The sequence below is a fragment of the Falco rusticolus genome, chromosome 3, assembly GCF_015220075.1.
Source record: "Falco rusticolus isolate bFalRus1 chromosome 3, bFalRus1.pri, whole genome shotgun sequence".
In the NCBI taxonomy this organism is placed as follows: domain Eukaryota; kingdom Metazoa; phylum Chordata; class Aves; order Falconiformes; family Falconidae; genus Falco; species Falco rusticolus.
The window spans coordinates 48,309,781-48,453,959 of record NC_051189.1 but is presented as its reverse complement, the minus strand read 5'-3'; the positions used below and the strand labels follow the sequence as shown (position 1 = coordinate 48,453,959).

At 37.9% G+C, this 144,179-nt stretch overlaps 1 protein-coding gene across 4 annotated transcripts; it reads right to left on the bottom strand.

The window, feature by feature from the left end:
• Positions 1-27,646: 27,646 nt before the first annotated feature.
• ST18 (ST18 C2H2C-type zinc finger transcription factor) lies at positions 27,647-128,753 on the bottom strand. Of its 4 annotated transcripts, none has more exons than XM_037381779.1 (22): positions 128,589-128,749; positions 103,190-103,296; positions 96,537-96,591; positions 94,598-94,628; positions 78,608-78,798; positions 73,400-74,197; positions 70,487-70,621; positions 68,598-68,688; positions 66,990-67,094; positions 65,431-65,636; positions 62,188-62,399; positions 53,473-53,718; positions 47,361-47,476; positions 44,410-44,472; positions 43,550-43,618; positions 38,576-38,638; positions 38,400-38,480; positions 37,142-37,363; positions 34,998-35,086; positions 33,364-33,467; positions 30,986-31,129; positions 27,647-30,188 (listed from the first exon to the last, which is right to left on the bottom strand). In XM_037381779.1, exons 3-22 carry the CDS (start codon positions 96,589-96,591, stop codon positions 30,048-30,050), a joined length of 3,162 nt encoding a protein of 1,053 aa, XP_037237676.1. In that variant the 5' UTR covers positions 103,190-103,296; positions 128,589-128,749; the 3' UTR covers positions 27,647-30,047. The 4 variants fall into 4 exon arrangements, 3 of the variants coding, with proteins under 3 accessions (XP_037237676.1, XP_037237677.1, XP_037237678.1); XM_037381780.1 differs by lacking the exon at positions 128,589-128,749 and adding an exon at positions 123,610-123,731; XM_037381781.1 differs by lacking the exons at positions 27,647-30,188; positions 30,986-31,129 and having other exon boundaries at positions 31,136-33,467; positions 128,589-128,753.
• Positions 128,754-144,179: the final 15,426 nt, after the last annotated feature.

The following is a 144,179-nucleotide window of genomic DNA, read 5'->3' as shown; positions in this document are numbered from 1 at the left end:
TGCAGAAACGGAGATAACTACTTGAACTGTCATGTACTTGTTTATGCCTTCCTCCCAGCTGAGTATTTTGCATTTCAAAATGTTGCTATCCAGGGTGTCTCATGTCTGGATGTGCTCAGAGCAAAGTAAGAATTGGCAGAGCCGCATTTTACATGGTGCTGTGGTCAGGTTAATAAACCTTGCAAGCTAGTATGTTGCTGTGCAGGGCTTGCCACCTCAAGCACAATGTCATCTTAAATATTGTTGTGCAGCTTCCGCATCTTTGAAGAATTTCATCCAGCCAGCTGAAAGCACAGGGTGACCAGGCTCATTTTCATCTGCAGAATACCAAGTAATGTATCATAAAAATTTTTTTACTTGTGCCAAAAACATGTACACAGAAATGGTAGCTATATTTCCAAGCTTTAGGTTTGGTTTTAAGCAAGCTAATAAAAATGGCTTTATTTTAAAATCAGCAACCATGTCTATATAAACGTATGATACAACAGAAACACATTGAAATAGCCTTCAGTGAATGCACAGTATGCTTCCAGTGATAATACTAACAATGTGTATCATGTACATAATCTTATTTGCATGAAGGACTAGCAGGGTTCTGCTTTTTGTGACCATATACATGGTGGAAAATTGGCCAGATTAATGTTCACTTGACAGCTGAGATCTCAGGTATACTGATACGTGTTTTAATGACCATTGTAAACAAAACCTATTTTTTTTTAGCTGGCAGTGAGATGACTCTGAACCTGTAAAACAGGAATGAAATATAGCCTGTATTTGTAGGATGTTGAGGGTAGGAATTAAAGAAGTTCAAGCAACATTTACAAAGCATTGCTAGAGTGTTTCCTATACCCAAAGTTAACCACAAACCCCAGGAATATGTATTTTTAGACTTTCTTAAGTAGTGCAACACACCCTGTTTCTTAGGGGAAGAAATCTGCCTTAGCAGCTTTGTGCTGTGGCAATTAGGCTGCTGCCAGCCAGCACGCAACCTTTTCAACCACCCAGCGGTTAACCAAGAGGCTGCAATACAGGTATAGCCTGGCTATGCTTCCTGCAGTAGGGAACTCTTGTTTCTTCACATTTTTCAGATTTCAGGCAGAAATCTACCCAGAACTTTTCTTCTCCAGGAGAAATTCCCGTTCTTGGAAATCCCCATAATTCAGGTGGAGAAACAGAAGCTAGCTGTGAGGAGTTGAGAGATTTCAGTTAAACACCGTTCATGTGGAAATTACTTGGAATTCCTGGGAAGTGCAGAACAGTTCATTTGCCAATTTTTGGACCTAAACAAACTGAAGAGACCTCAAGGAGCTCACCCCAGTCATAGACTCACAGGCTTTAGCTAATAGTGCCAGTGATGATTTTTGAGCAACCCTTCCTAGCTCAAAATAGGTGTCTTCATGTTTTCAGGATCTGAGAAACAGGTTGCAGACATGTCAGGGTAAGAACACGAATTTTCTCCCATCAAGAACAGGAAAATCTGCACTGATTTCCAGAATGAAAAATGAGAGAAGAACCTCCTGAGCTGATGGCAGGAGCAAACAGAAGCTTCTGCCTCTTCAGTTGACTGTATTTGAGACATGGAGATGGGTTGGTTTTGTCCTTACCTAATATTGGTATTGCCATACTGCAACATGCATGCACTTTGGAGTTTCCAGTATTTTAAGAAGACATTCAGCATCCAGACTCCCAAAAGTCCGAGACTACTATTTAATATATCTTTTTAAAAGGAAGAAAATGCAACAGCCTGGTCAATATTAAATTTCTTTCTGTTGTGTGCAGAAATGGAAAGTCAAAGGAATTATATTTTATACAGTATGATTATTTTTCCTGAAAAGAAATCCATTTTCAGATGATAAAGACCTTGAGAAAGGTGAATGAAAGATTTACTATATTAAGTTTTCTAGACATTCTAGTGGCAGTGCTGATTTCAATGGAGAAGAAGGAAGTTTTCGGTTCTTTCTAAATTTGGGAAGACAACAGATCTAAAAGAAAGACTGTTAGTAATTCTATGGTCTAGATTTTGACCTTTACAGTCATACAGTTTGCTATTTTTAATTTACATTCAAGTAATTTGGATTCCATTTTGAGCACAGAAAACAGATCAAAAATACACAGTGTGGTTTCAAAAACTTCTTTGGAGTGAAATTTGACTCATGCGGTTGCTGCTACTGGTTTTGTTGCTTGAACTGTCTGAAGAGTTTCCTAAGAAAATTTATTGAAAATAATTTCTTAAAACCCAGTCCTTCCTATAACACCTATAAAAACAAACCAGAGGAAATAAATATTAAGAGGAAAAAGCCCCTAAAGAATCTGTTTACACCTACTAAGATAGGGAAGTGTGGAAACCTTCTTAATGGTGTCTGTTCCAGTTGTTTAGAATGGAGAGATCATTGTAACCAAGTAAATCTGGTTACTGCATCCGGATTTATGGCTATTGTTAAGGGGGGGTGGGGGGGTGGTGTGTGTGGGGGGGGAAATTGAGGTTTTAAGAATTTGGAGAAAAAGATACATCTTATTCCTGAAAATAAACCAAAGCTACTGTCTGCATTGTGTATGGTAGGAAAATAGCATGCTGCAGGAAATTTAGTGAAAAATAACAGTGTGCCATGATGCTCGTATGTCGTGGTGATGCTGCTCCCTTCACTGAAAGCTCATGGCCCAGTGGTACTGCCACCAAGGAAGGGACAGTGCCATTCATTGCAAAATAAATGACTCTGGTAAAATTCCATTTGGTGGGATTGTTGAATTCTGACTCAGATACGTGAAAGGGAAACACAGACACACACATATATAAAATGTATATATATGCATTTTAACTTAAGTATTCAACTTCTTCCTCACTTCCTTCACATGGGAAAACATATTACCCTGCTGCCCCGTGAATCAATTTTGTCACCACATTTTTTTCATTACTGGAAAAAGGAGATCAAAGGGCCTGCCTAAATTTAAAACTTCCTTGCCTCCACTACAGGCTCTCAATATGAAGAAAATCTTGGCCTCCATGTATATTTTACCCACAAGTAAAAAATTCCAGTAGGATGTTTTTAATCTGAATTTAGGAACCATGTTTGGATGGTTTCCTGCCTTACAACAGTTGGTAAACATAAGGGCTAAGCTAAGCCTGGAGAGCTTGTGTGGCTTTTGCAAACCACAAAGACAGCTTGCTTCTCCATGCTGCGCAGAGAGAAAGCAAAAGCCTTTATGTGAAAGGGGAAGAAAATAGGCAGGAAATAGCAGACAAACCCAAACAAGAGAAACAGGGCAGCAGAAAGCCAAACAGGTGTCGGGGAGCCCTCTGTCCTGCATGTATGATCTAGATTCTTCCTCAGAGAGCTGGCACAGCCTGCCCTGTCCCTGCTGCCTGGGATGGTGCTTCCAGAGAGCTGGGAGGAGAGGAGCAGCTCCGGCCAAGGCCGGAGCAGCCAGTGGCACTGCTGCCATGCTGCAGAGCAGCGGTGCTGGGTCTGTCCCCTGGCTCCTTCCACCAGAAGCTGCTGAGGGACCATGGGCCCCACCTGTGTGGGTACGTCACCTTCCCCTCTGGGCTGGAGGGAGAATGGGGCACATCTCCCCTCTCCCCTTGGTGAGCTCCAGGCAGTGCCAGTCTCTGGGGAAGTGTGGGAGAGGAGGATGGAGAATGTCTGATCTGCCAGGAGATAAGAGAACTACTGGGTATTGAGGAGGAAAGTAAGAAAGTTAAACATGGTTATCTAGTAGCAAAAAGGTGTCTGCATGCTTGTAGTGATATACAGCCATGTAACTGCATGAAGGGTTCCTGCCCTGAGCCTGGTGGTACACGCAGCTGGAATTTGTATCCGGGCTCAGAGGTATAAATAGGAGCTTCTCTGTACAATAGTGTCTCTGGTTGCACCACAACCAGAGTCCATGCCTTCATATGCCACAGGGAAGGTCCTCTTGGAGCTTTGTATTGTTACACTTAGGAATGGTCTTTGACTTTGAGAGCTTAGGAATGAGAATTTCAGGAGCAGAGAAGACTTTCCACGTGGAGGTGAAGCATGCGTTTGTTTCTCTGCATTTTCCCCCCATCAGACTATCCCAAAGTACATGCCAAGAACTTGGCTGTGTTGAGGAATGCGACAAGGTGGTCGAGTGAATGTCACACATGGGAAGAAATGAGAGAGGGGACAGAAATTAAGAGCAAGTTCAGGAAGTGTTTTGTTCCAAGGCCATTTATACGTGTGGCAAAATGCTTGATCATGTAGCTCAGAGGCAAGAAGGGGAAATACCGCAGTGGGCAGGGACTCTGCCTTCACAGGCAGCACTAACAACGAGCAGAATTGCCGTGACCTAGGAAAATCCCTGAAAATGAAGGTGAATATTTGTATAGATCCTTACACACGTTCCATTTACCCTTTTTTTATTTTATTATTATTTTACGTGCATGCCATATGGGCATTGGAGTGCTTCCTGCTAATGGTATATATACGCTGACTGTGATCATTACCCTGGAACAGGAAAATTGGAACTTAGAAAGGCTTTTGTTAATAAGCCTTTTCTAAATGACACTTTTACAGTCCACCTCTCAAAGGAGTACAGTGCCAACTTTGTTGTGAGGCAGATGGTAGTGAAAAAGGTGGATGTGACTCTGATCATTTAGCAGGGAAATTAATTTATGTGATACTAACCAGCCTCCAAATTGGGTTTATTGGCTCATTACAGTTTCTCCAAAACGCCAAAGCTTTATGTTTTAAAGAAGCTGAAGGTTATTTTCAGGATATTAGAGAGAGAGAGAGAGAGAGAGAGAGGGGAAAACTGACTGAATGACTGAGGATCTGTATTAAAGGTAAGATGACAACGTCTACATAACTTTGGATGAAGGACTTTGCAGATCAGCCAAGGAATGTTGAGGAAATTCTCCTGTCTGGTAGTAAAATTCTTCTTTATCGATCCTTGGCTGCTCCAGTATGAATGAGCTTATCTTATTAACATTGTACTTCTGACATCTGTATGTATGCATACACCTTCATTGAACAAAGTGAATGAGATGCACCACCGTGGCCTAGCATTACAGCATATAGATATTATACAATTTCTTTTTATAAACAAAAATATTGAGCCCCTTACAGCAGAATGGCTCTGTATCTGTTTGCTAAAGAGGAGATTCAGGATGAAAGCTGGATAGCAAACTAAAGATCATTCTTTACATTTGAGTGGTTTGTGTCAGATTATTAATCCTTATATGGCACCTTAAAAGTTCATTCCTCTCTGTGAGGAATGTTACAAAAAGCACAGAAGGTAACTTAATGGGCATAATGTATAGCTTTAATTGTACTAATTTCTGTATGTAAGTAATGAATCAATGTGTATTCCCATTTCATCATATTTTTCATCCCACATTGGTGTGTTAACTTTTTTACCCCCAGGTACTACCTTATAGCTCATCAACATAAAATTGCATATTTTATCACTACTTGTTGCAGTCTCTGGTACACTGTTATCCTAAGGATGATTAGGAGCCTTCAGTACCAGCCTGCCTGAGGAAACAATAGTGTTCCTAGATCTGGTGCTTTAAACTTAATTACTTCACTTCCTGCAAAGTAATTATTTATGCTTGTAAATGATCTAAGCTGAAGAGGATTTTATGTAATGCATTACAATATTCACTTTGATGAGATTTGTGAAGATTCCTTAAAATTTAGTCCTAAAGTTTTATTAGGCTGCTGTAGTCAACTGTTATCTTTAATAATTTTTTGACGTTTCATGGAATATGCAACAACCACAAGACTAATCAAACACTTGTCTGTGATTTGGTTTTAGATCTCTTTCCTTAGTTTGTGTTTACCTTAGTATAAAATTAATTTCCAATAGTTTTTTTTCAAAAACAAGTGGTATTTTAGTCTTTCTATTTTAATCACAATCTTTTTTTTTTTTCCTAAATTCGTGGAGTGGAGACTTTAAAAATGCTAGCAGTGTGTATCCAGGCACACCTGCACAGAAGCACCAGTCGTGATGTGGGTAATACTCTCAAATTAGGCTAACTCCTTCATACACATTGTATAAGCTTTTTATAGATCCTATGCTGCAACCTGAAATTTGCAGGATGCACATGATTGCTCTTGCTGCTGGGAACAGGAGCACTCTCATGGTTGCCTTGTTTTCAATTTGTGAGCTGATATTTATTAGCAGAAAAAGAATAACAGAAAATTCTAAAAAGGGACAAGATGCTTAGAGCCAGATCTGGGAGAGTGAACATCCAAAGAAGACAGGCAGAGCGAGGTGGGTTCCTTGCTAATGGTGTAGGGACCCCTGTGCAGGCACATTATAGCAGCTCTCCGTAGAGCCAGCCTATGTCTGCCATCACTGGTGATGTGCTAGAGCTAGTACGATGAGGTGCATCAAACTACCGAATTCCCATTGGATCAAACCCAGTTCCTGAAGAGCCTTTGGTTTGCCTTCGCACTACAACCCATCATGGCACATGTTCTGGGAGGATTGCTCACTTCAGGGCAGCACATGATCTGAACTTGCTCCTTGTCTAGGTGCTGTGCTTCAGCAGCACCTGTCAGTCTACCCCCTCGCTGAAGTGTCGGCTGCTGTGGGAGCCACACACCAAAGTGGCTCTGCAGAACCCCACTGGTGTCCTGGAGTGCTGACAGTGAGCCAGCACCAAAAAGGCCAGCTAACACTTCACCAGTGTTTTTCCAGAAATTCTTGGGCATCTCTACTCTTCCTGGTATTCTGCTGTTCTTCTGTTACAATACTGTACTACAGGTCTGTGATCCCTTGTGCTTTTTGCAATATCCATATCAGCTCTGTCCCCCCCATTATTCCTTGTGCCCTAGTCCAAAAAAAAATACGAGCTGGCAACAGTGCCTTTAAAGTTAATTTCGCTTCTTTAACCCCAATAAAGAATATTAACTGTTTTTTTTTCATTGTCAGGGATATATACTGTGAAAGTTCAGAAACCTGAATATTTATTTATTGGTATATAGGTTTGACTGTTTGCTGTCATTAAGAAAGACATGGGAGTCTGTTAGTGAATTTTTTTCCTACACATCCTGGCTTCGTTAAATGGGCTAAAGCCAACTAAATTCTTGACTGTCAATCACCCATTGTTTTGGCTCATTACACAACCCATTTCTTAAGGCTCACCATAACAGGAATTGTTTTCATTTTTGTTCTGCTAATGGAACCTGACTTGGAAAAACTCAATGGAAGTCATTTAAGGTGCCTTGGCTTCAAATGAAAAATATGAAACAATTTATTTCCTAGTGGGGAAAACATGTGGGTTGGAGAAAGAAAAAGGCAGCAAAAGAAAGAAATACAGATAGATATAGAATCACAACTCAGTCCAGAGTGTGGGAGCCCAAAACACTGCAGGAGTAATCCATGTAATAAACCAACAGTCTGAGAAACCCACAGGGAGTTTCCAAAACATTTTCCCTTTGGAGAAGATAAAAATAATTTCCATAAGAATGATATTCAGGGGCTTATAACCAACACAAATATAGTGTACTGTGTTTTTAGCCAACTGTTTCTTCACTGTGGCTGAATAAAAGTTGGTAAAGGTCTGCTCCTGCTATCAAATAATGGACTTTGTTCTGCAGCTCACACAGCAGAAATATCCTTGTTTCAAGTCCTGTTGTCACCTCGCTATAAAGGGTTGCTACCTGTCTACCTAGATATCTTGACACACATGCATGTATCCAGGTGACAATACCGCTACAATGTTGGGTTTTTTTCTGAGTTGAGATTGACAAATAATTCATGACACTTTTAAAATTTTTTAATTCATTCTATTCCCTCTAAATAAATTTCCTACAAATATTTCTGTGGCTTTTTTTGCATATTCAGTTTTTTAAAAATATCCCTTTATTATATATGTTACAGCAGAAGCAGAATGTTCACTCTCTAACTCTGTAACCAGCTTTTGCTTTCACGTTCATAGATACTCAGCCTTGTAGTATTGAAATACCTCGTATCAACAAATTTTTGCTTTCAAGGATTAATTCTTAGAAAAAAAAAGTCAGGAAAACTTCACAGTTCTAAGGATTATAAAATTCTGGCTAAATGGTTGCATTATTACTAGTGCAAAGAGAGTACAGCATTCACTGTGAGTAAATTGTCAAGTGTTTAACCCATGATTGTTGTGAATTCTGTGAATTACTGTTGTGTTTTTTTTTTTAATTGTGGAAGCACTAAAAATAGCATGTAATGTAGCCAGAACTTAAAAACTAAACAAGCAGGTCAGCCAAAGCCAGTGTTAAAAGCAAAGCACGTGCACTGAAATATTCAAATCCTTCTCTTAAGGTGGTGGTTGGAAACCATGAGGAAAAGAGTTTACAAAAAGCTCAAACCAGACCCTCTGCACTGCTCTCTGGTCAATCTGTTAAAGCCCAAGCATTTTTTCTGTTGCCAGCTCTTCAATTTTGGACTAGGGCACAAGCAATAATGGGGTGGGGACAGAGCTGATATGGATATTGCAAAATTTTTCCAGGTTCAAAGATAGGAATTTCCCCATGTCCAGCTCTACCAGTGGACTGACAAATCTGACACTGAAATTCCACTTCCTTGGTGAGGGCCCTTTTGCAGCTTTTCATACTGGGCAAAGTCCTTCAGCATGCCTTTGGACTATAACACCACCACAAAACCAACTGTCAAGTTTCTCCATTCAGCAAAATCCAGATGGACTCACAAGTCAAGGATATGAGATAATTAACCTTGAAATCTGTTTCCATCCTCTTACTTTGAAGTCCTGTATTTCCCAACTGTCAGAAAGTACGGGTAGAAGTACTGCTTAAAACACGAGCAAATACTGCCTATGCTTAGTGCAACAAAGGTCGTTCACTCTCGAGTTCCTGCTGTAGCTGTGGAAGGATATGTTGCCTAAGGGTTTGAACTGAAGGAGAAAGAGTTTGCAAAACTCAGTTATATTGGTATTAATAGAATACAGACAGATGGTGCGGTCATCAATAATCTAAAAATATCCCTGGTGCATAGTCAAAAGCAAAGTAGCATGAAAATTAAAGTAAAAAAATTGCGCTTACCAATAATGTCCTAAAACCCTTTAATGGCACCTCACCCTATGTTTGCTGAAAGGTCAATGCGTAGAGACAGTGAAAGCCTTTTGCAAGGAGATTTATTCAGAAATGCAGCATTTTGATATAAGTCATTGAAAGAGAATATTACCGTTACCTGTCTGATTTTAAAGTTGTGCTCTTATGCAACTGAGTTAGAATAAATACTTTAAACAGTGGCTTTAAATTACACCAAATTTTTATTAGCAAATTGTGCTTATCCTTCTGTATACCTGGCCCACTAGTGACTCAAAATCCCTCTCACAAGCCCAATTAATCATTCTTTTCAGATTTTGATTTTGTTTATACACCCTCGTGCAGAATGGGCAAGAATTAACCATTCTGATCTGGCACTATTTGTGCAACTGTCGACAACTGTCTAAGGTACAGTCAAAATAATATTAATCAAAATAAAAATATATTTTTATATTTATTTATAAAACTATGAAAGTAATTTAAGTAATATACATATGAAATCTGCTCAACCAATATATACATATATGTTCACAGATATATACACCTATTTGTAAGCAGGAATCTATCCTTGCCATGGGCATAGAAATAGTTCTAGTCTTCAGCTGCTACATTTTTACGTTACTGTGAACCTCTCCATCTAAGACTATGGTTGATAGCAGAATGAAAGAAGGTAAAATAAGCACCATAGCAAACATTTACTTCAATGTTTATTTAAATGCTAATATTTTTAATATTTTATAGACATTTATGAGCAAGTAGTCCACAAATAAGACAGCAATTAGTTAATGGAAGCTTTAAATTTCACAATATTAACTAGAAATAAAAATATTTACACATTTATACAATTTTTAAAACCCTTACATGGGCATAATCTGGAGGTTTGGTTTTCTCTGGAGCCAGGGAACAAAACATCACCCAAAAAAATCATTTTTCTCTGCTAATCCCCAAAGAAAAAAGCTGATACAGCACATTTTGATTTTGTGCACATAAGCTATTTCTCACTAACTCCATTTTTTATAGTACATGTCAAAATGCAAGTAGGATGGGTTTTGTTGGGGCTTTTTTCCCCCACAGGTATTCCTTAACAATGAATTTGGGAGCCTTTGTTCTTTGCAAAGTCAGAGATCTACATGCACAGGCTTTGTAAAAGAAAGAGTATACAGAATTTCTCAGGGCATGTCAGCTTTTATGGGACTGAGCATCTCTTCAGTAACAAGAGAAGGAAATGGAAGAAGACATGGCAGGAGATTATAGTTGTCAAGGGCGGGAAACAGCATGACTGACTGCCACAAAGCCACCTCAGCCCCACAACTGCCTGCGTGGCTTGAGAGACAGCAAGTTGGACCAATAGTACTTGAAGTGGTGATGTACAGGAAAGGCTCAATAAATTTCAGAGCAGAAGATCTAAGAAAAAAATTCCTTGTTTTTTTGTCTTGGCTCACATTGATCCCCTGCTGTGTACTACCAACCTTCTCACAGATTTCCCTTCTCAGAGGCAGCTCTGGGTTGGGTTGCTGAGAGCCATGTGGGCTGCAGGAAAGAACAGAGCACATAACTTTGGCAGTGGTGGCTTTCTAAAGTATCAAAGATCTTCTTAGGGGAAATAGACTCCATGAAAATGGGAAGTGGGGTGGAGGTTGGGATGTAGAGTTTGGGGCATGCTGGAGATGACAATACATGTAGGACATTCGCATATGTGACCATAAAGGGGACCAAATTTATAAAGGAAAAAGCTCAGTTTTAAAATGTTTGAGAGCTGCTGAGAAGAAAAGCATTTGAATGAAATTAGTAGATTTGCAAAGCCTGCTTTTGCTCAAGAGAGCAGACAACTAAGCAGTACTAAGGAAAGGTGTTCTGCTTAGCCCACCACAGGGCCATATTATGCAAATGCAGCAACATCACAAGCATGTATAAAAATGAGACTTGTGCTGATTTTTCAGTGATGTAACCAAGACCTGAATCTATCCCACGTTTATCCAGTTCTGTTAAGGATCTTCAACAGCTGCTTCTGCAAAAGATACTTTTTTCCTGGAAACTATTCACTCCTTGATCCTCTTCAGGGTAGGAAGGAGCACCCTTAAATCACATAATTGAAAACAAAAGACTAACACCAACTGAAAAGAAGGTAAAACATGTAAATTTTATAAACCTTTATTATTTTTTCATACAGAAATAAGACTTGGGCTGTTGGGAGTGAGCGTTCCTACAGTAAAATACTTCAGTTATAAAACACCTGAGACTTGTTTTTGGCACTGTCCAAAAAACTAATTCAAGGTACCAAGATATCCTCATTACCAGGATCCTTTAATCAAATGCCCAGACCACCCATCAGAAATACTTAGAGAACATGTTGGGTTTATATGTTAAAAAATATTAGAAGGAACACATTATGTTTTTTATAAAGCCAATGAAAACCTATTCATTTTAAAGTTTCATTGGAAAAGCTCAAACACCAATATGGTTTTGAGCCTGTTTTATGCTTCCTTTTTATTTAGACAGATGGTGATATCCTTATTTCTGTGAGTAATTTTTATTCATGCACACTTCAGGAATAATTTCACAAAGTTAATGGTGATACTTGAGAAGTAAATCACTTTCCAGCATTCCCCTTTTAAAGGTAAATTTTTCAAAGGCACGTAAGTGCCTTAGGATCCTACATTATTTTTAAAAGTGTTTTAAGCTCCCTTAGCCTAGTTTCCTCATAGCCAGCAAGATTTAGGATTTGAAGGGATTTATTTAGATGGTTTTCAGCATTGTTTGGCAGAGGAGCACAACACAATTCCTCGGCTACTCGCAGCTTGGAATTTCAGCACCAACTTGAGTGCCTGTTTGCAGCTTGGGATCCCTATGCGGGAATTGTTAAGCTTGTAAGAAAGGGATTTTCAGCTTTTTAAGGCAAACAGTTGAGCAGGGAGCTGCCTAAATTAGCCAATAGTGCAAGACTGAAGAATGGAGCTTATGTGTCTAAGCAACTGATGTGATGCCAGTTTAGAGGTGGCTCCCCTCGCTCAGGATCCTTGGCTGCGAACTCTTTGCTGGACTCGGGCACCACAGCCAAGTCGACTGCATAAGCAGCCTGTGCCCTAGTTGTCAGAACTTCTGCCTGTCTTGAAGGCCATCTCTGCTGAGCTTATTCTATTATTCTGATTATCCTTCAGCCGTCACGTAGGCTGGAGTTGGTCTTTCCTTCCATCTAGAGGTGGCCTGTGTTTATTTTTCTGCTGTGGTCCTGGCAGACAGCATGCCTCAGGCATGCTGAGGACACTGATGGATGGGTAAGCCACTAATGAAAGGATTGTTTCGGTATCCAGGGTAAACCCCTGGTGTCAGGACTTGCAGAGCCTCCGTTGGAGGCAGGGCTCAGAGGAGTTCATTACTGTCATACTGAAGTTGTGATTGGGCTGATTTGAATGCGTTGGACAGCAGCAGGTGGGAAGGTGTTATTACTGATTTGCACTGATGGTTTCACTGTGATCTGGTTTTAAAACTCTCAGTGAAGCCTTTTCAGGTACATAATTTGGTCTTATGATCTGGTGCAAAGGAAATGAATTGGTTTTGAAAATGGGATTTATTATCATAACTTATTTATGCTGGGATCCCTAAAGGTGATCAGTATCATGTGAGCTTAAGTAACTAAATATTTAGCTATCTGAAGTACTTCTGCAAATCTGAATCTTATATGCTTTAAATATTATGGGTACCTATCAGCATCCTCTAATACCTAAATTCCCTTACAAATTTAGTCCATAACTCCCCTGATTTTATTTTTTTTTTAATTGGAAGAATTTTTTTTTGTGAGTATTTGAACTGCAAGGGTTCACAGACTGAACATTGAGTAGTTATATTCAAAAAACTCTAAAAAGAACTTCTTCTGAGTTAACTGTTAAGCTATTAACTACTGAGACAGCTGCACTTTCTATTTTAAGCTTTGTTATAATGGAACATGGCTTTATTATTTCACAGTTTGCTTTGAAGTCCTGCCACCTGTTGGTTTATCAGGGCAATGATCAGACTGGCTGGATTTCTCTCTGAAACCACAAAGGAAAATGTATCTTACATCATAAAACCCCTAAGCAGTAAGAAATCTAATAAGTGATCAGAAGTAATTTAGCCCCTTTGCAATTGCCAGACAATTATCTAGTGATATATTAGAATCATAGAACCATAGAATCATTTAGGTTGGAAAAGACCTTTGAGATCATCGAGTCCAACTGTTAACCCAGGGCTGCCAAGTCCACCACTAAACCATGTCCCTAAGTGCCACATCTACACATTTTTTAAACACCTCCAGGGATGGTGATTCTACCACCTCCCTGGGCAGCCTGTTCCAATGCTTGACCACCCTTTCAGTGAAGAATTTTTTTCTGATATCCAATCTAAACCTCCCCTCGTGCAACTGGAGACTTTTCCACTTGTCCTGCTGCTTGTTATCTGGGAGAAGAGACCAACACCCACCTTGCTACAACCTCCTTTCAGGTAGCTGTAGAGAGCAGTAAGATCCTCCCTGAGCATCCTTTCCAGACTGAAAAAACCCAGTTCTCTCAGCTGCTACTCATAAGATTTGTGCTAGAGACTCTTCACCAGTTTCACTGCCCATCTCTGGACATGCTCCAGCACTTCTATGTCCCTCTTGCAGTGAGAGGCCCAAATCTGAACACAGTGTTCGAGGTGCGGCCTCACCAGTGTGCAGTGCAGGGGGACGGTCACTGCTCCGGTCCTGCTGGCCACACTGGTTCTGACACAAGCCAGGATGCTTGTTGGCCTTCTTGGCCACCTGGGCACCACAGAACTGCTGGCTCATGTTCAGCCAGCCATCAACCAGCACCCTCAGGTCCTTTTCTGCCAGGCAGCTTCCCAGCCACCCTTCTCCAAGCCTGTAGCATTGTGTGGGGTTGTTGTGACTCAGGTGCTGGACCTGACACTTCTCCTTGTTGAACCTCAAACTGGCCTTGGCTTATTAGTCCAGCCTGCCCAGATCCCTCTGTAAAGTTTTCCTACCTTCAAGCAGATCAGCACTCCTCCCACCCCCCACCCCCACCTCTGACTTGGTGTCATCTGAAAACCTACTGGGGGTGCACTCAATCCCCTTGTCCAGATCATTGATAAAGATATTAAACAGAACTGGCCCCAGTACTGAGCCCTGGGAAGCACCACTTGTGACCAATCACCAGCTGGATGTAACTCCCTTCACCACCACCCTTTGGGCTCAGCCAGCCAGCCAGCTTTTCACCCAGCATAAAGTACACCTGTCCAAGCCATGAGCAGCCAGTCCCTCCAGAAGAATGCTGTGGGAGATGATGTCAAAGGCTTTACTAAGGTCCAGGCAGACAGCATCCACAGCTTTTCCCTCAGCCACTAGGTGGGTCATCTTGTAGAAGATCAGGTTAGTCAAGCAGGACCTGCCTTTCATAACCCTATGCTGACTGGGCCTGATCCCCCAGTTCTCCTGCATGTGCCACGTGAAGGCATCCAGGATGACCTGCTCCATGATGTTCCCTGACACTGAGGTCAGGCTGGCAGATCTGTAGTTCCCTGGATCCTCCTTCCTGCCCTTGTAGATGGGTGTCACCTTGGCTAACTTCCAGTCTTTTGGGACCTCCCCAGTTTGCCAAGACTGTTGGTAAATGATAGAAAGCAGCTTAGCAAGCTCTTCAGCCATCTCCTTTAGTACCCTTGTGTGGATCCCATCTGGCCAATAGACTTGTGCATGTCTAAGTAGAGCAGCAGGTCACTAACTGTTTCCTCCTCACCTATGGGGATTTCATTCTGCTGCTCCTCATCCCTGTCTTCCAGCTTAAGGGGCTGAGTACCCAGAGGGAAGCTGGTCTTACTACTAAAGACTCAGGTAAAGAAAACATTAAGTACCTCAGCCATTTCCTCATCCTTTGTGACAATGATCCCAGCCACATCCAATACAGGAGGAAGATTATCCTTGGTCCTTCTTTTGTTTCTAATGTATTTGTAAACACATTTTTTGTTATCTTTTACAGCATTTGCCACCATCTGCCAGCCTGAGTTCTAGCTGAGCTTTTGCTTCTCTGATCTTTGCCCCGTATAACCCCATGACATCCTTATAGTCTTCCAGAGTTGTTTGCCTCTTCTTCCAAAGGTGGTAAACTCTGCTTTTTCCCCCGAGTTCCAGACAAAGCTCTCTGTTCAGCCAGGCTGATCTTGTTCCCCGCTGGCTCATCTTTCAGCACATGGGGATGACCAGCTTCTACACCTTTAAGACTACCTTCCTGAAGAATGTCCAGGCTTCCTGGACCCCTTGGCCCTTTCAGAACTATCTCCCATGGGACTCCATCTACCAGTCTCCTAAACAGTCCCTCTAGAAGTCCAAGGTAGTGATTCTGTTGACACCCCCCCCCCTCCTTACTTCTCTGGGAATCAAAAACTCTTATCATCTCATGATCGCTATGCCCCAGATGTCCTCCAACCACCACATCACCCACCAGTCCTTCCCTGTTTGTAAAGAGCAGGTTCAGCAGGGCATCTCCCCTGACTGGCTCACTGACGAGCTGTGCCAGGTGCTTCTCTTCCACATACTCCAGGAACCTCCTAGACTGTTTCCTCTCCACTGTATTGTATTTCCAGTGGACATCCAGTAGATTGAAGCTCCCCATGAGAACAAGGGTTAGCAATCTTGAGACTTCTCCTGGTTGCTTGTAGAATTTTCATCTGCCTCTTCATCCTGGTTGGGTGGTCCATAACAGACTCCCACCGGGATATACACCTTGTTGGCCCTCCTGATTCTTACCCATAAACACTCAGCCCTGTTGTCACTGTCATTAAGCTCTAGGCAGTCAAAATACTCCCTGACATACAGACTTACATAATAATATATAATGCATAGGTTAGCACCCCATATGGAGAAGGCAATTGTTAAACTTTAGTTTCTATCCTTCTGAATTTGGGGGGGGCGGGGGGGGGCGGAAATCCTCTTTAACAATCAAAACACTGAAGCCCTGCAATCTTATTCAAAGGATTCGCAGACTACACTAGAAAAAGGTACATATGTTTATTGATGCAAAATAGATTTAAATATACCAATATGCATGCACTACATTTACTTGTTTCGAGCCAAGTTGCACATAAATAACTTATTTCATAGCTGCAAACAGATCAATCACACTGTCTTCATTTGCAAATGCATTCTTATACACCATCAACACACTGCACTGTGAAAATGGTTTAGAATTCTCTTTTAGCTTATGTTATCCTGGTACCACATTACTTTCAAGGTCCTTACTACACACTCAAAAAGTGTTTATAATGTCGAGCATTTGGGGAATGACAGCAGAGCACAGACAGAAGCTGGGAGGTACATGAGCAGTGCAGGACAAAAGTCTAGGGGTAAGCACCAACTGTATGGAAACAGAGGTAAAAACTGGGTGAAAAACTTTACTTCTAGATTTTCTGGTATTGAGATTTTGAGATTTTTGTTAGGAAAGGGAGAATTTTGCAAGGCATAGCTGAACCTGCTTTTAACCCTAACTTTTCTTAAGCTTTGCTTAAGAGATGCTTCACGCTTGGATAGTGACCTTGGTCACCCCCGGTACCTGATTTTTGCCTGGTGTTCTCTGGGGCAAAATAAAACAACCACTGGAGAAGAACAGCTTTGCAGCTAATGAGGGCTAGCCAGGCAGCCCTCTGCTTTCCCTGCTACTACCAAAGCAACGCAGGCAAGGAAGACTGTGCAGAGGAGGCAACGATCAACGTGTTGCAGCTGCAACACAGGCTGCATAAAATGAGGTGTCATTGTCAACATAGCTTACCCTGAAAACTCAAGCAAGTTGTGTTGTGATTATTCATGCAAAAAGGGTCTGGATGGAGAAGACAAAATATTTTAAGAAAAGGGCTTGAAAAATATATCACCAACAAGAAATTTCCAATCTGTTAACAGTTCTTTAAATATTTGGGACATGAAACTGCTTAATTCACAAGCCTCGCTGTCTTCTGTTCATTATTTTGTGTACCCAAAAGAATTCACTAAAGTGCACTCCACCGATGACAGTGTGACAAGGGCCAATTTGTGAATAACTTGTCAACAGCTTGAATGAAACTCTAGAAATCCATAACAGGTGCTCGATAGCTGTAATCGAGTGACAGATGGATTAGATACATGAAACCACAACAAACTGACTGAATGGGAGAGGGAGAGAGAATGAGGGTGAGAGTGGGGGAGGTTCATTAACTATAGAAGAGAGAAAAAATACATGAATTATTAAAGAAGCAGCATGAGCCAATTTGTGTGGATGCTTCCTGCTCATCTTCAGCAAGCCTGGGAAGAGGAGCTGCAATGCCAGCTACTACACACAGCAGCAATGGTCTAATATCTTGCCTCTAGGCAGGGATGTACCAGAGCTTGGCGCCGGCCTTGATTGCAGAAATCACTGTTACATTTTAGTATACACAAAAGAGCTGATTCAGCAACATACTTCAGTGCACACCTTACTGTAAGTGTGTGAATAGCGCCATTAAGGTCAGCAGAACAACTGTGTTCAACTCACACTAACATGTTGAAGCATCTTGCCAAATTTTTGTTCTCTGTTGTTGGATTTAAGATACATGGGGATGAATTCCACTTAGTGTAAACTGTTATAGCACCCTGGAGCCCTGGGGACTGCTGCTGTAAGAAAGTCTTGAGTGCCACTCAGGGACACATCCTTGTGTGTGGGCTATGATGGACAAACGCTTCTCTGCAGGCTTTAAGCAAGGGGGTTGCCATCGGGACCAAACCTGGGCACTGCAGGTCTGTCCCCACGCCAGCAAACCCAGCCTGCTTCTCCCGGGAGGCAGAGGCTGCCTGTACCCACCCCATAGGCTTTTCCCAGCAGGGGGCCTGCAACACCATCAATGTCTGGATATCCTGTGCTTTAAGCACATAGAGTCATCGGTAGGTGCCTCGTTCCCACGCAGCTTTGTGCCAGGTATGTCAGAAAATTATATTTAGGCTCAGCAAGGATCATTCTCCATAGTCCATGCTCAGCCCGCATCTTCAACCTGGCCCTGAATGCAGGCAGGAGCAGGGTTCCCATTACCACCCTTCATCTCACTCCCTCTCCCTCTCCAATGGGTTTTCCTTTAAATTAATTTTTTTTACTTTAAATTAAACCTTCCATTTCGTTATTTTCCTGCTGTGCACATAGCATAACGCCACAATCCCAGATTTGCAATTATTCTATCCAAACAATGCTTTTCCACAGCTACCTATTAAGGGAACAAGCAAAACCTTGACAGCTGGTTTGCTTTTACACGGTGACCTATCATTTTTTTCCCCTCACAAATCTTGCTGTGCCTGGTATCTTCCCTCAGAGAAAAATTTGTGAAATTTTGGAACCTGTTTAGATAATGAATAAGATACAGCTACTGAATATTTCAAGTGCAAAACCAAGACTTGCTGCTGGTAAAAAATCATTAATAACTTGATTCCTATTCTCTTCACCACAAATGTCATGTAAACACATGAACCAAACTACTACTTAGAAAAGGAATTTGCTGTGTATTCATTACTGTACTAGAAACCCCTGTGATCATAAAGTAGAGCCATTTTATAAGATGTTACAGGACTGAACTCCTGACATAGTTTAATGTTCTTGTACTTTGGCATAATTCTTATGTTTGATGATATACTCACTTCTGTGATAGTCCAGGCTGCTCTGTTTACCTGGGGTGAGACTGTTCTCTCTGGGTGCATGGGCAGGGATCCCCAGAATGTCACACTAGCATACTCATATTCACATGTGAACCCTGAAACAACAAATCCAAAGTGTCAGAATTAACCCAAGGAATGCACTGTTTCATACTTGAATGCCTTTCATCTCCTAGCAATGAAAAAGAAAGTTGAGCTCATAGATCCAGAATGTAGGGAAAAGGCAGTCCTGTACAAGCACACAAGGCTTATGCATGAGTTAAATCCTATTCTGTCTCATTTGAGCTCTACTTCATAGGCTTTCTGTGCTGCCTAGCTGCTTGCCTTGGGTGAAAGAAAGATTTCATTGTAAGCTTTTTTTTTTTTTTTTTCCCCTGGCTGCAGTAGTGTTCATATAAAGATGTAACCAAGAGGCTGAAAGAGCATAAAATAAGAGATTAAAAGATCACCAGCTCTGATAAGGATACTCAGCTGTCACCACTAACCTGGTGGTAAGTAATGATAATATAATGGCTAATGCCACTGCCTAAGATAGAACAGGCAGGCATGTGTAGTGAGCAATAAAAGCCTATTAAAGCAAATTGCAAATCCGTAGAGAAGCAATCGTATTTCAGTCTCTGGAAGAGTTTGGGTGCCTGGGGTAGTTCTTTATCACTGCTTCTATGGAAGCAAAACTAAGAGTGGAAAAAAGTTTCCTGCTTAGTAAGTGAATTTCCTAATCTTGTGCAGATCTGACTACATGTTGCTCTATTTTGGCTGAGAAACCTATTTTATATATATTAGCCTTGGATCTAGCAGTGTTGCTCTGTTCCAAAGTTTAAAAAACCCGAACTGATTGCATGCTCTTATGAATATGCCTCCTTTGTAATGCACACTGTAATTATCGCCATGTAGAGAATTTTGCCTGTCTACTCCACAGCTGCTTGTGGGTGAAACAGCAACTCTACGTGAGCGAGTACACAGATGTTCAGCTATTGAATCACTTCTTTGCAATCCAGACCTGACAATAATTTGGATGTCAGTGATCTTCAAGCATCTGATCATGTTGACTTTCTTATTCTGAGAAATCAAATGAAACTTTGGCCTTGCGGATTTTAAAGAACTGAAGCAAAAAAGCTAACCTCTGTGACAATTGTGTAGACTGGGAGAGACTGTCAGTTGCACCCTGGAGCTTCAAGGAGATGCTTGTTTTGAACTTCCCTGTTTTGCCTAACCTTTTTGAGTAGCATCAGTAACACAAAGTAGGCAATGGGCTGCTTTCACTGGAGGGAGCGTTTATTGAACAAACACTGGACAATGGTTTGGGGTTTTCTTTTGTAGCTGGTAACCCAGGTGCAAAAGCTCTGTCTGAACTCCCCAAGACTTTGTGAATGGCTCTATCACTGAGTTACACTTAGGATTTTGAGAGCATCCTAGAGACCACTGCAGACCTTGCCCAAGTCTACTGGTAACAGCAAGATGAAAGAAACATTAGTAGCACCCCCATTTCCCAGGTGGAAGGTGAGACAGAAGCACCAGCTTCTTCACAGTTGCAGATTCGTGCACTTGTGTAACCAAATGGCAGACAAATGCCTGCACACCTTTCACTTCTCCGTGAATAGTAGTGTGAATTTGCACACGCACCATTTGCACATAGTAAACTGTTTGAAGTGTAAATGGTGTTTAAACCATGCAGGTTTGTTTTTTCAGACTCATCCTGTTAAAAGACTTCCCCAGCATCTGTAGCTTGTAAGTATTAGAGCTAGGAACAGCTGCAAGGAGAGTACCTTTTTCCTGGCATTGTGAGAGCAGCTGTTGAAAGAGAAGGTGTTCTCTTGATTGGATGCTATAAACAGAATCTAAAGGCAATCTGAAATGCTTCACTTTACAACTTTTGCAAAATCCAGTCGTATGGATGATTAACCTAATAGTAGCCCATATGAACAACTGAAGGACTTTGGAAAACCACTACTTTAGCTTAAATAACATTCCTTTAGCTGATCTGACCCCAGGACATCAATTTCTCCACAGTTTGATTTGGGTTGCTGCTTTCAGCTTGAGCCAGTGGGGAAAAGGAATAGAAATGTCACTCAAAAAGTTTTCCCACATAATTCTCCATATTTCCAGCCAATTCACGTTGTACAATTCTATGTCAAAATAAAGGAAGCATGAGAGCACAATTTTTACCCAAGCACATTTCCTACAGAGGTTATATCTTCTGGCTGGCCTGAAAAAAACAAAAGCAATATAAAACCTGCCATTGAAACACTTGGTCTTTATTATTAGCATGTGTCATTGATGTAGGGTGAATCCCTAAGTAAGGTCTGAATCTAGGTTCTGAATTAACAAAAGTTGTTTTAAGAGACCACGAAGTCAAGCACAATAAGCATGGCCAGACCTCCTTATATTTAAACCAGAAGTTAAAAGTTGCCCTTAAGCAAAAATCCATCTGCAAGTTGTAATTTCTAGGTCAATTTAAGACCTGGAATAGCAATACTTTGCTGGATCCTACACTTCAGTGTTAGAGCAATTCCTGTGTTACTGAGGTGCAATGCCAAGAGGTGCATGAGGGTGCATTAGGAGAGGTGATGCACAAACTTCATGTTAATATTCAGCTCTTCTGCATCTTTCTGGAGTACAATAACTTACTGACTGGGTTTGATATCACATATCACCCTGAAGCGGACAAGAAATCTAAAGGATGAAAGACCTAAATCAGATTTCGAAGGTAAGTATTCATACCATAGGGGAAAGAGAGAGACAGTATTAAAATTTTGGAGGCTGAACACTTGTGCCCCCAGGCCAATGCTGTATGTTCAGCAGCAGGCTGTCACACCCTAATTGCTAGTACCCCTTTGTGAATCAACATCTCTGAGAAGCCAATTCTCCATGATGCTTCTTTAATATACATCTTCTCATTTGCCCCACGTATATTTCAGTTTGCCATCTGATAATTGGAATTGTGTGGGTAGCAGCCGGTACCATCTGGCTTGTTAATAAGTAGAGGATAAAAATGTCTAATGCCTTGCTCTACATAAATACAAGAATTACCCTACAAATAAACAGCTCCCTAAAACCTCAACTGATGAGAACAAAAGAAAAATAGTGCAGTCTTAGCTCATTAAAAAACACTGAAGAGAGAATGAGAGAGCAGTGGAAAAGCCCCATCACTTCCCATCTGAAGTTTTAGTGTAACTAAAACATATGGGGGAAAAAAATGCAAAATTAAACGTGATAATGCACTTTTCACACCAAAACATATTGAGCCACTATACAAATGATGCAATTAAAACTGCTGCCTTCAGGACACAAAACCTAAGCTGAATAAATACAGTACAATTAAAGTTTTTGATTTAAAACCAGTGAAAGATTTATCATAATGAACCTCAGAACTGAGATAATATGACTTGGGGGCATCAGAGCTAAGCTATAGAAAGCCACATGTCCTACAACGTGGAGTTAGATTTGGAAGACTGACATCAGCAGATTTTAGGGCACAGAAAGGCTTACAAGTTCATTTGCACGTGAATGGCCAAGACCATGCAAAATCTTGCATGTAAACAGTGTGGTATTGTAATCAATACTTTAATTAACAGGAAGGCAGTGCAAAGCTGTCTGCATTGGGGAAATAAACTCTGATCCTGTAGGCTGGATGCGAAAGCTGTGCTGTTGTATTTGGAACCTGCTGGAACTTGTACAGCGCCTTATCTGAAAGGCCTCATACGCATCGTGACAATGTCCTCTAATCTGGTAATAAGAAGGGCATCACGAACGGTGGCAGCCAGGCCAGCCAGCAATGGCTGCAGTCACACTATGCTCCCAAGATGGTGAAAGATTTAAGCCTCTAGCAGACAGAAAAAAACCCACCACCCAAGGGTTGCCTCCAGCCTGGCCTGGGTAGGGGGCATGGAAAAGGGAGGAAACGCAGCTGGGCAGCTGCTACCTGGCTGGGGGCTGCAGCCCCTAGGGATATGCTAGCAGGCGGAGGAGAAAAGGCATGCAAGCACCTTGGTTCCTCTCCCACCAGCAGCCACCCCCAGGAAATCTCAGCCTGTGAAAGCAGATGTGCTGGCGGTTGGGGTTTTGCATTCCTGGGGACTTTCCCCAGCAAGGCTTTGCCCGCCCAGCAGATGCTGTGAAATACCTTAATTCTTCTAGACATAAACCCATCTCAGCGTGAGTCAGAGCTGAGAGGTAGCGTGTGTTTCCCCAAGAAGCAGTGTTAGTAACGCTACTTGTCATGATACCGCAACAAGCTGGAGAGGATGTTTAGTTTGACAAAACAGGAAAAGACCCATGTTTGGAAAACAGACCAGTTCTGCACTGGGTTGAGCTGATGTAGCCTGGCATCTGACGGATTCCTGTGGACTTCTGCCCTGTGCCCCTGACCCCATCACTGTCACTATAAACACAGGAGCTATAGTCACTGCTTGCCTGCCTGCTTTCTTGCTCAAATATTTATACTCACACATAAAATTTGTACCGTTTACATGCTTTGATGCCACACCATGCACAAGAGTGCAGTTCTCTGGCCAGCTTTGCACTAACTCTTGCTGCTGGTCCAGGTTGTACATCGTGCCGATCAGGAGTCGGCCCTTGCCAAACAGAATCTGTAACAGCTGAGCCTCCCTCCTCGTCCCTCTTACAGTGAATCATAATTTTGCTCTCACAGCAATCAGCTGATTTTTCACAAAATCTGTAGGAGCTCCATTATCTCAATAAAAAATGATTTTGCTTTTATAACTTTCACTTCTGTTGTTTTGGAATTTAACTTCTGCATTTTGAAAATTTAGCTTCAGACTGACCATCAGCACTAACTGGAGGATCTATATCTTCAAGAGAAACAATGCAAGAGGCACAGGAATAAAATGTGGACTGTAGTAATGCCTTAGGAGGGAAGAAAAAGAGCTAAACCTACATGATGGGCTGTGCGCAAGAGCTGATGGTGTTTGAAAGAGGAAATGTGGGGATTTCTAGAAAACCTGTGTGTCGTGTACAGAGCAGAGCCGGTTCTGGCAAGCAGAGGATCCACATCAGCGGCAGATCTGACTGCCTTGGCTGGTACCATGCAGCGCCTCTAAAATGCAGGGGATGAAGTGATCGCACCAGGGTTATGACTGCTGTCAAGGCATTGAATATGTAGGGCAGTATTGCAGCTCTCTCCCATCAAACACAGCAATTACCATTGTGAAATTGATAGTGCCAGTCACACAATAATAGCTACTGTATGCTGTTACACATATGCTCAGGCTCTTTTTCCCTCACTGTATATACACGCAGGTAAGGCATGCCCCTCTGTAAGGCTGGTGTTGCTCATTCCTAATACACTTCAGAGTCTTCTTGTTTCACAGATGGGAAAACAGAGTTAGAGTTACCCGGCGGGCTGAGTAGGGCCTAGAGCTAGGTTTCTTGAGGTGCCATTTTGTCTCCCACCAGCTGGGAAACACAAGACATCCCCTCGCAGCCTTCAGCACTGGTGCCTGATGCGCAGTGCCTCTGCCACATGTGTCTCCTCAAAGAGCTCAGCTCTTCAGTCTGTGGAGATGGCATTGCATTTTTCTCTGAAGGAATCCAATTCATACACGTTTTCCCAACAGGTTTTTATGAGCTTTTTAAAACCTTCATTCCTTCCCTAAAATCTTTTGGACCAGACATCAGGATTAAAGAAGCTGACTCTGCCTCCCAGTTCTAGGCAATTCCCTCCCAAGGGAACTAAGCTCATCCTGTTTCTAAAGGATCAAATGAATTTGATCCCAGTAAATTTGAAATCAGTATAGAACCTGGCTCCTAATCCAGATTTTGCTTATTGTGTCAGAAGTAAGCAGGGGGTGCACATGAAATGCTGCATAGAACTGTAATTAAGGAAGATTGCAGGCCAGATACTTTAAGCCCCAGCTCCAGCTTCAGCAGCAGTGACAGGGAACGCTTTGGACAGATGATCTCTTCAACTGAATAAAGAATGAGGTTCAGCCCTTTGTTTTTTTTATTCTTGTTTGGTTTTCTGTCAGAACCTGAAAAAAAGTGTGCACAGGCAGTAGAAAAGGAGTTTGGTAAGGGTCAGAATTCGGCTCGGGGTCACATCGATGACGTTTTGTTTTTCAGTACCTGCGGTGGGTACAAATACCCACCTGGAATTCTATGGTGCACTGTACATGCAAATAGGTGTTAACAAGATATATATAACAATCCTATGAAATAACAGTATGAAAACTTAGTAGCTATTCATTTGAATTGGCCAGAAAAGGGAATTTTGAAAAGGCCTGCTTGGCAAAAAAAAGCTGTGAATTTAGCTTCTAAAAATTAGGCCCCTTCAAGGGATGTGAAGCTGGGCACCAAAATCTGGTGCTGGGCACCAAAAGCTTGTTTGGAAAAATCTTGTGCAGTAACAGTTTTAGGAGCAGATAGCAGCAACCTAAATCGTCGTTTTTATCACATAACTGAAAAGTCCTGAGATTTACTTGGACAATGTCCCTGGGAACATTTGTTAAGAATGAAATGCGGTTGAAGCAATTTGTACCATGAAGTCAGACAGGAAATCAGACTAATCCTTGATGAAATTATGTGTAAGCTTGGCTGTCTAAGACTTACTAGAGCAAAAGAGACAGAAGAAAACAAGCCAGAATGAGATATTGAAAGGTGCTGAAACTAGGTCACTGTCCTACATTACACAAAAGCTAAATGGAGCTCTATCATCCCACAGTATCCTGAACGAGATGAACAAAGAACTTTGTCTGATACAAATCTAGCAGCATCCAAGTTATACAGCTGAATAAATCATAAAGGAACTTGAAGCACAGCAGAAATGCCAAGACAGGTAGAATGTATAGCACTGAAGAAACACAGGAGGAAATTAAGGGGATAGCTTCTGTCACAACTCTGTGCCATTGCATAGTAACAAATTTCCATCGAGAAATCCTGCGACTTTTTTTTTTTTTAAAAAAAAGAGTACAATATGGAGTAAGGATGAAGGGGCACTGACTTGAAAAGTCATGACATGACATAATTATATAGATATACTAAGCCAGCAGGAGAGAAGAGGTGCTTAATTAGTAAATAGAAATTAAATTGCAGTAGAAAACAGAACCCGTTTTCTACACTGTAGACTCAAAAACCTTTGTCATGATTAGTTAAGAGACAGGATAGACTTCTTGAGCCGATAGGACAGCAAATGCTGACTGTTCATGCTCCCTTCCTTTTCTTTGATATTTAAAGCTTCAATTCTATTCAAGTTAATTCACTCAATGGAATTCATATATTTTTACTGAATTAAGCACTTTCCCCCTTCTATAGGCATAGATAGAGAACAATTACTGAAAATGGAAACTTCAGAAGATGGAAATAGTTTGAAAGGTTATTTCAAGTACAACATTTTTGGTTGTTTTGGTCGTTGTTCCCCACCCCCACCCTGGCTTATGTTAGTTTAGTAATGAACATGGCTTAACTGTTTACATAATTCTTTTTTAATGGAGGAAGACCATAATTTCAACATTAAGATAAACACTATCAGAGCAATTTGTTTAAAGATGAATGCAGGAACAGTCTTTAGATAATAAGAAGTTAACCAATTAACTGTGGATATCATATTTCTTATCAAAAAACACTTGGGAAAATGTTTATTTGCTCACAGTCCCTGTCTCAGATTGCTGGAAATATTGGAGAATACAGCATTGTTTTCTTAGGTGTACATAGAGCCTAATATCCTCATACCTCCCCCAACCTTATAAACAGCAGTTAGTCAGAGTTAATATAGATGTTTAAAAAAATGACCCGTGGGGTGCTGCCTATCTGACAATAAGGCCTTCTAAATTTGTAATTTGAGCTTAGTCACTCAGAAAAAATCAAAATGCTGGCCTCGGTCTTTATCTGCGTTAAGGGACATTGCAAAAAGAGACCTGTTTCTGCTTGATCTGTGATGTGAGAGAAGAGGCTATCCCATTAGTGACTGCTGACCTGATGGCCTACAGTTAAAGTTAAACTGTATTTAAAGGACCCTGAAAAAATAGTATGTTTATGTTCTTTAAGACATATTAAGAAATACTATTCAAGTTGCTATTAATTACTTGAGAACCAGTTAATCCTGTCCTTGGATAAGTGTCCTAGAGCTAAGAGAACTCTGAACCGCAGTGGAGCAGAGCTTCCCAGACAGGTCTGTCTCCCTTTGCTGACTCCACAGCACCAAACTCGGCAAGATTTGTGAGTATCCAGGATTCATGTCATGATCCAAATTTTGAACCTCTGCTACACTGAAATGCAGAACATGTCAGTTTTTCTGGTCTTATAATCCGTTTTTGTTTATCTGACTATGTCTATTCAAATAAATAATTACCAGCTACTTTATGGGCTTCAAAATTACCTTATTTTCTAAATGAAAACTATTCTCAGTCTGTCCATAGGAAGTTGGAATCTGAGACAAGAAATGCTCCTGAAGCCATTAGCATGCATCCTAAATAAAACTGGCCTGTTTTCGCTACAATGAGCAGTGAAAAAAGAAAGTCCATTAGGTACTGGAAATACTGTCTTTCTAAAACCAGCAGATTTTTATTTGTGCAATGTCTAAGCACTGCAAATCTCAGCAGAAAATTGCGCTGGAACAGTGGGCGGTTCCAAATTGCTGGAAACTTTACAATGGCTTTTATGTTTAAACATCATTTAGCAGCTGTTAAAGGTCAGCACAAATCCTGTACTTTATCAGTGTAAATGAAGTCTAAAACTGCCAAGAAGATAACGCATTAAATAATGCAGTGATTACTATCTTGGGGTTTTTTTTCCCTTCAGAAGTGAAAAGGAGCTCTTAAGCAGTGCCATTTTTCTCCTCCTTATTTCAAATTGAAAAAGTAAAACACTTATTAAATTATTTATACCAGAAATGTACTTACGGGGATGACACATTTTATACACAAAACAAGTAAAACATCTGACACATTGTATAGTGCCAGGTGCAGTTAAGAAAGGGTAATACAAGTCGGCATCTAGAGACTAAAAAACCCAAGAAACTTGCTGCAATGTTTCATTATCAATTTTATTTCCTACCATACACCAAATGTACAGCACAGAACACAATTTTGTTGTTTTGATGTAAGAAATATTAATTGTATGAAGAAACAGTATACAAACTACTCCAAATTAAAAAATGCATACATCATTGCTCTTTACAAAAGGTCTAATTTACATTATAGCTCATCAATGCATTTAAACACAAAAAAAATAGAAAAAACAAAAAGAAAAAAAAATCAGTGCACGTTACAAAACACATCAAGTACAAGGGAGTCAAATAAATACAAACATACTTCACAGAACATCCTGAGCAAACAACCAAACACAGATAAATTAACCTGAAGCCATAGTAAATCATAATAATAAATACATAGGTCAGTAAGAGATATTTTTACTTAAATAAAATATATAACAAATTTGTTAAAATATTTAGTAAATTAAATTCTAGTCTTTGTAATGAGTGAACTCATTTTGTATGCATTTAACAAGTATAACAAATGTTCGGGTTTTGTTTTTTTAGCAAGAACAATAACTTTAATAGCAAATTTTTGTTTGGTGTCCTCCTATTTATATTTGACAGCACATATGGTAGCTTTTGAAAAATCGATTTAAAAATAAACACAGCTCCTAAGAACATACATTTTCCCCTGTCTAAACTAAGATAGGAGAGTTGAATCAACCCTCAAACAAAAAGCAAGCCCCACCTAATGCAGAACAGTGACCACAGTGCATGAGAGTTGAATCACTTTTGAATAGTACTTTTGTGCAGGAACAGTAATAATATAATTGTATATGTCAAGCCTGTGAATGCCATCATATTCAATCTAAATATAAATGCGGCTAATAAAAATAAACACTTTCATTATAGCACGGAAAAATTAAACACACGCTAGATCCATGTATACATTTACACTGAGGCACATATGCACATGAGGTGTGTGTGCATACAAAAAAGGCAGTTTAGCTGGTTGTTTATACCTTTTTCTTAAAAAAAATAAATATAAAAAAAACTTTTGAAACAATGCTTAATTACTTACAATCCCTGAAATAGACATTGCCTCTGTTATAGCAACCACTACTTTCTGACGGATTCAGAAGTTCCACACCCAGGCTAACCAGATACTGAGGCGCACGCCAGCACCTCCGTGCAAGTGCTCGTCTGTCCACACCTCCGTCTGCCTGTACACCCTGTAGCACTTGGTACCCGACCAAAAGACTGGTAACAAATTCAGTATCAGCCTAGTCTTAGTGAAGAAGGATGGGATAAACCGGTCACGGTGTTGCTACCGTTTGTTCAAAAAGAAAAGCAGCTGCCGTTGCGCTGGAGTGGTATTATTCCTCTCCAGACTGCTGCCTTCTCAGCTGCCGTTAAGTTCAACCCAGTATTAAATGCCATTTCAGGGGAGATGTGTTCGGTTCATTATGTACAAAGCCTTCAGCTTGGGATGTGTTTGCGTTTTTCAAATCCAAATCCATAGCAATATTGGTCACTTAGTTAAAACCTCAACGTCTCGTACTAAAAGAGTACCGGTCCTATCAAATTATCCTTCTTGTTTAGAGATAATTGTGATTTCCCTCCATGAGCTAACTCTGAAAAAAACCTGCAGCGGTAAAATAAATCTGAAGTTCTCTTGAAACATTTTAAATAATCATTCGCATAGGCTAAATCACACAGCCAAGTCAAGTGCTTTGCTGATTGCTATATTTCATTATTGCTAACGTATTCTTTAACACACTGTTTTCCAGCATACTGTGCTTTTAAGAGCCCAAGTTGCCCACTAGTGGGCACCATTTATCTTCTCATTCCATGCATCTTCACATCTCGTGTTAACTGCAAACCCATTTCTGATACAAAGCCATTATAAAAAAGCAGGATGTGAGGAAAATAAAACTAGAACCACGGTTCAGTCATTTGTTACTTTCATAGGTTTTTTTTTCTTCCTGTACAAACCCAGCAAGTTATTTAATTTACAGTATAACTTTCAGTCTATTTAAAATCCCATTGGAAAATAAATTAATAAACACATTTGTAAAAATATGGCAGGCCGCAAAAATGCTGTTAAAGGATAAAAAAACCAACTCTTTGATTAGAAATAAATAAAAAATATAAAAAATAGTCGCACACACTTTTTACATTCACTTTACAAAAACTGAGTGCAAAAGAAGAAAAAAAAAGGAATCGTACTGAAATAAATACAATATACTAACAGAGTGCATTGCTGTTAATACAAATAGTCTGTTGTGTTTTTATTCTTTTTTTTATGTCAGCTGGGAAAAAATTAGTGCAATGTTGCAATTGTAAATGCAGCATGGCAACCTACACCCCTTAGCAGTACATGAACTCCTAACAGATCCATCTGGAGTTTACTGCTGTTAAGTAATTTCTGTTGCCCAGCAGCTTTCACATCCTACACATGGATGCCCTTCACTGCCTGTTTGATACTTTCCAGCAGAGCTTTGCATTCGGGGGAATAGTCCCGTTCCAGATTGCTGTACATGTCTGTGAGTGTATTTACATATGCTTCAAAATTCTGCTCACTGATTGGCCCCTAAATGAAGACAAAACAGATTATAATTGCAGGAGAAAATTAAGGCCAAAAAAACCCAAACACCCAACCCCAAAGCATGGAGAAGCAGCAGTATGGCAACTGGGGAGAAGTCATAAACAGGGCAGCCATCCAAATTAATGGAAGGGTTGCAGAAAGGAAGGGGAAGTGCTGGGGGAACCACACACTCTCCAAGCAAGAAAAGGGGTTGGAGACATCATTGTCAGGGTAACTTGTTTTTTTATTATGGCCTGTTTGGCTCTGGGACTGTGGCTGACATCCCTGTAACTGTCCTCACCTAATCTCCCAGCAGCACTCTTGAGATTGGGAAAGGGGACTGTATCTCTGGACACCCAAGTACCCTGGTGGATTTGGCCTGCATTTGCAAGACATCAAGGACCTGGAGTTTTTGAGAAGGTACAGTTTTGTTGGCTCCTGAAAAATCACCTGCATGAAACAGGTTAAAGTTTTGATCTAGGAGCAGAGTAAGTAAGGATTCACGGCGTGAGATTTTCACTCTTTGTGCAGGGTGGACATTAAGATAGGGATGGATGAGGGAAAAACCTGTCCTGCACAGTGCAGCAGAGGGCAGAGATACCAGGGCTGGCTCAGTCCTGGAAGCAACTGCACCTGCTGTCACACATTTCATGATCCAGCATCTCTGCTAAGTAAGTTAGGCTAAAAGAGCTCTCTGCTAATGCAGCTCCAGTGCTCCTCCTGGTCCCTGGGCTTGCTTATCTGCTTCAAGGGCTGGCAAAACAGTCTCAAAGAAGGTGCAAAGCTGCTGGCTGTGGTCTTACCATCTGTGGGAGCTGAATGTCAGCGAGGCTGGAGATGAGGGCTTGGCTTAAGCCAGCTAACTCCTTCAACAGGCTCTCGTTGTTCTGCTCTATGAGTTTGTTCTCTTCTTCTATTGTTTTCAAATTGCTCTCCATAGATGTGATCTAGAAGATACAGGCAGGCACAAACACACAAAGAGACAGACCCTTGGGAGTGTCACAACTGCAGTTTGAACCCAAAATGGCAGTCATGTGATTATGAGAGGGGCCACGATGGATCTGAAACCCAGGTATCATTGTTTTAGGACAGACATAACTTGTGAACAGAATATTCAGAGGAAGGAAGAGGTTGTATTCATGCTGAATCAATGGACTTTGCTGCTGGTTCACGAAAAAGCCTTGTGGCAGTGAGGCACTGGAGGGTGCCCCATGGTGGGAGGAGGGAATTGAGCTCAGAGGGGATGGTCAGGTTGGATCTGGGATGGAAAGTGTGGCCGCAGGGCTGGCAGAGGGCAGGAGAAAGGAGGCTGATGTGTACATTGCTGTCCTGCTCATACAGCATCCCTGCTGATTTACCACAATAGCAAGGGCACGGGTATTAGCTGTTGTGCTACTTTTCTGCCCCGCTCCTGGGTGAAGGGTAGAGCTGTGGGCTGGCTGGGAACAGCAACAGGGCTGGTGCTGGAAACAATAAGAGAAAAATAGAGTGGAAAGGGAATGGAGAGGTTGAACACAGAATGATCATCGCAAAGATGATCTCTGACCAACAGAATGGAAATCAGGGTTTTGGAAAGGGCAGGAAAAAGCATCCAAGGTAGCAAAATGGTATCTTTTTAGTGTAAGAGCATTGGGAATATACTCAGCTCTGAAGGCTTATATGTCAACAGCAGTGCTGAAAAACCAAAGGCAGCAATGGCGGGGCCTCGTTCCCCACTGCCAGCTCCTTGCCCTGCAGCAGAGCAGCAGGAGTCGAGCAGGACAGAACCAAGGGCTGCCACCCCAGTGCACAGAGTGATGGAGTCACGTCCACGTCTCCTCATTAGGATGCATGTCTCTGCACTACTAAAATGTGGGTTGCTGTGGCCACTTCCCTTTCTCACACACCGTCACACAACAAACCTGTCCTCTTTGTGCCTGCCTGTGATCTGCTACAGCCTCTCCTCTGGACAGTGCTCGCAGCAGCCTAAAACCTGGCTGGCCTAAATTAAAAGGAGGTAGAACAAGCCATGTAGGGGACATGTTGCTTCAGCTGTAGTTCAGTTCAGGCTTTGCTGGTCAGACTACATTCACCAGGGAGCAAGTCTGAGGAGAGGAAATTTGGCTGCATACATTGGGCAATCTCTGTGCAAACAGCACAGTGCTCACCACAGAGAACTGAGACACTGAACACGCACACCCCCACACACCCCACAGTGTATTTTGGGATGGATATCCCTACAACCTTTGCAGTGTGAAGCCAGGTCATTTAGATCCAGCATAGGTGGCATAAATGTCACCTTTATTTAGACCATACACTCAGTAGTTATTACAAAAACAGCATGAATCAACACTACATCCAAGTGTGGTACAAATACAGAGGGGTATGGTTACACTCAGTTTGTTTTAGATCAGTTTAGACTTTTATTCAGTTCCCAGGTCTCATTTAGGAACTTTTTTCTTAAACTCTTATTCCTGAAATGTTGAGGAAGCTTCTGCTCTTGCTTTTACCCCGACTGCCCAGTTGAACTCCCAGGTGCACATAGTAGTCTCTGTAGGCATGAATGTATTCAGTTCACTCCATAGAACCACTATCAGCTTCTTAAAGCCAATTTAATCTCTCCAATATACAAAAGAGTGAAAGAGAATGGCTCTGTTCCATAGCTCTGGTCAAACTGGTCTGCTACACAAACTAGCAAAAGGAATTTATTCTTTCCCAGGTGTTGCCTGGTGTTTGAATAACTGACAGTGGGTGAACTGAACTAGGGAGATTTTCTTAGGTACACATAAGAACAAAATCAACTGGCATTAGGAGCTGGAGTGTGCTGGTAAGAGGTAATATCCCCCTAAAAACTGCAGTCATGGGATTCTGCAGAGGTTGGTCAACAAAGGAAAATGAACATTTTGTTTAGTAAATATGGTTTTTCTGCTTGCCAAGCTCCAAACTGCCCTGAATTTGTCATTCACCACATCTTTAAGACAATATCCAGAAATCTGCTGCTCATTTACAGAAATCAAACAAAAACCTGACAAAAAAGCATGTAGGATTCTTTTTGCTACTTTTAAGTGGCGCAGAGTGATGGGAAAACAAATGCACAGGAGACTAACTGTGTTTAAAACATAGCATTTACATAGCACTTAAATTATTTATTGTGCTTAAACATAGCATAACAAAAGGTAAAACTTTCATGTTGATGTCATACCTGGGTTTGAAGTTTCATCATGTCAGCTTCAATTTTAAGATTGGATTCATTCAGTTCTTTTATTTCCTCATCCAGGTGTCTGATTTCTTCATCGCTCTCTATTCCTGTAAATAGTTGAAAATACTAATATCAGATTTAAAGTATCCACATGTAAATGGATAGATGAGTAACAAGCTGTGTTAACTGTTACTGGACAAGAGGAAAATAAGATTTTGATAAAATTATTGATCCTTAAATTAATTGCCTTTTATTTGCTTTTACTGTCAAAATTGTTTCCCAACTATGAAACATCTGTGTGAGCTGAAACATAGAAGGGACTTTCTGAGTCTTTGTGTTTCAGAATTCTTTTTTCCAGTGCAACATGCAACTACAGGCTGGAGGGCACAGAAAAGAAAAATTGCCCAGAAAGAGCAAAGTTTTTCATAAAACATGAGGGAGTATTTACCATAGTTTTGGTTTGGTTTGTTTGTTGGGTGTGATTTTTTGTTTTTTGGGTTTTTTTTTTCATTTTAAGAGAAATGTAGCAGCAACCCTTCTGCAGGGAACTCCCCAGGGTAACATCCCCACTAGTATAATTATTTGCTTTAGTAAGCTCATCTGTACCTGCTTCTGATCTTGCATGAAGTTCTGTGGGGGCAAATCTGTGCAGAGTAACTTCAAGAAGCACAGACTTAGTTACATGTGACAAATAGTGACATTTAAATAGCAGCAGAAGGGAAAGTGTCCGGAAGCTAACAAGTATTAGAGAAAAAAAAAAAGTAAGAGAGACTTTCACACCCCCCATAAGTGAGATAGCAAAGAAAAAACTACAAAAAAGACTTCAGTTCTTTAATGAGAGCCTTGTCCTGAAAAAATCTGAGCAGCTATAGCTGCTGGCAATACATGTCCCTCTTTCTGCTTAGTATCACTCTGAGACTAACTCAGCCTAGAGATTTGTGCCGCTGTTTTTTGTTACTGCTGTAAAACCTAGAGCGCTGAACAGAGTCTACTGGGGAGCCAGCTTAGAAAATCTTTAAGCAGCAGTCGCTGCCTCAGTGAGAACATGGACACATGGAAGCAAACTCATTTGCCCAAAGTAACACAACCGTTCTGCTCAGCAGTTGGAGGCATAACGACCAAGTTTCCTGAATCTTGGCTCAATGCCCAACTTTCTAAAGCATGCTGAACAAGAGATGCCTACCTAACTATTTGGGAATTGTTCCTTTACACTTGAGCTAACAAAATTGTCCAGGTACTGCACAGATACTAAACCACATAGTATTCACGTTAGGGAGAAGAATCAATTTGTGCACACAATATTCTTCCCTTTTAATGTAGTTATCAGATAGCTAAGTTCTCCTGATCTGTAACTAATAATTTATTAGTAATAACAATATTGAAAGCACCTCCAAATAAAAAAATAATGCCCTGAGACAAGATGAGAACATGCCTTCAATGTTGAGTTATCAGGATGTAAATGAAAACAATTTCATAATGTCTCATGCAAAGATTTTTGTTGGTCAAGATTTGTTATTGCTAGAGACAAGTGAAAGGAGTGAATAATAATGCCACAATGGCATAAAGGGGCATAAGTATAAATGAGTCAGGGCTCTTCTATCTAAATAAATGTCAGCATATTTTACAAATCTCCTTACCACCACTTGCTTTAAGCTTGATAGTCATTAATTCTTCTGAAATTTTGCCCTTTTTTATGGCTTGTGCATTCAAAGGACAACCAGACAGGCTGAAACAGATAGGAAAAAAAAAACATTAGCACCCACTTGAAAATGGCAACAATCCTTTCAGGCAATATTATCATGCACTTGGACAGACCTCTGTACCTAAGGTCACATAAGTATCTCCATTATAGCATAGCTTCGGGGAATGACATAACTCATAAAGAGCCATTTAACTGTATGTTCCAGCTTGAAAATTGGCACAGAAATCTCAGCCTGAAAGTAAACATCTCTTAAGCATATTTCAGAATAATCAAAATAGTAGTGGCAGCTACCATTAAGTTATGTGAAGATGCATTTACAAATTCTTGAAGTTCCAACACATAAATAAAAACTCTATTGTTTTTATTGAGGGCTTGTGCTCCAGGTGAGAGGGGCAGTATGGTCCTTTATAATGGTAAGTTTGCTATCTTAAAGAAAAATTAGTTAATGGGATGATTTCCACAGTGCACAACTATTGTATCATTTTGTTGATACACAATAATGATCAATACAATAATAACTCTGGATATATCCTATAGACTGTAATAGCTTTTTTGAATGGTTCTATTATATACTCAGTTTGCTTTTTAACCACTGTTCACATTAAATTAAATTTTGCTATTTCAAAGCTTACAATTTCATCAGCTGGTAATTATCTGAGGCAATTTTTATAGCCCACTAAAGGGCTAAGATGCATTGCACTGACTTAATACTATCTTTATAAATAACAAAGAAGAAATACCCATATGCTGAAGAACTGGCAGAAGGATTTGTATTCAGAGGTTGCCAAGTAAGGAGTGAACGAAAATTTTGTTCCACAGGAAAATGCTGGTTTTTCTGTGCGTGTAAAAATTAGAAACAAAAATCCTAATAGACATGGTGTTTCCACATTGGGGGGGAAAAAAGCTTTTGTGGGTTGAAGTTAGCTTCACACTGGCTTAGCTAAAAGCTATACAGGGAAAGATGCTAGTTCTCCAGTTCTAAAATGCTGCTTAGTATCTCTGTCCGGAGCAGATAACTAAACTCAAGAATGTCTCAAAGCCATGGGTTACTTCTTATATTTCAAATGTCCTAGTGAAGGATATCGTATCACAAAGCTATATTTACTGCCTCATTCTGACTAACATGATCTTGAGTGTGATCCAGCCTTATGTAGCACAGAAGTCATCTGTAGTATGAGTTGCAACCGGCTAACACACTATGTATGTTATTTACTAAATTAGCCCCAATTTACAGTAGTATCCTAATGTAAAAACTTCAACAAGGGATGTAGATCATAAAGTTAAGATAACACTGGACTCGGGCTGGATTTGTTCAAGTCACCTTGGACATTCTGGTATTGGAGATGTTGGTTCAGCGTGTTAGGAAGCAGAGGTGGTATAGAATATAGACTTAATTCCTATTACAGACAGAAGACCAAACTTTGCCAGGTATTAATTCAGACTCTACAGCCAGATTCTTTGAGTAATATTGAGTGAATGTGGTCAAATTATGCTAATGTTTTCACAGTGATATATAAAATCATGGTGTTTACTGTTACTGGTATATGTGTGATTCCTGTTTTGGAAGGATAATTTTCTTTGCAAGATTGTTATAGCTTCAAATTAATGTAATCCATATGAGTTCTACATGTTTACTTTTTTTGTGGTTCTAGCTATTTAAATACAAAGTTTATGAAAACAGCTTTTCCACTGGTAGAAAGATGAAATTAATTCAGCCATTGCTCTTGCTAAATCTTTTCTGGTAACATTTCAATGATATTTGCACTTTCCATAAAAGATATACACATACAACACATTTGCCTGGAAAGAACTCTGTTTAATTTTAAACCACATAGACACTGTTCTAATCTGAAGAAAAGACCTTGGAAAGTCACACTGCAATGGGAACATAGAAAAAGACATAAAAGTTGATTTCAGCTCTCTGAAAGTTATTCTGATTTGTATTACTTCAGCTGCAATGTAAACTAAGTTGTTACTCAAAAGACTTCAGCACAATTTATTAAGACTGTAACCTCACATGTTGTGAATTCAATAGTGGAATGTTAAGGAAAAATGAAAAGAGAAAACACAAAGTTATACCTTCTGTGGGTGACAAAAACATTATTTACATGACCCAGCCCGTTGCAGCCTGGCAAAGGACAGTGTGGCAGCTCTTGTTTGTTCAGTTTCCAGGATAGTGAAGACCCATTGACGGGACTCTCCTTCTGTCTCTTGGCAGCCAAAGGACAACCAGAAGCAGTGCGATGAGAAGTGTATTTACCTGATATGTGACCTTGGCCATCACAGCCTATCACTGGACATCTACAGAAACACAGCAAAAGAACCCCCATTTTCACTGGAGAGAGCAGGTGAAGACAGTCTCAAGAAATTCTGAGAAAATAATTTCAGCTGCCTGTGCCACTTTGCATGAACGGATTAAGACTCAGCCCCTGGAGGCACAGTGTACCTGAGCATCCAGTTCATGTCGAGCTGAGTTAGGTGGGTTCAGCTGATTTTAGGATTAGGCAATTTAAAATACAGTTGTACAGCCTAAGAAACTAAACCATTCATTCAGATAGTATTTTACCAGAAAGGAAAATTGAAATTCTATCACAGGCAATAAATCTGACTTCTATAAGTGTATGGGAAATCGGCATTCTCTCCTCTCTATCTAGGTTTCTGGTATGAAGCAGAGGGTGGGCTTCTGTACCCGAAAACTTGTATCATCTCATGCAAACATTTGCAAAGAAAGATTTGGGATTTTTTGTGCTGCTCTGTCAGTGTTATGCAGCTTCTCACATATTATTAGCAAGTATTAATAACAACATTCTATGCGTCTAAATCTTCATATCTATATTCTGGCAGTTATCTTTTACTGATTTGAATAGAATGTGTGGACAAGTCAGGAATGTAATTAATCTCAATGGATTTTCCAGTTTTTACTTTATGACAAATTTCAATTCCTGCATAGAGAAAATACATAAGACATGTATTTAAGTTCTCTGGGACATATTTTGAAGGTGTCACGCTGATTTAATTAGCTGACATGTTTCACTACAGGCAGAAATAATTTGTTTTCCCTCATTTTGCCAAATTTTTCAACCAAGTGGCACTTTCATAGCACTGTCTGAAATAATTGGACCAATGCAAGCAAATATAGCAATCCTGCCTCACTGTTCAAGCTCCAAGGTGATGGAGCTTTGCTAGAAGCAGAAATATTTGGTTCGGCTCCAGCTCTAGGCCCTATTCTTATGCAGCTCAGATTAACTTGGGCATCTCCTATGATCCCTCAAGTCCTGAGCTTTTGTGGGGCTTTCCCCTTCCTTCACCGATGGTAGAGCACTGCTTTTGTACTCACTTAAGTTCAGGGTCTTCTTTTTCTTCCTTGGTAGGAGTCACTTTAATACCTCCTTTCCTGGCACGAGGACAACCAGATAAGCTGAAAGAAGCACACAGAATAAAAGCCACCTCTTTCTGCTGCTGCTTGCCAAGAACCCTGGGTGCTGCAGCCCCATGCAATGGGACTGTTTTTACCTTCTGTGGGATGCGTAGTTCCCCGTCACGTGGCCAGAGCCATCACAGCCAGGTGTCGGGCACCTATGGAATAACACAGAGAGCTTACAAAATATGGCTTCAAAGGTACACAGTAAATGATATTTTGTCTAGGGTGGAAGAAAGAACTGTAGAGCTTTTGTTGAATAATTAAAACCAGTTCTTGCTAATTTCTTTCTTTTTTTTTTAAATAAGCAGACTTTTTCATTTTTTTTTTCTTTCTTTCATAACAGAGTTTTAGTAAGGAATGTGAAATATATTGTGTACGATGTGTAGATTTAATCAGTGCAAACACTGTTTGCACCAAACATTTTTCCTTGTACAGGATCAACATTACAAAAAAAAACACCAAAAAAAAAAACCCACCAGCTTGATACAGATCTATTTGTAAATTTACTGTTATGTGTTTGTTTGTTATTCTTCTGATGTTTTCAGGTACTGGTACAAATAAGCAATTTGTCAGTATTTACAGAAGGGGAAATGGAAGCAGAAAAGCAGTTTTACTTTTGGGCATCAGCAGGTGATAGACAGAATTTGAATTTAATAATTTGTATGTTCTAGAACTGTAAGCATACAACAGAACCGTATCTTTCTAGCACTAGATTCAATTGGGTATTCAGCTTGGCAGTGGGATTATGCTTATGTCTCGTAGTTAAGGGGTTTCTGTGTGTGCATGTGTGTGCAGCAAACAAGCCTTTTCAAGTATGAATGTTTAATACTAAAACATCTATACAATGAAAAGAAACAAACCTGCCCATTACTGTATTTTTGCCAGTGGTCTGGGAGGGTAGGCTTCTTGCTTGCTGGTCCTACATGAACAATGTGCTCCAAAAGCCTACTGGAGTCAATAGGTCTTTGCACTGACTTCTGTGGGTTTGGAGCAGTGGGGCTTTATTGGTAGCACCTTCCATCTCAGAAATTCAGATATATAGAGATATATAGACAGATTTTTTAATATTGTTTCTGTTTAAAGCTATTGTATTTCATGTGTGGGTTTTTGTTTTGTTTTATTTAAAGAGAAGAGAAACACACCTCAGCACACAAAGTAGCACAAAAGAAATATTTACCTTTAGAAGTCATGCCAGCCATTTCTATGTTTCTGTATTATACAGTACAAAGTTCTTACACTAAGCATCCCTACGGGCCTTTTGAATGCTATGATTTTTACAGAGTATCCGAATTACAAAAAGACTTGAGCCAAATAATCTTGTACTGAACCATTAAGGAAACTTGCATTGTTCAATACTTTCTTAAGGGTCTCAGTTGTTACTGAATCTTTCCTGAGGTGAGGAGATTGGTCATTTAATCTAGTCATTGGTAGGCTGTCATGTAAAGCAACTACAAATATAGTTGTAATAGCACACCTGAGTGTGCAGGTGTATCTCTTCACAGAATATTTAAAACTGGTTTTCTGCGAACAATTAATTTGTCAAAAATGTGATTACTTTTGGACATGACCAAATTTATTCACTGATTCAAGTAGAATTCAGCAAATATTTCAACTGAAGAAAAGGGAGATTTAATTTTTTTTAAAGATAGTGTCAAAACATTTCATGATGATATTTTCAGAACAAAATATTTTGGCAGAATGACGTGTTTCACACTGACAATGAAGGTAAAGGTGTGGGTTGCAGAGTGCCAGATATGCTGGACTGTGTAGAGCTAAGCGTTGACCTGTCTGAGTGTGGGACAAAGACTGGGCACAATGTCATGTGCAGCAGGCAGCAAGGGCAGATGTCTGGAGAGTGTGAATGCTCACAAGTAAATCCAGAACACCTGCCAAATACTATGCGTATTAATTTTGGCTACTTGTTTTATCAGATGATCACAGATGGAAAAGCTGTCCGCATAGACTGGACATGGACTTTAATTCTGTAAGAGCTCTTTGTGGGAGACATTCAGAACTGAGATCCTGAGAGTTATGGAGTTAAAAAAGACACTGAACTAGATTTAAATCTCCCCATCTGTATTTACCACTTACAGCAGCAGATAGATTTCACAACCAAATCAGAGTCCAATGTATTCTTGAGGTCATTAAAGATTTGAGGCTGAGATATTATCAATACTGGTGAAATTATAAGATTATATAGGTGGACTACTGACAAATTAGTAAGAAGCTTCACTAGCAAGACTCCTAAACTTGGCCACTGGGTTGGGTTTTCCAAATATTGGTTGTATCTTTGTATGGACTGTGAAATTCCACAATAGAAGGTACAGCAACAATGCATTGCCTTACAGTCAGTAATACTGTGGATCTTCATCAGTTTTTAACTGGCTGATGAGTTTGAACTAGTGCAGGGGTCCTCAAACTTTTTAACCAGGGGGCTGGCGCGTAGATGAAGTGGCAGGCAGTCATCTGCGGCTGCTTGGTTTCCCCCCCAACCCCTGGAGGGGGGGAAGGGGGGGGGGGAGGGGGGAGGGGGGGGTCTGTAAATACCGGGGGCCGGATTGAGGACCATGGGGGGCCGTATCCGGCCCACAGGCCGTAGTTTGAGGACCCCTGAACTAGTGTCTCAGCTTAGGGAGTCATCCTCTGCTATGGATTCCTGTGCAGAGCCAAGATAATCAGATTTACACTGGAGGGCCAAAGGCCTCAGGAGCTCAAGCTAAAAGATGTCAACTCTCAAGTCTATGTAGGTTACAGATTCTTTTACAATTCGTTTGTTTTGCAAGAACAAATCTCTCAATGACTTCACACAGAAATTCTTAGAAGTGCTCATTGAGTACCTGCTGGTTTGTTCCCTTCTCTGAGAGGGTTGCTTTATCTTTAGGTAGACAACTACAATTGCTCAAAAACTCATAGTTTTAAAATTTGAGTCATCATTGACTTTAGTATGTTTTAATCTAACCACCTTAGATTGCTCTGTGCAGCAAGAATCCTCAGATAAAAGAGTTCTTGAAACTGACTCAAAGGTTCACTTTCTGAACAGATCTTCCTTATTTCCAAACTGTAGATCACATGGAGGCCTGGCTTAGAGTTTCATAATTAAAGCCAAAATCATATCTTGATTCTGGCAAATTAAACATGAATAACATTTGGAAAAACACAGCTTTTTCATATTCATGCCTAAGTACATGAGGGTACTTTCACGGCCTGATTCTATGAGCTTTTATGCCCTCTGCTCACACAGCAATAGTAAAATTAACTATTGATATCACTATACTGCACCAGTGCAAGCACAACTGCAGTTTTTGACATGAGATTTCATTTAGCCGATGCTTATCAAAAGCAGAGTTTTATTTAACATTTCACCTGAATTACATTTACAGGAAGCTCAAATAAGGTGATAGATTCGTGGAAAATGATTTTATTTAGCCCTTTTTCCTTTTGCAAATTGTCTGTGAACAGATTTTGATTTTTGCTCTTTTTCTAGTTAATTGAAATTAAATGCTAAGTGCGTTATGCAACATATTTCTGTCTGTGAAATGTCCGTGAACTTTGACTTTGTCTTTCACAACTCACATATTATACATGTCGTACAGTGTGCAGTTTGTCATTTAAGTCATATGCTGTTGCTCCTCTTTCCTTATGGCATGACCAAAACTCTAGAAGCTTTAGTGGAAAAATAACCATATTGGTATGCAAATTTCCTTATTCACACATGAATATGGGGCGGGGGGCAGGGGGGGAGCGGTGCTGCATGAGCACAAACTATTCAAAATATTTGTGTGAGTGTCTATGCATGGCAGAAAGCCAACAAAATCAGGGACAAATATATATGACTCAGCAAATGATTTCAAATTTGTCAGCATTTTCACAAGTTGGTTCCTCGCTTCTTGTGCTGTTCTTTTTAAAACAAACTAAATGTAAATTTTGTACCTTTGAGAATCAGTGATGGAAAAATTGAAGTACTGAGCCAGTCTGTCAGTCTACCTACTGGTTTTGGGAACTGTTTTGAACAGTTGCCCATATAAATAGCTTTTCTTTGCCATTTTGCTGCATCTCCAGTAGGTTCAACTCCATACCTGACATCAGTTCATCATTTTGTTTATAATTCCAGTTGTCAGATTAGGGTTTAAGACCAGTAACATTTGAACTGGGGAAACTAAACACTGGTTCAAGCCTAAATGTAGTCAGTCTTACTATTAATACTGTTAGAACAACATAATAGTGCCATGATCAGACTTCATTTTCTTCTATCTGGACTAGGATTGAACCTAAAGGACAGAAAGGACGGTCACGGGGTTCTCTCTTTTTTACATGCATTCATGAGTTTTTCCAAGCCATCTATTATGGGATCCAATTTACAAGTTGCAGAGGGAAAGCTATGAAAGAACTCTAATTATCCTTTCCTCTTCCCCACATCCTTATTGACAAAGCCAATTCAATAACTAGATGACTGGTTGCCAGTGCCTCTCTTGACTACAGATTTTTGAAATATTCATATGTCCCTATACATCTGTCTATATAGCAGAGCCTGCACAGTCCTTTTGTAAGTGACATTTCATGGTGAGAATTATGCCAGAACAGAATCATATGACTTGATGTCTGCTTCAGTGACATTAAACTCATAGTATACAGTAGTGAACGGTAAAAAATTGTTTGTGGGAGTTCTGGTCTCATTTTTAGATTTCTTCTAACTAGATTTATTTCTAATTAAATAATTCTAATTTATTCTAATTGGATCAGGCTGAGTTATTTGCCGTACAAGTCTTTCATGTTAGATATTTTCTATTTCTCTCTGACTAAATACTGTGAGAGCAGCATCTCTCCTAGAGTTTACAATTTTTTCCACCAGCTCCTGGTTGATTCATGAAAATGAAGGGGTACAAAAATGAAGAAAAGCAAATGGAGAAAAGTAAACTCTATTTCATTCAAAAGCTTTCAAACCAATTCACTTCAAGTTTCAAACAAAGGTTTGATGTAGCTCAGAGCAATTCAAATGAACAACTGCGTTAACATAGGGAAAATGTTGATTGAAGATAAATAACATTTGTGCTATTATCAATACTTACTTAAGCTCCTGAGAGTTAGCAGCCATAAGGGATTTTAATGTCTTGTCAGCTAATGGGCACCCAGAAACACTGAAAAAAACCCAATGTGAATGTTTTACCAGAACAGAACTTTTTTTTTTTCTCTAAAACAGCAACCTCCAGACAATCTATGACTTATAATAGGGAAAAAAAAAATATCCTCAAATATTTGCTTTTGGCAAAGGAGAAGTAGTCAATATCAGGCTGTGGTTCTTAAATTACTGGAAAGGTATACAGTTAAGACCAAAGGTTTCTAAGCCCCTGTAAAGCTTTGCGTGGGGAGGCAGTGGTACACAGTGTCCTTCCTTTATCTTGCCTGCATGAAGGGCAGGTAAAGCATCTGGTCCATGTGGCTGGGAAAAAGCAGAAACTCTTCCATCCTGCTCCCAAAGGGAAAGGCAGGAAATAATTGTTTCAACCCCTAGGTTGGCAATTCTGAGGAAAATACTTAGCATACTCAGATTATGTTAGCAGATCTATGAACTTCAAAGTCATACATAGAAATATCTGAAGAAACCTCATTTAAATCTCATGCACCAGCATCTGTACAGAGAGTGCTTGTACACTAAGGGAAATGCAGACTTTACTAAATTACTTATCTACAGGTCTCAGCCAAGAAATGCAGCTACAGGAATAAGACTATGTTGCTTAACTCCATCAGTCTATCGAGTCCAGACCTTCACAAAATACAACAAACTAGAAAAAACAGTCACATTTCTGCATGGATTATTTTCTGCAAATTACTTTTGAATGGTTATCCATGGTTAGTATAAAATTATTCAAAGATGACAACAGCTAAAAGTAGCTCTATTTCCTGCTTTAGGATTCCTGTTGTTCCTCACCTCCGGTGTGAGGCATAGTTTCCTGTTACGTGGCCGCTGCCATCACATCCTGGAGTTGGACAGCTATGCAAAGGAAATGCAATGAGAAATTAGAATATGTATAACATGCTACATAGATCACCCTTTGCTGCAGTGAATTACATAATGATCCTTAAAGCAATCACATTCATCATTGCACATCTTAAAACTGTCATGACACTGCAGAAAGCTAGCAAAACTTACACAACACTTCTAGTTTTCAATTATTACTTGAAGCATAGAAGAAACAATGTTTTCCTATTTCCACCATGCAAATAAGTAAAATTTTTTTTTTTTTTTTTAATCTATGCAATGTGAAACCACCATGCTTTGCATCAGTTTTTTTGGTTATGAGTTGCATTCTTAAAAGACAGTTTCATTATCGGTACCAAATTTTGACAGCTGTTCATAAATATTAGGGCTGAAGTTTCTGATCTGACCTCTTGTATAACACAGACAAGAGAACTATAATTTCCAAAATAATTCCCTCAACTTCTGACTAAAGTAAGGCACCTTTTTTAGAAACACATCCGATCTTTATTTGCTGACATAAGTGAGAAATTAGTTGTTATGGTTGCTTGCAGAAAAAAAAGCACATCAAGCTCACACAGCTGAAGTTCAGGATGAGCACAAAAGTTTCCCAAAATGTTTCTCAGCTGAACTGAGAAGTGATACAAAGGTGTCATACATTTAGCAGAACAGGTATGTTCATTTATGCATAGAGATGGAGGTATGTTTGACCTGCAGAAGATGTTATAGCTTCTGTTTTTCCTCAGTCCTTCTGCAGTCATGGCACTGAGCTCATTTATCAAACTGGGATACAGTCCTCTACAAGAGGGAAAAGATATCAAGAAATGCAGTCTGTGCATGGAGGGGTAGGAGTAGGTGAATAACATATTTTTCTACAGTATTTTAAAACTCTAACACCAACCTTATTAGAGTCACCTTATAAAGAGCTGTGCTTCTTTCACTGGGTCCATGGATAAGAAGGGCAAGCAGAAGCTGTACAAAACAGCTGTACAAAAACTTTAGCTAGTGCTCCATACTAATGAAAAAGGGGTACCTGAGATCCTCACCTGGCTATTTTCTCTGAGCTGGTAGAGTGCTAGGAACGTTTTCAAATCTGTAAAAAAGCCTTAGGAAGACATCAGCCTCATTTTCACAGCCCATATCAGCCTGGTCAATGCAGTTACAGGCAAAAGAATTAACGTGGCAAAACAGAAAGCAAATGCTAGGAGGTGGTATTCATAAAATTGTTTGCTGCAACTGAGCTAACCATGTCAGAAATTTTTTCTCTGCAAGTGCTTATGTCATTTTAAAAACTTCCTCATGATGGAGCCAACTGTATTGAATTGTTCTGTGCAAGTTCTAAGCTCAACGGAGTCATAGAAATGCAGTCTGATCCTTACATTATCTATAGAGTTCTGATAAATTAAAACTATTTCTTATTTAATTTTTTGCACAGCTACATTTTAGATAACCATTTCTACTCACTGTTTGAAAATAACACAATAAAACCACTGTAGGCTGATCATTGCCCTACTAAATACTCTGGGTATTATTATTTAGGAGAGTAGAAAAGTATTTTACAGGCATCTCAAAACAGGTCAATATCACAAAGGAATAAATATTACAGAAGAAAAGCCATTAGTCTTCAGCAAATAAACTCTCAGTGATTTTTGTACGCATTTGTTTTAGAAGAGACAAACTAAACCTGACCTGTAGCAATTTAGGTCATGAACTACAACTGCAGATATAATGTGGTGAGTAGACAATATGCAGACTGCACGACATCGGGGGGGGGGGAAGAATCGTTCTTCACAGCAGCATGCCCCAGGGAAATGTAAATTCTAGAGGCAGAGGCGAATCTAACTGCTTCGGTGCCACCGAGTCTGGTGAGCAGGACACAAGGTGAAGGGATACCATTCATTTATTTATGGTCGAGCCTGCACTGATACATTATGGTCTATCATCACCAAGTGATATGGAGCACACTTGTCTAGAGACCTACTCTGGTTTGGGACAAAAAGAAAAGTGCTATAAATGATCACTAAGTCCTAGTTGACTATTAAGGTGAAAAGACTATTGATATCAAAATGGTGTTGGTGTGAATCCAAAGGGGTTTTATGAAGAGCCTAGATGAGGTTTTAAAAAGCAACTAGTGTTAAGGGCTGATCAAGTAAAATGGGACAATTTTACTGATTTTTTCTAAACTGAAACAAGATGTTATTTAACAGAATTTCTTTGTGGTCTAGACAGTAAAGTTTTGGAACTTAGGACATAGCAAGTATGTCTCTGTACTTGGGAAAAGAGGGTATTAGCTTATTCTCCAAGAGTGCGAGCTTGTGCACCCACTGGATTGTCAGCAGGACAGAGTAACTAACTCTGCTTTGAAGGAAGCAGATGAAGGATTTACGCATAGAATGTGTACAGGTTGGAAAACCCTGGGGCAGTTCCTGCCTTGTGTTTTATCTTTTTATGAACTTTACATGTTCCTATCTGAGAAATCCCAAGCACTTCTACACAAGCTCTCAACAGTGGATCTATGATGATGATTGTCCAAATAAGGTTTATTTAATAATACATTAACATTAGCACAGACAGTCTGTAGGATCCTATGAAACTGTGTGTTTTATAGAAGGAGCTATTACCCATTTCTTAGCTACCTGTCTGAGGAGTAAGGAGGAGTGATGCCCAGCATAACATTAGTCATGAATCTCTCCAGACCCCCAGGCCTATCCTGGCTTGTCTCAGCTCCAAACTTCATGTCTGCCCGTTGTATACCCACACCAGGGAACTAGCTACCTGCAGTGGACTGCCATGCAAGTCTCCCTGCTTAGCTCCTGCAAATCTACTCCAAACCAGCGCTCAGAACAACAATGTAGTCAGTCTTTACCAAGGCAGAGGAAAACATGGCGGGTTTTGTGACTCACGTGATGAGCTCCTTTTTGAGATCTCTTGAATGGACCTTGGGTTTAGGGCTTGGTATGGAGACATCTCCTGGATATTTCTTTTCCTCTACATTTTCCGGAGAGCTCACTGGATCTTTCTGAAATATTAGATGAGAAAGTGACAAAAATTTTCTCTTTCCAAGGCCTCCCATATATTCAACAAAGAACTTGCTGTGGCAAGAAGAAAATCTCTTGGAAGATATGTGTCTTAAGAAATGATGGAGAGAGATGTATAAAGTTTAGTACATCCTAGTTTCAGGTTCTCATAGCCAGATTTAAAAAAAATGTTATGTAAGTATTTCTGAAGGCAGATGCTGGTTTAAGCCATACATGAGGAAAACTGAGTTTTGCTTTATAAAGTGGTGATAAAAGCCAAAGAAAAGTACACAGAGAAAATAAAAATAGCTGTTGAATATATAGAGCCAAACAAGACCTTGGCAAGTATGTTCTTGTTTTTTCTGTACATCACTGAGTCTTGTATACAGTTGAGGTGAGTACCATTTTACTGTGAATTACAAAATTACAATAATAATTGAAAAACCCCTCTTTTACATAAGCATATGTAAATGCAAAGCTTTTTAGGTCTGTAGGATGGGGTTACTTGTTATCTTATCCAAAGAGCAGATTCTTAAAATAAAAAGCATAAGAACAAAACCACTTTCAAATTTTCTTAGCAGCAGGCTGCTAAGGGTATTTCTTGTTTTCTAATATTTGTAGATTAAAATCATCACTGCCACAGTGCTGCTTGATGGTTGGTATGGACCATGAGCATTCACTGCCTTGGGAAGACATTTTGGAAATTTGGAGTCCTGAAAGGAAATTACATATTTGTGTTCTGAAAAAATCTATGATCACTTCAAAATAGCTTGGTTTATAGTTTTGAGAATTAATGTCTTCAATTAATATTATTTTTATGAAAGAGAAGTATTTCATTTCCAGAGGGATGCTCTGTGGATATTGTATAATTCAAGAATTCTCCAAAGCCCATAGCATCAATTATTGAATCTCCATTAATCCCTTCTGGGCTTCATGTTAGTTTTGTGAGTCTGTTCTAATATCAGGTAGTAATCACCCAGAGATTACTGTCTGTAGGAGTAGGAACTCTGCCTGTGGTTGAGAGGAGAAGCTCCCAGCTCCTGCTAAACTCATGGGGCTGGTGCCATAGATGCTTTGGGCTTGTGCAGCTGATGAATGTGCCAGGACAGAGGGGCAGGGATGTCTGCAGTGCTGTTAAGGCAGAGCAGAGGGCTGAGGAGAATCTGGCCTGAAAATGGAGATTCTGCCTAACGGGACTTGTAAGCTCTGCAGGGGTGTTTCTTCTGAAAAAGCTTCCATATGGTCCTCAATTCTGGCAGCTCGTCTTTGACTGTTTGGAGACTGGATCCTCAATATGACTTCCTTCTGCTTTCTGGTACTGGCTACCTACTGCCTACTGAAACTCACACTACACATACATATAGAAACCATGCCACATTATTGCTATATCAATTACTACTGACTTTTGCAACCACATTTGTGGTGTTAGTTTGTTTAGGAATAATCTAATCTGCTATGAATACAGAAAGCAAAAATACTTACATTCAGCTTTTCTAAACAGTCTTTCATAGTAATTATCAAGTAATTCAATTTTTCTTTTTTTTTAAAAAAAACAACACCATGATATATTTCAGGCTTTTAGAATTTTATTTCTAAAGGAAAACTTTGGATAAGGAGTAATAGGGAAAATTAAAAGCAATGAAAGGTATTGGTAAAATGTTAGTACAGAAATAATAAATAGTTGAAGATCCTCCAAACAAAAATGCTAAAAAAAAAAAAAAAAGGTGGAAAAATAGGTGTCATTTTTGTTCAAGATTCAAGAAACATCAAAGACAGTTGTCCAAGATTGAGTTAAATCCTGTTTAAGGCAAATGGGGGTGCTTTTGCCATTGCGGTCTACAGAATGGGGATTTGAGTTTTTGACTCTATCTGTTCACAACTCCAGACCTGCCTTTCTCATATAGACATAAATGCAAGCTCCTACAGGGAACTGTCACAGTGTAAGTCATTGTAAAATCCAAAGCTCCCCAAATTAACAACAAGATAGTAACCCTCTGTTGACAGCTAGAAGGGATCAGATGTCAAAACAACTTCAAAAAACAGAGGTAAAATGATTTCCATTTAATGTAATAGAGGTTGAAGAAGGTTGGTTTATCATTTTTTCTCTAACCACCAGCTCCAATAGGCTGCATCTCTGTCACTGAACTGAGGACCAATACTGTGTTTCTAAAAGTTTAGTGTATGCCTGGGCTGGATCCAATGTATCAGGACGGGAACACATCAGCCCCTTCCACTTCTTGTCAAAGGTATAGCTGAGAGGAGCCTGGAATCAAGAGTGGTGGAAAGACCACTCTGGCACTCCACTGGGATCCTGAGGTAGGTGATGTGCCTCAGGATGCACATGCAGCAAACAAAAGTAACCATAACTGTTCATGCTGCGGGGTGTTTTAAGATTTTCATATATATAGCTTGTGTTCTTTATCTCAAAGGAAAGATATCTCTTAGTCTTTTGCTGGTGATGGACCAGAAACTTGTGTGTGTGTTTTCATCATCATGTCACTGCCTGATATCTGCTGCACAGAAAAGATTGATCAGGAATTATGTGTAGCAAGGCTTGACAAAATACTACAGTATTGCAGTTCACAGCTTCATTTAATGATATTTTACTGAACTATTTAACAAAAATAAGATTGAAAGATGAAGATTAACATCTACAGCCACCGGTATAGCTGATACTAGAGGGTTTAAAACTGCAATATTTTAATTTTCTATCTTTGAAATAATTTTTTTTCCCAAATTTTAATTGTGAATTTCCTGAATTATTAAGATTTGTATTATTTTTAAACCAATAGCTATACACACACCCACACCCCCCCTTACAATTCCATAGTAACTGCACTTTTGAAAAAGAAAAAAAATCTAATAAGGACCAAAGTGGTAATACAGTTTCTTTCCTAGTTACCATTCCTTAGTATATTTCCCAGGAATGAGGCAGACATATAGACATTTAAACCAGTGATTTCTTCAGCATTGTCCTAGTGCCTTGTGGAACACTTGGTGTTATTCAGGCAGCATGAAATCTTCAGATGTGTACAACGTGCAAAAGGAAGACAGTGCAAAGGGAGTGTAGGCAAAGGAATACCTTTCTAGGACCTTACATCCGTACATGTGGTCCAAAAGGAGTTGCTCTGTCTGAAATGAGTAGGTCAGACCTAAAGACCAAATATTTTTTGGTCCTCTGCACTTAGGACTGAGTGTAAAGCATCATGCCTTGGCTTGTATGCTTCTTAAGCTATTCATCTTTAGAGGGAGAGATAATCCTTTGGGAAACACCTTTAGCACTTCCCACTTTTTGGTCTGTTAGGTGATGATTGTCACAGCTAGTCAAGTCCAACCACATGTATGGTTTTTCCTTTCCTATTTGAAAGCATTTATAATTAAATGTTATTAAAATTCTGAAGAATTCGAGTAAAAGAAAAATCAGAATGACACCAATCGGTCCAAATACTACTATTTTCTGCAAAGAGCGTGTGTGTATTCATGCATGCACACTACAGAAAGAAAGAAAGCAATGAAACTCCATTAATGTACAGATGGAAGTTTATATTGATTTCAGCAAAGACCAGAACATAATGGTAACATGAATAACAGATAATAGCATCTGGCACTTTTAACATTTTTAAGCCCTGAAATCTTTGGAGAACTGACAGTTGAACTAACTGACAGCTCTAGTTATTTCTCAGCGCTTTCCTTTTGGAGAGATTTTGAGCTTTTTCCAAATTCAGATTTTTTTTTTTTAAGGGGGCATCTGGACAGGCTATTTTGCTGAGAGAGAGAGAGACAATATTTTCTGGAAATTACCACCAAAATTAAGCAACTGTTGTGCATATGAACCAGATAACAATGAATTAGAAATAGATATAATCAGTCATTTTCTTTGCATGAGGATAACTGCCAGTCTTCGATTTTGAAAACAGAGCCTCTGGCCCTGAGATCACTGGACATGTCAACACTCCCTGGGATGGCAAAATCTCACAGCAGAGGTCTGGGGCCAGATCCTCAATTAGGGACAAACTGCACAGTGTCAAAGCACCAAATGCAAGGAGCAAGAGTGCCTGAGCACAGATCTTTATGTCCTGTTGGGTAGTCCTCCTATACCTCCCACTCCCAGTGCCCATAAGGGACAGGGAAACAGCCAGCCACCAGTCACGGCCTTCCAAAGGTCAAGCAGGGACTGGGGGGATGTGGAGGTGCTCCTGCCACGGCTCTTCCATGGAGTTGCGGTGGCAGCAGGGAGGAGGAGCAGCAGGACAGGCCCCCTGCCAAGTCTGCGACACCGATTGATCCCCTGCAGCAAGGCAGTTCTCTCAAAGCTGGATGAGTTTGTTCATTATGCGGCATGAATGGGGAAGAGCCTGAGCCCTCAGCCTACCGCCTCGTGTCAAACCCATTCCGAAACCCTGATACAGGGATGCTGTTGTCATTCCTCTGATAAGGAGCATCATCAGCCCCACAGAGATGACAGCAAAGGGCTTTTCAAGACAACCCAGCCTTCAAGAAATGCTCCTCCGTGGTGCAAGCTGTTTCAGCGGTCACACTGCAACAGACTACCTAGTGATGACAGGTTTTTTTTTCTTTACACAACTTAATTAACTTTTATTTCCAGGTATTTTTGGAATTGGAAACCTGGATGCCCTTACTTCAGTCCTAAATAAATTTACCCCTGTCTATGTCTTCTTGAAGTGCCAATTTGGAATTTCGAACAAGATATTTTTGTAAGAAATATAATGTTCAAATGCTATTGCTTGATATATAAAACCAAACAGAGAGGAAAAGTATTTGAAGCTGAATAAAACATCCATATTGGGAGATCTTTTAGTCTGTTTGAGAAAGATATCACTGAGGCTTGTCTATGTTAATTACCAAGATTTTATCTGATTAGCCTTTATGGTGCTGGTGGTCCCTTCCTGATTTAAGAAAAATGCAAGCAATCCATATTCTGACAGCTAGGCTCAAGAGAAAAAATAAAACCAAACTCACCAGCAAAACAAGAATAAGAAAGAAAGACCGTAGGAGCCTATGCTGCCTTGTTGCCAAGATAGAATAAACAGACATGAAAGAGCAAAACTGAAAGAAAATCACAATCAAGACAATTGTCAAGTTCAAAGTGGCAGTCTAGAAGACTAGCCATGAAAGCTGGAAAGTTACTAAATAAAATTATTCTCTGAAATTTTAGTTGTTCATTTTTGTTCCTGCAACTCCATTTTCAAGTTAGGGCTTTTTCATTTCCCAGGACAGGATGAAAAGGGAATATAACCTTGATATACTCATCTAGTTTTTCCATTCTGTTTCCTTATCAGATAAAAAATATCACAATTGGTGGAAATTATGTACATATTCTCTTGTGTTACTTGTACTCAAAACCTTCAGGAATTCCTAACAACTTTTATTTCTGAATTTGTGCTCTCAGACTGTTTTCTGGACCACTGGACTCACTAGTGAGCTCTAAGACTCACTGGCAGAGATTTCTTGAATTATGTTAAATGAAAAATAAAAAGTTTTCCACTGAAAGAATATTGTAGTCAAGGTTCTAAGCATGTATTTAAATGCTTAGACAATTAATTATCTAGAATTATAAAGAGTTTGTGTAGAAAAATTACTTTTTGTTTCAGCATGAAAAAAGCTGCCTTGGTTTGATATTTTGGTGGTGTTTATTTTTTTTTCTCCTGAGTGATCCGTAGGCCATTTGGGTGTATACGCTACAGGACTGAGTCATTAAGAATAAAATTCAAACAACAGTCCCTAATGGTGGATATCTTTGATTTCCTTATCTTATAGACTTATAGACATTCACATGTAAGCTCTGAGAGCAAGATCTTTCAATGTAAGTATTGATTTTTATGCCACATCTGAGAGGCCATTAAAGCTAGCTCAATGTTCACAAACCCTTACCTGTGGAAACTTGATTCTCTTTAAATTGTACTAGGTTGGTCATCCCAAAGACCATCATATGGCCACTCTCCCAAGGGAAAAAGTCACTCAGAAACTGAAAAAATACCTCTTTTTCTTCTTCTTTCCTGCCATGGGTCTTGCTGTAGTTGATGGGTGCATCCCAGCCTTCCTGTTCACAAAGAGCCTGATAGAAGGCTGCATTTACCAGGATACTGCTTGTTTTGAAAGGAGAAGAGGAAGGAGTGGGAAGTGCTGTGCTGGAAGAAGTGAGAGGCATAACTTTGTCTTGGCTTCGGTTCTTTTTCATGCTCAAATCCAGAGTGCCATTTTCATCCACTTCTATCTCAGCTCCCTGACATGCAACAGGAAACAGAGACATGCTTAGATATGGACGTGGTGAGGCTGCAACATAACCATGTGGTGCTTTTAAAGGATAAATATAAATGCATGCTTTTATTTAAATTTATCTGAATCTAAAACCAGCTTTTCGATTTATATCAGTTAATGTCCAACTCTTAGGCAGACTTAAGAGTAGCTTCAGTAATGGTATCCCTGCATCTCAGCTTAAACATAGTAAGTAGAATTTAAATAAGATGACTGTAAACCATAACCTATACACCCTGAATCTAGTTTTATTTAAAAAAGTTTAGCTTTAAATCTTCTTGATCTTTTCACTCTTACAGAGAACTATGACCCCAATTCACAGTTAAAAGCATTAATGCATTGTTTAGGTCATCAACAGCATTATTAATACATATCCTCCCTTCCCCCCACACCCCGGAAACATTACATCTGTATTATGGGGGAGAGAAGGAGGGGGAAAGAAATATGCCTAAAAGTAGCACAGTATGAGAAATTTTCACTAGGGTTTTGTACATCACTCGAAATAACATATTTTCTTAATCATAGTTTGACTAGATCGCTAAGGCACAGGTCTGCACCAAGACCATTGGACTGGCAGCCACAGCAGGATCTTTAGGAGGTTCTTCCTGATGGAGACCTTCAGCATGAGTTAACAAAGCCTTTGCTACCTGGGAAGTACAGCAACAAGCAGCCTCTGATTGCAGGGAGGTGTGCAGTCTGGGGAAAGACCCAAATCTCTTTCCAGGCTGGGAGAAGCAATCAGAGTTGCTCCTGCTCACAAGAAGGGGCAAGTGCTGCTCAGCTGTACAAGAATAAAGGAAGGAAAGCTCACTGTTCTGCCCTGACCACACACACACAAAAAAAAAAAAAAAAAAAAAGAGTACAAACTCATCTTCTTGGAATGATTAAAAGCTCCAGAAAGTGCAGCTTCCTAATGGAAGCAACAAAAAAATTCCCCTCATGCTCAATATGCAACAGCGCATATTGACATACTATTTATATAAGGATGAGGATAAGACTAGTCCTTTTATTGCCAACAATTACTAAAGTCAAGTAGGGGAAGAGGTGTAAGAGGTGGCTTCTGAAGGAACACTTGGTAGTCTAGTTCTGTTTGTTGCCTTGAATAAGGTGGAAAACATTCCAAGACTGTAGAGATAAATAACAACATCACAGATCAACACAGATAGAATGCTGTAATTAACATCACTCTGTGTCTTTGTCATTACTGTTTTTTATTTGCATCACCACAAAGCTCAGATACCACTTGGAAATTTTGGGCCAGATGTCAGATGCTGTATAACTGTGGGAGAGTCATATAAACCCAGATTGAGACTTCCTACCTTGAGTAATATAAAATTAAACCTATGGCACAAGTGAATCACCTAGAAGCTCTTGTAAATAGAAAAGAGACAAGAAAACTTGTCCAGGGGGCAAGTTTTTCCACCTTTCTTAGACCTCTTTCTTAGGAAGAGATGAGACGCTGGCAGGGTTAGTCAACCGTTTAATGGTTGGAGATAGGGCAGTGAAACTGATCCTTACTCAAGGATCTTAAAAACAGTCGTGGTGAACCAGGGAACTCTTCCCCTGTGCTGACAGTGTGACATGACTGCCCTGGCCGCACTGAAGGCACAAGCTTCCTTCAGGCAGCCTTGTCTTCTACCACTGCCAGTGGGAACTCATTTAAAGGTAAAATGTATCTGATTAAATCTTTTTAATCAGGAGGAAAACATTGGTAGAAGATGAAAATTTATGTCCCAACAATCCTCCTCACTCAGGCAGTCTACCTCCATTTTGTATCCTTGGGCCTAAGTGGGATGCCCACCGAGACCAACGCACTGCCAAGCCATCGGCTTGCTCCCGGCTCAGAAGCTCAGGCTCCTCTTACATTTGCTTCTCCTGCAAATGTGGTGAACATAGCAAAGTTCACATTTTCAATCATACAGCTTAAAGAGAGAGATGTTTTATTATATTTATGGGAAGTAAATACACTTCTAATATGGTCATACTAAGACGCTTTGGTTATATCTTTCTGGCCCTTTTTAGTAAATAGTTTAATCTCCTGTGATAGTTTTAAGCCCTGAATTTGACAGTGCAGCTTATCCTGGATAATAACTTCGTAACCACAACATCTTATGCCATCTGTATAATATCAAATACATTTTCATACCAGCATTAATAACCCTTAGTTACAAAAATCCAAGATATTAACTATATCAGTGCCAAGCGCACACTCCAGGATCTGACAATATAGCTCTGCCATGATCGCCCCAGTGTTTTTTGGCTTCATAGCTGATATGTAACTATAGCAATGAAACAGAGCTACAGTAATCAAGTTTAATGACCAATGTAAAGTAAAATGCTAAATATTGTAGTTGCTGACATTTTTCATAATAAAAAAACTTGGGTTAAGTCTGCACAACCAACATTCACATAAAATTCCAGACCTCTGTGACAGATGGCTTAGGAAAGGAAGCCATGTGACTGGGCTGCAGTAGTTTTATAGTGCAAAACCCATAAATAGTGCAGATTCTCTGTCACTGACAAATAACAACTACTCAGAAGGCAACAGCAACAACAAAAAGGACCAAAACCAATCAAGGTCCTCTCCTCAGTGAAACTGGACATAGAAAAATAGCAGGAAATTTATTGTCTCTGAGAAACAGAGACCATCAGCTACAAGAAGGAGCTCTGTTTGACAAGAAGAGCATTTACTAATGTGTATATTTAAGGCTTCCTCAGCACTTTCCTGAAATTCACGAAGTTGGGTTGTCCAACATGTCCCTGATTCTGATCAGGGAATGCTGGGTTGTGTGTTTGTGAAGTAGCGTACAGATGGGGTTTAAGTGAGCTCACAGATGCACACAACAATTAAATATAGTCATGGAAAAAAAATCCCTTTTTGCCTGTTGCAGGATGGATCACACGTTTACAACGTGGCTTTTTATTCAGAATGGTATAAAAGAGCTATCACTTTGCTGCCTTCATAGCAAACTCCAAATGGCAGAGCACAAAGAATAGTCAGAGATACTGCTCCATTTTTCCTTCCTACTCTGATCCCACCCTCCTCTCAATATGTCTCCTTTGCTTGTTTTACCATGTTTATTTTTAAATTAATTTTAAAATGGAACTAAAACCACAAAAATGGCAAATGACAAAACATACTAGAGCAGTGCTATGACATGTTGACAGAAAATGGCACTTACTATGCTTCGCTCAGACTTGTAAAGGCTGTGTTCTCCTCAATGGAGGCAAGATCTTATTACTGTCAACTCTAGTGCATGTGTGAACAGGTCTATATTTATCAATTTATCATGACATATTTAAAATATAGTTACCAAAATAATGTAAACTGTTCTGATTCTTCTTTAAAATGTGAGCAAAATAAAGATGTAAATGTATCTTATTATTTCCTAACCTATATTAGTTTGCAGCTGTGTAAATCTTTGGGGCCTGATTTTGATCTTATTTACATTTACACTGGTGTAAACCAGGAAAAAATCCACTGAAACAATAAAGAAAAATCAATGAGAGTGAGAGGATATGGTAATTAAATTTGGGTCACTCCTTATCTACTCCCACATCAGTGACGATGTAATTATCCCCACAGATTTTATAAGCTGCTGGAAAAAGGAGTCCACAATAAAAAGTGAGAGAAAAATATTTTCTTTATCCAGGATCTATTTGGTGAAAAGATAAGGTACAAGTAGTACTCTACTATGAATATCTATCTAAAATGAAGACTAATTTAAATATGTAAACAAAAAAAAATGGTGTCTAGCCTCTTCAAGTGCTTTGTACATTAAAGTCAAGCTTTTTCAGCCTCCTTTGTTTTATGACATAAATATCATAGAGTATTTTCTAGTACATTATTAAGTCTTGTCTAAAACTGAACTACATCAGCTAGGACAATAAAGGATGGGGTTTTTTTGTGACAAATTACTCCTGCATTTTTTCATATGCTTTTGGTCCATCTGATCACTCACAATATTTAATACTCTGTAGTGTGTCTTCAGTAATGATTGCAAGTTAAGCTTTATCTCATAGCTGGTTCAGAAAGAGTGAATTATTGTGTCTGCATGAATCTTATTTCAAACCTGTGACCTTAAGGTGATTGTATCATTATGTATAAGGGGTTTTATGTATTCTTTGGTAGGCATCAGCCATACAATTTAATACTAAGTCCAAGGAAACAAAATTATCAATGATTTTGCATTCCTACTAGCAGTTCAGTCTAGTTTGGAAAGCTCAAAAAAGCTCCTCAGTTCTGGTATTGGGAGTAACTCTGAAACTGATATCTTGCCATGTGTATGAATACTATTCTTAATTCAACTTCATCCAAAAGAGTAAAATCTTTTCTACTCCCAGCCAATAAAAATACGTGCATCTGGTCCTCAGTTCTTCAGACTTTAATTTAAGCAAATGATTTATTCTGCAGCAAATTAAAATACTAATTTGGGTCAAAATAAGAAAACTTGTAACTGCCCAGCAACATCTGAGACAAGAATGAAGTCACGATTTCAGCCCAGAGCAATTCACAAATTAAAAAAAGCTAGCCAAGAATGTACTCAAGGAGCAATATGCACAGCAGTATAACAGGATGGTACCTACTGATATTCTTGGCTGGTTTTTCATCCTGTATTTAGGCTTTACACTATTTGGAATAAAGGACTGCCTGAAAAACGTGCTGGTTACTAACTACATTGTTGAAATAATTGATGTAATTATCACCATCATCAATATCCAAGAATGGAGAGATGACATAATTTTGTTCAAAAACAGAATTTGAACTTTAAACGTTTTTAGCAAGTGTCATTTTTTGTTTTCTTTCAAGGCATAATGTGCATATGCCATTTTGTCTAAACAGGTGGGAAAAACACCAAAACAGTCAACAAAATGTTTGGCAAGCAGTAGTGATAAGGATACAGATAAACTGTACTGCTTGCAGCTACCTCTGTGATACATAAATGTGGTGAGGGCTGTAAAGAGGGAAGATCCCTGGATGCTATGATGATGTAGACTAGCACTGTGCTAGAAACTGTAGGCTAAGCCTTCTAGGGGAGTCCTTCTGTTGACTTCAAAGAGAGCTGAATGAAGCTAGGTGAACTGCAAGTCAAATGCCACCACAAGACAGCATGAGAATTGGCTGATCGGGACCATATTCAGGGAAACAGTTTACTATAGTCCCAGGTGGAGGTTGGATGGCTCAGATAATGTAACATAAATGTGGTATGAAGTATTTTGGAAAAAGGTATCATCAAGGTATCTGATGATCTTAGTAATTTGTATGCAGCTGATAGATAATTCATGGAGAAAACTTAGGATCCATTTTATTTCTCATTTCAGAATAAATTTATTCTTGAAATTGCTTAATTTATAAATTCATATTTTTGATCTTGATATTTCGTAAATTACCTTTTTACATCAGATGTCTTTTGTAGGTTTTCTTACCAATGGTACTGTTAATGTGTAATCTGTTTTCTCTACCTTTGCTACCCTCCCCTTTCTTTTTTTTGGCTTAGACTCTCTGTTTTGATCTGATATGTAGAAAAGGTGAGATATGCATTTGAAAAATCCATTAAATTAATGAAATTTGGAACTATGTTGTATAGAACACTTTTTCATTTAAGTGTTCTATATGTACAGAAAAGTGGTGAATATACAAGGTAAAACATTCAGCTCTTACTAAAAGATGGACAGTACTCCGAAGATCAAGCAATAAAACTTGAGAGACAAATTAAAAAATATTTTGGGAATAAACTTCTGCTGAAAAATATTTTGATATTCTCCCCACTTGTTTGAGCAAGGTGACATATGCATGCCTTGAGTGAATATGAGAAAATGACACTAGCTCAAAATGTTTGAAGTTCAGATTCTGCTTTTAAAACTTAAAAGCACATCTTTACAGCTCTGACAAATATGTAACTTGGAAAGTATTTCCAGCAAGTCCAGGAAATCCTCTGCCATCCCACTGTCCTTGCTCTACCACTACACTGCCTCCCATCTGCAAAGCGTCACTACTTGGGTTGCTGGGAGGCTGCCCGATGCTCACACAAGAGCAAACACCTTTTCAAACCAGAACCTTTGATCTGCTAAAGTATGGAGGATTTTAATCAGGTTTTCTCAGGCAAAGGAACAAAGAAATGTGGTGAGGGGCAGGGCTAAGAAGTCTGGGACTCTGGTGCTCTGAACACAGCCACCCCACACAGGTATTTTCAGAACTGGTGAATGCACGTGCTACCAAGAATAGAAAAAGGAAATCACTAACTCTGTAGTCATCTGTCGATGCTGCATCATCTGTGTCCAAACACTGATAAAGTCCCAAGAAATGTTTTGTATCATCTTAAAAATTGTGAGGTATTCTAGCAGTTAAACATTTACCTTTGTGGTCAATACCAGCCACAAAACAATTCAAAAACTTTGATAAATAGAGAGTAATCTCTTTAAAAATATACTTTTTTTTTTCTTCATATTTAAAAATAAGAAAGCATCTTCATTGAAGAGAATCTGGTGATTTAATTCCACAATTTTTCGTTTGAATCCTGTATGATAAAAGTCATAAATAGCCAAAAACCAAATAAAAATGGGTTTTGTGTGGTTTTGGCCACCAAATTGGTTTGGGGTTTACTTGCCTGTGTTCTGGCCAGAAGCTCATTCTGATTCTTCTGTCAGATGTTTTGTAGCAGTATGCCCTCCAGAAAGTCTGGCAAAAGTGGAGGCAGGCAGATAGCAAGGTATGCAGGTGATTTTCTTTTAGGCTGGAATCCTGGCTGTGAAAAAGGAGTAAGCTATGTGCCCCAAGTGCCCTTCCATATCATTACTGTTATGTTCACTTCCATTCAAACCTTCCCCATGATTTGGCAACTGCAAAGCAGGTACAGAGGAGAAAATCTTTGGGTTATGCCTGGTCCCTTTACTGCTCTTCTCTGGCAAGAAAGGTCTATTGCCGAGGTCAGCCAAAGGCTGCGGCAGCAATTTAATCCAGCCATTGGCATTAGTTTCCATTCCCCTGCTAGAAGAAGTCTCTGTTGAAGACTGTTGGAAGGAGCTTTTTGCAGCAGATATCAGGGATGGATCTGTCACCTGGGAAAGGTTCTGTGAGCAGTCTTTGGGGCAGATAATGACTGAGTCATATATATATATATAAAATAAAGGGGATGTATGTGGACACACTTTAAGAAGCTTACCCCGTGCCATCTCTCAACATTGATTTCAAGATCCAAGATTTCACAAGTAGAAATCAAAGGCAGCAAAGGGATACCACTCTGCAAAGGCGCAAGGCTTGGAATACCTAACAAGGTGTTGTGCTGGTGGTAAAATTAATGATTCCACTCAAAGAATAATAGCTAATCTCTTAGTGATGGTGAATGAAATTGTAGACCAACAGCTGTGGAAGCCACCTCTAGCCAGAATGAGCCTGGTGCTAAAATAGATAAGGTAAGAGTGACCCTGACTTGCAGAGAAATAGGTCATCTGTCTTTTGGAGCATACATCATGACTCAGAGTCCTACAGCAGAAACACACATAGCTACTCTGTGTTTTGATAAATACACCTCTTTTCACTTCCCAGTGATTTCTTCTCAAGTTCTTGTAATGGCACTCTCATCTACACAGAGCTCTCAAAAGTTTCATTGCAGTGGAGCATGTGTGACTTTAATACAAACAATAAACAACCTTGCTCCCGCAAACATGGTCATCAGAAGAAAATCTCGTCTATTTTCATCAGCAATATAATACTATGTAATGGCACAGAAAATAAGGCTCATAGCTCACACAGTATCATTTGTAAATCATAAAGATCTGTGAGGAAACGCAGAGCAGAAACCAAAACATGAAATCCACACAAACATCTACGATATTAGGCAGCTTTCCATTATGACAGACTTGCCCAAATTATCTATCTCCAAACGCTGTGGGCCTGACTCTCCTCTTTTGCCAGCAGAAAGGAGAACGTTACCAAAGTCAGTTGTTATTTCCCTCCCTACACCTCGTCAAACTGTCGTGAGCTCCAAACACAACAGACTCAATAGGTGTAGTCCTGTTCCATTGCTAGCAAAATATTACTTTGATTAATCACATTATTTTTTTTTTTTAAATCAGGCTCCAAAATGATCACTTATGACAGGTTTCAGAGGGAGGAAAATTCCCTCTTTAAACAGATCTAACTCATTATCCACCACAGATTGTTGCTAGATTTGTAAATAACCTCTTTTGCTCCCACAAAACTCCCCCCTTGTATTTAAGGTTCAATTATTAAGAGAGTTAACAACAAATTTCCTGCTATTTATTTATTTTTATCAGAACTGGTCACTGCATTACTGATTTTTTTCTGTCTCTCTTCAAAAGAGCATGCAAACAGAAGCCTCCTTTTTGGGGATTTAATGCAGTCACTAACATGAAAGACAGTTTATTCGCACAGTTCAGTAGCTAGCACACCCTCCAGGTTCTTGGACTACCCTACCTTGGCAGACAGACTCTGTGGTTTGTTGGAGAGGATCTCTGCTGCTTCCCTGCAGCGGGTGGAAAGGTTCAGGATAGCAGCAGCTGCTGCTATGTGGGTGTCTTCACTACATTGACCGTAGCTATAAGAGTTGGCATGGCAAGGGCTCTGTGTGTGGGCGCTAGCACTAGGCAGTCGATTAGAAAATTTCACTGGATTTGAAAAATGCTTTGCTGTTGAAGAGAGATTTGATTAGCAATTGCATGTATGAGATTTTTCCCATTAAATAGTTTTGTTTTGCAGACTACTATTTTATACATTAAAATATTAAAAGAATACATTTAAAACAATCCATTTCTTACTGGCAGTAAAGGTTTGCTGTAAAAATGTCTTCAGAAACACAATAATTTAATTTTTTACCTAACAAATACACATTTTTCAACAAAGCATCTGAGACTTCTACTTAGATTTCACTCGTTCTTTACTCAGGCATTAAAAGCAACGATGTCCAAGGAAAGACTGGACAAGCATTAGTGTGTTATCCGTCGTGACCTGACAACACTGGTGGGCAAATGCAGTTGTAAATGTATCCTTTTAAAGGCTTCCTCTTGGAGCTCTATTGTGTAAAAAACCAACAGTGACTTGTCCAGTCTTAGCTAAAACAACAGTGCTTACCCTACTTAAATGCATGTCTGTTATTTAAATAGCTTTGCTTATGTGAGTAAGGAGAGCAAGACCAGGCCTTGAATGAACCAAAGCGATCAGATAAGAACATTACCTGTTAGGATTATTCAGTCCAGATTTTGTGGAAATGTTTAGGAATTTAAATCTACCCTTTAATCAATTAAAAAAAATAATGAATAATGAAAAATGAACAGGTGAACAGAAAAGCACTTTCACAGACAGAAGTGGTGTGTGTAGCTCATTGTCTGGTCCATCAGCACCACTTATTCTAAAACAGGTAGAAAGAACTCTGCTCTGTGCTTTGCATTTTGGAGCTTGAGATGTCATTAACTCTTTCAAGGAAAATACAGTGCCGTGATTTCAGCTTTTAGGAAGCAATAATCACTTCTTTTGTCTGTAGCTGTCAGTGTCCTACAAAGATAAACTAAGCAAATTCCAATTTCTCAGCCTACACCTAGATACACCAAGAACATTTCCGTGTATGGCCATCTGCTCACTCCATAAAGATCTGAGCCCCAAGGCTCTGGATCTCTTTGGATGTAGAGCTTTGGCTGAGTGCATTTTAATGCTAAGACCTACACAAGCCGTCGAAGGACTCATCTTTCCTCAAACTTGGGGTGCTCTAAGAGAAACACTTTGTGTGCAATGACTGTAGCTGAATGCTGTATTCAGTTTTTCTAAGCACTGGAGGCAACTCAGTAGAGAAATACATAAGACCCACATGATTCAGTTCTCCCTTTCTCCAGTGCAAATGGAAAAGGATTTATCTACCGTGCTGTAAAACTGTAGCATAAGCAAAAGGGTCTACATTTTTAGCAGTTACTACAGCTAACTTCAAATTATATTTAAAAACCAAAAAAAATGCAAAAAAAATACTGACCCCAGAAGATTAAAAAAAAAAAAAAAAAAGCCAGGCTAGGAAGGGTGCATGGTTTGTTAACAAATCAAGTTTATAAGTGCTGAATCCACAGAGGGCTAATGATGGTCTTTTGGCTAGCTACATATTTACATAGGATGCGGAACCAATCACTACATCATCAGCTTCTTATTGCCAACTTTTGTATATCTGCATAGTTAAAGCACTCACCTGCCCACTTACTTTCACCTTTCCATTAAAATAATAGCTGCACACTGCAATCTTTGCAAGAACAACAGGCTGCAAACTTCAGCCCTGATATACATTATACATAAATTGCATATGTATGTATTTTCATTTGTATAAAAACATTTCAATCATTTTTTCCTTGAAATGAACCTGTGAAATAGACATACATCTGTGCAAAGAGACAGCTAATAGGGAAAATTCAATTTTACAAACAAAATTGAAAAATCTGCCACCCAAGAAGCTGGCAATGCACATATTTGCTTTCATTTGAACAAGCCTATTTTCCAGGCCAGATAAATATCTACTTTTCATTTGCAATTTTAAATGGGGCATTTATACATATACACAAACACATAGATACCTGCAATCATGTGTGTGTGTATGTACTCAGACACCCACACAGATAAATATATAAATACATAAATTTTATAAATATATAAACATATATAATATTCTATAGTATTAGAAGTATATTACAATTTATTATATATGTATCTATTCATATATAAAATTTTCTGCTTTTCTGTTCACCTTACCACGAATATTCTCTTTTGTTGGGATAAATGGGAGGCATTTTGTTTTCTTTTACTAAATTTTTTGCCATGAACAAAATTAAAACCACCTAAAGAGTCTTTTGTAACATTGTTTTGGATTAATTTTCTTTCTGAACCCAAATATGGTGCAATGACACCCTTTTTTTCCAGTTCCCTCATGGCAACAGGTTGTTTTTTTTCTTTGAAATATGAGTATTTTATAATGGTCAATGGCAGAATCTTGCTGAAGTTTCCCATGCAGATTGTGAAGGGCATCTGCAATAATGATGTGTTTGCACTGTGGTATCTCATTTGTACAGAGGAGTACCTCAGCAAACCTGTAAGTGATGCAAGCAGAAGAACCTTGATAACAATTTGATGCATTGGATATTTCCGCACTACAAAATATGATGTAGTACAGAAATATGAGATATTAAAGCAAATTCAATCCAGGCCTAGAAGTAATGCAGCTGAGGCACATGGTCATCTAGGAGGAATAATATAATACCTGTATGAATGCATCTAAAAGGTATCTGAAATGCCTTTAAAAACTAACTTGGATTTCTTTATGTTATATTTCATTACATCTTATGCAGACACATTACATAGGACTTCTCATGGCAGCATCCCATCACATAAAGATGTCACAATTCAGTCAAGGAAGAAGGTAACAGATAAGACATAACCCTTTCCTTTTTACTCATCTTTTCCCCTGATAATTGCTCTTACAAAATTATTAAGCATTTTAGCAATCTATATTTACTATATATAATCTATAGTGATTATATTTAGCATTCTGTCCCCATGTGATTAAAGATGCTTCCTACAGAGAGTTATTGAATTCTAGAAGTTTGAAAGCAGAAAAAGCAAAAAAAAAGGTAAAAAAAAAAAGTCATTGACATTTTGCTTATTTTACAAGAGACAATGGAATGTCAAGCTTACCTTCAAGGAACTGGGGTGTTTTTCGTCCTTGTGCCACAGGTGCTGTTGTGCGTTTGCCAAAGACTTGTGCATCAAAGCTGGCATAATCAAATGGTACTTTTCCAAACTTCTCCTGTTCTTTCACCAGTGTGGCTCTCGAGGAAGTGACTGGCTGTGAAGCTCTGTAATTGTATTGAGATACCTCAGGCTGCTTTGCTAAATTTGTCCTGCAGAGAGGAGGAAAAAAGTGAATGAGAAATATAAGGATATCTTTAAATTAACTTTTCTTGAAAAATAGGATGCAGTTCTATCTCAGTATCAGAAAGGGTACTATTCTTGTAAAACTTACTGGTAGGTATATACGAGAAATAAATGACATAAATATGGTGGCTGACCTAGCAGTCAAAGAGTACTTTGACTTCATTCAAGTTCTCAAGCTGAGGACATAAAAAAACTTTAATATTCCTTAGTAACAGTGAAGGTTATTTACAAGAAAGATACTGACTTCGTCTAGATTACCACTGTAGCATGGTGCTTCCTTTATTTCTAAAAATTGTCTGGATTTTTGCTAGTCAGAGGACTTACAGTTTTATGGATCGCTATTGTCCTCACTTTACTGTGAATGAGTATTGTATAAATATAATATGAGATGGTCCAAAATAATTGCTTCTGTTATTTGGGAGGAACGAATGATTTATATTGTATTATTCCATTTAGTTACTGTTCAGTAACTACTTGTCTTTAGTAATTTCCTAAGGACTTTTCATATGTAGAGTTAAGGCACGTGCAGTTGGCAGACACATGGACATAATATTCTGTAATGGCTCTGAAGGAACCATTAGAGCTGATCATGTCAATAATCCACAAATTAAAGTGTCCCCAAATAGACCTGAATATAATAGGTTGTAATGGTCGTGGTGCCAATGATGTGCAAATTATGCATGTCTGTAGGGTCCATATAACTCTCAAACAAAATACAATTGCAATAAAAGATGTTTCCCCTTTTTGATGCCATTGTAAGAAAAATAAATTAAACTAATTAAGCCAATAATCTTAGAATAAAGAAACTCAAAATATGAATTACTCGGTGGTGGAGAAACAGAATGAGCAGACTTCTCAACCCTTTCAGATAGCATGCTACTTACTGGATCACTGCAAGATTCTGAAAAGAATCTGAAAAGAATCACAAAATAAATAGGGACTGAGCTGCTAAAAGTGAAATAATGTCAAAGAAAATTGTTTAAAACATTTCAGAAAGATAGGAGATTTGGTTTACGGGAGAAGGACATTTGAGAACCGTCGATTAGGCTATTTGTGTTGAAATAAGATTTAGTAGAACATATCTGACTGCCTTTCAAAAGATGCGTCTGTTGTCTTAAATGTCAGCCACATGCACAAGAACCAGCAGAAAGACACTCGCTAATTTTGAGATACAGTCAAATTATTTAGCTTTTCAGAGGTTCATCTTGGAAAACCAAGTTACCTCTGTAGCTGAAATCTGAAATGGGGGAAAGACCTGAGGGTTGATTGACCGAGTTTGTGCAGAAATTCTTCAGAGACTAGTTTGTGAAAGCTCCTACCTGTGAGTCTGATCATGGCATTGCCCAGCTTTTGGAGACTCGAGCTGGTTCTTTTCCTGGGACATTGCCAACTTTTCAGCTGCAGCAATTGGACAACCAGAAAGGCTGTTTAAAATCAGGGTGAAGAAAAGAAACAAGAAGAAAAAAAAACAAAAAACATTAAAATGAAATCTCAGGTAAAGGGAGTGTGTGCTGTGGAACCCACTGACCTCAGACACCTCTGGTGCCCTGTGCATCTATGGGAAGTGCTGCTGTTGTAGCTCAGATTCACCTGTTTTTCAATCCTTAATGTAAAACTGTGAAACCTGTGTATATGAGGTGATATATTTGGAAAGTGAATCATGTAGGAGTTTTCCACAGTTTGGCTTTAATGCTTTGTGGCTGGCAAGTCACTAGTAAATTTTTTGACAAATGACATTTACTTTATCAGCTAAACCATGCATATAGACCTCCTGCTGATTAAAAGGAAAGTGAATTGGGGAAAAAGAAAACAGGGGTGTGTGAGTGACTGTTACCAAAGAACACATTTTGTCATTTCAAGTTGTGCTTTCTTTTTTTTTTTTTTTCCTATTTGCTTTATTAGATTAGAACATGTTCTCTTATCCTATTCAAGGGTTTTTTTATGATACAGCTGATGTGCTGCAAAGATGACGGGTTCCTTGTACATTCCTGTAGATGAACTTGTAGTTTCTCTGGTTAAAGGCTAATTTTTTAATTAAAGATAGTAACATAGCATGATAATCCTTGATTTTAGTGTGCTCCTGCAATAACCAATCAATCAATCAGCAGCAGAAAGAAAAAAATCCCACAAAATCTCAGCTCAACAAAAAAAAATGGTTTTGAAATGTTTATGTCCCAAGTCTGATTGTAATATTGGCATTCTATTTTTCCAGAAGCACTATAATGGAATATTTTGGCTTGCTGGCTTCCAGCAGAAAGCAGTACTGACAAGAGCCATGCCGAGAGCCGTGGCTTGCTGGAGACGGAGCGCATCAGCTCTCTGCCTCACCTGCAGCCCAGCTGTGATACCCCAGCTGCCTGTCTGGAAGGCTTTTCTCAATTTTACTTTCTCTCTGCAGGCAGCAAGTTAAACAGACAGGAGTGTTCCAAGCAGGAAGATGATATTCCTGAGGGTAATAAATGAAGTTAGTTTTTACACAGATTCTAAAATATTCCACTTAAAATTTTCTGGTTTGCTAAAAGGGAATGTGCCTTGATGGACATTCCTGCCAAGGACTACCATGTAAGTGGTGCAAAGCAAAGATGCTGTGGTTTCCCGCTGGGTTTTCCAGTTGTAGCAATAATAATGCATTTGTTCATTTCTATGCCTTGCACATGATGATGTTTCACAGTGAGGTCTGTGATGAAACTGTAGTTGAAAATCTCATCTGTGAAAAATACTAGTGGAATTTGCCGTCCTCAGTGCTGCAGCCATTTTTTATATAATGAAATTAAACACAATGATTTGGTTATAAATAATACAGGCTACCCTTGCAGTTCATAGGCATTCTGCAGTGTAATATATAACAGCTAATTCCAAGATGTGACCATCAGTTTACTGCTGAGTACATGTTAGATTTTAAGTGGACAGGAACTTTTCTGATCTACCTTCTGTGTGTGTTGCGATTGCTGTTGACGTGTCCTCTTCCAGTGCATCCCGGGGTGGGGCATTTCAAAACATTTTCATGCATGGCAAGAACTAAAGAGGAATAAGAAAAAAAAAAAAGGTGACAATAACATGCATTGATTAAAAATACATTTATTAAGGAACATGAATATTTCTTCTTCAGACTCAGATTCTCAATTCTGTCACATTTTGACCACAAAAGAAAAGGAGAAGCAAAGGACCTACAACACAGCAAGACACTGGTGCCTCTGGCACATACCAGTTTATCCCTGTATTGCTGTAGTGTGGCTTCCCACATGCACTTCGTTGTTCCTAGGGACTTTAAAAAGAACAAAGATGGAAGTAGCAAGGATGTTACTACATCATGAAGCCCTTTGCCCTCCAATTCATACACCACTAACACAGGTGACTAGAAAAGGGGGGTGATAAAGGACCCGGGCCACAGTTGTGCTACGTATAGCAGCAGTTGCTCTCTGCCTCAAGGAGGGCAAGCTCTGAGGTACAGGGAGTCCTTTTATACCTTGCACCTGTGTCAGATGATCTGATCTGAGTACGTCCCTTTTGAACCTTGATACCTTCTGATCATCTGAGCTGTGCTGAAACTACTTTAGACCAATTTGTCATGCTCCTAAACAGTGGCTTATACTCTCAGCAGTGGTTACAGCTTCTTGCATGTACATTCTTATGCCCTTTGATGTGGATCATCTTTAGTAAGACTGAGATGCATGTGTGTGTAAAACAGAATATGTCTTTGTACATCTGCCTTCATAACTACAGTACAGCATTACCCCTTTGAGGGTACCGTGCTTCTAAAAAGCTGACTGTTCAGTCAACTGGTTTGTTCTGTCAGGAACCAAATTATATTTTTTCAATTTCTTTTTTACCAGCAGAATAGAACACATCTGATTAGAAGTGTGATAGTTAACACGGACTTGTTAATTTTAACTTTCTAGAAAGTTAATGTTGCTAAGGTCTTCCAAATGCAGCAGCCTGTTTAACCCAGCAGATGTTTCCACAATTAAAATTTAGTCCTAGATTTAAAAAAGGGGAGAGCTACACTTAGGAACAGGACGTTGGTAAAGTGCAAATATCTTTTTCATTTGTTGTTATGCATGCCACCACAAAAAACAATCTAACTAGGTTGTTTAAACAAATAGTTTCACATTAGATTTTGGCTTATTATGCAGCATTTCATTGCATCACATTGCAGGATTACACACACACACACACACACACACACACACACACACAAACCAATGTAATCGGATAAGCACAGCTAGAAATAAGCAGGGAAATTCAGGCTGGACTGGGCATAAAAGAGTTAGCACGATACAGTCATATGAGAAGGATGTGCTATGCACCAACACTGGGATGTACCGATGGAAGTAACATTTTTGAGCTCAGTGGTGAGAAGGACACTGGAAACATCTCTGAATAAGCATGCCCAGGCCTCTCGGTTATTGGCAATGAAAACCAGCAGCCTCGGTGTGTGATTATGGCAAATCAGGTCACAGCTCTGAAAGAAGCAGGTGATTTGTGTAGCAAAGGCGTGGGCAAGCAAGATCTTGAAGATTCATCAGACTACAGCATGCAGGTTTGCTGGCAGGGTGGGGATGGTTTGGCTCTGATCCTGAGGAGCCTACTGCTGTTTGTAGCAGTACTGCTAAGGGGTACTTGAGCTTCACATGTGTGGAAGTAGGACTTGTGACCAAGAGCTGGAGGGCAAAGAAGGTGTGACAGCTCCCCTCTCAGCCTCATTCTGTCATCTCACCCACAAAAAGTGGGTTCCTTCTCCAGCATGAGCACACACTACCCAAAATACCGGGCCAGATCCAGTTGTTATTCTGGACTGCAGAGTGATGATACTCACTTTCTAGTGGCACTCTAACTTTATGTGGACAGCCTGAGAGACTGCGGTGGTGAGGGTACAGCCCAGTCACATGCCCTGTGCCATCACATCCTGGGATGGGACATTTGGTTTCTCTCTTTTCAGGCCTGGGTGAATCTGCAGAGAAATCAGATAAGGATTTTGTTTGGTTTTAGCCCCTGTCTGCACTCAGCTGAGTGATCCTAGCAGTGTGATGCTCTCTGTTTTGTACTTCAGATATAATTCTTACACAAAGTTTTAACAGAATCGTATGTAATTTAAGCATCAGTTTAGGTTTTCACACTGTGTCCTTTAGACAATGGCTCCCCCCTCCCAATACGCCATTTGCGTGCTAAATTATATAGCTTTAGGATTGCAGTGTCATTTACTCCATTCAGAGCCTCAAACAGGACAGAAGCCACAATCCAGTAAGCCAGAAAACTGGCAGCATCAGCCAACAGCAAGATCTATAAAGGAATAAATAAAAAAGCAGAAACAATCTTTTACTCTGTTAATGTCAGACTCCAGGAAGCTGGGACAACCAAATAAAAGCTGAGGTGTGAAACAAACAAACAAACAAACAAAAAGCATTTCAACCAGAAGCTATTCCTTAAATATCGCAGATCTCTAGGCTGTAGGTTCTTTGTTAGGAAACTGAATACATGCCACTTTACATTTGAGAGGCAAGGCAAGCAGCTCCCTCTGGTACACATGGCAATGCCGCTTTGTGGAGCAGCCCACAATGACAGTGAAAACATGGAGCAGCCGATACCCTTTCAAAGGCAAGGTCTCAGCCCAGCCCCACAGTTACCACTCTGTAACAGCTGCAGCGCATTCCCAGTTTTTGTATCAAGCACCTAGAATCGTGCAAGAAGCACTGGTCAGAAAGCCTTTATTTGATTTCCAATGCAGGATCAAAAGTCTGGGCAAGCAAGGAACGAATTCTGGTCCAGAAATTCTCTTGTGAGAAATCTGGAGGAAGTGGCCGCATAAATTGCTGAGGATGGTTTTAGCTCCATCTGTGATTGGCTGCCAACAGCATTCGGTGCTGGGGGAGAAAACAGCTGCAGCCAGCACAGGGAGAAGCCTCCTTCAAGCTCCATTTGTTGAACCGAGAGGTAGGACATTCTTAGGGACACCATTGCCAGAGACAGCTGAGGGTTAAACTTCCTGGCACACTTTTAGGTAAAAAAAAAAAAAAAAAAAGAAAAAAAAAAAAAGAAAAGAAATAGGGAGAAAAGAAAATAGACTGAGCATCAACAGGAGGCCATATGCTTTTTAGAATCACTGCAAATGGAAAGTGCTGCAATAGTGGACAGGAAATAGAGGGACCCTGAAATATGATTTTATTTCCCCCCCCACTAACTGGAAAGGTTTATCATTAAAAAGATGGAAAAATATAAATTTAAGCCATGTTTTTTCTGACGTAGCATCCAAGAAAGAAAATTAAGAGCTGATGGATTCAATGGTGGATTTTTTAGAAATAAACCCCAGCTAATTACGTAAATTGAAAAGATTATGTGCCTGATACCACACTGACTAGAATCATATGTTGTTTATACAACCTGAACAAAGCCTAGTTTGTTCCTCCATGAGTGTTGGATCCAAACTCACCTGCGAACTACAACTGATAATATGAGGCAAACCAGGAAGGGCCAGATTCTGCCATGCTTGCCAGCACTGCTCCTTTCTACATGTGCTGTGGGACAGTCACATTGGCACCAATGTGAACCTGCTGAACACGGCTGGTCTCAGGATAAGAAAAGGTATCTGTGAAATTCCTGCATATACCATAGTCATCTGAGCAAATCAAGGTTCATGTAGTTTAGCAAGGAGGTAGACTAATACTGTGCATGTACAGCTTCAGACATGCTAATGAAAAGACTGCTTGAGTCAGAAAAATGCATGCATATTCTTAACTACTACAGGAAATATTTTATAGACGCAACTCCTAAAAAAACTTGTCAGTTACCTCATACACTAAAATTTTAGATAACTAAACTACTATAATGTTTGCAATGTCCTCAGGGACTGCTCTAAAGTAACACTGTACATTTAGTTTACCAAAAGCAGAAATTGCAGCAGTGCTGGGGTGACCTCAGTATATTTGGAAGTCCAAAAGGAAAAGTCAAAGGACAGATTAATGTATTGTTACTTACTACAGCAGGGAGTGTGTTTTATAAAATGACATCCCTTGATGTTCTGTAATTATTGTCAATTGAGGAGTTTCATGTGAGACAGCCCAGTTCACAAATCAAACCCAAATCTTTTAAATCTCTAGTTCTGGAAGCCTGATTAAGTACTGAAAATGGAGCAATGTTCCTACAGTTTTGTAGGATGCCACAAACCATCAGAAACAATAAAGATTTTGGAACTTACTGGTAATTCTGCTGATGGAGAATGAGGCAGAAGAGCATGGCTTGTGCTTTCCTGGCTCAGAAGTGCCGGCTGTAGCAAAATGTAATGTTGATACGTGAAGTAGACTGAACTCAGAAAACACATGGCTTAGGAATTAGGTAGTATGTTTGGAATTGGCCAACTTTTCACCCTAACCTTTCCTTAAGCACCGTTTTAATGCCTTCTCTTTTGGCCGCTGAAATTTAGGAGGTTTGTATTAGCACCCTATGGTGGAGGAGGCAGAGGAGGAGGAAAAGGAAGAGAAGGAGTGTCCGTGCCAGGTACACAGCCCTTTTAGTACCCATTACTGATCATTTTGCATGGTGGTTTGACAGGAAGCCAAGTACCTAGCATTTAACCTGGTTAGACGTAAGGCACTAGTGTGAAGGTACATAATTAACAAAATTACCAGCTAAATTCCAGATTCTTTAGTGTTGCTATAAAACCCAGCTCAGAATCCTCTATCAGTCACAGGATACATGCTTAAGCCAATAAGAACAGCCAAAAATACTTCCTTACGTTTGTTACTAAATATCTGTCTCCCACCGATGTCAATAACTTTGGTTTGTCTCCTTTCCCCTGCTAGATGCTCCAGAAGAAACCTATCCAGTTCCTTGTAGGTGCTGTGAAACACATGCCCTTGCTCTGCCTGCAGAGCGATTGCTTGTTCTAGCAAACTCAAGTTCCCTTTTGTTTTGTCCAGCTCAATTGAGACTTCTGTGGTTTCTGACAGGCACTCATTGTCATCGTCTTCACTTTCAGGGAAGGGATTCTGAATTCTCTTCTCGAAAGGATCTGGGTGAGACTCCTGGGGTGCTCTTTGCTCTGTTTCTGAGTCACAAAGTGTTTCACAAGGGCCAAATTCTACCTCTTCCTTCTTAATTTCTGGAACTTCCAGGATGCTAGGTTGATTACACTCCACAATATACTTCTGAGTTACATGGGGCTTTACACTAGTTTCTTCTGAGAAATTTGAGGAGCTGTCCCACTCATTGTCCATAATTTCAGAGTTACTTTCATTTTCCTCAGATGAACAGTATTTTGGGTCAGAAATAACAGTTTTTTCCTTTCCTTCAGCTGAGTTAATCATATAACATTCATCAGTGTCATCGCTTTCTGTTTTTAAGGATTGAATGCCATTATCATTCAGATTTTCTGCCACTGTTTGACTGGGTGCATCTTTTGCCAGTTTTCCCATGTTCATCAAAGTTTTGGCCACAACATCTTGATAGCTGGAGTAGTTATCTTTTCTTTGACTGGAATTTTCTTGCCCACCTGAATGAGGAGTTTCCTCAGATGATTTTGCACTACTTTCCTCTGCATGAGAAAAACAGCAATAGAAAATTATGTAAGAATAACTGCTTTTTGTATCTTGTAGAAACGATATGAAGATATTTACTTACCAATCACCGTTTCTTTACTCAAAGGTACTCTGAAATGACTGAATTCATTCCAAGACTGTGTTTGAAACGACTGCTTGTAGCATCAGGAAAAGCCCTTCTAAGATTTTATCTACTTTATATTATAGCTCCAAAGTGATATAAGAAATAAATATGTTGCCATTTTTCACTGCTGGTGAAGGCATACATTATCTTAGAACACATACAAATTCATATCTATTCATATAAATATAATGTGCCATATATAGATAGGTACTATACATATATACACACACGAAATCTCTATAATATATGCATATGTATCTATGTATATATATACACAAGCACACACACAGACACACATTTTAAAATTTCTCTGATCTATTTTCACTTTTCTTCCATTTAAGAGTCCCAAATATTTTCTCCAAATGAGCCCTAATTGCTTTCCCAGTCACCCCACATCCCATGAAAAACTGTGAGGGAAAAAAACTCAGTACTTCACAAAGGGCAAGCTCCTGGTCACCACTGCAATTGTCACATTAAGTGATAGATCAGGTCATGCACAAGCAAACAGAAATGGTTGTTATGTACAGACTTATAAAGGACTTGTTAAAGACACCACTGAAGTGCATCTTGTCTTTATAAACATCTTTCTTCAGAAGAAAAGCAGCAGCCAGCAGGTAACAGAGGCTGCATGCAGGAGAGGTTGTCAGTGTGGAAGACAATACGCCTTTTGTATCTCATTTAATTTTTTATAAACATTTCCTCTGACAAGGACACTCAAAAATACATCTCCATCATCTTCCTTTCTGGTAATTATCTCTCTAAAATCAACACTGGTTTGCCAGGATCAAGTAAATATTGCCATAGTAACTAAAAGCATTTTTGGATGAAGGGAAGAATTTAGTCACAACACTAGCCCCTTCAATAATGCTGATTATAGGGTACATTCTTTTGTTGGGATCTATTCAACATAAACTGAAAAATTTAACATTTTACTTCCTAGAAAGGAGGATGAATAAACAAGCACAGACTATTTCATAAGATGTGCCTGTCCTCTCCTGAATCAGAAGAACTCCAGGTTTAAATAATAAATTAAGCATAGTCTAAAATGCAAATGAAGTTTCTCTCAATAACACAGCGAGCTATTAAGAGAAAGTGTAAAGGGTTATGATAATTTTAAAGTATTATGAACTACAGAAAACAAATAAAAAGCATTTTCAGTGAATACGTCCAATTCATTGAACTATTCTCTCAATCCACTTAACTACCCACATGTGTACAATAATGATTTATAGACATTATACCTAATTATGCATATTTGGGCTGTGTTAGAGTGCCTAACAAAAGCTCTAGAAAGCAACAATTACCTCTGTTGCTTAGCTACATAGTTTAAAATATTCCTATTAAGTGCAGATTATTGTGGAGGGGAAAAGGGGGACAAAAATGCACATGTGCACCACAATGCATTTCACTTTACTGCTGCCAAACTGTTAGCATTTTGGGTCATTTCCAGTTTACATAATTGTTTGGTTCAACTGTTTGTTATATGTTAAAAGAAAATATTGATTAATTCTTATTCTTCTTCATAAAATTGGACTCATGCAGGGAGAGGTGGCCTTGTGCTCTCTGTGCATAAAGTTGTGTTATTAAAAAATGTCTGTAAACCTTAGTGTAACTTTTTAGCAGCTGGTCTAGTACCACACACATTGCAGCATTCTGAATAAAAAAGTCTGCTGTCTTTTCACATCTCAGATAGTAAGAATGATGATTTGGCTCTATATATAACTTTAGCTAAACGGATTTTTATTATTTGCTCTTCTGCCAATTGGAAAAAAACAGAATCCCATCAGTGGGTCATTTCAAAAACTAAAAAGTTCTACTTTTAAAAGAAATCTCCCACCCTTCAAAAGAAAACCAAACCAAACAAAACTTGATAATAGTTATAACAGGTCTTTTCCATTATTAATCTGTGCGAAAGACAAAAAATAATGTAAAGGTATGATACCAGATTTTTGCTGCTTAAATAATAATTAAAAATGCCATGTTTAAAAATTTGTTGTTGAACCAGCCTTAATGGTTCAGCTGTTCCAGCTTTGCTTTTCACTTGTACAGGCTGTAAATTTATTTTAAAAGTAATCAAAACTCAGCTTAGTTTACAGTTGCATCAATCCATGAACTGAAGCATTAACTGATTAACAGACAAGAATCATGAGGTCATAATGAAATGAGCAATATTACACTAAGAAATCACAAATAGACCTACATACCCAGACCAGCTGTATGCTTTAGCTGAACTTTGTTTTGTAGCTGGCAAAATTAATGCAAGATAGATAGATTGTGTTATTGACACAAGCAAGTTGGGAGAAATGTCACTGGTATCAAATCTTTTGGAAAGTGGGGTTTTTTATTTTGACTGAAGGGCTAGGCATAAATAGGGCTCCCCTACATTTACGTCAATGGACCTAGCCCAACACTTGCCCCTTTTTTAAAAAAAGAATCACTTAAATATTTTATATTCATACGTATATGGAAAAAGTTCTACTTTTACACCCATCATATTACTTCCTCTTCAGCAAGTTCTGCAAGCTGTGCAAAGGACAGACACAAGTGAAAGAAAAACACATTACTGAGGGCAGTTCTAGATGGCCAGGAACCAGGCTGAGGCCACTCAAGAAGAAAGTAGCTAATACCTATATATCTAAAAAAACCCCAACCAAACCACCAAAAAAACCCCAAACCCACCAAAAAACAACAACAAAAAAAACCAATAAACAAAACAAACAAACAAAAAAAACCCCAAAACAACAGAACCCCATCCCATACTGGAACTCTTACTCAAACAGCTCCCCTTCTGCTTTCAGGAAACAGAAATCTTCCTCGCAGGCTGGATAGGCACTGGGAGCCATAGAGCTTTTTTCACGATGAGTTTAGCTTAGTAATGTCATCCAAAAGAGAGAGACATTTGGTATCATGTTAATTAATGGTCTGTTTGAAGAGGGAGCTCCCTTCTAGCCTTTCACATTGATGGGATGCAGACCTCTGGAAAAGACTTTTCCTCTAGAAGGCTTACAATTCACAACTGGCTGAAATCTTTGCTGTATAGAAAAGACACAAAGACCTCCCCTGAATTTGGCAGAAACAGGATCTGACTCTTTAATTTGAAAGACAGCCTTCTTCTTCTTCTTCTTCTTCTTCTATGTGTTTTATATTATTCATATGTATAAAATTTGTGGGGTTTATTTTGCTTTTTTTTTGAAGCAAATTCTTTTTAGAGTGGATAAAGATATAAATTCCTAATCTCAGTTCATCATAGAATCACAGAACAGCCCAGGCTAGGGGGGGCCTCAATAGATCATCTGGTCCAACATTTTATGGGAAAGGGAGCCTAGATGAGATTATCTAGCACCCTATCTTTCCAAAATATTTGATAAGAAGAAACTGAGTGGAAAATAAAATACCTTTAAACTCCAGTATAAGCCAGCATCTAAGTGGAATATAAGTTCATTCTCTGTTCATATTATCTATGATCACTAATTTCCCAGTGCCAGATCACATCGTTTTTATCTTGGCATTTGCTATCTACTGATGACTCCTCCCTTTAAAAAAAATGCAGAATGTATTCCACTGATTTCTTCTCACTTGCCTGATTTATGATTTGTGCAGGACTTCTTAAACAAATATCTGACAGTCAATTTAGTTTGATTTTTTTTGTTCATCTTGAATGTTTATAAACATGTATTAGAAAGAAAGAGCAATAAAGATGTACTGTAGCTATATCTGTCTCCCCATCTTCTTTCATATTTTCCAGCATACAGGTTGTAGAAGTTTCTATAAATTGTTGTATATGTTTGGCTTAGCAGAGTTGGAATAGCAAGTATGAAAGTGCTGAGTCTAATAATCGTGTTAAACAGAACACACATAGCAGACACACATGTGAAATTGCTTTGCTAAATGTTAAAGTCAACAATGTTTTGCTAAGTGGGTTGGGTTTTTTTCTTCCTGAGAGGTCTATGTATTCCAGTGAAAATCTGCTCTTCATAAATGTGTTTTTCTCAGTGGTAGGCTTAACCTTGTTTGTTCACAGAGCTAGTGGAGAAACAGATGCTGCTCCATATCTGACCTGCTGCAGTACTTGTGTCTGTACAAATCCTACAAAGCATTTACTATACCCCAGGAGGAGTGATTGTACAAAATAATTGGAAGTATGATGGTTAAACCTATACAGAAACACGCCATTCCTACTCTGTTAGAAGTCAAACACATTCTGCGTCCTTTTTGAAAATACTGTTTCGTATCTCCCTTCCCTTGGAATTCAGGTTCAAGCGCAGCCACACTGCACAAATACCTGAAGTTGAGCTGCTTTCAAGGACACTGATCTCTTCCTGTAAATCTGTCCTGTCTTCGTTTTCTTCTTTGCATTCCAAGCTGGGGCTGTAGTGGCGGGGTTTCATTAACAGGGACTTCCTTTTGTTGACGGGAACACCTGATAACTGTTCTTCAGCTTTTCTCTTCTTAGCCATGGAGCATTTGTAGGCACTGCAATGATCAAATGCCAATGATAGAGAAAAAAGTGGGAGAAGTGAGGGGTAAGTTTTTTAAAATATAGCACCGTCCTCTAGTTTAATTCTAAGTATAAAAGTGGGGATTGACAAATTACTAATTCATTTGCAGTTTCATCAAGTTGTGTGTAGTGGATATTTAATTTTAGCTCATGTACTCGAAGTTCATGGCACAGGCAAGTCCCATTTCTTTTCGCTGCTGCCAAAATCTGGGGGAAGGGGAATGCAGAGGAGGGCAAACCCAAAAAAACCATAACCCAACATCTTTAATTCTAAATAAACATGCTAATCTAAGTTCTGCTCTACAGTAAAACAAATACACCAAGGAAAGAATGAAAAACATTTTAGTCTGGGTTCATAATCCAGAGAAACAGTTAAGGGGAAAAATATAAAACTAGTTATATTTCAACATCTGGAGCCTTTGCCTTCATTACCTTTACATTAGTATGGATACCCAAGCACATACTTCGAGTTCAACAGCACAGAACCTGTGTGAAACACGTTGCACCTTCAGAACATTTTGCAATACAGGTCCCTCTTTCAGTATCAGTCCAGAATTGGTTTCATTTCATTAACTCCAGCCACAAATATTTACTTTAAGCTTTTCCCAGGCCTTTATATAGACTCTGGAAAAAGGCTCCTCCACAGGGTAGTTCAGCCCACTTAAAAACTAGATCTGGTAAACAGGGTGAGACACTCCACGAGAAAGGCCTTACCCAGTCTAGATGCCTAACTTTCAGATGATCGACATGAGAAGAGAGGGCAAGAAGAAGCTTTTCAGCAGATTTGATATAATTCTTTGAGCTCCTATAGGATCCACATATTGGTCTGTGTATTAATTATCTTCTACAGATACTTAGCAAAACCTTTGCCACCATGCCTCTGATCTGTATGGCATATACATGTTCCATCATATGACACCTCACTAAAGAGGCCTGACCCTTCAACCTTCTTTTTAAAATAACTTTTTGTGTGACTGATTTGGCATGATTTCATTGTTCTTTCACACACTGTATTCCAAGAAATTTATGTACTAACAATACTAGGGCTCATATTATATCTGTCATAGATGAAAAAAATACATATATGAATCTGTGTAATCCACTCAATGTTTTCTCGACCTTAGGCACACTGAGGGTGCATTACAAATCTACATGATGCCCTTAGGTGTTGGATTTTGCATTTGGCTCACTGATGCAGCTGCAAGATTTGCAAAAAATCCGTGTATGCAGAGAACTCCTATTGATTACACATATTACAAGCTCGACAGCATAAATTAATCCTTCCAAGGTATTTTATTTGCACTAAATTGGCTCAGGTTCCAATTGTCTTGGATGAAAGCATATGACTAACTTGAGCTTTTTGTTAAAAAAAAAAAAAAACAACCCTTTTTGGCTAAGCACCTTTTTGGCAATCCATCATTGCAAACATGAAGGACATGGAAATATGAAGATCTGTGTTTTAGGGGGAATGTTAAAATTCTACCATATGCATCCTAAACACAGTGGATATTCTTGATCTTCTGAAAGCTAAAATGCTATGGGCATCAGGAATACTGGATGCTAAGCACCTGCTGTAGCTGAATATGTTATGGCTTTTCTGTTATATGTTATTTCTCTGTTTATAAATAGAGGATAAGGTGAATATCACATTAAAGGTCAGAATCACAATGGTATAAGCATCCCCTTGGAAATGATGCCCATATAACAGACATTAGGGATGGATGTAGTGTGGACAAATATGCATAATTTATTTCTAAGACAATACAATCAAGAGTTTCTTAATTCATATTTGTGAACATCAGTTCATACCATTCATGCTGTTTCATGAAAATTGAATAAATGACAAATGTTTGAAAACCCTTCACACACAATTGTTTGTATAAACCAAAACCTTCACTAGGTTTGCTTTTGATCTTTCTTATTTATTTGTCAAGCTTCAAGTTTGCCTCCAGTAGTTACTGTGAGAGTGTTTAGGGCAGGATGAATTTCCAGTTTAATTCCACTTTGACGAAGATACAGCTGCTTCTTACACAAGCATAATTAATAGATTTTTAAAACAGAAGATCCAATTAGATCATCTAGTATGCCCTCCTGTGCAACACAGGTCACAGAACTTCATCTAGCTCTTCAGCTTTTGTAATTTGTCTGACTATTGTGCATCTTCCAGTCAAGTAAGGAAAAACATGGCAAGCCAGTAAGTTGATTGCTATATTCTTGCTCACTAAGTACAATCTTTCTCTAGTAACATAATGTTATAAGACCATCACTGTTGGCTGGCATAACAACTATCAAACACATTGGGTTTTCACCACAACTCTGAAAGACAGTCAAACTCAGATGTTACCAGACCACAGTCAAGACCAGTGTGGGAGTACTGCTGCCACCTGCCACCTGCAGATCTGCTCTGGGAAGTGGGAGCACAAGAATCCCACTCTACTGCAACCACCAGAGTCTACAGCAGTAAGTCAAAAGCTGCTGGATCAATGTCTGGACAGGAGGCCCACCGTTCTGCCTGGAAGCATGGTGCTCATGTTAGAGAATTTATCCCCTATGAAAGACTGAAGCATTTGCTCGTCCTTATCATGTCTTTTTCCGTACACAAGTGGCCACTGACCCAGATTTCCTCTATGTTCCTATCATTTTAAAGTAAGTGAATACATGACATTCAATTTTAAGTAAAATAATTCCTGACATTACCACTCCGATTACAGGAAAAGGACAAAATGCAGTTGTTGCGTTTTTCCTAGGAAGTGCAAATTGCTCTCCAAAGGCCCAGAAGAGATTTTTCAGCTCCAGCAGAATATACTCTTGCTTTTGCTGGCAACTTTTTAAGCTGCTGGTTTTGAATTTTAACTGGAATTTATTAGTTTGCAAGGGTCAGTTTAAAGATTGTACCAGCAATTCCCCTTCTTTTCTACCTTACAGTGCTTAAAATTAAAAATGAAAATTAAACCAGAAAAACAGCTTCACAAGTGGTAGTTTTTTCAAGTACTTACAGATGATTTGTTAAGTATTTGATAACAGACATTAGGAATTTAACTGCTATGAAAAAAAAATATTTATGTCTTTGTAACATTCATGGCATGTCGGTTTCACCTTTGTCTTTAAAAGTTTCTATTTCTCTCTTTTGTACATTCACACATACACACACATGTAGGTTAGCACAGATTTGTCAAGCTGTAGTCTGTCAAATGGTAAACCTATAATTTATCTTCTCTATTACTCATCTCTTAAATTCAACATCTAATAGTTTTGTTGCTATTTATCAATGGCCTGCTTGTTGTCATGGAACACTGATTCAGCTGTCAAGGTTATTTGGTAATCTGAGGCTCATAAAACAGGAGAAAATGTTATTATTATGAGCCCAAAGCCAATACATGTTTTGGGTTTTTTTCCCCCAATTTAACTGTACTTAAATTTTATTATTAATAAATTATTTTAGTACTATCTATAAGGAGCAGATTTTTTATTATTCTTTTTTTTTAGTTAATGACTCAGTAACCAAAACCAGTCTTGTGTCAGTTATCATAGTGTGAGCCAAGACATTAAAATCCAAGACATGTAAGACTTTGTTGCATGTGCTAAAAAAACCCTAACCATGGTAAATCTTTCATCTGTATTTAGTACCTAAATTATTTTGGGGGGAATTTACTGGGTCTTTCCTTTATATCTGCTCAGAATATATCTTGCAGACACTGGTAGTATACAGGCAGAACAGTGCATTGACTCCTCACCATAAAGCAATGCCTCACAAGAGAGGTTTTTAAGCAGTCCTAACCACATACAGTTTTCCTACTGCTAAAAATTGTCATGCTCATCTTTTTTTGTAATTGATTCATTTAAGTAATGTGTTTGTCAAGCCTTTAACCCAACCTTAAACCACTTTGTAGCCAGCAAGGTTGTTTTGTTGTTTATCTGCTGGCAAGAATTCCAGATCTCTGGGGACTTTTTTATTCTTATTCACAGCAGCCTGCAGTTTGGTAAAGCATGACAACGGAGTAAAGAATTGCCATAGTGGGCAAAACCAGGGGTATGTTCAGCCTGACGACTGATGTTTACTGCCTGTAACGGATGCCATGCAAAATTATGAGAGCACACTGCATCTCATGTACACTCCTTAGCTTCAAGAGAGAAAATGAATGTCTGTCTTTGAATATCAAAGCACTTACATTTATTGTCTAACACTATTTAAGGAGCCCACTCCTCATGTGGGTTTGTGCAAGAACAATTAGTGCAACATTTCAGTTGTTCTGAAAGTTCTTAGCCTGAATTGACTTTTGACTGTACTACAAAAGTATTAGATTATTGAATTACAGTTAAAGGGGACATCATCTGATCTACAGAACCATTTAACTTCAGATCAGTAGTTGCAAGGAGAAGGTTAACCTAACTACTCCTTAATCATATGCTTTAGGCCTTGATCAGGTTTTGTTGACAAACTTGCAGTTGCCCTACAACACTGTGGAAGTCAAATACTACTTTTTCCTTACAGGAGGGAAAAGCTGGCATTTGAAAATTCAGGGATACTTGCCACTCACAGGTGAATCAGTAGCTTACAAATGTCTGTCATGATTGGGCTTTCTTCTAAGAATTTTAAGACCATACTGAATCAGAGGTACCTAAAAGGAACAGAAATTCTGAATGATTCCCCATCTTAGTCCTCTTCTATGTCAGCTTGTTCTCTAAGAAACAGATGAGCTGGATTCTGTTTAACCATCTAGCACAATGGCTTCTAAAGGTTTAGGCTATAGCTGAAAGTATCTGATACCCCAAAATCACACAAAAATCCTGAGCTCCTCATAAGCTGATGATGAACAGGAGAAATTACTAGCACTGGATTAAAAAAGGGGATGATCTGCTCCTAGTATGGATCACATGTCAGAAATGACATTGATGTTATTATTTACATCAGCCATGAATGCTGGAGGTTCATGAAAGGAGCTGGAATGCCAGAGTCCAAAGAAAGTAAGTTGGTAAGTCTGATCACTGCAGTTGAAAACCCAAATGAGTGCTATTAATTACAGCCACTTCAGACGGACAAAAGTGGTTGGAGAGGAAGGGGGAGAGTAACTATGAACTCAATTGTTTGTCTTCAGGTTAAGACAGATTTATGTTCCATTTCCTTACCTAACCCTCTTTGTTTGCAAAGACCGTATGTAAATTTTATAGTAGAAGTAGGAGTGATAGAGTTCTCAACTCAGGTTTCTCTGAAAGTGAGGACAGAAAGCTGGTAGTAACACGCTGTCTTTTCATAGCCAGAACTTGAAGTCTCCACAGAAAGACTGAAAATCCACATTCAGTCAGGTCTGTGAAGAACTGCTCAGCATCCAAGGATTAAGGTGGTGTTTCCAATGCAGTGAATTTACTTACTGAATATGAAAGAATTCACATATTCTAACTACATACAAAGACAAATCCTAGATTCAGAAAACTAAATAGAAGCTGTTTTTAAGAGACGGATATTGTTCACAGAGACAGAAGAATGTTTTCTAAAAGGAAGAAGGTAAATTGCATCACTTCAGATCATGGATACTGGAATATAGTCTACAAGCATTATGCCTTTGGAAAAATGACAACTAAGCAGTAATTCTGTTTACTGTATTCTGTTCTAAAGTCTGTATATGTACTAGATGTAAAACTAAGTCAAAAGACATAAAATGACATGTATATTAAATAATCTATTCTTTTTTTTTAAGGAAGATACTTGATGAGATGCTTTTCATCAGTGAGAATGGCAGTTCAAGACAAGGTTCTAATGACTTCCCCCCTATTCTGTACCCTTCAACTTAACAATACCTTCTATCTTGTCTGCTGTATGGACTACATACATTCTTATGATTTCTACAGCACTGCATTCTGATGCTCCATCCTGCAAGGTACTTCCCATTTCCAGACTTTCTACTCAGTGGGATATGAAAGTATGCCTACAGATGTTTTTTAAGTCCATGAATTTCTCCCTGAAGAGTGGAACATGCTGGAGCATGAGTAAAATGAAATGACAATTATACCTGCCTAAAAAAAGTAAAAGTGAGAAAGATCTGTGAATTGTCAAGTTTGGGAAAATTGCACATGTTCAGAAACAACTGCTTGCTTTACAAGTTATAGGTGGCAACACACTGACTAGCCGAAGAACTCCAAGGAGTAAGACACTGCGACTGAGAAAATTGTAACCAAGAGCTGAGCTACAGTTCATTGGCAGTTGAAGATTAAGTTACACCAGGAAAAAAAAAGTTTTATTTCTAATTCTTTTAAATAATTCTTAACATTATTAAAATATATTTAAAATTATGTCAATTAAAACTTATGGCTTTATGTGAAAATATTTTAAAAGACACTTATTAACAGAACCCTGATGTGAGTTTTTGCAGCTGAAATTTTGGAGGCTAGTCTTGGGAGTCCTCACCACTGACAAGAAGGTAAACATGTATTTGCCGTGATTGCTAATCTGGAGTCAGAGTTATTGACAGTAATGTTTTATTGTATTTTATAAAGTAAACTGGGCCACAGTTACTTTTAGAAAATCTATAACATTTGGACTCCATGACTGAATGTGTTGTATTTCACTGATTCAGCCTGGGTGATGAAAAATAATCTGGAAAAGAGTACCACCTGGGAATTCCTGAAAAAGTATTTGCGAGAGAATTCATAAGGTAAAAGTAATTTCCTTCAATCAACATTTGTAAACATTAAAATTATAAGAACTTCAAACAATGAAATGTATTGAAAAAAATTGCTCATCATTTAAACCTGGTGAATTGGCTGTAATAGAAGCTCAGAACTAGCATGACTAACTCCAACGATAATTAAAGAAAATCTGACTGTTTCTCATTTTTATAGTCACACACAAGACAAAAAATACATTTCACCCCTTCCTAACAAACTTGTACACTTGGCTTACAAGTTGTGTCTGTGAAAGTGACAGAGGCTTTTCCTGTGCACCATAACAACCATGCCAGGGTTAAAGGGACTTCTACAGATAGGAAACTTCACCGCCACACACAGGCAAAGCTCTTTTTCCAAAATGCCATAGTTGTGAGAAGTTCAGTCCAAGGCTGAACCAAGATGAAAGGAATGCACATGAGGTATAGATGGAAAGGAAGATAAAAGGGAAATTCATATTTATGAACACTAATATAGAGCAAAATGAACTCGGTAACTTGGGGGTATTACAGTGTCTGTCTGTGTACACAAATGAAAGGTTTAGCTAGGAGAAAAGGAACCGTACGGGACAGACAATAATGCGGAGATAATACAGTATCATAACTGAAAGGTGGCTGGGGCATGATATTAAAAGATATATTTTATTTTAAAAGGACAGAAGAAAAGCAAAGGAGCTGCCATCGCCTTGCTGGTGGAAGAGGATTTATTAGCCCCCATAAGAAGAGGCTGGGGAGAAATGGGTAATGGTGTTGAGTCATTATGTACTGAGCCTGGAGATGTTTCAGACAGTAAACTAAATGTTATAGGCCACCTGACCAAAAAGAACAACTGGACTGTGAAATGATTGAGCAAATAAAAAGAAGCACGTAAAAAGAGTGGAGCAATGGTAAGTCAGCAATAACATAGGAAAAAGCATGCAGTTATGGTGAAATTTACCCATGCCTCAAGCTCACTATGTTGCCTGAGGCTAAAGGACAATGATTTTAAGCCGCAATAGGCTCATGATATAGCATTTTTTAAAATCTCTTTTTCTTTTTTTTGATTTTTGTCTTTTTTTTTTTTTTTTTTTTTAGCTCTAGTTTGCTATTTTAGCAGGGTTCTCCCCACAGGTACGACAAAGCAGAGAAGGAAAGCAGAGATTTAAAAACTCTTCTCTGGTTTTCTTGTTTTTAGTTTACAAGCTTGTAGGATCATCAGGATATTTAGATCATATAAAAAACAAGGCACAGAAACCCTCTAATTGAAATACTATGTTAATGAAATGGATGACTTCATGATGTCATTCTGTAGCTCATAGATCAAGAACTGTATATGGCTAGAATTGTATATTTGAACCCTTTTCTAACAGGTAAGATTTTATTGTGTGGACTTCAAGGAGTTCTTAAACTCAGTGATATGAATGAACAGCCAAGATCTGGGCCAAACCCAGCCTCCCTAGCCTCTTTTTCATTTACACAATCTGTCCAGGTTCAGTAGGTCAGTAAATTCCAGTGGGACAGAAGCCAAGAATTTGGCTTAGAATGGATTAAGTTTCTAGGCAAATCCACATATCATCCACACAACCTTTGCATTGAGAAAGCCTTGCATGTGTGTGGTCAGCCTGCTAACGCCAGTAGATGTTTAAATAAGAAGCATACTGGTAAACTACAGTCTGGTTTGAGATGTAAAGAAGATAAGGTTTTGTTTGGGGTTTTTTTTGTTGTTGGGTTTTGGGTTTTTTTTTTTTGACAACGTAGCAGGAGGTCCCATGGCTGCATTCTTTTCCTTTCCTTGCTATCTTCAGGCTGTCCACAGTCTGTTTCAGCTTGCTTTTGCTTGGCTGAATCCACCCTTGACATCAGTCAGACAGAGCAATTCAGCCAGCCATAATATTTAACTCATGATTGATATACATGAGGCAGAAGTCACCGGTTGGCATAATGCTTGTGGTCATCTACAGAGAAAAGATCTGCCATAACAGGAAACAACCATTTGGGGCTATAATGTTCGAACACATTCTGTCACACAGCAGAAGGCATTAAGGCACATGCAACTCAAAATTCCTGTGTAGGTCTGGGAGGATAACATTTACTGTGTGCTGATGAACACAGAAGTTGTGAGGGGGAAGACAACAAGTCTTGTAATATATTAAATAATGTACAAGTTTTAGTTCAAGGCAAGGAGCATTCTAACATGCAACAAGCTCTCAGGTAGAAAAAACCTGCAAATAACTATCTGCCAGTCTAGCAGCCACATTTAAAGTGATGTGTATTTGACATATATTATAAAAATAAATATTACAGAAAAGAATACTTTGAAACTAATTAATCATTGCTTTTTAAAATATATTAAATGGAGTCTCTAATTGGAAAAATTGTAAAATCACAATAAAATAAAATAACAAAGAGAAAAGAGACACTGAGACTGCAGATATTGGCTAGAAATGAACATAGTAGATGTTGAGAGGCCTGTAATATGCTAGAAATTTATCTAATGCATTTGTTATTGAAGAAAGCTATAAAAGTCACCTATAAAGCAAATGCACATAAAGTATCAACTAAGCAAGCTACAATGGAAATCTGAACATTAAATACTACTGCTAAATGTTCTAAATAAATCCAGGAGGAAAAGGCAAAGGTCACAGTGCATAGATTAAAAGGTCTTAATGTCTACAGGAATTAGGCAAATGATTCATTGTAATTAACAACTCCAACCACAAGTGTCTCAAAAGGATCATGAGATACAGTTCCTATTTCAACCATCTTAGTGGTTATTCAGAACAATTCACTAAATAGTTAAGCCAAATAAGTGTCAACCTCAGGGTTATCTGCAAAACGTTAGTCATTACTTGTGGTCATCCAGAACTAGATGGTATTATTTCTCTTCACAGAAGCAATGACAATGTTTTAAGAGTGGAGGTTCTTATTTCCTTTTATAATCTCCTTCAAAGAATAAGATTTTAATGGAAAAAAAAATGTTTTATTTTTTGTTCTCCATATGCAAGTTCCAAACTCTTCATGCAGGCCTTAACCCACTCAGATGAATGTTCAAAAATGGAAAACTTGAGGTGGAAAAGGTTTGAACTTCTTCCTGTGTTTGTTTCTTGTTTACTGTTTTAACAGTACTGAAAGAACAACCGATTTCTGAGGTATGAAAGCATATGGGAGTACAAAAAAGGTAAAAAGCCTAAGGTCCATCAATTCATCAGAGCTCTAGGAAAGGGAAAGATGAGTTGAGGTGAGGCAAGGCGAGGCGAGGCGAGGCGAGGCGAGGGAGAGGAGAGGAGAGGAGAGGAGAGGAGAGGAGAGGAGAGGAGAGGAGAGGAGAGGAGAGGAGAGGAGAGGAGAGGAGAGGAGAGGAGAGGAGAGGAGAGGAGAGGAGAGGAGAGGAGAGGAGAGGAGAGGCAGAGCAAAAGGAGAGAAAGAATGGCAGCACTGCAGGTTTCACAGTTTGATGGCTAACTAGAGGGAGACTGGAAGATGAAGGAGGAAATAAGGGAGGAACTTAGACATGACAGACCTATAAATTTGATTGCCATTACAATTTACATTTATGCTTGGTTTATTAGCTATTATGAGAATGGTTGACATACAGGATGTAATAATAAGGATAGGTGAATTCCAGCACTATTATTTTATTAATTCTGTGACCAGCATACACCTTTGCCTCACAGTAAACTGCACCACGTACTGGTTGTTCAGTGTTTGTTTATGCTTGACTATTCAATGTTTTCTATCAAACTTCCATTAGAAAATAATTTTTCCTTAGCATAAAACAGTTTTCCACAGATTCTTTGAGGAGAGTACTGACTAGCATGACAGCCTAAATTCCTTAAGAACCTAATAGTGTTGTCAGAAAAGAAAAATAAATTAACAAGATTTATTGGGAATTTAAAAAATATGATTGGTGACAACATGACAGACTTGATTATACCAGAAATCATGGAGTATGAGGCAGAGGTTAATATTTCCAAAGCCCCATAATCATTTCAATTTCTACAATGGCTAGGGAAGGGAGAAAGTTCTTTTTTGAAGCTAAAGAGCAAACAGTAGATCCTCTTAAGTGATCATTCTGCTACCAGACCTTAGGAATAGGTACTCTCAAAATTAATGTCCATTGTTTAATTGAAGATCAGTTATCAATAGAAACAGCATGATACAGATCTTTGTCCCAGGTGAAATGCCTAATCTAGACATATCTCGGAGAAAGACTTAAAGGTGGCACAACTCTGTCCTAGCCAGTTACCATCATAGGGAACTCTGGGGAGGAGAGCTGGGGACGTATGCTGTCAACACCTAATCTTCAATTGTAAAAAAAGACTTTTTGTCAAGGCCAGACACATCTGCAAAAATTCAGGATAAATTTCTTTGCAGTAGATATAACTATTGACCATCTTCATTTAGCACTTACTACTAAGTCTATTGGGACTCAGGGACACACTTTGTTGTCAGCAAACCACATGGAGCACTGCAAGGGTTCCACACTCTGCCAGTGGCAGACAGATGAGTCACCAGGCAATGAAGGAGTCCCCCTCAGTTCTATCCCAAATGTGCTTATTCAGGATTATGACAAATGTGCTTTTTCCCAGTGTCGTGGTTAAACCCTGGCTGGTAATTAAGTACCCAGCAGTTTCCAGAAGATCGGAGTCTATGACCATCTCCTGGTCATAGAAAACAGAAGCCAAGCCCAAAGGACAAACCTGAGAGTTTTTTTGATGCAGGCTAGGAACAAACAGCTTTCGCAGTCTCTGTCTCACTTTTAAGCAGTGCTGTGGGAAAGAGTGCTGTGAAGGTGATAGCTACACAAATCAATCATAATCTCAATTCTTACTGAGGAACACCTTTGAGCCTTTTTGTGTGACTTTATTTCATATGCCCACTTTTTCCATCATCTAAGTACTGCTTTTACCTCTTTCCTTGGTCATCTGCCAGGCTACTGCTTTCTTTTCATACAAGTATTTCTTTAAAAGCCTGGTGGTTTTATGAAGCTCAGAAAGAAAGTTACCAATGAACTATTCCTTTCTAAATGCAGCTAGGCATGCACAGCCCTCTTCTTAAATGCCATGAACTTTTTCTGAGTGTCCATATCATCTTCTATCTACCAAACTCTCTACCTTCATTCCATTACTGTCTGAAACTAGTATTCAGATATAATTGGATACGTACCATATACTAGAACTTAGAAGAAATGAGCAAAACATTCAGCACTGTAGAATAAGTATTTACTACTTCAATTAGCAAAATGCCTTTTAGTATGCTGTCAATACTGTTACTTATATTGACATACCTCTTAAACATTTTGGTTAAAGATAAGAGATATATTTCAGTAACATAAACCTTCTGAAATACTTTGATACCATTGATTGTAGGGTTGCTTTGCTGGTTTCTCACCCTCCTAATCAAGAGAAAGCAGCAGGGTGAAGTGCCCCGTTGCTCCTTCTGTCAGAAAGACATCCAGACAGCTATGTTTTATTACTTTTCTCTCTCTCTGCTAAAATATTCAAGATTTCATTAATTCAATATTTCAACTCAATAATTCAAACTGAACAGTTGAACTTATCGGCATATCTAAAATGTCACAACATCCGGAATGAGTTTCAGATAAAAAGTAACTCTCTTTACTTTTGGAGAAATTTTCCTTTTGAGGAAGTCATCCAATGCTACAGAGAGTAAGGGGAAGTGTAACTGTTCCCACCAAAGAACAGGACTGTTCTCCATGACTTGAAAGACCAGTTCCTTGTGGAATCTTCATTAATCATTAGTGACAGAGCCGAAAAGACTTGGTTTCACCTGTATCTAACCCAGAAAAGGTACTCTTTCTATTCAGATATGTGCTTAGCCAAACTGATCTATGCTTTTGTAATCCCATGCTTGGATCGATCCAATTTGCTCTTCCTTGGTCTGACCCAGCTGCCACTCTATAACCTACAGATGGTTTACCGTACTGTATCCCATCTGTTAAATAGAACACAGTAATGAGAATACATCACACCAATATTCCTCACTTCCCTTTGGTTTTCATTCTAATCCTGAACACAGCTGAAGGTCCTGGTCCTTTCAGTGGGCCATGACTAAATCATCCAAGAGAAGACCTCTTCTTTCTGCTTCTTGCAGAAGATGGATACAACAGAGTTGTTATGCCCAAAAGGTGTCAGATTCAAACTTGAATGTATGGGACAGAGATCTCCTGGCTTCAGCACTCGGTTCTACCACATATTCTGTTTTGCTGTGTTTAGGTTTTGATAAACTATTCATCTCTTCCTGTGGATAGTTTAGCTACCAATGAAATTACCACAGCATTACATTCTTAAATGTAAAATTAAACCATGTTGTTCAGAAGTAAATGATTAAGACTGGAAGGAGAAACAGTTCTGTTCTGAAGGGCTTACTAAGTTTAATATATTATCCTTCAATATTACAGCATATACCATAGATACAGAAAAAAAAGTCTTATTGATCTGAATAACAGAGAAGTATTAATAATATTCATGTATAAAGAAAACTATTGACATAATATTGAAATCTGGGGTGCCTTAAGGCACATAAATACATGAAAACAGTGACAGTTTGACATTTAAATAGGAGTTGTGTATAGGTGGTCAGTAGTGGGAAGAAAAGTACTGCCCTCTGAAAACTCAGGGAAGTTTTAGTTATCTTACTAATCAGAAAAAAATTCAAACCCAGATTGGCCCTTAAAGTAATGCTTTTCTGAAAATTTTTGAATGCAAAAAGGTGGTCCTATTTCTTAGGAAAAAATGGATGATAACAAAACCATTAGCCAAATTTCTGGGTGAAATCTTTGCTTTCCTGAAATCAATAGATTTTTGGCATTGAATTCCATTAAGCAATAATGCAACCCCTGAAATTTAGAAGAGTGAAATTTTCATGCATTATAGAATCTAATTGGTGATTGCAACTCTTTGTTTTTCTTTTCATCTATTTCATTCTCTACTTTTGTGAAACACAACTTGCAGAATACGAAAAGGCTAACAAATGCTCTAGAACCAATCAATGTTATGAAACTAATAATAATACAATATAAGCATGTAAGCTTATGTAGTGCCTTTCATGTAGGAGTATCCCAAGGCACTTTGTAACAGAAACTCAATAAGGAGTGCAAAAGTGCTTTGTCAGATAGGATAAGCCAGGGGAAAAGGGGAAATTAATTAAGCATGGATTTAAATTTCTCAGCCAACACAGCATTTAGAACCTTGGTCAGAAAAGACAGTGGTTCCAATATCTGTATCCAGGGAACACAACAGACTGTTTCAGTCTTTAATTCTTGAGGAATGTTCAATAGTTTTTCCACAATGGTATGGGTATGAGTAATAAGAACGCAGTTCACAGGCTACATTTCCAAAAGGCAGCCCCTGCCTCTCTTCCTCTATTTTTTTATAAACAAATCGATTCATAAAAGTCCATCACCTGACTTGCATGCCAGTAAAGCCACTTTACTGCAAAGATACCCAATATGGAATTTGGTACGGTAGACATTACAAATATCAAGTTAAGGACTGGGCAAAGGCTTTATTGGCTGTTTAGCTCACTGTTTTCAACCAATGTATATTTCCTTATGGAGGTAGTCCACACCTCTGACAGAGACAGTAATCCGTTACACAACAGTTCCTCAGATAGTGTGTATTTCACATAGAAAAGCAAAATTCCTTGGGAAAAGCTATAGTAATTGATAATGCATAAATGACAGCTTCCCTGATGTTACAGAAACTTACATATCCTCTATTTTTCAAACATTTTCTCTTAGGAACACATGGACCATCCTCATTTTTGGATGACTGCCTCTTCGGATTAATGCATCCTTCTGGTGCATAAATTAGGGATGCACAGAGGAAAAAGGAGAAGCACCAAATCTCAGGAATCTGAAGCCATACAGAAAAGTGAGATTCACAGTAGAGCTGAATGAGTGAATCATCATGAATAATTTATCTGAAAAGTTAGCCTCCACTGCTGTTCATGGAATATCTATAAGAAGCTTGTGATTTCCTCAGGTTTATTATAAAGCAAAACCTTAAAATATTGTATGTCTTCGCTGAAAATAACTTCCTGTAAATATTTCATGTCCTATCTTAAAAGAGAGTGGCATTTTGATTGATAAAATAAATCACATGATGTTTCTGTTCCCTAGATGGATGAACACACAAGCACATACTTCAGATGCCTGCTGAAGTTAAGAAAGCAGCTCAAGTAGCATGTGATGAAGAGCACAGAAAAAATAAGTTAATGTAAGAAAAACTCTTTAGAGCTTTTGCAAACGTGTTTTCAGTATTTATATTGCAGCTGTAACCCATTGTAATTTTGATTAATAACTCTGGGAATCTGCAGCTACCTGTAAATATTTCTCTTGGGGGACATGAAGAGTGAACTTGTCCCAGAGAAAACTTGAATCTATGGTACATGTCCTTTTTTGAACATTTGGTACTGAACAATATTCTGGTCTTCCCAGAGTTTGTTCTAAGCTCTTGGACTAGTTATTAGAAGCTGGTACACAAATTAGTAAGATTAAAGTAGTAATGTTAACATTTTGTTAGATTATTAGTGATCTGAAATGTTCTTGTACAGTCTATGGTTTTGAATGGACTGCCATGCTTAATGCAAATTTGAAAAGTACTCTCTGCTTCTTCAATAAAATATGAAATTTTTAGCAAGTACTTGAGGTAGAATGAGCCATTAGTGCATTTAGAATTTACAGTAGTTTACAGAGACTATCAGTTTCATAAAAGCCATCTAACAAAAACTTACAAATGTTAATAACTCTTAGAATGTTCAGATGTTGAAATACTATACTTACTACAGAAAAAAGAAGACTGAAGGCTGATCAGAAACTATACTCTTTTGTTGCGTGCCCTGACACAGGCTGAAGATAAAGACAGCGTACCAGAATCCTGCCTACTTTGCATTACTTTTGATTATGCTTGCATAATTATTGCTAACATTTTGCTTTTATTTTTGGTATATTTAAAAAGTGAATCTGCATCAAGTACCCTTTGTCAGATCTATGCTAAATGTCTACATAATGCATCATTTGCTGGATTCTCTATTTTGTAGCAGTACCATTGGTATGAATTTATCAATATAATGAGAATATAAAACTGGAAAAATAAACAACATGAGTTCTTACCTGAGCTCTTGAGCTATAGAGTCCACTTGAACTGTTAACAAAAGCAGGAAAGATTTGATTAATTTACACTTCCAGACTTGTTCTTTCGGCAATCTTGCACCTGCCTATCTGTGATGACAGAGGAGTGGCTATCAAAACACAGGCAATTATTTTCATGCTAAACTAGTGGCAAATGTTAACTGAACATACAATTCCCACAGTTATTATGCATAAAGCCTGAAGTATGGTTTCATAAGGAAAAATAATAAGTAAAAACAAGAGTAAAAGAGAAGGCATTTGTTTTTATTGAAAATAGAATGACAGATCTCTGCTTTTTCTGAATTTTAATTCAGTTTGGGAATGCTGAAGGCTGGTGTTTACAAATACCTAATCACACAAGGGTATACAGCATACTGACAAATCCAACAGGTGGTTATAAGGATTACTCATATTGCACTGGCAACTTTTTTTGTTTCCACTTCTACGAAAAAGTTCCTGATAGATTTATTCCTGTAGATGTGTGTGCATGTGTATATAAAAATATGAAGTACATCCATTAGTTTTAAAAGTGTGTTACTAGTTTTTTGAGTGAAAAGGGTATGAATCCCTCATTAAATACAATTAAAGTCTGCAAAGCCAGCCAGACTGCTTTAATTCACAGTCCTGACCAACAGAGAAGACATGCTTTAATGCTGAGAATGACTTTAATAATTTGTTATTTAATTAAACATTTTAAAATCTAAATGAATTTAATGATGAGAGTAACTTCCCTATTCAATAACTTTGTTTAAGCCCTCTGTTCTGGTACTTTTGAAATATATATGAATTTTACATTAATTTCAGAGAACATTACTGAAGGATGCATCAAAATTTTGATATGAAAATTCTTACATTTTTTAGAACAGCTTGTCTGTATTTATCCCCTTGTCTGCAGGTAGTTTGTGGTACTTCCACCCCCTTCCTCTGGCTTTTCCTAACTGAAGTCTAGTACTTTTCACCACTTTCGTAATTTTAAACTAGATAACTAATCCAAACTACACTTTAATTCTGACCACAGCTTGAAGCTGAAGGCATGATATTAACAATCCAAAACTACTGAGTTGTGACAGTGAATAAAATTAGTCTTTTTTACACAATCCTGAGAGTGCATGATTCACATTAAAATCAGAGGAAGAGAAGGGTGCTTTCACCTCTGAAAATAGTCAAGCAAAATTGTTCACCAAGGCAGGCAAAACTTTGACATTTATTTCTAAGTATCTTCATCTTTCACTCATTATCAAAAGTCACAAAAAGTGTTATGAATTAAAATAAAAAGTTATTTTCCTGGAAGGGCTGTATTGCTAGTCAATCGTGTTTCCAGATGTTGAGATCATTAAGGGCCTGTTTATCTCTCAGTACTGCATTTCCATCTGTTCCTTACAAAAAGAGAGGAATAGCTGGTAAATACAACTATATCATAACTTTGCAAAATGAAACACAAGCACCAGTACTTAGCACAGGATTCTCCTCTGCCACATACACCTGCAGCTTTTGATCAAAGTAAATTTACTTCTGGACCATTTACACAACTGATTTACAGATAATTAATGGCAATAGACAAAAACATTCAGTTGGCTGAGACAAAGTTTTGTGCATTATTTTGAAAGCATCCATTCATTATTATCTATCTATACTCTCTATGGAAAATCTTTGTTTGCATAATAAAAAGCATAACCTTGATTTTCTTTGAGAAATAGCTCAAAGAAAATAGCATACAGTAGATTTTTTTCTGTTTTTCTTTAAACCATAGCTAATAATATCTTGCCTTTTAATGCCAACAGTCTGTGTCCTGCCTTGATTAAAAAAGCAGCCCTAAGGAAGCTGCACACTCTCTTACTGCACATTAAAGGACTGTGCACAGGAACTATCATATTTCATGGTGTGCTAGGCACAGGGTCGTGGAACGTGCTTGCTAACTCACCCTTGGTTCCTTTTGAGCGTGTGCGCAGCTTTTTATTTTCCCCATCTGCGTCCATCTGTAATATTAACACAAAGTCTTTAATTCATTCCTTTTGCCATTGAGGAAAAAAAAAGTCTCCAATGCTTTTTTTTTCACATTTCCAAAGCCTAGACAGTAATAGAAAGAAGAATAATCATGCCTTATTAATCTTGTCAAAGAGATAAAAAGCCATCTGTGAATATCTAGTAAATACCTAGGAGATACCTTTAATGATACAGATTTGTTTAATAAAGTGATGGTTATGACTGACTCTGTAAGGTTTAATGACAAGGTCTACAGGTGTTAGCTGAAAGTGTAAGGTTAGAACCAGCAATGCTGTATGAGTGTTGCTTTCAGCATCCACCTCCTGGAAGAAAAAAGTCCCAGAAAGCTACGTTGCCTACAGGCAACCTGCATTATTGTTGTAAGTGAAGCATATCTTAATAGCTGCATTGGAACCTGCATTTCTGAAGACTTCATCCTTAAAACCTGAAACCCTCTTGCTTGAATAGATGTATAGTTTTGAAACATTTCACCACTTAATTACTTCTTGCAGAAGTTTTGGCCAAAGAGACAGATTTGTATGAGTGTTTGGGAGAATGTAGTGTCCAGGATTGCATTTCACATTAAAAAAAGCCCAACCAAATAGCCAAAAAATCCGAGCCCCAAAAACCTCAGCTGTTGCAATAAGATTTCTAACTGAAATATGAGAAACCTTTCAAGATCAGCTGTTTTCATGACACTTTTGGCTACATCTAAACCAGCGCTGGAAATATGCACCTTCTGGTCTTGGATCTGGCCCAGACCCATAATTGTAGGGGCAGGTTTTCAATCCATGGATTTTATTACAAACCCCTGAAATTCAAAGGAATTAAGATTTCATGTTCTGGTGTGGAGAGCTGCAGTGACACACAGCAGATTGTGCAACAGCGTAATTTTGACCGTGTCCAGAAAGGCAAACTCCTTTTCTTTCTAAAAGTAACTCAATTTTTACATAAGGAAGATTTCCTTATGGGGAATTTTTGTCTAGGCAAGATATCAGGAACTCTGGAATTCTTCTTCAGTCTTTAGTAGTATCTTACTATCTATCTTTGCTTTGAATCTCCATTTCCCTGTTTGTAAAATGGTGATGGTCAAACATACTGTAGATGAAGCAACTCTGATGTGCTTCTGCAGATCAATATGCAGGAACAAATGTAGACACCAGCACCTGATTTATATAACTGTGTTGGGCAATAGGTAGATGCATTCTGTGGATACCAGAAGTTGCCTATGCCTGGCATCTTTCCCTGCAAAAGGTCGCAAGATAGAAAACAATGTCAACCAAAGATCCTGTCTATCATTTCACTCTTCCTTTCTGAGCATCAGCAGAACTGATTTGCCCTACCGAGGGAAGATGCAAGAAGCTCTGTTTGTGCCTTTTTCCATTTATAGAGTTTGAAGATCTGAGGATGCTTTATTTTTAGCTGTATATGACTCAGATAACTCAGATGTTTTGAAGGTCTTATCTGAAAGAACATTGCAGAATATGACAAAATTGACCTGAGAAACAAAAAGAGTAAAGTCAGCCTTTCTAGGGCAGAAAAAACATTTTTCTAATTTCCTGTGGGTTGGTTTTTTTTTTTTTCTGTTTGTTATTATATATGGTTACACTTTGTATACAACTACTGGAATCAAAATACCTATTTGCAGGAAAGAACTCAAGCATTTGAAAAGGGTATTTGTGTACTTGAAGAAGTCTAATTCTAGAACCCAGGTTAGTGATATCTGAAATGAAAATATAAATTGATCGAAATGCACCTCAAAGCCAGACAGTGTATCTTTTCTCCGTTTAAATTTACATCTGATGTTGATTATTAACAGGAAAGGAACATAAGTGGCTTGTGTTTACGTAGTGGGGCTGATGGCAGCCTTTACTTGTTACTATCCTTAAAACCTGGAGAATGAGCTTTTGCAATGTGACTGCAATGGTAATGGGAAACATGGCTCTGTTCTCTGATGCTGAGTTGTGATTGAAGGCGCTGACCTGCCATAGACTTATAATAGGGGAGCAGGTGTGGCAATGATGGACTTTAATTTCCTTTAATAAACCTTTTATGTGCCACACTTTTACTGCCATTCTATGCTCTCCAAGGTCCTGCACATAATAGGTTCATTACTTTTGATTACTATAGTCTATTGAGACAAACAACTCCAGAACACACTATATATTATGTTCAGTTAAACCAATATAGACTATTTATCCACTGTGCATTATTTCACCTGCAACTCCACAGACAAAATTAACAACATCTCCTGTAAGCTAAAACTATTAAAACCACTGGTACTCCTTTGTCATCATTTCATAATAAATACCACACCAATCACAGTGCTGCTTTTTTAATTATGAAACAAAAAGTGTCCACTGCTTCTACTGAACAGCAGTTACTTTGGTGTAAATAGCACATTGCATTGTGATGAGTATTTCAAAACTGCACAATGAGTGAAAACCAACAATAAAATCAATTCAGGTGATTTTTCTATTGATTTTCTTTCCTTGTAATAATTTGAAACTATGAGAAATGTTTCATCAACTAAACCCTAAAATTTATAGGACTATTTAGCCTGGTGCTTACAACATATTAAAATACTGATCAAGTCTGTGTTGCATAGAAAACACCTTAACTTACAAAATGTCCCATGCAGTAACTTGAAGATTATACAAAAGTAACTGAAAAAAACTGTGAAATCTTTTAAGTGTGTCAGCAAAAAGACATGTTTTGCTCAAAATTTAAATGTAATATCTTCGGGGTTTGATAGTCCTTTCAGAGGCAGACTGATGCTGAAAAAAAAGTGAACAAAGTTTCTGCCTTCTGATTTTAATCTAGTGATTGTTTTACATGAAATTACAGTCACAGATGATCAACAAGGAGTATTCAAACTTTTAAATCACCAGTGGAACAACAAAAACATTAAACTGTAAGTGAGAAATTCCATCCAAAGTTTTTATAGAGAATTGTTTTCAGGGTTTCAATTTGAGAGACATATCTTTTTACTGCTGTATACTGTAAAGACTGGATGGATTCTGGAAGGTGCTTCATGATCTCAAAGCTGGGGATGGTCAGCCCTCTCTCCCAGTACATACGTCATCTTGAGACAAGAAGCCACAAGGGATAAAGAGAATGGTTATATCTGCACAAAATCCTCACACTACTGATGTTTTTAGTCATCAGGACCATTAGGATAATATCTAAATGCTTGCCAGGAAAATATTACTGGGAGTTATAGTCCCATATTTTTTAAGGGCAAGCTTCACAAAACCCCCCAAGTAAATAGTGCAATTAATTCAGCTTTATTATTGTGTCTTATACCTAGATTATGTGATTTGATGGGTTTAGAACCCATCTAAACATTTCCCTTTCTAAATTAGTTGAAAATAGCTAATGGACTCAAAAGGAATTAATGGAAGATACACAGTTGGAAACACAGTGACAGAGAGGTAGCATCTATGCAATCCCAAATCATTGGGCAAGCAGGCTAAGAAATAAAAGTTTGCTTTAGAATTGCTTCAGATATGCCCTGTTTCTGTGATTTGGAAATCTGAGAATGTCAATGTTGAATAATTTTTTGAAAGCATGTTCCAACAAATCTCCCTAAGTTTATGAATTCTTTCTCTCTGACTTTGTGAATTTCAGTTTGATCTTCCCTGCACCTTTCCTTCAGTCTTGGTTGAGACTTAAGGGTAAGTCAATAACTAGATCCCAGAAAACTGACTGGAGTCACCAGCTCTACCACAAATCCTGCTTGGCAGAAACAGGAGTAACTTTCTCTGTGACTGCTTCAGAGTATTCATGTAGCTCCAGATGAATTTATCGGTGGAATAGCAGCAATCATACTTTCTGAGCAAACTATTTCATAGTTCCTAGCTGCAGAAATCAAATGTTATTTCTTCTGTTTGTACCATCCCACTGCAGTCAGCAGACTCAAGAGCAGCACCTGGAAATACTTCCCTGAGTGAGAGAATCAGGATTTGGCTCTGAGTTTGGGTTTTTGTGTGCCTGGAGTCTATCTGTGCACATGTGCATGTACTGATATTATAATGGGATCCAAGAATATGACGAACAGCTGAAAATAGGGCATGTGCACTAAGTGATAATAATAACAATAATAATAATAGCAACAATTTCAGTTTACTTGCACATTTTAAATTCTGGATTTCAGAAACAAAATTGATACTGCTATCTTGGTAAGATAGTTTTACAGCATATTACTGTCAAATAAACTATGACTTGGGGAAGCTAGTGCTGCTGACATAGGTAGAAGTGAAATACACCTCCTAGAAAGAGCTATTGTAAGAGCTATGCACTTTCTAATTTCTATTGTAATCTTTGTACAAGCAAGACTTTCCTTGAGTGGGTTTCACACTGCTGGAGCAGCACTCGGTTTCCTTTTGTGTAACTAGTTAGAGGAAAAGAAATCATTGGTTTATCCAGAGGTAAGGACTATAAAAGTTGATATTTGTGATTTTCCAACTAAAAGTTACACCTGATTTTCAAAATGAAATTTGGCAAACAATTTCTTCAGGACAAACCTTAAGTGATCCTGAGAGTTCTGAAAAAAAAGAATCACTTTTTTCTACTATTTTTAATTTGAAAACTACTTAGATTTGTATAGAGGCAATAGCCACATCTGTCACTAGCCTAATGAACTTAGCCAGAAAAAAACTACAACAACACAAATCCACCCTCAAGTCTTAAACACAAGTCACAAACTTGAAAGTTGAAGTCAGAAACCACTAAGCACTGCAAACCTGTCTGTGCTGTGCTGTGCCCCAAGGTGATACGACACTACGTGTGCCTCTCCCTACAACAAAAAATACCCTCAGAGCAAGCTTTTCAGTGCTTTGGTACTCATATTTTAATGTTTCTTTTCAATAACTTGTATAAGAATCTAACAAATAAGAAGAGAATAATCATGAAGAAAAAGACACTTTAAAGCAAGATTTCCTGTAGCCTGGCCAGAAGCATGGAGCACTGTTTGGCTCTCTCTGTGTATATGTGTGCTGACTGCATCTTTCTGTCAATCCACGACAGCTTTTTTTAATACGAAGCATTAATGGCAGACTGACGGTGAGAAGTATGGTGCAAGAAGGAAATCCAAAGTACACATACAGCAACTTCTAGATAAAGCTTATATATTCTGATTACTGACAGTAAAAAAGTTCAAACTCTAAAGTCAAAATTTTTAGGAACATTGCTTGTACTGTGGTTAAAGTTTCTTGCTCTTTTTTTTTTTTTAATAACATGTTAATTGTCAGAAAGGAGAATAAATATTTACAAAATAGATGTTTTTAAAGATTTTTAATAAAAATATGCGTTCTTTTGTGATTTTTATTATTGTTAACCAAGGAGTCATCTTTATTTTTGAAACTTTTGCTTTAGTTTACACAATGTTATTCCTGATTTCTCTAGGAGAAACTTGAATAACATGGAGATCATTGGTTCAGATGTATTAATTTCTCATGAACTAAAATAAGTAAGTACATTTATTGAATACAAACTTTAAAGCATGTTTATAACACGTATAAATCATCAACAATTTTGCATTTTATAGTGTGGTCAAATGGCATACATATTTTTGAGAAATGTATTTTTTTTACATTGAGGTCACTACTTGAAAATATGCAGCGACAAAATAAACCTTAAATCAGAGGCAGGCTTGAATAGCTTTGTAATGAGGATGATTTATTTTGATTCTCACTTCTGATTTCTGAGTTGTCACTGCTGTTGTACACTTCATCCATGCAACTTTGCACAACTGGCAGTGCTGAATATAAACCAAAGCCATATGTTTATTTCCTTTTGCCAAACGACTACAGCAAATAGTTCTATTATTCCCTTAGGTAACCAACATGTGCCAAGTATTTCTATTAGTCTTCTTTACCAAGGCTTTAGAGGGCAGAGTCACAGCTTTATGAAATTAAGGGGCAACTGCTAGCTTTTTAAATTTAGAGAAAAATTATATAGTCTACCACACTGAAATGCAGCTCAACACAAGCTGATGTGTAATTCTACTTTCTTGAGGCTTTTTTTCCTGGATTTCTATTTTTGATGTTCAGTGTCTTATCACTATTTTCTGGGCTATGATGTACTAAATATAATTTTTTAGAAAAAAGAAAGTGTCAATATTCAAAAAGAAAAAAATTATTTGACACCTTGATATCTTTTACAAATACACAAAAATTTTAATCCCACTGATACATAGTTTAAAAAATCTCAATAGGTATTAAAAAAAAATCACAAGTAAGATATCCTTCACAGGTTAAATTTAAGCAGCTCATTATGAAATACATTCTCACTCCTGGAGTCATATAGATTTAAAAATAATTGTGTTCCTGTCTGTATGTAATGCTAACAGAGTGGAGCTCTAAAATTTAAAAACGAAAATTTCTAGGTATTTACAAAGATTTATATATTTTTCAATTGTTCGGTATTGTTATACCTGATTGTTGAAGACTGCTGTTCTTAAAACAGCAGATGCTATGAGAGGAAAAGTCTTTGCGCACGAGACACTACACATGAAACCACATAGTATTCTAGTACTAATAGATAGATATATTTTGACTCAAATTCATTTTTGTAAAGAAATTATCCCACCTTTGTGTGTTTCCAGGTGAAAATATGTGCAGATTCCAAAGGACCAAATTCGTCACTCAGCCCAGGATGCCTTGCCTGATTTAACAGATAATCCTGAAATTCATTCTCTGGAAAAAAATAAACAAAAACAAAAAAACAAAACAACAAAAGAAAAAAAAGCAACAGCTATACTAAATAAAGCATAGATGAAACAGGACATTCTTTAAATCAAATGGGCAAATAATCCAGGTGTGTTGTTTTCTTGTGCGGTTTTTCAAAGATGTGGTATAAAGGTATCAATGATGCTTCTTAAAGGCAGAAAGAATAGCAGTTTTTCTTTTGTTGTTGTACTTCCTTTATATTGTTAACACCCTTTCTGATGACTTATAAAATAGACCTACTCTAAGAAAAGTTTTTCTTCTTGCACAGACAAAAATCCATAGTTTCTCTATGTAGAAATCCTTAGCCAAATGTTTTTTAGTGCATCAGAACCCCTTTGACTGAATAGGATGGTTCAGTACAAGATGTGAAATAAATGAGAAGCATTCTAAAATATTTTAATAATAGCAGAAAATCGCATCGTTTTATTTTTTTCTGATTTTGAATATCAGAGTTTAAAGTTTGGCAAACTGATAATGTTCTCACCATAAGCAAACTGAAGGACATCCTTGACATTTCTCCATGCTCAATTTTTCTTCCTTTCTGTGAGGAAACTCCTGCTGAATCAATAGTAACAGCAATGGAAGAGCTGCAGAAGTTTAGATCTGAGTGTACAATACTAAGGGACATGTATTCAGAAATAATGAATACCCAAACCCTTCGGACATTTAAAGCTGTAGGCACTTGCAACTGGGGAAATCTGGCCATAAGCAGTTATTATGGGCAGGCTTTATTTCAGCATCACTCCTGCCACTAGTGACCTAAATATAAAAATTTTACAATCACTTGCAATTTCAGAGGTCCTTTTCAAATAGTATCCAGTGTATTTAGTAAAATAGATCAATTCATTCCATATATTCTGATTATAAAAAAGTTTTCAGACAAACTTTTGGAACTTGAAGGTGAAGCTTTAAGTGTTCATTTAATGATATCTGATGAAGTTTTGTCAGGAAAATGTGTAATGTTACATTTCAGCAACTGGAAAGGCTCATTCTAAACAGATTCTCCGGAAAGCTTGAGTTTATTGAGTGACTAATTTCTGCTTCCGTCCCAATAGAGAGAATATTAGTTGCATCCCATCAATAACTTTTAATTAAAATAAATACACTTTTATCAAACAGCAAAACAGACAACAGATGCAAGATGATGAAGAAGGGAGAAAACCCAGAACAAAACAGTCCGATATTGAAAAGATTTTTAAAGTTGTTTTCTAGCCAATATGTTGCTGGAAAAAGATTTTGTTTATCCTCAAAGGCCTCTTTCCCCATTATTCTATTTCAATATCCATGAAAAAAACCCAAAAGGAGTCTTAAAGCTTTCTACCTGTCTCTTCCTCTTTGTTCAAAAATACTAATCTAAAACAAAAGATCTCTAAGAATAGCTACAATAGTGAACAAAGCTCTTTTTAAAGCCTAAAACTTAGCAGCTTTTTGTCTAAAATCCTATCATGTTATGTATTTATTAGCAATATATTTTTCATTTATTTTCTCAAAGCTTGCCAATAAAGAACTGAATCACATAAGGGAGTAGCTGTAAACCCTTTCAGTTCCCTAATGTCAAACTCATTAGCATCCGAATAACCACACAGCAGCACATCATCTGCACAATTGCAATTTTTTACTACTTTTAATAGCGTTTCTCAAAGGGCTCATTTTCAACTTTCTTCAGTGGTTAGTTGGTTCTCTGGGGAAAAGGAGCTTCCTGACGCTCACAGCTTCCACTCAACAACCAGGCCGTTTGCTGTCAGAAGCATCAGCCCTCTGCCCTAACCCCATCTGCTGTCTCTCTCATCCTAAGGGACCGAGAGTTAAGACAGCACAGCTGAGATCCACTTGGAAAAGTGCACAAAGGACAGGAAAATATACAAAACTTTTCACATTTAACTTTACATAATAAGCTAATACATTGAAAATCCTTCTTTTAAGAGAAGGAGTCTGGGCTGGGTAGGGGCTGAGGGGCAGGTTTTAAAATTGTGCTGGAAAACTACATGCAACAGTGTATTTGCTATTTTACTCCCATCTGCCTTGCACGTGACATCATCAGATAGCTTTGTAAAGCAGACAGTGCTATAGCAGGACAAAAGCAAGACTTCATATAAAGCACAAAATATGAACCCCTCTTCTGTGAGTAACGGCAACAGAAGTTACTAGTTAGTAGGTTTAAATGTGCTGTTTTCTATTTTTTCACTTAACAGGTTGCTGGCTGCCGTACAACTGATTCGTGGGTGAGTACCCACATTTGAAGATACGTGTTTCATAAAAAGTCTAATACAATGTCATGCATCTGTCATGCTATAAACAGGGTGTGTAGTGTGTGTAGGATTATGCTGTGTCATGGGATGTGGCATACCCCTAATGGAATATAAATTATGTGTCACCCCCTGTCCACACTCCAAGCAACAACATACATTTCAAATATAAGTGCTGGGATCTGATACTTCAAGAAGCAAACAAGAGTTAGTGCTGATTTCACAGTAACATCAAGATCTTACACAATAAGTTACTGAGAAACACTTTATTTTAGTATATTTTATGAATTATAAATTCATATAATTTTATGAATTATAAATTCAATGCCAGATTTTGAGGCATTGTTAGAAGTGCAGATAGAAGTCTGCAGTGCCAACTGCAAAAATTAAAATCTCAGCCTCAAGAGCCCATAAGAACATCTATGTTATTGATGGCTTTGATGATAAGGTTTTTGTTGATTGTAATCAGGTAGAACTAATTCACTTATTTGTCAACAAAGGTTCTTTGATGGTATCACTCTTGTTAAGTCCACATCTGTCTTCATTTGGCCCCATGTATTCAAAACTTGCATTAACTTATTTGTCTGTTTATTGAAGAGTTCAAAAGGATTTACAGACAGCAAAATATGCATGCACTTCAACTCCCCACATGTCTGAACAGATTTTTTTTTAATCCTGAAGGTGAAATTTGCCTGCCTGCAAAGAAAAACTTCCCCAGCACCTTAATTCAACCAGAATAATAAACTTTACAAACCCACAAAGATGGAATAAATGAGTTGCCTGATTTGTCAGTGTAATGGTTCAGTGAAGTCACCTGGAACCTTTGCAATCCATCCTTTGGTTTATAGCCATTTCCAGTGCAACATGATTTTCTACTGACTCTGAAGTGCCATCCTACTGAGATCCATGAGTCATACCAGGATCCTGATGTGAATCACTATTTGGGCCCTGATCCTCAACATCAGATGTGTGTGACAATCCCCTTCAAGCAACTGTTCTTGTTGACCCATTGTCTATGGGTAGAAGTCCACTCATTCAGGTCAAATTACTAGAGAGTTCCTGAGGATTTAATAAGCAGAAAAGACATATTGTACAGTCAGGAATTATCTCACCAGACATCTGAGGTTGTTTTCTCAGTCAGAATTGCAGTACACAAATCTGTACTACATCTGTAAAAGATTCTAACCCCTTTTTTGAGCATAATGGATAGAATTTCCAACAGATGAATTCTATTTTCTCTCATTTAGCACATCACTAGTTGATATACTGCAAATATGAAAATGAAAAATCACAGCAGTTTGTGATTTGTTAACTCAAAATGGAAGTAATAGCTAAGGAAACAAAATCCAATGTGGTCACCATTATGATCCCTGAATATTTTTCATGTTTCTACAGTGAAAGTGATTTCTCTTTTTCAAGATAAAATAATGCAACATATTTTGTATTTGAGGAAAAAATAATATGTGAAAGCAAAAGATGCCATTATAAACAAATGAAGATATATTGAGCTCTTGACTGCAGTCAGATCTTTAACCTGCACAGGCTGAAGTATGTAACTTTACGCACTGTTCTGCACAAACTTAGGTGTCACCTCAGTGAGATCCTTAACCACATGTGTAATTTCAGTACATGACTGAACAAATTAATTTCATTTGTTCTTATGCTTCACTTTAACACCCTCAGTGCAGTACACATGGGTAGTCTTGGAAATCTGAAGGAGTCTACTTGGAAACACCATTTTTATATAATTTGAGCTTCAGAAAGGAATTTCCCTTGGGCAGAGTACTCCTCTTCACACTTATTACTATTAAGTGCAGAGTACACACGAAAGAGAATTATTGCTGTTCCAACTACTGTATTTTGTTTCCCAGCTATTAAACTAAACTTTACCTCACCTAGTTCTACCCTGAAATGAACAGGAGGTCACGTTACTAGTGCAAGACAGTCTGGTAGCACAGGTAGTAGTCCTTCCAGTACCTGTAAAAACACATCCCTTGCACTCGTCCTCTGTTTTAAACAGGGCAGTAATACCAATGCCATGTGCAAGATCATATTTCTCCCAGCAGAAGGGTTTAACTTTCACCTGATTTAAGCAACAAACTATCCCTCAAAGATGCCTGAGGCTTTGCTGTAATTAACATAACTGCATTTAGATGCTATTCATGACCAATAATTCCAACACCTTGTGGAAAAAAAAAAAAAAAAAAAAAAAAAAGGTTGCATGCTGTAAACATTATAAACATATTCAAATAAGCTTAACACAATCTGCCATGCTTATTTCTGCCTAGATCATGGACCAGCGAAATGGTTAATGCAAATGGATTTATAATTTGCTTTGGGGGGCTAGTTTCTTCTCCTTATTTATTAGCCCAGCTGATGGGGCAGATTTGATGAGGCACTTCTGGAATAATTGAGTCATCACACAAAGAAGGCTGCTAGCATTCAGAGTGGTTTTATCAGCAGCAAGCAGGCCTGATTACTGACAATTACACTCTGATCCGGTGATGGAGGAGAAAGAGCCAACGAGTGGGAAATGTCCGTGTTTCTATCCAGGAATAATTTCTACATTCATTTTACATGCTAAGTGTTTCCTATCTCTGCATAATAAACTGTAAACAGGAATAGATGGCACAATGTCCCTTAATATTTCCTGGTAATGAAGACACAAATGTACAGTGAGTGCTGATAAATATAGATGAAACATAAGCTATTCTCTGAGTCTGTATTGTTACCTTTAAAATAAATGCATTTTGGTGGTAAAAGCATAATCATAGCTAATGCAAAAAAATGACAGAAGATTGAAGCTGTCCTTGTAACTACACAGAAACTTTGTAAAAGTCCTGTTAATCACTGCTGCTCTAGAGGCTCATAAGCTGAAGGTGATACACTGGAAAGAACATTTTGTTTCTCAATAGTCAACTATGTAGGAACTCCTTTGCTTTGACACAGTAAAGGAGAGCAACGGCAGTGACCTCCATTAACACTTCAGGAATAGAGCACATCTCAATGCTAAACTGAAAAACAACAAAGCTGGTCTTAGAAGACATCTTCACTATGACAAATTCTCATTTCCCTCTCATCAGCCTTAAGATAGTGTTTATAATGAGTAATAGAGCTAGACCGTAGATTTCATGAGTTGTGTTTAGCAATGTATTATTGCCTTTAGGGCATTATTTTTTTGGCAACCAAGGTGCTGTAAAATGTCAGTTATTAGCAAAATGCTGAAAGCAGAACTTTGGAAAAATCTGTTTCTTCAGGAAAGAAAAAAGACAGGAAAAAACATGGAAACAAACATACTGAGGAGTTGAAATGTAATTTTGTTTGTTGATAGGCAATTACAGATTTCAGCTGGAAAATGTTAATGCCTTAGTCTAGGGAGAGTTTTTCTTTTTTAGAGTTGGTCAGGCATGAAACACTGAATAATAAACTTCTGCATGCTTGTTTATTCCTTTTCCTTTTTTAAACTAATTCATAGCTTCAAAAGGCCTAAAAGTTATTCTCTGTTCTTCTGCTGTAACTATGGTAACTATGTTTCATTAAAGTAGCCACTTAACATCAAGGCTTGTGTTACAATGATATGCATTATTTTGAGTAAAACCACACCATAACAACCTTATGATTTCAGAGCAATTTTAAAAGAAAAGTTCAAAGAGCATGCATCATTGACTCTGGAACACAGGGTTTGTTTTCTTTTAAAACATGTTTACTCTTTTTTTCAGCCTGGATGACTTTTCCTGCATGGAGCCATCTCTGTTGTCAGGTTCTGGGGGGTGGCGAAGGGATTGCTACTGGCTTCAGCAAAAGATGACCATGTTACGCTCATCGAAGAGGTGCTTAGTAGTTGCAGGACTGAGGCCAGTGGGAGACGTCTGAGCACAGAATAAGTAAGAGCAGCAAAACCGTGTCATTTTAAGTACTCTGTTACAACTTTTTTCAGCATCAGGAAGGTTCTGGTCTGGCTCTGTTATTGCTACACACCTGCTGTTTATCCACCAGTGTTACAGTCCTTGTACCATACATGGTTTCCAGCAAGCTAGTCAGGAGCCAAGGGGTTTGAAGGGCAGTTTTATGGGGGTGCTGTTATGGTTGCATGGGACGCCTACAGAAGTGCTGGAGCTGATTAGGTTCAGTAAAAGTGGTCACTTCTCCAATACTTACAGGCTTTACTAAATTCCTTCCCTGTGATTTTTGACTGTTCCAGCCAAATTTTTTGGGACTGATTTAATAGCCCAATTAGGACATCACAATTCTTATGCTGGACCAAACCCATGGCTAATTAGGTCATTGAACATTCTCAGACATGGAGTCAAAAGGAACAACGAACCTAAAAATATAAACTATTTTTATAAAAAGAAATACAACTACTATTCTGCTATCCTGTGCATTCACCCTCCCCTTTCTGAACAGCAAGCTGTCTTCATTAAGCATGACAGACATGTCCCAAGAAAGGGAAAGTCACACAAAGGGAAGTGTGCCTTCCCTCAACATGCAAATCACATATGTTCATTAACTTCAAGAGTGCCATGTGAAGTACAGTCTGCCACCATCTAAAAGACTTGTAATGACCCTAACTGCTAAAGATAATGGGGCTTGCTTGCACTACACTGCCCTGAAGATCCTGAAGATGCTGAAGAGCACAGGAAAACCAAACCAAGAACAAAAATACCACCTGCAAATCAAAGTAGTAAAGAATATGCAAAAAAAAAAAGGCTAATGATTGTCAGATACCAAAATGTGCATGTTAAATGTTCACTGGGACAGACTTCTTATCTGAAAACATTTCTCATTTCTCTCAGCAAATGTTTGTCAGGTGTGAGGAGCAAGGGAAAGATTCTTCAGTCTGTTCAAAGTACATTAAGAGGCCAGTGGCATCAGGGATGGTGGTTTAAATTCTCTTTTCAGAGCTTTTTATGATTCCAGAGTGGGGCAAAGGTTATTTCCTAAAATGATACCTGTCTTCTGTGGTAGACACAAACAGAAGGCACTGTGATTGAGCTAATAATTCGGAAAAAAGGGATTCTGGAACTCTCTTCCTGCCTCTGCCACTGATCTATTCTGTGACCTTCAGCAAGTCTCTTCACCTTTCAGCTAAATGCAGACAACGATGTAGAGTGCTGTGAAGTGCTTTTGTGCATTTCTAACCATGCTTTAAGGTAATGAATATTATTTTCACCCTCATGTGTTCAATTTAATAGCCTGCTCATGCTTTCACTTCCTCTGAAACTCAACCTGATACCTCAAGCGTATGCTGTTACTTGGGATTTCCAAGAAAAAGTTTTCTCTTTCTTTTCAAGCTTTTTTACTTAAAAAAAACCAACAAAAACAAAACAAACAAAAGAACAAATAAAAAAGGACAATTCTGAGAAAAATGGGGACTAACTAATGCATGGTGAATGGCAAAATAATTTTAAATACATTTCTCATCTCTCCTAACATTAGGCAATCCAGAGATATCTGTCCTCTTGCAATGTCAAGTCTTTATTTAAAAATCTGTTTCACTTGTTTTCCTATAAAGAGAATCATTCTCCTAGGAAAGATCTTTAACCATTTTGCTTTGAATGTTTTTGTTCTCAATGTTACTGAGTTAAAAATAACACTACAGAAACATATCTTTGTAATATTACTTTATATTGGTAAAATAATACTAATACATTATTCATCCTATTGCAGCAAATTTGACTTGAGCAAGATGAAAAATGTGATCCTATGGAGAGATGGCTTACAAACTTTATAACTTTAAACACAGTTACCCTTCAGAGTCCCTAGTGTAAGCCTGGATCCTTTGAAAACAACCAGAACGCTGTCATGGACTTTAATAATGCATGTTATTTGCATGTGAAAGCACTCACATGCACATTATATTAAGCACACAGGTATATAAAGATACAGTCCTGGCCAGAAGATCTTACAAAGTAAGATGACTAACTATTTTGGATATGACAGTTGTAAATAATAAACAACAGTTTAGAAATTAAAGTAGCATAGTAATGAAATTATACTATTTTAGTTGATCGTTATGTCACTCTTGATAAGTAGGCCTGTATCAGGTGTCTGGTTATATATGTAATAGGCTGGCTTGTTGTTTGGATGTCAGATTAAATCATGGGTTATGCCTCTTCTGTTGGCACCTCAAATACCAAGATGCGTGCAGGGAAAGGGGTGGGCTAGGGGGCAGCTTTCATGCTCAGGGTGTAATCCTTTCTTTCATATGCTGTGTCAACCTACCCCAGGAGACAGATTTTTGTTTTCTTTTGAAGAGGTCTATGTCGTGTTGCATCAGAACTATGTCCTGGTACAAGAAGTAGTAGCTGTGACTTTTAAATAATCAGCCTCACTAAAGGTGCCGTTATGGCAACCAACAAAGTTCTACCTTAAATCATTTTGACAATGCATTCTCTGCACTGCCCATGGACTTGGAGGGTGTCCTCAAAACATTCAAAGCTGGGACAATATTCATGGTTAACAAAAGTCCAGAAACAGCCAAACAGGTGTGTACTTCCCTCAGAAAAGACCTTTTTAAATAGAAGACCTTTTGTACACTAGTTCTATCCTAGGCCCCTTTTAGGGGCCACACCTGAGAGAGAAAGTGAATTATCAATGACATTTTTTTAAAGAATCAGTGGTTTAACACTAATTTCTAATCAGATCCTACAGAAAGGAACAGCTCGCATGGCAGCTGTACTTTTCCCAGGGTTAATTACCTTTCACTGCTCTCTACTAATGAGTCAGCTGTTCCTGTCATCACACAACTACACTGTGTTCATCTGTAGCTCTTGCTGTGGACAAACACAGTAGCTAGAGCCCTGTTTACAGATTGGCGAGGTTTGTTGTGCAAAGAATTTGCAAAGCAGTTTAAAAAAAGAATACATAAAACTCCTTCCATTTCCATGCCTCTTTTCATGGAAACAATTGTATTTTTCAGGTAAACACCATGTTCTCAAGGTTAATAAATTAGTGGACAAGACTAGAAAACTAAGGACATGAAAAGTAATAAAAATTCATTTTTTTTGTAATATTGCATAATGGTTTATATGAGGAAGATTAGATCTGTGTAGCTATCTAGCTTGTCTTACACAATTGTTGGGTGAGGATGTTTATGTCTTGCTGGTCTGTGAACTAGAAAACTTTATAAAATACTGTTTTAAGCAACAGGATAGATAATAGTGCAAAAAATAATGCACTTAAGGAAAGAGTTTTTATTATTTTTATGACAAAATCTAATGAGACAATGATATAAGGCTTTCAGTAACCCGCTAATGTTTTTACATAATTCTAGAAGGTGATTCAACAGCAAGCAAATAGAACACATCATTTTCTAGCTGAGGTGAACAGGATGTATTCTTTATAGCCATATAAGATCTAGTGATCCTCATGCATCACTTTAATGTGTCCTCCTTAAGGAATGTATAAAACTTGGGGGATATTTAGAAAGGCTAACTTTAATAACAGGGAGGGGAATCATACCTAGCTTCCTTTTATTGGGAAGAAAATTAGGGCATGGGTTCTGCTATGGCAGCAGTGGGCACCTACAATTAGTCACTAGTGGTTACTCCAGCTTTCTCATGGGAGGCTACAAAGACTCTGGCTAAAGATGGGCATTGTGACAGAGCTTCCAAAGGTCAAGTCCTGTTTGGGTCAGCAATCAGGAAATGTTTGTTTTTCATATAACCAAGGCAGAACTCTAAGCTGGCACTCTCTTCAAAACACGATTCTATGCTAAAACTGATGATATGGAGGTTGCCCTGATTTTAGCAGATTTCCTTGGGATAAGATCCACAGGTGTTAGCAGGGAAAGTAAATTTTCACCATACACCAAAGCGACACCACACAGTACACGCTATGTGAGATTGAGCTCAACTACTTACAGCTGTGTCTGCAACTGGCCCATTCATGAAGATACTATTTGAGGCTGAATGTCTTGCTGGGTGTTACATGAGATAATGGTTAATTGACAAATCTAAAGCAGGAATATAGTCATCTGAATATAATGACGGAAGAAGAAACTTAAGCTTTCCAGGTCCAGGTTAATCTTGTAGGACTGGCAGCTCAAATTATGATAAATTTGTTTTTGAAGATGCCAAGGCAGAAGTACCATGGGATTCCAAGGGATTACTTGAATAGTCATTTGAGAAATGAGTAGTATACTTTCCTTTGAACATTGCTGTAACGCACCACCTCTTTCTCATAGGGGCCTTAAGTTCTGTAAACTGTATTGACAACGTGGGACACTCTAAGCAATGAGAAAACGCGACCAGTGTGGTTATGGTCTTTTAGAAGGCAGATATGTATTTATTGCTCTGTTAGAATCGATTCTCCTGCTTGGTTTTGGAATTTTGTGTGATAGTTAATTTCCTAAAGGTGCATTAACTGAGCTTAATCATTCACATAAACCTCTGATCACTCAGGTCAGGCCAGGGAAAACTTAGTATGTAATGCCCATTTTGCCTCAGATTCTCCCTCTGCTCAAGAGATTATGCATTCTTCCAACGCAGTATCTCATTCAAATTTAATCTTATTTTAGGGATAACAGAGCCATTCTCCATCTCCTCAGAGGTCTTCACATGTTACTGGCTTGCCTTTTCTTGAGTTCTCAAAAGGAACATTACACCTTCTTCATCCACAGGCAGAAAAACCAGGAACAGGTCCTCTCCATTTGGTGAATACAAAAACCTAACCCTTGGGACTGAGTCTCACCCTTTCCTGAGATGCAGTCTGATTAACTTGAATTCTGTCAGTAGCAAGGCTTACTAGCTCTCTGTTAGAAGTAGACTTCATGCTGCATGCTGAAGCAACTGGTATACTACAAGACAGCTTCTCCAAAGAGCCTATTGGGTTGATGATAGTTCTACTGTGGGGATCCCTCTTGGAGGTTCAGGAGGGAGGAGGCATACCAGAAAGTATCTCTGAAAAATTTAGGGCCCAAAATCATATCTTCTATACTGTCCCTACTTAAAAACTTGACTTCTTTACTTTTAAAATATCATCAAAATTGCCCTGCAACTTTTAAATTTAAAAGACGGGGATAATCATGCAGCTAACAAATAAATACCCAAATCCCACAAATAAATAGGGAAGCAAGCTGTATGACCTGAAGGGTGTTCACAATGCTGAACTTGCTGTTTGAAGACTGGCAATCACTGATTGAAAGCAACTTGCACTTCTTCAATATTACAGTGTTATTTCCTATGATCACAAAATAGTAGCACATTATATACATTAATAACAATAAAAATGAGTGGTATTACTAATGTTGCTATATTAATAATGGGCCCAAAGCATTCGGGGCTAAAGCTATTTATTCTCGCACACTATCCAAAGTGAGTTAGGGATATTTGAGAAGACACTGTTTAATAATAGCCACTAAAATGTTGATTGTGGGGAAGAAAACTCTGAGAATGTTGTATGTGAGCAGGTTAGGCTTTTAAGGATAAATGTTAAATTAGTCTAAAGGGTTATGTTTATTGAACTGGTGTCAATTTATTCCATAATTAACTTTGCATGCCCACAATTTAGGCATGATTTTCATTGACTTTAAGTCTGATGTGTGCAACTGCTACTGGGGACACATAGTTACTAACCCTTTGTAAAACTCATTGTTATAAAATTAGATCAAGCTGAGCATAATCTTAAGAGTTTACTCCTGTGACTGTCCTCCCTCTAGGGAAAGAGTATAAAAAGGTAAAGGACTGTCAGAGACCTAGCTGTGGCTCCCTGCTTCCAAGGCCAGCCTGTGCCTTCCATGGTACAGATTAAGGTATATGCTATTCCATATGGACCATCCACTACATAAGGGTTAGCATAGCTTAGCTGAGCTCCATCCAGCTCTGATCCCTGAAGGAATTCTGGGTTGCCTGCTTAGAACTACAATTTAAGCACTTTGACTCAGTCTTGAGGATCTTTGAGAACCTGTCCCTAGAGATATAAAGGATGAAGTTTTTTTTAAAAACCCCTGCACACTTATATGCTAAAGCTATTGGTATGATAAATAATTTCTAAAAAGAAAAATTTGTGGCATTGAATCTCTTCAAACATGGAAAAAAAGTTTGATGTCTATACAAAGTATGTACAGCAACTGAAATTTTGAACAGAAAGCTTGCTTGTAGTTTTTATGATAGCATGAAGAACATCAAATCACTATAATCACCCACAGAAAAAGTGCAAAACGATCACCTAATCTATCCTTCTATTACCTCACAGCTTGAAAAACAGAGTCCTGGAAGCCTGAAGAGAGAGAGAAATCACAGAGGCACCCCTAAAACTGTCTACAAAGTCCAAGTAGTGACCAACAGGAGAATGTGGAGCTGAATCTGGAAAAGCTTCTATCAGCAGTGTTTAAAAAATCCAGCGGGCTTAATGTAGAAATCCTTACTGAATTTTGAAATGAATGGTATTGTTAATCTTTACAGCTTATTTCTTCTTATTTTTTTAAGAATTAGCTTTAAGAAAAAAAATCCTTTCCTGAAAGGAAATATGAGTCCTAAGAACCAAGCAGGGAATTGCCCCCTTCCCTTTGTAAATATCGCGTTTCAGGGGTAAATTTGGTCCTCTGAGCTGCACAGCAATATTCAGTTTTGCTGTTCTGCTCTCCATTAATATCTGAGCACACACTGAATTTCATCAATGCCCTGTATCTACAAGAGGAAACTTCTGGTCTAAGGTATACCACATTATTCATATCCCCATCCTGTATGAAATTGTGAGAAATAGTAAGTTTATGTGGAGACAAAATATAAGAAGAAATCAAGTCCAGTTTGTAGGCTGGACAGGAAGGACACAATTCACCTCCCTAACTTTATGTGCCTGAAATGCAGATACATATTTCTGAGGTAGTAACCGCTGGCTTCCCATAGTCTCTGGGCAGTCTGTAGGCAACCTGCAGGCATTTCTGCCACTGTGTAGATGTGTGATACATCTTATTTTTTTGGTACATCTACTTCAGGGTGAGATCAATGGCATCCAAGAAATGTCTCTTTATTTCCACTGACTCTAAAGGGAATCTGGATGACTGGCTCAGGACTAGACACTTCCACTGTGCACACTGACGTTTCACCAGAGGATTCCTAACAAATGAACCTATGGCAATCACTGAGCAGCATCTTACATCTTAAATAACACGTACACTATGTGGCTCTGAGCTATATTTTAAAATAGGGATGAAAAAGCAAGAGAAATAGAGTAGGGAGCCATCCTCCAGGAATGAAGGCAGTGCCAGTCCTTGTAGGAAAGAACTGGCAAACAAAATGAAGCTGATGAACAAATAAAAGGGAGCATCAGCGGATGGTAAAAATTAAAGAAAAGGAGAGTTCACCACAGCTTTGATATGGGCAGTGTGGCTTTGGAGACACAGGAGAATCCAGGGTCAAGAGGCAGAGAAAGAAAAAGGTCAGCATGGTAGGGTCAGTATTTCTTTATTTAGGTATAGAAGAATGAAGACAATAAAGTTCTAAGCACAACGGAGGGAAACTGAACTCTAGGAACTGGTATGGACTGAAATACCATCTTCTTAACATTTGAATTGAACAAAATTTTATGAAGGAATAAAAGTTTTCCTAGTAAATAAATGCATCACATGGATTAGTGTTGGATAAATGGGAAGTGTCTCTCAGCTTGAACAATTATCTGATACTGCATACGGTACTTTTCTTAAGTCTAAGTTTGCTACTTAAGCTTATCTGTGTTTCTTACTTGGTCTACTATGAACTATTGTCTACTTGAGAAACCTGATGACACCAGTGACAGTGGCTCTGCATTTAATTATTTTTTTGTTTGTTTGTTTTAACCATACATAATGCCACATGCCCTATTCATTTTGGTGTCTTCTGTTCTGTCCCAAATTTTCAATCATAACATTAAAGAAATTAAAATTCAAATTCCCTCTAGTAAATTTTGCTGGCCTTTGGGATCCAACAAGTGCCAGATTCTTAAAAAGAAAACGTTATTGTGCCTACATTGCCCGTCACAAACATGGCCTTTTTTCAGCATGTAAGGAGAGTGTTTAAGCAAAGAACTGTTGACACAATTATTTACTTGATTTGTGAGTGTCAGATAGGGCTTTTTACATGCACTCAGTGAAACCTAGTTGGTTGTTTTTTTAATAAAAAACACCTTTATGTTTTATTTTTTTCATATTGTATATTTACTCCAAAGAAAAAAAGTCTTATGAGTCAAATTCATCATATCCAAACAAAAGACTGGCAGCTTAAGTTAGTATATGAACAGGGGGAAGGGAGACTTATTTCCTGAGTTTCAACAGATGTCATACTTAATTGGTTGTGAAATAAACCAGAGCTACTCTCGGCCTGTTTCCCTAGTTTCAGCTGTGAAGACACTTTCAAACATGTGCATTTCCCTCCTGCTTGTTATAATGAGGGTGTGGGGTGAGAATCAAACTTCCAAAAGAAGTAAAGCAGCATGCATGTTGCATACAGGCCTTCAGATACACTAATTAAATAGGAGAGAGAGTCGCATCTTTTGTTCCTGCAAGATACATGTCAATACAGCATTAAGCAAGACAGTTCTGTTGAGGGTTGATTGTCTTTGGCTTCTGCTAATATCAGGAAGTCACTGGACTACCCAATTCTTCACCAAGGTTTTCCACCTTCACATATTTTCCCTCTAAAACACCCTTTGTCCTAACCCAGAGCACTGACAATATCCTACAACTCAGTGAAACGCGATCATTTTTGTATTATGACAGAGAGAGCATCTCCTAATTTTTTTTCCCCTTGTGGATGTTTTCTGCTAGAAGTAGCCGAGTAACACCACATGTAATATAACAAAAGAGACTAAAAACAGAGAAAGAATTGTCAAGTAGAAAAGAGTTTGGCTAAGCATGATGAAGGACACAAGAAATTGGAGAACAAGACTTCTCATAAGCTAAAAGCCCAAAGATTTGTAATTGTGGTTAATCACCAGCAATGGTAGGCTAATATAAATAAAGTCACGCATTTCTAATGACTAGGGCAAAGAAAGTTAGCCACTCATTTTATGTCTTTTTGTACATAGCCCTCTAAATAAATGCTCTTTTGAGCTTCATGGGAAAAAGCTAAATTTGTGATAGGTGTCTCCCTGTGAAACTCAGTATGACCAAGTTAAAAAAAAATATTTAAAAAAGGAGAATTGTGTTTGTTAAACATTTCAAATAGAAATGTAATGGGAATTGTGTAAAAAGAAAAATTGAGGCCAAGGTCAAATATGTTTAATTCACCTGTGACAACCAGACTGAACAATATTTGTTCTTTTAGTTTAGACTTGGAACCCAGATCCCAGGAGTGCTAGGAGAGAGCTTTAATCCCCAGAAAAAATTCAAATTCCCAAAGTGTGTGATGGAAACCAGTATAATCTTTCCTGAAGTCAGAAATAAAATCAAAAATACTTTCTTTATTATTAAAACAAGAGCAGTCATCATGATCTTTATTCTTTTAATGTTTTACAGGTCTGACTTTCGGCAGATGACCTCTCTTGTTTGTCCCTACATGTTTTCCAAAATATAAAAGTGAAATAGAGTCCCAAGGGCACTGTACTTGAAAGGTTATGAGAGTTAGAGAATTTTAACCATGCCTGCCAAATCAGCAGATGGCTTGTGATTATAATTATATGCATCAATAAAACGAATAATCTTTACAAAATTTGAATTTCTACTAAAGTAAGGGATTTAGTAAGCAGATGCAACAGAATGCATTTTCTTTAACCCTTTTTGTAGACAGCACTGTTTCTCACAAAAATGGGAAGGCTTTCCATAAAGTAGCTTGAACATACACTTGAGCCTTAAATATATGTTTCTTATGACCAAGTGTCAATGTTATTCAGAGTGATTTATGTGTTCAGTTGCACTTTGTTCACTAAATGTCGAATGCTTATATATAGGATGATTCCCATCAGACCCATACTTCAAAATGGTGTTTAATTTTATAAAATGTTAGAGATACAATGAAAATGTCATGTGTACTCAGTCTCTTCATTTGTACTGCAATGGTCATTCTTTCTGTTCAGGTTTTGGTGACTTTCCATACCTTGTATGGAGGCTGAGTTAACCACATTGTTAGGGAAGAAAATGTATTTTTCCCAAAATGTGGGAAGTTAATCAAATGTTTGTGGTTTGTTTGGGGTTGTTCTAATCACAAGAAATTGAATTACATAAAAGTAAATAGATTGATACAAAAATCACAGCCTTGGATTTCTGTGACCACTATCCTTACTTTCAAACTTACTTCTGTAACAAGATCTAGATTGTGTGTGTTAGATTCTGCCAAACTTCTGCCCAAAGTAGGAGAAAATCACACAGCAGAAAAATTAAACAAAATTAAAAATAGGCCCTCTAAGCCATCATAAAAATCACTGGACTGCATCATAAAAATGTTATTTGAAGACAGGATGGAAACATCTTATACTCTTCTGATATAACAAGGAAGAAAAGATCTGAGAACAGTAGTAAGTAAATTTTAAAAAAAGTCTCCATTTTGGATACTGTAGCTCCTACTACAGTATTTTAACATTTATTTTATTCAAACATTTAAATGTGAATTTTTATTTGAAAAAGGTATGTGTGTCAGTTTTCTTAACTACCCTAATATCTCTGATGTGGAGTGCAAACCAGTATTTTGATGCTCATTAAAAAGTGGACTTTTACTCTGTATCACATATATCCTCCTATGCTTAAGGATTATTGACCTGACAGTCCATAGCGGTGCCTTTGGAGCCATTACTAATTTGCTGTGCCAATCCAGCTGCTGTACAAGTGCTCTAACTTGGGGGGTGGAGGGGCACTGAAGGTGTCAAATTTTCTGCTAAGATTTAGGGACCCGATCTAGTGACTCTTACTATCACCTGAAGAAACACCGTTAAGAAGAAATTGAGAACTCTGATCCTGACATTAAATGATATTTTGGAAAAGTTCTAAAGCATTTTTTTTAATCTAATGCCTCATGGAGCAGAGTTCAAATACATGTCTTTAAATTAAAAGCTAGGTCCTTTTAACCAAAGTTCCTTAATGGAGGGAAAAGTTCACATATGAAGCCAAACCTGAAAAATGAGCTAGCAAATGTTACCCGAATCTATTAAGAAAATCAATAAACCCCTCATCTTCAAAACACTTACACACCTGCTTTACTGCATTGAAGTGAGCCATCGACCTCACCTCAGTGTAATCACTCATGTGTGCAAACGCTGTTGTCAGTGTTCACCTACCCAAGAAGGTAAGCCCCGTTTTCATTATCAAGTAACTTTTTCTTTTAACTTATCACTTTTATTTTTTTTTTTTAACTAGAAATCTGTCATTTTTATTTAGAAGCCTTCCATGAGGGTAAATGAGAGCAATTCCCCTCCAAAAAGATTTTATGTAAGTACCAAAAAAAGTTGAAGGAGACAATCTTTTTTATCACTAATTAAACAATATCTTTAGTCTGAAGTGATTCAAGATAATTAAAATTCAGAAGCACTTATTCTGCTTATGCAGTTTTTCAGAATCCAAAACTATGCGCACAGAAACTACAAGAGGTCATCGTTATATATGCATATTTCCAAAATTAATCATTTAAGTAACACAGATTTCAGTCTAGATGCTCCATATAGATATGGATGTAGTAGATTATAAAGTTTACTCTGTATGTTACTTGCTGTATTTTTTATTTTGGAGCATAGAGCCAGGCCTTTGGGAACATTGTTTGTGACTGACCTTGAAAATACTTGTTTATCAGGAATATTAGATATTACTGGCTTGAAAATCTACAAGCATGTAAAAAACGGAATTAAAATTATTCAAACCAGCTGTGTAATGCCATAAAGTTTTTTGGATCCACACACAAAACTCACACTGTTGTACCCTGGAACCATGCACAAAGATATGTACAAAGGCCTCACATTGGACTCCAAGGTCCAAAAAGTCCATTAAAAAGTGGTTTCTAAAAATCTGGTATGTTACATAGTTTATCAGGGAGATCAGATGAGCATTAATTACCAGAAATCAAGTTTTCTCTGCCTTTTCTCTTACATGCAGCAAGGAAATGACAGATGAGAAAAAATAATGAAGCTATAAAAAACTACTGAAACTTACTGGGTTTCAACCTGTCAGATTACAGTAACAGTACAAATTTTGTAGCACTTCTGCTCGTGCATTACCGGTATGAAATCATTCTCTACTTTTAATAGGATAAAGGACAGCTGAACTTATTCATTAATGTGGTGAATGCTGAAATATCTGATACCCTTTATTCTTATTCGCTTAGGTGTGTAAAAAGCGTGGTGATGGTGTGATATACATGTGCTCTTTTTTAAACACTGTGGTGATGCACCTGAACATAAAATATCCTCAAATTGTACTTGTTAAAATGAACTGAAAACTTAATATCAATTAGCAAAACTGTGCTGTAGCACTTTAGTTTACTAAATCTCTGCTGATCTAGCAACTAGTTATGAATTATAGGGCTCAGCTGAAAAAGCAAGCTTTTTTCTGATGCTTTCATATCTTATACTTTTCGAGGTAACATAAGGAAAATATGTTGCTGAGATGCACACACCTTAAACATATGGAAAATAAAATTAAATAAAAAATTTTACTTGAGTTTACTTCATCATGAAATTTCCTGAGTTGGAATCATTGGGAAATGCAAAAGCAGACATAACTGTTAATATTTACTGAGTTTCAGTGAACTGATATATTATATAGGTGAACACAGATTTGGCATATGTACACTTTTTATATAAATATACACATGTGGATTTGTACATATGCATACACACATCTCTTTGCAAAAATCATCACACGCATATCTTAAAATATCCCATTTAATCTTAGTTTTTATAAGCTATGATGATACTTCTATTGTCCATGCAGTAAAAAGGATGTCATGTCCCTGGGTAAGCGACATATCATAATGAACTGACTTCTGTGACCTATGAAGAGTTTTAATTAAGTGAACAGGTTATCCTGACATGTCTAAATATACATCTATTGACAAGTGTTTTCTGAAATTAAATAACTCTTCCAAAACAAAACAAAACAAAACAAAACAACAAAAAACCAACTGTAATGCAGGCTGATATCTAAACCCCACTTTTTTAACTGTCTGTGTTTGAGAAAGCATTCTTAAAACATATGGTTCTCAGTGGTCTGGGAGCGGGCAGAAGCATTACTTAATTCACACAGGCATCTTGCAATAATATCATGTCATTTTGAACCTAACATCCCCTGATCCTCCAAAGTGCAAAGCAGACAGAAACATTTTAGCAATGCAAACAAGACTTTCTGGCAACTTCCTGTTGCCATTTTTCAGCAAAATAAAGGATCCTGAGATACTAAACTGAAACACTGCTAGAATAGATTTTATCATTGGTTACACAGGCAGGCACCTGCTACTCTAAGATATCAACTGAATATTTTGCTGCTGTGCAAAGAAAATAAGTAATGACTGTGTAACTGTTTAACAACAATCTTCAACTCTTTAATTTCAGCTCACGTAAAAGACAACACTGAGAGAGACACCATATAAAAATCTGCTTTCAAAACCACCCCAAAATTATAGTAACAATTCCATTTATATCTGCATAGTTGTAAAAACTGTGCCAGGTATTTAGGGGTGTAAGTGGCTAGTGGATTGAAATGTGTATTCATACATATAACACATTTTCAGCAGATTTTTACAGAGAAGTAGAAAGAAACTTTCTGTCTGTAAAGTTCATCAGATGTTCATGTACATCTGAGGCAGTGCTTACTGTGTGGCAGTTCTTACAAAGAATATTTATTTCATTACACTATCATTGCAATATCCAGTTCACAAAACATACTGTTTCATGTTACTTTTGGAATTCCAGAAACTTTCGTAAGCTGGCAAATCAGACAGAGAGAAAAGGAAACAAACAAACAAGAAACAAACCCAACCTTGATTCCAGAGACATTTTTCTCCCCTTCGTAAAGTGACAGGGGGGAAAAAAATCCCTTCATTATGACCTACTTGTCTAGAAACGGACTTTCAACCCCATGGTTAGGCTAAGATTTGCTCTACTTTCTCCCTAGGGCATAATTGTCAGACTGACTTACCGTGTGCCTTTTAGCCTTTGTTCTGCCTCTCACGCTGACATCAGGGAAGCAGTGATGTAGAATAAAGCAGGGGTGGGCTAGGTTAGTCCACTGTTTGTGTCGTTGTGTGGTGTGCAGGGACACTCTGTGATACTCTAGTGAGCTGCTAAGCTTTTTTTGTAGGCTTTGTGTCATTTACTTAACGACCAATCTCATTAGCTGCCAGGGTACAATGGGCTGATGCATTTTCTATGTACATACTCTACACAGTGACCCTCAAGGTTGCCGAAGGTCTATTTAATCAGTCAAAATGCTGAATATATTTGCAGTAAATCACTAAAAAAAAAACATACGGGACCACAAAGGTATCTCGTGAGGGTTTACTCTTTCCTGGGAGTTATTTGCAGGTAATAAAGTAGTAGGAGATGTAGGCAAAAGCAAGGGCAAAGAAGGGAAAAGGGAACTCACTGGGTTTGCACTGGTCACCTTTAATTTAGGGAACCTTGGGGGCCCTGTATATCGCTGTGTCTCTGCTTGTTAATTTCTCCATGCAGTTCATGCTTCAGTGTAATCATGTTATCACAATTAAACCCCTTTAAATAAGAAGAGCAGCACTAACAAAATACACAGCCTTCTGCACATTGGGGAGGGGATACGTGTGTGTTTGTGTGTCGGGGGTGGTGGTGATATTTATTTATTAACTTCCTTACTACAGGCAACCTCTGGGCTGGCATCTTTGCATTTCTAACCTCTCGTCAGTTACAAGGTAAAACCCTTTTAACTCTTACGAAAAATGAAATGCTGAAAAGCCCTATGAATCACGACAGCTGTCCATAAGTAACAGGGAGAGTTCTATTGTCCAACTTGTCCCTAGATAAAATGAATACTTTACAGCAGAGGCTGTTCAGCTTGGCTAAAGAGTATGGGGAGAAGGGGAGGAGGTCACTGGAGATTTCGCACACTAATTTAATCTGGGAAAAGGACAGGCACTGCATCTCACTTGAACAGACTGGCGGCAATCTGGGCTCCCACAGAACTATCTCCTTTTGCCTGTGCTCTATTTATTCCTTATCTCTGTTTACCAACCGCTAGGTCCCTTTCATTCACACCACGAGGCCGTTCTCCTACTATCAGTCAGCAGCTGACACTGTGGAAGAGCCTCAAAGGGAAAAAAAAAAAAAAGGGATCAAAACTAAACCAAAGCTGTATAAACAATGCAACAGTAGAAGTAAATGCATAAATCCTAATTCTTAACCCAACCCACAGGGTGCGAACAGAACCTTTATAGTAAATCCAACAAACCCACCACAGTGAGCTATGGGCTACAGAGGAAATGGGGAAAGCCAAATATCATTCATGAAATCACCATCTCAAGCAGAAACATTGAAAATAGGCATTGGCAGATATTTAACTGGTTTCAGGATAACAGGTTCATCAGTCCTGTGTATCCTTCAGCAAGTAATGAGGAGTGCGTTTACCTGTGTGCCTGGTATAAGGTGAACAGCCTTTGCCACTTGACCATCTCGCAGTTTGAAAGCCTTAGATAACTTTGCACTCACTGCTTGTGATTTAGATTAAAAAAGTAGAGGCAACCACTTTAAAAAAATCTGTATCTGGAGGCTGTGATAATTTGGATAGCTTTACAGCTACAAGTTAAACGTCAAGTTCTTATAGAAGCATTTGTCCAATTATTTTTTCCTTTAAAACTCTGGATATTTCAATATTGCCTTTCCTCAGACTTTAACTTATATTTTCCCCTCTTCCTCTAAGTTTTTGTAACTTATTATGAAAAGAAAATGGTTGAAGACAGGAAAGAAAAGATGAAGCTTGTGACTAATAGAAAAGTAAAGAAAAGTAATAAATTCTTTACATTTGACATTGTGGTTTTGGATTATTGAAGGGACTAAACTGTGAATAAGTTTATTTTCTAATTTTAGTGGTATCTGGTTTTGTTTCCTTAAACTGATTTAACAGGAAAGAAGTTACAAATATTCATATAAAGACAGCATATAAAGACAGTGAAACATTTCAGCTTTTTTAAAACTACATAATCTGCAACTCCCAAAAGTTAGGCATGTTCCTCCCAGAAGAGGAGCGATGCTTTTGGAACTATTCTCAACTTTTTGAGACATAAAAATATCAGTTAGCACCATATAGTCAATATACTGTCAACTGCCTGATCAGGACCATTGTAACAATGACAAAGAAAATGTTCCTCATTATCAGAGATGATCAACAGGACCTAATTTCAGTTTTGATTTCCACCTATGTGCATTATGAGCAATGAAGTCTTTACTACTTGGATCCTTTTTTCCAAATGAATTAATGAATTAAATTTATCCTTTCACCAGCTGCTAGGCAGCAGATGGAACCATTTCTGAAGCCTTGTTGAATTCAATCCATAAAACTAATTTCCTAGGATTAGCAGTCCAAAGTTTCTTTTAATGTTTATATACCACTTGGGATTTTGAATTTCATGATGTTAAACTTTCAATTTAACTATTTTTTTTCATTTCATATCAAACAAATATGATCGTTTGGATTTCTATAGCTTTGTAACCACACATTTCAGGTCACATAAGGACAAGAATTCATTTCAAAAGCAATCAAGTAATGCAAGATTGGGATCTGGGGTTTTCTTGTTTGTTTGTTTTGTTTACATTACGACACTACCATAGAAACCATTTGTGTTACACTCAAAGATTAGTTTAGATGGGAAAAGTTTTATTGCCTGCAACTTTGACAAAAATCTTTACATAAAAATTTAGTTTTAATAAGCAATTTGTGACAGTTACTGTGATCTAAGGGTGTATTTTCTATTCACAGAAATGTGACATGATTCTGAAATAAGTTTTTCATACACAGAAATTTTTTTTATAGTTAACTTCAATATAAGGTTTATCTAGTTTGGGGAGTGGGGGTGGGGAGGTAACAAATGGTGGCACTTTTGTGAACACTTCGGGCCAGATTTTTTTTCTGTACAGTGGGAGTAAATATTAATCTGCTGCAGTACCCTGGACAGCTCCTTTTCTTTCATTTTTGGTTTTCTTACCTCTGCTACACACCTTTGACACAATAACCAGAGATCAGGGGACTTCAACTGTCATTTCATTCACAAAGGTCCTTATTTACAGATCGTTGACTGACCTAAATTATAATTTAACCAAAGTTTCTACTTATTAGAAACCTTCAAAAGAATAAACAAACCCAAAATACACCCTCTCCTGCTCAGCTTTCAAAGGTATATTAAAAGTCTCAGGAATAAAACCTCATGATGTCAAAGTCTTCCTGTTATTCAACAAAGTAAATAAAACTAAAAAAAAAAAAAAAAAAAAAGTGATTCGTTGCTGTGTATAACAGTGATTTCCGCTAATTTGGCACAAGAAATCTATATTAATCTAATAATGCAGCAAGCCAAGAAGGCCACATAATAATAATTACCATTGAGTAATTGAATATTTAGAAGGAGGAGGAAAAAAAGGGAAGACTGGTAATCTTAGCCTGCAGGCATGAAAGTACTATAATACACAGATGATATTTACAAGTAAAAATAAAATGCTTCAAACTAGGAAGTTAAAGAGGCAAAGCCTATATTTAGAAATTCCTCATTCCGAATCTGGATTATCTGTTAACCATCTTATAGCAGAAATACATTATTGTCTCAGAGAAAGCTTTCATCACAAATGCTGTAATTTTCCCCAAGAATTACAGAACTATTGCACAGCCAAACGAAAGAAGACACATCTATACAATTAACTTAACTAATTTAATCAACAAAAGCGATAATAAATTGTCATTTTGAATTCTAAAAACATCTTTAACTAACAAAGTTCACCCCATACAGTTTAAGGATAAAATCTGGGATTTGTGCTTTTATAATCTGTTAAATGAAAAATTCACAGCACCTTGCAGAAGATTGTCTTGCTATTTACATATGAAGGAAGACAAACATCTGAACTAAGTGCTTTGTTAAAGACAAAAGAAAGTCAGAGAGAGAGAGAGAGGGAGAGCTACTGCTGATCAGAGTGTTAAACAGACTTTCTCTAGCATCAAATGCTGTTTCATAAAAATCATCCTCCTGCAAAATGTTGTCCCAGAAGGTCTATTTCATTCTTCAACCTTGCTTGATATTAGTGTCATTTAACTTTCTAAAGATTTTCCTGACACAGACATTCATTCTAAAGTACAGTATTAGCTTTTTAATCTGAAGCTCTCAATTCACTCTCTGAATCCCAAATAATTTAAAGGACTGAAATGTCACGCTTTGAAAGACTGTTTTTCACTTTAAAGCAATGCTATTAAATATATTGATCAACAATCTTCATTTCAAAAACATTACACATGATTTTAGAGCATTCTAAAACATCATGAGAAAGCTCTTTGGTGTGTAATACATAACTGTAAGTGAACCTGCATCTATCGAACAGTTCTTACAAATACACTGGTCCGACTCTCTCCCTCTCCCATCTTGTTTTTTTCCCTCTCTTTTTTCCAATGGTAGTATTTAAGTTCAGTAACTTTTCAAAATGAGAGGAAGTGTCCTTGTGATCATTTCCTCAAATCAAATAGCTAAAGCTGCAAATTTGCACAATTGTAAAATGTATATGAACAAAGGCTTTACTGAGGCAGTATAAATGCAATTACACCATGACATTTTATTCAGAAAGCTTTCTCAAAGCAGTTACAAGTAGCTATTTTTTAATTGAGGCCCAAAATAATATTTAAGATAATGACCAAACATACATTGTGGAAGAAACAGCATTAGTGTCATTTAAATAACAACCAAAAAAAAAAGTTTGCAGAGAGCATTTTAAACATGGATTTAAAACCCTTGAACTTAATACAAATCTCTCAAGCTTTCAACATTGATATATGGACAGGATTTTTTGCTTTTTGCAAAACAAGAGCACAAACAATAGAAAAGACAGAAAGTTACTAATAGTACAAGTTGCTTAAACATCAATGGGTTCAGAATAGTGTGAAAAAGTTGTTAAACTTACTTTATTTTTGTTTCCAAAACTTATATGTTTCTCCTCCCTTGTGTGCTGAACTGTGCACTAAAGCTGTGTCTTTGAAAGGTAGTTCCCATGATATGACATCCAGTGCCTTTGACTGCCTAGAGATAAGCACCTGCGTTTGTGTCCCCTCTTTACGTCACACCTCCCTATTCAAACCTTCTCAATATGATTCACATTTGCACATCAACAGCCTCATGCGCATACACAGATTTTTTTCGGCTCTGGGCCCAAAACTTTCACTTTAATTTTCATCACATGATTGCTGTGGCATATGTCCTTCCAAACCTCCCATATATCAGTCATCATGCAAATGAGATGGAATATCACTCCTCTGCAGCAGATGGCCAGGGATGATAACAATGGCTCAACAGAGGAGATTCAATGTCCCTGACTTTATCGCCACGGCAACAACAACCTAAAATATATGTAATGGAAGTGGTGCTTATTAATTTTGCAGGCTCGAGTGTTCTGATTTTGTGACTGAATGGGCTGAGTTAAAAAGGGGGCTGTGTCCTCCTGCCTCTAGAAGACTATCTATAAAAGCCAGGGACCTGGAAATTATTTTCAGTGACTAAGAAGGCAACAGCCTAGCAATTATTTGAGTAATTAGGTGTAATTCCTCCCTGTAGGCCTTGTATCCTCCTGTGCTTGTTTCACAGAAGCTTGCGAATTAGACAGGCACAGATACTGAAAAGAAAAGTGCCTCAAGATATAGCAGGATAGCTTGCAGGAACTAAGCTTCAGTGATATGACACTTGGCCTCCACCAGGCTTGGTAAACACAAGCCCCAAGCCATAAGTAAATAGAGGCCCCACTCCACAAACACAGACCAATTAAAATTACAAAGACAGCCACACTTCTGGGTGGGGACGGGGGAAGCTTTATTCTGCCATGTTCTCACTGTGAGTTGCACACACAATGGTCTCTTAGTTTGGAGCACCAAGTACTGTATTTCCATTGCTATCTGTCACTATCTAACCCAAGCACAAGGCTCTCTTCAGGCTGTGAATTTCTCCCTAGGGATTTATCATGTGCTTTTAAGGAAATGTTTCAAAGTGAATTTTCTGTGTGTCATCTTCTAAATGCAAACCGGAGAAAAGAAATAAATACAACAATTTGCTATTTATCTTCAACAGATTTAATGGGAAAGAGCAGGGATCATCATTTTACCTCTGAGCAAACAAAACATCTACAGCCTCTCTTCATCCTGTTCATGCCACAACTTTCATGTCCTTCAGTTTTTAACCATACAACTGCCTGATTCCTCAGAAATAAAGTTCATCTATGAACTGCATGTTAAACTAAGAAAATATACCTACAGATATGTACAGAAACTCTACCTCTTTTGCTCTTTTCTCCAGGGGAGACCTTAGAAAAGTAGATAATCCTTTGTCTCCCTCAGCAGTAAAGGGGAGGATGTTTAAGTAAAAGTGACAAAACACTCTGGAAAGCGCTGGTTCCATCGTGTGCTGGAGATTTAGCACAGAACTGGACCAAGGAAGCTTGCTTCTTCTCACACAGGAGAGAATTCCTCAAAATTTATGAGATTGTTAAAAGTAATTTTCAATCCTCTCCCTGGAGCACAAGTGGTGTATAAATTTGTAGCCAGAGAGGAGACATCAAGTGGTGTTACACCCCCCTGGAGGAAAATCAGGATGGTGAGACACTTGAAGCAAGTGATAGGAAACTCCTGAGGTGGTGCTGGGCCTATGGATCCTCCCCCTGTTCTGGCAGGGCTCAAGGCTACCTTGGCATTGCTCATGTTCTATATTAGCATTTCCAGTCACCAATTTTTATGAATGTAAAGGTTCCATCTGAAAAAATGCAGGCCCATTTCTGTTGCGCACCAATAATGTAAACTTCCAGAAGTGCTATTTATTTATGGTATGCCTGTACAGCGCCCAGCACTCTCACCTTCTGACCTAGTAACGGGTGTTACCAGAATACGAATGTTCAGTACTGAATGATCTTCCCTTTTCCACTATGAAAAAAATCTGAATGTGAAAGTAATGTATGGCTGTTCTAACCCAGTAAAAAACAGCAGTGTTTCTTTTCTGTCTTTAGGATTCCCAACTACTTATTAGCTACCAACAGAAGTATTTAAAATACAAACAAGTGTAAAGTAAAGCTTACTATTCACCTTTATCTCACATTATGATGTGGAGTTTGCAGTTAAATTTTCAAAATATAATGTTACTGATGAGTTTTATTTACCTATTCAGAAAAGCTCAGCTCAAATGAAAACTTGGACTTTTTCTTCTGTTTGGTTTTTCTTTTTTTGTGTGTGTCTGTGCGTGCGTGCGTGCGCGATAGGATTCCAGAATTGTATATGTCCATGTTCTTTACTTCTGTACACTTAATTCTCCAGCCTGTTAATTTAACTCATATTACCCATGAACAACTCATGAATGTGGCTGTTATGGTGAGCTGAAGACCTAAGTGTGGTCAAAGCTTATGCAAAACTGAAGCTCCTTGCACTGGATCTGTAGTTGGACAGAAAACCAATACACAGAGTACTATAGGAATGATGTTTTCCTGACAGCTTGTGTTATTTATGGGACTGGCCACTCTCTTCTGAACCAGATGGAGCTTTTTTCTTAGTCTTTTTTTTTTCTCCTCCTTTTTTTTTTTTTTTATTGTGCTATGCATGGCCCTAATTGATCATGGAGTGAGACTGGCATTTAGGTCACTGTCTTTATATTTTCTAGTGTTAAGTACAGTCCTGGGTTGTGAACTGTCTCATTTATCTTAAAGGCACAGCTCATTTAACACAGCTATACAGATCCTCTCACGTCATGAGAAGAACATGTGGTGAGGGAATGGGTGAAATTTGTAGAAACAGATTATCTTTTTTTGTCTTATTCTTATCTATATGGTTATCTATACTAAAAACTGCTTGCTGAAAAAAGTGTTTGGAAGGTATTTCTTACATTCCTCTGAGAACACATAAGAAGAAAAAAATTATTGTCACTAAATCAATCCTAAATAAGTTCAGATTAAACTCAACTTTGCTTTTTGCATGGTTTACCAACCAGTAAGTAATGACAGACTGGCAAATACTGGATTGGTTGTGTTGAGACTTCATTTAAAAACAAAATATGTGTAAGGTACAACTGTCATCCCATTTTGACCCTCTAAGCAGTAGGAAGTTCAAAGTTTACAAGCATAACAAACAAACAAACAAAAAAAGATAAAGAAAAGGTTAAATTATCCCTCAAACTGCTCAGTTAGGAAACAATGAAATCTAGTAAGAGATCAGTGTCTTGTTGCAGAAACACAAATGAAATAAACGTGCACTGCAACACACAGTAGCTACCATTCAGGCTTGCAGTGGTAAGAAACTGTGCAGGTCTAATATGAATGCTCAGATGCAAGACTTTATAGTCAGATTCTATTGTTAAATAAAATAATCTTCAAGGACCACGAATAATACTGTAAATTAATGCTTGTAATACACCAGATTAGATCACAGCAAAGTCTGACAGAGAAAGCTTCCTTGTAGACTGTACAGCAGTTATTTGGCTGCTATTCAAGTTCATGAAAACTTTAAAAACAGAACAGAACTTTAAATTGCTACTATGATTATTGTATTAAATAGTACTAAAATTTTCAGTGTTTTCACCTGAATTTAGCTTATCTTCACAGCTAGGAAGCAGAGACTCTTACAGTAAAAAAAGAGAAAGTTTTCATTCCTCTGCAGAAATAAATGTACTCTCTGTATTCCTACATCTTGCCAAATGATATGCCAGATATATCTTAAAAATACAAAACTTGTTTATGATACAGCCTCCTGAACAAATAGAGATGTCTGAGACCTCATGAGAGAAATAATGAAGAGTGAAAATAATTATGAAGAAACTTCAACATAACAGATACATTTCTACTTCTAAGAACAGCTATTAGCTCAGCAGAATTGTAACTGAACATTCTGGAAGTGGAGAAATATCAAAGAAATCAAAACGATTACATGAGATGTATTGGATAACAAGCAGTATGGGAGATGAAGCTTGATTCTTCACAAAGAGATAAGGGAATGAAATTCTCCACTAGTGCCAGTGAATTCATTGCACATGTTGGCAGCGTCAAGCACCAAGTGCAGAGTCATTATAGACAAAGGCATTGCCAAAGTTGCCAAACCCATGTAGCACCTGGTTGAATAAAAATAATAAATCAGCCTGGAATGAGTTATGTTAGCAAGCTTGTGTTGAGTAAAACTGCTAGATATATACATAGCAGAAAAACTACAAGTCATTAAGTGTTCAACTTTGAAATGACATTTCAAAATCATACTAGCCGTGTTTGTATAACATACTACTTCAAAAGTGTCAGTTTGGAGGAATAAAAAGGATGAAGAAGAAAAGATACCTTAACTAATATTAACAAGGGAATGATTATCCAAGTAAAATTATATATTGGCTCATGGGAACATTAAGGTTTTTGGCATGTTCTCTATGAAATATTCTATTCACTGAAATAACAGAAAGATTTCATCTTCTCTCTAACCACCTTCTTTCTTAAATGTTTACTCAACAGTACCTTCAAGAAAGCCCACAAATTTTGGAGTACTCCTTTCCTGCCAATAGATTCTACCAAAGAAAGCTGGAAACAGGCATTTCAGGTGAAGTTTCTCAAAGCCTTAGCGGAAACATGTACCCAGTTCTCCTAGGCTTTCTATAGAAATACTCAAGGGACTGTGGACAACTCTCCATTTAAAGGATGTATAAAAAAGTAATCCTTAATGAGTTTTGTTGTTGGGATTGTACTCCACTGAAAGGGGATATTGCTGTTTCGAGTTACAGTTTTATGAAATACAGGCTGATCTAAAACTGGGAAATGCAAATATTTTTCTCTTCACAGTCTTATTTATTTTAATATATAGCCTTAATAAGTAACTGAAAGCAGTTATTTAATAAGCAGTGAAAATTAGGTGTAGGTGATGTCAAATATGGATTAAGCCTTTCAAAAAAAATCCCATAATAAGGCTAAATATTAAGAGTAACAAATTTTCTCAGCTCTTGTTGCTAATTAAAAACAGCCCTCAAACACATCTTTCTCTGATCATTGCATTATTGAATGCATAAATAAAAAACCAATAATCATACCACTGTTGTGGTAGGGAACTTTCTATCATGGATACTCCAGATTTTTATTTGCAATTCAGATAGCTGATCAGCTGCAAAAATATTTTTGAGTCATAATATCAGATTATGACATAATTAACTAGTTTTCAAGTTATTAGAAGTCTTGATTCTAAAAGCAAAATTACTCTGTTTAGGTCAACCTTACGTTAGAGAATTTTTTGACTTCTAAGTTATTGATGTGATTGCTGTCTGTTTTACGTATTTGTGTCTGTATGTGTCATTCTTACCTTTCGCACACCATCGCAAAAGCTAGTACAGGTGACATCTGTAACACCTCCAGCGTTAGCTTCTGAAAACTTCATTGAGTATTTGTAGCATCAGACTAAATCTTGTGTGTATAAATCATGCTTTCCAACAAAGGAAATGAGCCCTGGAAATCTTAACAGAAAGCTCACTTATCTCATTGTCCACATAGTCCTGAAAATTACAAAACTCAACATAGCTGTATGAATATCCTGAGCTGTGACAACTGTGTCTTTCCCTCAGTTACCTTCATGTCTTTTCTTACAGCCTTTTCACTGAAGCCCGCCTATGACCCTCTAAGTAGAACCATACAGGTTCTCATCAGGAAATATCTCTGATTTGGACTTGTCTGCAGGCAAGCTCCTGCCTTTTTTCTATTGCTCACATACCACCATTTCCATTCCAGATTAGAGAAGTCAACAGCTAAACATCTGCTGAACACCTGCCTTTCAGCCTAGGTTCTTGTCCTCAGAGCTCCCTAGGCTTCCAGCTGTGGTTCTTCAAAGTTTTTTTTATTCTGATAGCCATGTCTTGGGAAAGTGCTTAGACAACCTCTTCTGCTGCTCTGTCAGCAGCATACACAAAACTCCAACAGCTATTGTCAGCGATGTCTTACCTGATCCCTGACATCTGCTTCTGTCAGGGAAATCCTGCGCATCATTTTCTCTTACCCTTTCTGCTTATGTACAGCACATACTTGTTATACAAAGAAAAGCCTAATGACATTGTAGAAACAGTGATCTTAGTGTTCCTGGGTTTTAAGAATTCTGAATGGCAAAGCAAAATTCAAATGGGTCTTAACATTAGTTATCACAATGAAAACAGCCAGCTAAAAAAAGCATTTTTAAAATTATCTTGTGTGGCTATAAAGAGGGAAAATATTGGCATCTTTTTCCTTTCACTCTGAAGTATTTTGACACAGGATTAATACTTTTCCTCCTGCTCTAAATTTTTAGGATTTATTTTATAGATATATCCTACTGAAAACAGTCTGATTTGTTCAGGAGAATCATTTCCCCAGTGCAGATTTTTCTGTTATATTTTTAAAACTTTGTTAGTTCTTATTGTTTCTTAAAATAGTCAGATTTATCCAAATTACATTATTTTTAATAATATTGCAATAGTCTTGCTAAACTTTGAATAACTTTACTATTGTATGTTCCAAAAGTCAGGTTGTACCATAAGACACACAGTGATCTCACATGGACACCTTACACATTGCATGGAAACAACCTGAAGTCACATTCATCTCTGCATGCAGCATTGTGGTTATATGATCACAATTCGATTTGAATTTACATTCTGATGCATCTTGTCAACATTTAAAAATACCATACTAATACACTAAATAATTACAATGCATAATATCAAAACATAGGGTACAACAAAATGTGGGCTGTCCAAACCCCTATAAATAGGTATATGCAAAATAATCTCCAGTTTCAAGTATCTATACACAAATATATATTTTATATAAATGCATAATCACATATGCAACTTTTTATACATAGAGGAATTAAGGTCTCAGGGAAAAAAAAAACTTTTTCTTTCTAACCTTGAAGAGATCATTTCAATAGAATGTAAATAGTACTATACACCTTTCCTAAGAAGTTTACACAAAAGTAAGGGAGAGCCATAAGTGGGTTTTTTTTTAATATTTTTTTTCCTCAGTGAATCAGTGAGAGCTGCAAGGATGCCAGGTCTTTAATCGTAAAGAATTTAAAATGCTTAGATCCAGAACGGGATAACAACTATCTGAAAAAAGAGGGAAATATGTTTCCAGGGACTGTGCTTGCTTTCTTTTCTTACACAGTTTGTTGAACAGCCTACATGGCCAGGGGCTGTTCTGGACCTAATCCTAGGAAATGAGCCAAGCAGGGTAAGTAAGGCTGAATGCTGGGAGTGGCTAGTGTTCACCGCAGTCTCATTAGGCATAGACAATCTCTTGGTTGAAGTCACTTGCCCTCAGTAACTAAGTATATGTTTTCTTCTGGCCTTTCTAAAAGCAGTCATTTAGTTTAACAGTCATTCCCTCTGCGCTGGAAATTTCAGCAAAGAACATGTGGAGAGCTCTGGAAACTAAATACTTGCTCAAAAACTCCAAAAAGGTCAACATGTGCTTTACACTTCACTTTGGGTTACATAACACACTAAGAGATGTGAATTGCTTTTCAAAATTTTGATCAGATTGCCTAATCCTATGTCCATACAAGTTATGAACCAAATATTGTTACTGTCATTACCAGCAGAAAAATTAGGCCCATCCCTCCTAATAGCGAAAAGGCAAAGGGACTGTTCTGCTAAATTATTTACAAATAATTTCAAATAATACGGACAGATATGGTAGCAAGAAAAAAAAAGCAGAAATTTTGGATTAGATTAATTTTCTCCTAGTGACTTAAACTTTGTAACAGTTAAGCAATTTTTCTTCAATTTTACAAAAAAAAAAAAAAAAAAAGACGTAAAAATAAAACCTAATCCTCCCACCTCACCAAATAAACAAAAAATCCTCATCTATTTTTCTTTTCTTTTGGAGAAAATATGGCAATTTGTATTCCAATTTTTCAAGCCAAAGTTACAGGGGGCTAAAATAGGGCTTTATAATGGAAGTTGATTGCAACCCTAACTATAGAGGGGCTACTGCTTTTCCATAATAAAGAGCTGCACATTTCCAAGGAGAGGAGGAGAATACTGCTCTGCACGACTTCTTGTAATTTTGCTTCTTTAAATTAAGGTTGTGTCTCGGGAACTTTCTTAGTTCTTTTGAGCATGAAGTTTGATATTTCACTTCATGTGGTTTTAATTTTGATCTAGCACACTGACATTGTGCAGTTGATACATTTTAGAAATGGGGAAAAATATGAAGCCTTGCACTTTGTCAGAGCTGTGATACTAATTTAGTTTGTTTATTTCTTTTTCTTTTTGTATGAATCATATGAAAAGGCCATGCAGGCTAAAGCAGCAATTTAAACATATTTGGATTTAGTTTGCTTGCTTTGTATTGTCTTCTTGCTTAACGGTAGAATGATTTTTGGCTGTTTAAATTTCAGTCTGGAATGAGTGCTGGCTGTTTTTCCTTTTTCTGGGCATAAAATGGGGGAGACCACAGAGACAGTGTCAGGAATGTAAACTGTGATCATAATAACCAGTGCCCAGGTATGAGATTATTAGCCTCAGTTTCTATTGCACAAAGGTTTAACTAGCATTAAATGTTTTTCAGTTGGCTGGATGCTTCACCACCACTAAAGGCTGCTGAAAAACAACCAACAGCAAGCAAAAGAATAAGATTATTTAAGCATAAATTTAGAATGCTTTTAAATAATTAACAGTCAGATTGTTGGGGTTTTTTCAATGTCTTCAAGAGAGTACAAAAGAGATGAGTTTTGAAAAAATGAACATCCATGGAGCAAAGATTAAACTGCATATAAATTCAGACATATGCCCTGATCTCCAAAACTTTCATTTAACATTCAACTCCATTCCTAACTATTGCTCCATTGCTACTAATATCTGCAAAACCCCATCAAGCTAGCATTTGTGTTATGTCTGTGATTAGTGAACCTAACACTTTTAAATGTTTTCATTACACTGATAGGTCAGAGTATCCTTCCACAATTAAGAGCCTTGCTTTAAGGCATTAAATCTAAGAGCCCACCATACTTACAAGCACACCTACTGCATATAAAGCGTCTCACCTTTTTAGGGACAGTAGGCAAAAAACTTCACTTCTACAAAAGAGGTGTGGAGTTTTTTTCTCACAGATTGAAAACACTTTGGAGCAGAAGTATAATATACCAATAAGTATTGCTAAAAGACTCATGCATTTTAAATCTTTTCTGCAGTATTAAAATCTTAAGTGACTGGAGGAAATTAGTTTAAAAATTTAATTCTCACACACACACGTATTAATTGAAATGATTGAATAAAGAACTGCCTCTGAAGACAAAATTTACATTTTACATTTACAAAACGTCTCCTAACATTACTGAGTAAACATATAACACATGTATTTTGTTATCGTGTATCCACGAGTATTGTCTTTAATGTTAAACTTACCCTTTCCAACTATTACTGAAAACAGTAATATTGTTGTTCAGAAGTATTTTTCAGAAAACGAGAGTGTGGTTTTCACACTTAAGAAAGCTGCTATTACATTACTAACAAAGAAAACTGGAATGTCATATATTTGTGTATCCAGGAAGAAAATTTTCTTTCCGTTTTAGGCATTCAAGGTGAAAAAAAAATCTATCAGGTCTTGAAGAAGCAGTAAAAGTTGTGCTTCTTTTCAAATCTGTGTATGAATAAACATGAGAAAGACTATTTATCAGTCATAAAACATTAAACCACACATGGACCACAATGATACTTTCTTTTGTTTTCTAAATTAGTTCTATATGCAGAATGTTTCAACACTTTTTATAATGTATCTAAAATGTAATTTTATGTAGCAAATGTAAAAGCAATGTCTGATTATAGATGAACCACACTGAATTGCCATTTCCATACAAAAACAGTGTGACCCAAATTAAGTCCCTTATATAAAAAATAAATGTCATTTTCCATTTTCAAACAAAATGCACAAAATAGGTAAGTGAAGAAATGCATATTCAGATGACACTTAAATGCGAAACTAGTGTATCTTCCAGATTGTCAAAAAGAAGTAGCAAATGTATAAGATGCACTCTAGCTGAAAATCCACATCTTTGACTTCAACCTTGCATTAAGAAAATAAGTACAAATGCAATTCTTTGAATCAAGATTTATTGCCCATTTATTCAAATGATAGTAAGAATTGGAGCCTTAAATCACTATGATTTACATCTATCTATACTCATCTAGGTTCTGCAAGAGTTGTCTAAAATATTGTGATTTAAGCTCTGTAGACCTCTAACTCCATAAAGTCCACTGATATTAAATTAAAATTGAGTAAGGCCAGAAAAAAACTACCAGACTGTGAATGGATCAACTGATATTTAAAATTCTGCTTAGTAGTTGCCATTGACTGAAAAAACTAAACAAAATCACAAACATACCAGGAATGGAGTGAAAATGGAGCATCCGATTGTTTTCATAATTAACTTACTAAAGATATGACTAATTTTATAATGTTTTAAAGCATCCATATGCATTAATTTGCACACTGCTGTATTTAGAAAGTCAGCTAAGGATAGAAATTCTGGTGGGGTAAGCACTGCCAAACACAGAACAAGAACCAAAGAGCCCCTAAGTTTCAGTATATTGTCTTCACAAAAAAAAAGTCATCTTCAAATAAATCCATGGTCAAAGTTAAACCCACTAAAGTGAGAAAATGCACGTGTAGGCCTTTAATGTCTTACTTGCTTAATTACTTTGTTCTGTTGAAATTATTCTGTTCTTTGTCTTGGAGGCTTAAACTTTCCATAAATAAACCGTACATCCAGGAGTTTAAAGAACACCTCGCTCATTCATACCATCCACTAGACCTTCTGTCACTAAGAATAGGCCTGTCACTGCGACTTTAACACGTTTCAGTGTGGCTGACAGCATTCCTAGGAAAAAAGTGCAGTTCATTGTCAAGTATTGACCAAGAACGGCACACCACTAACTCTTCATAGCTAGGGTGTGTGTTATAACCAGTCCAAAATCATGTTCCCAAACAATAATAAAGAGAAGTAGTCACTTTCTATTAAAAGAACAGAATAATTAAGATTTAGGGGACAGTACCAACATCTTAATAGTTTGTTGGGTTTTTTTGTTTCAAAAATCAGCTGATAGCCATAGCCACGGCTTGTTAGAGAACAGGTTTAATGTGTTAGCTGTGAGACTAATGATTTAGCAGTTATTTGCTTTTAAGTTCCCACATGGAACATTGCAAAGGGCTAGCTGACCTTACACACTATTCAACTAGCAATGCTGAGACCTAGTGCAGAAGTGTTATATAACAAGCTCAGAATTTATTTTCTTTCATTAACTTAGACCTTAAACATAATCTGACATTTTTTGTGGCTTAAAAGTATATAAGCATCTGTTAGCAGAAGCCCTTTATCTCACATAACAAGAGAATTCTGTTTATAATGTGTCACCAGCTGCTCAGTCAAAATGGGTTCTATTAGAACTAATTTAATTTTACATAAGTTGATCTATTTGCATTCTGAGTCTCCAGTTAAACGACTAGGTACTATTTTGTAGACTGATCCCGCTTCAAGCCTCAGTGTATGGACAATGCTTAATCAGTGTGTACATCAGGAAATAAACATAATCAGCAAGTGCACTAATTAAGCCAGGAAAATTTTGCAACATGCATACACTGTATGGATTAACAAGGCAATTCATTAGAAATCTTAATTATGGAATATTATATTTTCCGTACATTTTATTTTATGATGCTTCAGATGAGTTTTCTCTAAATACAGAAGCCATCTACACTTCTCAAAGTAGACAGTGAGATCCTTTTAACTCAGGCACATCTGTGTAGCCTCTAGTCTGGAAGCCTCTGTGGAAAACATGCTTTGTTATCTCCAGCCAGATAACCTGATATGCTCCCTTAAACAAGCGGTTGCTAATCAAATGTTAATATGCAGATGACTGAAAAATAAATACAAAATAAAACATATAGATAAAAATGTCATTTTGTGACTTGGAGCCTCTCCTCATCCATAAAACCAGGATTTTTGGTGTTTATCTCTGGAAAGTCAACAACTAAACACCTAGGGCTTGAGAGACGGCACTCAGGTTTTAATGAAAAAAGCTTCCATTGAACTCAGCATGCTTTCGGCTTTTAATACAAACCAGCTGCAAAATTCCGAAGCAGAGATATCAATAAATTCCAAACATGCAATGTATGGGGTCCTCTTCTCTGTCAGATGACCCCACTTAGTTGACTCCCTGTCTAACCGAAGATTGCATCCTACCATGCAGCTTCACATAAACTTCTTGCTGAAGGGGTTCTGCAGGGGGAACGAAGGAGGCTGGTCTCATGGGAAGTACAGACAACCAACTAAGCAGCTTGTATCAGCCTAAGTGGACTTTGTATAAAGCACTTTATCTGTCGGAAAGAAGTATTATCATATAACTGAATTTGTCTGAAGTTCTCATGTACTGATGGAGGAGGACTCAGAAGGTGAGCATAGCTTTCTTCTGTGTAGTGAAGAAACAGGGTATTCCGGAGCTATGCATTAGTAAGCAAGTTGTATTACTTTTAAGATTTGCATGTACAGCTTTCATTTTTACAGGGAAGACTATCATGATTTTGAATAACAGTGAAGTGGTTCCTGCAGCATCTTCTGAAGAGGGAGGCACAGCACTGTTTCCAACAGGAAAAGGACACATAGCTGTGCTTAGGTAATAAGAAATATTTAACAGGATAGAAAGTTCATGTAAGTCTGCTCATCTGTCAGGTGTTCCATATCGAGATAGCCTAAGAACATTCCCTGGAGCACCTGTACATTTGGTTCATTATTCCAGTGTGTAAACAAGAGAAAAAGAAGGGTTGAAGGTCCCCTAGCTCATTCTTTTTAAACCTTTGGTTAGCATACCTGCAAAGGAGGTTTCTACAGAGGCAGGAAAACATGGACCATCTACTCTCTAACATGATACAAGGCATCCTTGTTGCCCTTTTAGGAAATTATTCTTTGCTCGGTTTCCATCCTTATCTCAAAATCTCTTGTGGGAGGTGAACATACTTTTCCAGCTCAGTAGATGCAATCTGCATAAACCATCAGCAGATTCACTGTTGGGAATATTCTAGCCATCACAAGAAATGGTGAAATGATGTTATGAATCTTTGCCATTACCATAGCCAAACTTATTTCTTCAAACATAGGTGTGGTTGAAGTCCAATGTTAATTTAGTTTAGGTCCAATGGAAATGATCATGGACATGGGCACACCTACACATTTTCCTTTTACTGCAGTACAGGACAAATTCTGTTCTTGTTTATATCCTGCTTTGTATGTAAAATATTACTTTGAACTGCCAGGGTTGCCTGCCTCTGGATATTTGTTATATTTAGTGGAATAAGTCAATTGAAACTTGAATATTCCTTTATATTAAGATGAGTAAAGTCTATGAGCTTTAACTGTAAACTTAAAAACTACTGTCAAATAAGAGTTACACTCTGGTTTGTTGCTGGCAGAAATGCCAAGCGGTGCCCATATTAGGATGGTCCCTTGGTATCCGCATGAGTCATAAACGTGTCTTTTGGCCACTGCTTCATTTATCGCTCATTATGTTTGTTGTGGACTGGTAAAGGCAGATATAAATAGAAAAATGCTTACGTAATATGATGGACAATTTTGTTTAAACGTTTTGAATAGCTTAGCCAACAAAACTTGACAAAGTAGTTATTATTGGCATCTGAAAATTCCCATCCCATAAAGGATTATTCATGTATATTTAGGCCACGATTACCATTTTATTTGTGGCAAGAGGCATGACAAAAAAAAAAAAAAAAAAAGAGAGAGAGAGAGAGAAAACCAGGGGCTAATATATTCAGTGAAAGCACTTAGTAGATATATGAATATATTCATGTAGGGGACACAGGGCTTAACAGCACAATAAAAATGCATTCCCAAAACAGAGGCCAGATCACTTAAATGAGATGGAAAAGGATATGTGACAGCACCAAACCCTTGTCCAGAGTTCTGGCCTAAAGGCAATGAAATAAGTGAATTGACAATCTGGGTAAAGCTTTTGTTGTTGAGAGTAATAATTCACATGTTCTTTGTATGAACATGACAAGACAAAATTAATTTTGTATCCAGTTCTTCCTTCTATCCTAAATCAGCCTACAATACAGCTCAAGTTTCTTAAAAGGACATTGTTCATCATTACAGTCCAACAGTATAGAAAAAAAAAAGATTAAAGTTTTGCAACTTCCCTAATCCTGCAGTAATACTTCTTTTCACATCACAGATGGTACTTATTGCTTTCTTGAGACCATTAAATTATGATATTGCCTGGCTTTTAATTTACATTAAAAAATAAGCTAAGATTTTTTTTTTGAAAGTTCACTTGAAGTATAAATTAATTTTCATTAGTTTATTAGTTCCAAAGTATATTTGCCTTTGAGCAATGACTGTCACATCATCAAGTCATGGAAAATTCAATCTGTCATAGGCTGAAGGGCCAAACTATAATAACTTCATTACAGCATCACAAAGGGAGATACAGGAAATTATATTGACGGTAAATTATTTTTCTCCAATCTAACTAATCCAAACAGTTAGAGGACTTTTCTAATAATATGAGTTTAGAAGAATACAATCCTATGTCATTGCTGATTTCACAAAACCCAGAGGTCATACTGAGCAAGTGTGGACAAAACTGTTCTACTGGTTGTATGCTAGAAAGTATAAGATTATCACAGACTTGTTTCAGGGACCCGTTTTCTACCAATATTATCTTAGGTCTGAGTTACCAGCGATGGTGATAGGCAGCAGTTACTTGCATCTAAATAAAACAAATTGTCAGGTTCTCAAATTTTACAGAACTCTTAAGAAATAACTGTTAATATAAGTGTTCATAGGGCCCAAAGACTTTGTTCAGAATTGTGGTATTGCTAACTGTGTTTATATATAACCACATATGTATATAACTACTTTACAATAGATATCATCCCGAACTACACAGCTAGAGGTTTGTACTCTCCTTGTAAAATGATATAGCCAGGTAGAAATGACTACCAATGCATGAACGGAAGGACAGGGGAACTGTTTCAAATGAGGCACACCTGGTTTAAACCTGTGCCTGAAATTAACTCAAATAGTTAATCTGTGAAGTTTTCAAACCTACCAGCTTAACTATCTCACTCACTAAAACGTCCTGTAACCATCCATATTTGCACATATAAATAAATATTTTGGGTACGCCAGATACAGGATTTCTAGATGTCAAGTGCCAACATTTGAAAATGTGGTCCTAAGTGTCATATACTACCCCTGATTGATGCACACAGATCAAAATGACTTCAGAGAGGGTTCTACACACAGATTGAGGGTAAGATATGGCTGTAATAAAATGAACATTAATTTATGAACAGTGTTGTTCTCCACCATAGGGCAATGATAGATTCACTGTAAACCTTTTCCATCTGTCAAGTGCACTGCAGTGTTCTTGTGCCTATACTAATATTCTCTCATATTTATAGCAGTGGGTTTTGAAAACCATATCAGACTGAAAACAAAATACACCAAATAAAAAAAGAGGTGGA

What these genes read in the sequence shown, in the direction of transcription:
- ST18 (XM_037381779.1), bottom strand. Translation starts at nt 96,591, where the DNA reads ATGGACGCAGATGGGGAAAATAAAAAGCTGCGCACACGCTCAAAAGGA. An exon ending in GGAAAGAAGAAGAAAAAGAG is followed by an intron (nt 47,477 to 53,472) that starts GTATTTTTTCAG and finishes CTAATATTTCAG; the next exon opens with AAAGATCCAGTGAGCTCTCC. An exon ending in CTCAAAAAGGAGCTCATCAC is followed by an intron (nt 44,473 to 47,360) that starts GTGAGTCACAAA and finishes TCCTTTGCATAG; the next exon opens with CTGTCCAACTCCAGGATGTG.